Below are 107,237 nucleotides of genomic sequence, written 5' to 3' on the forward strand. Positions count from 1 at the left end.
CCTCCTGGCGAATGCTCCAAGCTTCTCTCAGCTCTCCTGACAGGGCAGAGAAGGATTGGCAGGTCCCACATGTGTGACTCTGAGTCACCCGACGTTACTGATCTCCATTGTTGCAAATGACTCGGAGCTGCCTACAGACAAATCGCTCAGGATCGTAGAACAAAGAACAGGAGCCCGCAAGGCTTCGGAGTGCTTCTCGCATTGCTATCGTTACCAGCAACAGCTAATGATAATTAAGTCAATCTCAGAGCTTCACCTCCTACAGCCTGAGGAGTTGCATAATGAGAATGATAGGAGCTGGAAGCAGAATGAGAGAAGCGTGCCGGAATGAGTTCAGTAAGGGTGGGGGGAATCTGTAGCCCTCCAGATGTGGATTGGACTCCAAATCCCAACAGCCCCAGCTGACATGGTGATATACTTTAATACCACCTGGAGAGAAATGAATTCCCCACGCTGGGGCCTCAAATCATTGCGATGAACTTGTTTTATTTGGGGGCTATTTATTAGCTTATTTGTTTTTCTTTTTTAAAAATATTTTATTTTGACAAAGTAATAATCATACATAAATAAGAATAAAAATGTGCACCCCACCATCGTGGCCATTCCATTGTAACTATCCAACCTCCCAAAATTTCAACACCTCTTGCAATGGTTTTGACCCCTTTCCGTTTTAACAGTACAAATTCTACAAACGCCCTCCATATCTCCTCAAAATCATTTCTCCTGCATATTCTCCATCATATCTTAATGGCACATGTTAATTTATCATTAATAGCTATTTCCCACACCTCTTTATACCATTCTTCCATTTTATGTTCTGCTTTCCCCTTCCACTTCCTAGCTATCATAATTCGTGCAGCTGTCAATAAATTTGTGAGTGAGTCCTTCCTAGCCTGCGAACCTTCCGCCCCATTGTAAATTGATAATAATGCTACCGCTGGACTTTGGGTCAGCTTTAACTCAGTGATTTCTGTTATCTCTTTAAACACCCTTTGCCAGAAAACAAAAATGTACATGCTTACACCCCCACCACATGTGAACGTAATTCCTGGTTTCCTGCCATCCTTATTAGCTTATTTAAAGGTCTGCCCTGCTTTTTCTGCAACAAAACCCAGAGTGGCTAGCTGCGAAAATAATTTAGAACAGTCAGAATAACCACACAGAAGCCACTTAAAAGCAAAATAATAAGAACAACTGGCTGGGTCAGGCCGGAGGCTTCAGCATCCTACTGCCTCTGACAGTGGAGGGAGAATGTAGGCATTTTGGCTAGTAGCCATTTTGGCTAGTAGCCTCCATGGAAACGCCTATTGATGCAATGTCACCTGAGGACAATCATCCAGCCGCCATAACATCGTGCTCTATGGGCTTATCCTCACTTACCTTTCTTTTCAAAGCATGGTCCATGGTTTAAAGCTCTGTGTCTGGGCACCCGTTCTTTCACCCTGAGCTTCCCGCCAAAAACCCCGTTCTTTACAGCTCAATCGGAGCAAACATCAGTCTGTGGGAAACCCAAATTGACATTTGCTCCAATTCAGATTTGAAGAGCGGGTGGCTGGGGCAACCCAGCCAGATGGGCAGGGGGTAAATCATCATCATCATCATCATCATCATCATCATCATCATCATTTTCGTGGGGAAAGCTCAGAGGAAAAAGAAAAGAAAAAAGCTCTAACACAGAGTGTTAAAATGGCCACTGCCTGAAAAGAGCAGGGCAAAAACTAAGTATGGATGAGCCCTATGTATTAATCAACAGACTGATAGGTCTCAACAGCAAATTCAGTTTATATTTTCCAATCACCAGGGGCTGGAAACCTCAATCCCAGGGGCCAAACGTGGCCCTTGAGACCTCTTTATCTGGGCTTCAGGGTTCGCCTCAGGGTGCACCCCTCTCCCCTGGCCGCAATCCCCACCAGCACAGCTGTGTGCCATTTTCAGACGGTTTCGCCTAGTTATGATGCAACCTTGAACACAATAATGACTTTTGCTTGATGGAAAGGATGGGTGGGTGGGTGTGTAAAGAGAGAGAGAAACTTGGTTTCTGTGTAGCTGGAGTGTGCCCTGTTGTACAAATCACACCAATTGCCCCACACACTTTTGCATTTGCCCCCCCCCTCCACTGGCCTGCAGCCCCTGGAAGTTTGCCCACAGGAGAATGTGTCCTCTGGGCTGAAAATGGTCTCTCACACCTGCCAGAGGTTGTCTATCGTTCAAAGAGCAATGGAGGCGGCCGGGTCTTTCTTTGAAAGAGTGTTATTAACGTTGTGCTGCTTACTCTCCTGTACAGGGTGCAATTGAACTCTTGGAGTGGGTAATTATGTGCTGTGGCCTTCAGAGTGGTTGCTCCTCTGCCCTGGGGTGTGTGAGGCTGTAGCCAAGTATTATAGGGAAATGATGGGCTGCAGCCTGTTGTTAAACTCCCACTCTCAATCTTATACAGTACAAAGCATTCTCCATGCGCTGTTACTGCTTCAGCGTGTTCAGAGAGAAGGACGCATTTCTGCTGTGTTGTTGTTGTTAATTTCATTTCTATATCGCTTTTTTAAGGAAAAAATCTCAGAGTGGTTTACAACGCATTAAAGCAGGCATCCACAACCTGCGGCCTTCCAGATGTTTTGGCCTACAACTCCCATGATCCCTAGCTAACAGGACCAGTGGTCAGGGATGATGGGAATTGTAGTCTCCAAAACATCTGGAGGGCCGAAGGTTGGGGGTGCCTGCCTTAAAACATCCAAAAATAAATAAATAAATAAATTCCAGAATAAAACATTACTGAAGAAAGTATAAAGGATACATCCAGAGCAACATCATTCACAGGAAGCTGAAATATTACCTCAGAGTTTTCAAAATGAAACATTATAAAAGAGCTCAACTACAAAAGAATGCACGTTTAACGCAGCAAAGTGAACCAAGAAAATAAACTGAAACCTTTCCAAAGAAAACATTGCTAAAGGAAGCCAAATATAAAATGCACATTGAAACAGCATAACTGACAAGAGAATAAAATGTTACCATAAGCATGGAACATATATGCTGCTGTTGCCGCCATTCCTGCCAATGGTGGTTCGGGGCAGGAAGAGGCTGTGGAAGCTCAGGCTCGATGACCTGGGTCTGCGCTAGATAACAGCAAAAATGGTCTCTGGCCTCCTTGGCAGCCTCAGCTTTTGTAGCTGGAGTCAGTCAGGGCCCTGACTCCGAGGCTGGGGGGGGGGGTTTAGGGGGGAGACCTGCAAGGAAGGGAGCATGTCGTCTGGGACTCACAACCCAGTTATACCCCCATCCTGGTTTAGTAGTGGAATAGGAGAACTGAAAAAAATGCCAATATATTTCACATCTGGCAACCAATGCATCCCCTTTGGTTTCAGATAGTACATAGGTAAAGGTAAAGGGACACATTAAGGTAAAGGTAAAGGTAACATTAGGTCCAGTCATGGCTGACCCTGGGGTTGTGGCGTTCATCTCGCTTTACTGTCCGAGGGAGCCGGCGTACACCTTCCGGGTCATGTGGCCAGCATGACTAAGCCGCTTCTGGCGAACCAGAGCAGCACACGGAAATGCAGTTTACTTTCCTGCCGGAGCGGTACCTATTTATCTACTTGCACTTGACGTGCTTTCAAACTGCTAGGTTGGCAGGAGCAGGGACTGAGGAATGGGAGCTCATCCCGTTGCGGGGTTTCGAACCGCTGACCTTCTGATCGGCAAGTCCTAGGCTCTGTGGTTTAACCCACAGCGCCACCTGCGTCCCTCAGTACATAGGTAGACAAGTCTAAAAAGCCTGGGATACCAATTTTCATGACCCTCTGGCAGCTGTGGTAGCTCATTTACCAGAAGTAATGTATTTAGCAACTGGAAGTGCCTACTCGATTCTGACCAAACTAAGCCTCCTAGGGCGAAATATACATGGCGGACTCCCCTTCCTCGTAGGTTTTTGTTCGGAGGTTGGATGGCCATCTGTCAGGGATGCTTCAGTTGAGATTCCTGCACTGCAGGGGAGTTAGACTAGATGACTCATGGGGTACCTTCCAACTGTATGATTCTGGGATTCTATACTCAGCCTAATTCCTTTAGGGGACATAACTCTACCTTCCTACTTGCAAGAACACGACTCTCTCTTAGCCCAGTTCTCATAGGTGAGTTACAGCAGTGAGTTAAAACTCTCATCCATCCCTCCTATATCCTGAAGGGAGAAACCTTAGGATTGTTTCCACTGTTACGAGATAAAAATACAAGCTGCAGCTCTCGTTGTCAGCTCTGTGGATGCCATGCCTGTGTGGTATCGCTTTCAGATAATGCCACAATGCCTGGATTGTGGTGTGTGACATTCGGGTGCAAAACGCGGCAGGCATCCTGCTTGGGGGTGTTATTGTTTTGTTGTTTTCATGTTAACTATTTGCTTGTTCTTTTACCTTGCGCTTTAGTCTGTGAACCTCCCTGAGATCTTGTGATGAAGGGCAGTATGCAAATTTAATAAATGCACAAAATAGAAAATAAATATTCAACGCAGGGTGGGAGTAGTGAGAGGGAAAGTTATCGCCAGTGTCTCCAGCCTTTATGGAAACAGACAGCAAACTCTCTAGGGCAGGGTGGGGAACCTGTCAACCTCTGGATGGTGGTGGTGGTGATGATGATGATGATGATGATACTCTGCCCATCCAGCTTGGTTGCCCCAGCCACTCTGGGTGGTTTCTAACAGAAAAAAACCACACACAATAAAACGTCAAACATTAATAATAACAGTCTGAACCAATGCAAAGAAAAGTCACAATAACTTTAAAATAAACAACTTACATCAAATAAAGCAATATTCAATCATGCATGAGAATCTAATAGTAAACAGTAAAATTAAATATCAAGAAATAGTAATTAAACAGGTTACACTTATAAAGAATTACTAAACTACAATAAAAAAGTAACATCAAGCCACAATGCGTAAAATGCCACAGAAGATACAAAAAACATGTATAAGGATCAAATTGAGAAACAAGGACACACAACACACACACACACATATCTGAAATCCTCACAGAAAGTGGGCTCATAGCACTCAACCCAGAGAAGTTTGAATGCTTATTTACATTCCATGACATGAATGGATTCTGCCCAAGGCTGTCACATGACAGCAGTACTGTTGGCTTAGGATCTAGTGATTCCAGGGCCAGGCCAGGCCCTCCTTTCCCCTGGAATGTCCCATTTTGGGATACCTCTATCCACTTGTTATGTGGGCAGAAAGGAGAGTGCACTAGGGGAAGATTGCTCTGTTACAATACTATACACACTTTACCTGTAGTCTGTATTATGTTAGTTCTGGTCCAGTGGTCCTCAAACGTCTTTCTCTGGACCACACTCAGAATGAAAATTTGCTCATGCCAATTTTTTAAAAAATACATTGGAAAACAAAAAGGAACAACTCCTAACAGTGCTTGATTTATAACATAGAACACAACTACTTTATAATATGATTGTGGGACAGTCAGAATGTCTAAAACAATGCAGCTACATAAGAACGTGAATCATCCCCCAAATATCCCATAATTCCAAACGAGCCTCTGATACATGTACCTTAAGTGGCTATACAAACTCAATGAGAGGCGTGAGCTTGCTTTTGCCAGGTAATCTCATTTATATTAGACCTATTTTGAGACAAACAAACTCTCAACTCCTCATTAACACAAAGAAACTTGCCACTGGTGTTGAATCAAACAAATTCTGCGCTGCACTCTGTTCGAATAGGATTGTCCTCAGTACCACTTGATGCTCTTGCTAGCATTTTGAAAAGATATCTATCCATATTCTGCAATAAAAAAATATTCTGATACCGTACTATACTACACTGAAATGTTTAAATGTTTCTTTGATTGTCCTTGAACATTCCTGCCATGCTTGCCATCCTCACCTGCCAGCATAAGTTCCAACTTTTTCCAATGCAAAATTGAGATGCGCATCTTCCCACGGCACACTCCTTGGTTAGTCACGTGGCACAATCCTCACTCTCATCCCGAAAAAAAGCACTTGGGCAGGTGGAGATCTCATGCGGCCCTGAGAAAAGCACTTTTTCGGGGCTAGAGCATAGCCCAAGAGCACATAAGATTGCAGCACCCAAAATGGCCGCCAATTTCTCGTGAGAAAAAACAGGATGTTCCATTTTTTTTCTGGGGCTCTTGGAAGGTATGCACCACTGCGGCATGGCACACACTTTGAGAACCACCACTCTCGTCCTTTGTTTATGAAAACCATTGTCAGTCAGTCTGATGGATTTGCTGAAAGCCGTTGGTCATTACAAAACCATGAACCATCAAGTTTAGAGATATAGTGCTGGTCCTGAGCATATTGGACTTCATTATGCTCAATTATTTTTAAAAACCTGATCCATCGGCTGGTAGAGCAAACACAGAAACCGTATGTGTAACAAATTTATCCCTATCCCAGCCTGTAACAGATTTTCTCCCTCCTGTATGAAAAGGAAACTGTCCGAAGCCTCTCTTGCAAAAACCTGTCTCCCGGGGGAATTATATAGGAAACAACACATTGTGGACAATACCTTTCGCTTCTCTCTGGGCCCCCCAAGTGACAATTTACAGGAATTCTGCTGCAGCTCTCCTCTAAATATACTCTGGGCATTTTGGAATCTCAGAGCGGCAAATGCTTTCCTCATTGCACCAACAGATAATTCAAAGCCCACCGGTTGCGCTCTGCCATTGCCCTGTCTGAATGGAGGGTGCGACCTCAGCTGCACCCATCATTCTCAATGTGGTGGCACACTGCAGCAGAAGGGGAACAGTGTGGGTACTAGCTGCCTTTCACAAAAGCTTGTCCTCTATTCTCGATTTCCTCCTGAAGAACATCCATTAATAACCTTCTAATAACCCTGCAAGACGTGGGTGGTGCTGTGGGTTAAACCACAGAGCCTAGGGCTTGCAGATCAGAAGGTCGGTGGTTTGAATCCCCACAAGGGGGTGAGCTCCTGTTGCTCGGTCCCTGCTCCTGCCAACCTAGCAGTTCGAAAGCACGTCAAAGTGCAAGTAGGTAAATAGGTACCACTCCAGCGGGAAGGTAAACGGCGTTTCCGTGCGCTGCTCTGGTTCACCAGAAGTGGCTTAGTCATGCTGGCCACATGACCCAGAGGCTGTACCACCGGCTCCCTCGGCCAATAAAGCAAGATGAGCGCCGCAACCCCAGAGTTGGTCACGACTGGACCTAATGGTCAGGGGTCCCTTTACCTTTAATAACCCTGCAACTTCACTTCTCGCAGTGAGGGGAAATACTGGGATTGTCACAAACTTGCACACTGGCCAGGCCAGTCATCTTCCATACAAGTAATGTGGGGGTCACCATCTTGTCCTTTTCATCTCAGGCAGCAAAATATTTTGGGGCTGGCCAAGCGTTTCCTCCCTCCCCGATGTTCATCGCTGTTGAAATAATGTTAACTGGGGACCTGCTGTTGGTGAAGTCTCTCCGTTGAGCTTCCCAGTGGCTTCTGAAGTTGGGAATTTCTTGCCGACATGTGCCTGCAGGGCAGCAGATGGGAAGGGGGCAAAACAGAGGGGAGGGGAGGGAGAAAGTGAGTGCAAGGAAGGGATGGGAAAGGGCCCAATGATGAACTATTAGGGATTAAAATAGCTCTCGCCTTGGCTGCCATTGAATATGAAGCTCCTGGAATGATACAGCAGATGTTTTAAACAGATTGAAATGGCACAGTCTGCATGGAGGGTGGAACACAGTGTTATCAAAGTCTTTCCTCCTCTCTAATCAGACTGTTCCTTTTGCCCGGCTCACGGAGCAATGAGGAGGGCACTTGCAAACGTCCCAAGTTGAGGAGAGCAAAGCTGGCGGGGTCAGGATGTTGGAGAACGGTGAAGAAAACAGGGAAGGAATTGGAAATTGCTGCAATCTGGGTGCTTCTCTGTGGTCAGGAATGGAGATCAGTCACCCAGCACAATCCATATACATTCCCATTGGTGTGTGCGTGTGTGTTTCAAGCCTGGAAATAATATGCAGTTGATGACTTTTTAATCGTTACTATGGGATTTCCTTTACATTGAGAGGAAGGCAAAGTGTGTAAATAGTTGCATAACTTGCACAGCGGCCAGAGAAACAAATAGCATAGTATTTGGCAGAAACCAAACTGCAAGGGAATGCAAGCAGCACTGATATTGATGAATTGGATGATATTGGAAAGGAAATCACTGCCTTCTTACTGTCAGGCTCCCATTCCAGAAACAATGGCAACACTTATTTCAGAGTAAGGAAGAGATCTTTACTCAGGCCAAAAGCAGTACAGCTTCCGTAGCAAGCACATATTCCCAAGTCTAGGACACATGGGAAGGCTACATCTGGCACCCCAGACCTGAGCTTCCCCATCCCAGATGTAAAGTAAACGTAAAGGGACCCCTGACCATTAGGTCCAGTCGTGGCTGACTCTGGGGTTGCGGCGCTTATCTCGCTTTATTGGCTGAGGGAGCCGGTGTACAGCTTCCGGGTCATGTGGCCAGCATGACTAAGCCGCTTCTGGCAAACCAGAGCAGCGCACGGAAATGCCGATTACCTTCCCGCCGGAGCGGTACCTATTTATCTACTTGCACTTTGACGTGCTTTCGAACTGCTAGGTTGGCAGGAGCAGGGACCGAGCAACGGGAGCTCACCCTGTCGCGGGGATTCAAACCCTCGACCTTCTGATCAGCAAGTTAACCCACAGTAGATTGTCACTATTACATATATAAACTTTTTTTTAATTTTTTTTAAAAAATGTGTAGAAAGATCAGCCATTGTGGAAATTGGAGGCATGTACATGAAACTGAAAACAGAATCTGAAAAGCCTGTTGGTAAGGCTTCAGATGTGATAATGCACAGGGATTATCTTGTTCATGCTGCTCTCTTTTTGTGTGGGTCATTCGTAACAGGTGAAGTGGGCCAGAGCATGCTGCTGATCCCCAGCAATGATTGCCCTGCCCTCTCTCATAAGAAAACGGGAAGAAAGTGTTTATCGGAGGATGAGAATTATCTTCAAGGGGTAGATGACTGGGAACAGCTCGTGCTGTGAAGCCCTTTCAGATGCTTGAGAGTGAGGCATCCATGAAAAACGTTAAGAATATGTATATATTACTCATGATGGGTGCACGACCCAGCCAAAGTGAAGCAATTTTAAGCCCTGCTGATTGCAGCAGGAGATGAGAATTCAGCACCTGCTTAACTTCATAATAAACTGAACTGAAAAGTGCTTTTTTTTGCAGCATCATTTGGACTTGTTTCAAAATGTGGCAAGTGGGTCTTGCAGGAAGATTTTGCAGAGCAGAATTCTCACATTCAGGGTCCCATTCTTTCTTTCTTTCTTTCAGGATAGCCCATTCCTCTTCCCTGTGTTATAATCTGCCTCATATAACCAACATGTTTAAGTCTAATTAATGCATGAAGGGGTTAACACCATGCCAGGCATAGCTAGGTCACTCCCCCTTACCTTGAGAGGAAGGTAGTCAGGCCTTTGTTCCCCTCTCAGTCTACCGGAGAAGCTCTGCGTGTGAAGAGGTTCTGAACTGGTTGCTGCAGCTCAGACCTTATCGTTTCTTACAAGCCATTCTTGCATTCCTATACCAATTATTTAGGAACTTTCACCACTGTAACTAAATCAAGTTTTACTGCTTGTGATTTCTGACTGATGTATGGAAAAACACATGAACCTGACCTTTGGAGAGTTTGTAAGTAAACCATTTTAAACTTACCAAATGTGTGGTCTTTCCTATGCTAGGGGAAGAGGGCCATATTTTATAGGACTAACAGCTAGAATGACCAAGTTTAAAAACTGAAAACTGGGAAATCTCATTCTGGAGTTCCCATGTCTGCTGTGGCCCTAAGCTAATAACTGAAATAAAGATCAGAAGAACTAGTTATACCCTGCCCCGCAAGACCAGTGGAAATTGTGGATTGTATCCAACTAAATCCTACTCATAGTAGACCCACTAAAATTAATGTACTTGAGTTATGATCCACTCATTTCAATGAGAAGGACTAGCATTGGATACAACCCTGTGTTTTCAAGACACCAAAGTGTCACAGATGTGGTCAGATGTAGCAAGGCCTAGTTTAGAAAAGATTTCTCTTTTTTTCTCTAGCAACCTCTTGACTGATGGAGACGTTTCCTTGGCAGTGGCGCTGAGCTTGGGCTTTCTCAAAGGTAGCTTCCCAGCAAAACATCTGGATGCGATGCTCCGTCCAGGAGGCCTGATATGAAACAGGGTTTCGGATTGCATCCCCAGAGAGGCTGTCCGCTGGGGAAAGGCTAGCCTGGATGGGGCGTGTCTGAGATGCTGGATGGGAAAGGGCAATCCAGGAGCGAGAAGCAGATTTGGCAGAGACAAGGCTAGCTCTGTCCTGGCTTCCCAAGGCTGACCACCCTCGCTGCCGTACAAATTCCGCTGCAATCCTAGCAGTTTCTAATCAACGCATGCAGTAGTTCTTATGTATGAACAGCCAGCCCACAACATTTTCTTCCCTGAGGCACAGCAGCAAATGTATCTTCCTCCTTCCAGTTCAAGGAGAGTAGAACTCAAGGACAGTCAAGCTATTCTGGAACCTGAGCCAGAAAAACCATTCAGGTACCTCTCTCCCAGCTTTGCAGTAGTAATAGTAGTAATAGATGTTTCATTACTGAGCCACACCCCTTCCTGACAACCCACATGCCTGCTGAGATAATTCAGGAGGTTTTCTGGTGTGTTAACAAACCCTCTAAGTGCCCCTATTTTCCAGGGACAGTCCCAGATTTACAGAAGCCATCCTAGTCTCTAATTTGATCCTGGAATTTGATCCTAAGACGCCCCTATTTTCATCGGAGAAATGTTGGAGGGTATGGAGTTATTTGACCTCTGAGCCAAGGATATAAGTAACTATACATTCTGCAGAAGACATCTGAAGGGAAGTTGTTTAATGTTTAATGTTTTATGAGGTTTTTTTATATGTTGGAAACCGCTGGGGCAACCCAGTCAGATGGACGGGGTATAAATAACAAAATTATTATTACAGTCGTGCCTTGGAAGTTGAACGGAATCCGTTCCAAAGCTCGTTCAACTTTCAAAACGTTCGGAAACCAAGGAGCGGCTTCCGATTGGCTGCGGAAGCCCTGTCAGGCGTTTGGGTTCCAAAGAACGTTTGCGAACCAGAACACTCACTTCCAAGTTCGCGGCATTCGGGAGCCAAAACGTTCAACTCGCAAGGCATTCGGGATCCAAGGTAAAACTGTACAGTGGTACCTCGGGTTACATACGCTTCAGGTTACAGACGCTTCAGGTTACAAACTCCGCTAGCCCAAAAATAGTACCTCGGGTTAAGAACTTTGCTTCAGAATGAGAACAGAAATCGTGCTCCGGCGGCACGGTGGCAGCGGGAGGCCCCATTAGCTAAAGTGGTGCTTCAGGTTAAGAACAGTTTCAGGTTAAGAACGGACCTCCGGAACGAATTAAGTTCTTAACCCGAGGTACCACTGTATTATGGAACAGGACACCCTTATTTTCATTGGAGAAATGTTGGAGGGTATGCCACTGTAGCTCGTGACATCTGAGTCGTATGGCTAGGAGGGGCATATTTTAAAGAAAGTTGAATGGCAGGATTAAGTGCCGTGTTTTGGAATACACTGAAAGCAAATATGGGTCCCTTCAGGAAAACTTCATTTACTAATGGAACCTGCTGAGAAAGGAGCACTCCGTAAGGCTTCCGCCTCCATCATTAGCCTTTGCTTGGCTTGCTGCTTTTTGTACACTTCCCTCAGGCTACTAATATGCGCCACAAGGGATAGTTCATTGTCAGACAAGGAGCAGCTACCAGCGCTGGAGTGAGGGGAGGGCTGTGGGTTTTTAGAAACAAAGACGCCCCCCCCCCCTTCACCAAACAGAATTTGCTAAAAATAGCAGCTCCTCGAGAACAGGCCTGCCTGAAAATAGCTGTTTTCTCAGGGAGCAGAGATTGCTTCTTCTGAAAGGAGTTGCTATTAATGTAGAATTCTCCCTGAGGCCATCTTCTGAAGAAAAAAAAAGAGGTGGGGGGTAAACTTACTGTGTACACTAAATTCCACGAAAAGCCATGTTCAAATATGGACACCTCTCAGTTGTCAAGCTGTCCAGTAACCTCTCTAGAGATGACTTGTTCATGGTAGCCATTTAAAAAAATCCTAGTTTCATCAGGAAGCATTTCCTGCATCTTAAGCAACAGAGGACCAGAATTCTCACGCATACCCTGTGACATCTGACAGCCCACAACAAATTGGTGATGGTTAAAGTAGCTTTCAAGCTTTTCTGCCTTCAGAGAAACCCTGTTCCACTGAGTGTCAACTTGTCTACTAAGAAACCTCCGTCTGCAGGTCTTTACTGGGGGATATAATGTTCTAAGGCAGTGGTTCCCAAAATCCGACCTGCCATGGGCTACTAGAAAATTGCTGAGGTTCTTGGCAAACCACATTTTTTTCCTGCCTCTTGCAGCAACTGCAATGCACCGTGCTAGACGCTGTATGCTTTTTAATTGTCTTTTCACAGACATGCCACAGGAGACCTTAATGAAGAAATCCCTATTCTAGGGAGCACACAATCTCCCGCGGGGTCCAGCCCTTTGGATCTCACTATTGGCTTGCTTGAACGGAAGCTTTGGCTTAGAGTGCCCCTAGTGTTTTCTGGAAGTTTCATACTGCAAGGGGAAATTTAAAAATAGCAGGAAAATAGCAGAGCCGGTAAACTGTAAAACAGTTAAAAACAACTATTCAAAACATTTCAAAAATAAAATAAAATTAGTGATAAACTAAACACAGATGAAAACACACATCAGCACTCTACATATTTGGATAGCCTTCTCTAAACAAAAATGTTTTTAGCAGGCACTGAAAACAGTGCAGTAAAGGTACCTGCCTGGTGTCAATAGGCAGGCAGTTCCAAAGTGTGACCACAATAAATGATTGATTCCTTACAAATGTGGAACAAGCATTATATGGCACCTGTAACCATGCTAGTTCTTGTTTATGTTGCTGTTCCTACTACTCCTATTATTGTCTTACTAACACCCCACCCTTTCTTACACAGATTACAGGGTAGTACACAACATGAAAACTGCAATACACCCATTATCATTTTTTTTAAAAGCCAGTTAGTTATAAGAGCTAAACTATCAGCAAGACCCAGAGTCTTTAACTGATTGGTTTATTGTTTCTTATTGCAGGAAATATCACAATACTTGTCTTCCTCCGCCATGTAGCACGGTCTCCTTTGGATGTAAACTTATTTAGTGGCCTATCCCTTTGCAGCAACCTCTAGCTCAATTTTAAGAAATAAGTAAAAAGATCCATATGTCGCAAGCCTTTCCAGAGCCTCTTAGCAGCCAGAGAAATTGAACAGCTTTTTCTGAACAGGCTGTTTTTTTTCTAAGCAAGGCTGACACCTGCTGGGCTGCTCTGAAATGGCTGTTTGTCAAATAGTGCAGATTCGCTCACTTTTAGGTCCCTGTATGACCCTTAATTTCTCTACACGTGAATTATCAAGCATGGATCTGCGCTCAGAATGGCCAGATCTTGGCCCTGAGGAAGAGGTACGTGTGCCAAGAGAACAAGAGCATGCATTCAGGACGGTTGCATCAGAACGTAAGGGGAGCCTTCTGGGTTAGGGCCAATGGTCCATTTAGTCCAGCATCCGTTTCTCACAAGGGCCAACTAGATGCCTCAATGAGAAGCCACAATGGGATCTGAGCATATGAGCACTCTCCTCACCTGCGGTTTCCAGCAACTGGTGTTTAAGGGCATTGCTGCCACCAACTATGGAGCAGACCATAATCACCATGGCTAGTAGTCATCAATAGCCCTGGAGGAAAGGAAACTCAGGAAAGGTTCGGTCAATAGAACCCTCCCCACGATGCCTCATAGACCTCCACCGAGGCCAAGGTACGAGAGGCGCTCATTAAACATTTCCCATGACGTACTTCCTGTAGACTGAGACAAACGAAATGGGGCACAGTTATTAGTCCTTCTCTACATAGCTACCAGGGGACGTGGGTGGCGCTGTAGGTTAAACCACAGGGCCTAGGACTTGCCAATCAGAAGGTCGACGGTTCGGGTCCCTGCGACGGGGTGAGCTCCCGTTGCTCGGTCCTTGCTCCTGCCAACCTAGCATTTCGAAAGCACGTCAAAGCGCAAGTAGATAAATAGGTACCGCTCCAGCGGGAAGGTAAACGGCGTTTCCATGCTCTGCTCTGGTTCGCCAGAAGCGGCTTAGTCATGCTGGCCACATGACTCGGAAGCTGCATGCTGGCTCGCTCGGCCAATAAAGCAAGATGAGCACCGCAACCCCAGAGCCGGCCACGACTGGACCTAATGGTCAGGGGTCCCTTTACCTTTACCTAGCTACCAGCAAGAGTCACACACTTCTCCCATCGCTTTATGCAGCTGTGGCGACCTCATCTATAGAAATCAGCAGGTTGCATCAGAAGCCATGACTTGACCCCAGAAATGAGCATTTCATCGTCTGGAAAAAGCTTGCCCTTGAAAAATAACTTCATGGTTGGAAAGAGGTGAAAGTCCGATGGTGCGAGGTCAGGAGAATAAAGGGGTGAGGAAGGACTTCATAGCCACATCTGAGCACATAGTGCTTCCATCTGAGCAACATGTGAGTTGTGAACCGGGGCATTATCCTGCAGGAGGCAGACACCTTTGTTCAGCACACCACACCTCTCGATTTTGATGGCCTTCCACAGCAGTGAAGTGTAGTATGTCCCGGAAACTGTGGTACCCATTGCCAGGAAATCCATCATCACTACTCTGTGCTGGTCCCAGAAGACCGTGAGCAGGACCTTGCCCACTGATGGTTGGACACGTGCCTACTTTGAAGGTGGTAAGGCAGAATGCGTCCATTGTTTGGATGGACCCATGTTTCTTCCTGAGCAATTAGTCTGGCGAAGAAGTCATCAAGGTTTTTGTGACACATGGCCAAAAGAGCCCGTGAGCATGTGACTCGTTCCTGCTTCTGGAAAGGCGTCAGCAGCCGGGGAACCCGCTGTGTGGACACTGTTGCAACAGGGTCCTCTCTGTATCCACAGGCAGGCAAAAGAGAGAAAACCCCGAACTGAGATAAGCCCCGAACTCAAATCCCGTTTCACTAGGGCAGTTCATAAAAAACTTTTTTTAAAAAAATGCCTGCTCCAAAGGTCTTATCTTACTACACTAGGGATTATATAGCTATACAGTGGTACCTCGGGTTAAGTACTTAATTCGTTCTGGAGGTCCGTTCTTAACCTGAAACTGTTCTTAACCTGAAGAACCACTTTAGCTAATGATGCCTCCTGCTGCTGCCGTGCCGCTGGAGCACGATTTCTGTTCTCAACCTGTAGCAAAGTTCTTAACCCGAGGTACTATTTCTGGGTTAGCGGAGTCTGTAACCTGAAGCGTCTGTAACCTGAAGCTTATGTAACCCGAGGTACTACTGTATCTGAAATTTCATGCATATCAGTTAATATCTTGACCCTCCTCCTCGAAAATAGCTGTTAACATGACCATTTTCCTATGTCGTGAAGGCTGAAATTTCAATTCAGTGGAGCAGGGTCAAGATATTAACTGATACGCATGAAATTTCAGATACGTATAGCTATATAATCCCTAGTGTAGTAAGATAAGACCTTTGGAGCAGGCATTTTCAAAAAAAAGTTTTTAATGAACTGCCCTACCTTTCACGCTCCCCACTCCCCCGTGCCAAACATAGATTAGGTACATGTGAGACAGGTGAGTCATACCTGATTCAGTGATGACATGAGGCAACAAGATCTTTTGCTCATCTTTGGCTTTTACATCCCCCTAGGTGTCATGAGAGGATGAGACTGGAAACTGATAGCTGGAGACAATGCCTGACGGGGTGATTTACAAAATACAATCACAAACTCACAGACTAATTTTTACAGGAATCATAAAGACATTAGCAAGAGCGAAAGGATTTAACAAACAAAAGATGGAAACGGTTTATTGAATATTTACAAACAAACTGTAAATGGATAAGAACATTGGCAGGATTGTTGTAATAACCTGCAGTTTCATAAGAGTACACATTTAAAGTAGATGAATAAATGATTAAGTTAATTGGGAATATGCAGATATAAAAAAAACAAATTTAAGGAACCGCAGAAAGAGGGGGAAGGAAATCGAGTTTCAAAATGTTAAAATGATTATAAAATTATTGAAAGGTATACAATTGGAAATCATAAATAAAAATTATATATAAAAAATATATTAAAATAATAACAAACAAAAGATGGTTGCATAGATTTCAAGTGTAAACTGCAAACTGTTTTGCGAGTTTTAAGACGATCAGTTGTTACAAAGCACTTAATTTAAAAATGTTGCAAAACAAATTGTTACATGTCTTTATAGTCCCAAGGAGTCTGACTCATGGAGATACGTTTTATATCAAGATGCATTTTATTTCAAGGCCTCACAGTGGAGAGGAAAGAAACATGGCTGTTCCCTTTATTAGTTCAATATAGGTAAAGGTAAAGAGACGCCTGACCATTAGGTCTAGTCGTGGCCGACTCTGGGGTTGCGGCACTCATCTCGCTTTATTGGCCGAGGGAGCCGGCGTACAGCTTCCGGGTCATGTGGCCAGCATGACTAAGCCACTTCTGGCGAACCAGAGCAGCACACGGAAACGCCGTTTACCTTCCCGCCGGAGCGGTACCTATTTAACTACTTGCACTTTGATGTGCTTTCGAACTGCTAGGTTGGCAGAAGCAGGGACCGAGCAACGGGAGCTCACCCGTCGCTGGGATTCGAACCGCCAACCTTCTGATCAGCAGGTCCTAGGCTCTGTGGTTTAACGCACAGCACCACCCGCATACCTATTAGTTCAATATACCTTTATGTAATTGAGGGAGCATTTATTTTCTTATCACCTCCTTGAATTTGTCTAGACCTCTTTGAAAGCCATTCAAGTTGGTGGCCACCTCCTCATTGCCTCCTGTGGCAGTGAGTTCCATAGTTTAACTGCGTGCTGTATGAAGAAGTGCTTTATGAGTCTCGAATCCAACATTCAGGATGCCCACAAGTTCTAGTGCTATGAGAGGAGAAAAACATGCTGTAGCCTCTTTCTCTATGCCATGCATATTTTTGCATATTCTATTATCCTCTGACTCGCCTTTTCTCTAAACCGAAAAGTCCCGAATGTTGTAACCTTTCCTCGTAAGATCGATTTTTAAATGTTAACATCCTGCCTTTCAATCTGTTCGTCAGGGTTGAACAAACAAACCTCAACATCCAAGACTAATAAAAGCAATAAAAATAAAAGCAGAAGCCAGCGTTTATACAGAACAAATCAATCAGCAATAAAATAACAGAATTGTCTAATCATTAGAAGATTATGTTTCAAAATCATTTCTCTTTAAAAGGTATGCCTTTGTATTCTTTTTCTCTATTTTTGGAGGTGAGGTGCCTTTTTATTGCTTTTATATTTTGGATTAGTGATTGTTTTAGAATGCATCGTGATACGTTTGCAGTTTTATGCTACACAACTTGAGTGATTTATATTAAAAGGAGAACTATAGAACAGCAATATTATTTTAATATATTCCCCCATCCTTTGCTGTAATTTGCAGCACTATGGGTGGCTTTTGAAAGGTTAAAACACAACAAAAGTCAGCAGAAATTAAGCAACCAGTATCGAAAAATAGTTGTTAAAACCTTTTTCAAAAAAAAGTATTTGTGTGTGGTCAGTTTCAAAAGCAAATCTCATTAATTCATTGTGGCTTGGACAAACATTTCGTCTAAGTCCTTTATTAAGAGAGTATTTTCTATGCGAGAGCTTATTGCTTCTGGGCTTGTTGTTGTTGTTTTGCTTTTGTGTGTATTTTCTTTGACTGGGGTATTTTTCAGCTGAAAAGCCGTTCTGGCTCTCCTTCAGGAAAGAAAAAAAGCGGAATATGAAGCCCTATGCCTGTTTACTCAGGAAGCAAATCCCACTGCCTTCTGTGGATCTCGCCCCTTAGGTACGCGCGGGCCCAGGATGGTCGCCAAAGACACCTGTGAGGAGTACATCCTGCTCTTATCCAATCCCTTGGCTTCTCTTTCCCACCCAAACTAGCTCCGCCCAGCCCAGCCCCCCAACTCGCCAGGCCCGCCCATTACACCGCCCAAGGAGAGGGCGACCTTCTTTTCCCACGAGCCCCCGCGCGCGCAACCTTCTCCCGGCAGCCCTTGCGAGCGGAGGAGCAGGGAGGCGCTGCGGCAGGTTCAAGATGGCGGACCGACCCGGTAAGCGCTTTTGGAGGGAGGGAGACGCCAAGGTGACCCGGCTCCTGTCAGGGCTTGGGAGGTGCTGGGATTAACTTGCTCCCATTTCCCGGAGAAGAAGCGCTTTGTGGAAGGAGAAGGGAGCGCCTTCTGAGAAAAGAGACGCCCTTCTCAATGTAGCCCTGGGTACAAGCGCCAGGCCGCTGCTCTTCTTCATTGCTGGGGTTCGCTCTTGAGGCCACCGTTTCTCACCCCAGCCTTTCTCTTTGTTGCCGCCCAACAGCTCTCCTTTGCATTTGTGTGTCAGTGTCAGGGAGAAGTTCGGCAGACAAAGCTTCGAACTCCCCTGCCCCCCACCCCATAAGAATAACCCAGTGCAGGCACGTTCAACTCCCAAGAGACTGCGATCTACTCCCAGTATTAAAAAAAATCTGGCAGCTTTTTAATACTGGGAGTATAAAACCCATTGTCATTGGAGGAAAGAGGAGCGTGCGTGCGTGGGGTGGGTGGAAAGAGTTGTTGAGCTTTTTAGGGGGAGGGTTGCCCAGAGATGTTGAGCTTTTTTTTTAAGGAGGGTTACAAGAAATCGCTGACAGTCGCAAGCAGCGATGAAGCCACCTATCGGCCGCCCACCTTCTTCCCCCACCCCACCGGCGGGGAGAAAATAAATGTCAACGTGGCGCCCACGGAAATAGGTCCTGTAGATCACGGTCGACCGGTTGGACATATCTGATCTAACGGATCATGGCCCACCTAGGCCAGCATCCTGTTCTCACAGTGGCCAACCAGATGCCTCTGACCTGAGCACAGGAACAACGCTCCCTTCCTGCAGTTTCCAGTAACTGGTATTGGGAAGTATTTATAGCCTCCAACCGAAGAGGCTGTGCCATAGCTGTGATGGCTAAAAGCCACCAATAGCTTTCTTCTCCATGAATTTGCCTATTCATCTTTGGAAAATGTCAGAAGTCGGTGGTCGCCTCCGAGGGGAGGTGTGGGGGAGAACCTTATGTTACCACTTGTTCCTCCTCCTTGGAATAGGGATGGGTAAGTCATAGCAGATGCCCACCCTCACATTCTTTTTCTCTTAGTTCCAGTAAAAGATATGAGGCTGCTGGATGTAAAAGTGGGGCAGTTGCCAAACTGGTTAGCAACTCGAGATTATACCCCAGCTGGGTTTGTTACGAGTATCCGAGGAGGTGAGTGTCTGGGAAACATCTGATGTGGAGCATATATTTGTGGCAGGAATTGTATGCATGTGATTGTCTTGCTGAATATTTAAACTGTTCAACGCCGACATTTTGTGTGCAGATAACCACACATTTGTGTGCAGTTAACCAGGGTCTCAGAAGTCTCCTATTAGGTTTATGCCAATAGTGTTATGCCTGAGAAGCACTGGCAGGATTCAGTGTACAACAGATCACACTTTCCATTGAAATACTCTTAATTTGCCAACGAAATAAAGGCTTCATGGGGTTTGACAATCTAGTTGTGATCCACCTTCAGATTTTTAATCCCACTTGATGCATTCACAGTGTGATCCAAATACATACTTGGGAGTATATTTCTATTGAATTTGGTAGCATAAAAGTAAAAAGGCATAGGATTGAGCCACAAGTCTCCTCGGTCTTGCAGCCAGATCCTTTGCATTTCTACTCGTGACTAACTTCCACTGAGCTCATTGGCACACTCAAATAAATGCACACAGAACTACAACCCTGAACAGGCAGTTTCTGGCCTTCGTTCCTACTTATTTAAAGGACTTGTACACCACCCTTCAGTTTAAAACAAACAAAAAACAAGCATATACTAAAAACTGCAAAATCAACAGGAGTAGCATAAAAACATACAGAGGCAGTGGCTGCTTATGAATAAAAAACCAGAGGGCTGTTACCCCATGTAGAGCTGGCAGTAGTTCTGCAACATCTCAAGCAGGTTTTTATTTCCGAGCCCAGCTACTTGGACAGGAAGGCATTGAACGCAAGGCCTCTTGCAAAACCTTCGTTCTTCTACAGAGCTGCAGCTTTAACCTGAGTTCCCAGTCCCTTTCCCTTTGTTCTTAAGCATATGTCTTAATGTAGCCATTTTAAAGTGTTTAGATAAACTAAATGGTACAGCCTTGTTGTAAAATCCTGATTTTTGATAAATTTCCTACTTGGGCTATAAGCCGAAGTACACTAGCTAGAAAGGTAGGTCTCATTGAGGCCACTGAGTTCAATGGAACTAAACAACAGGCTGCAAAAGTAGTGATATTGGGCTGAAGACTTCCTTATTCTGTTAGCTTTTTAGTGTAGCTGTCACTTATCACTACTAGGTGTTCCTCTGCTATCTGTATGGCTAAGACTACGCTCCTTTTTCACTAGGCTATGACAGATTTGTCAAAAAGTACATTGATGTGAAGAAACCAGGCATTGGTGGCGTCGCCATGATGCTAACTGCCTATGTGGTTCTCAGCTACATGTGGAGCTTCGACCATATAAGTGAGTAAAACTTTCATTGTGTGTACCTAAAAAGCAGCAGTAAATACAGTACAGTCGCATCTTTCGCACATTTATCTTGCACGATTTCAACTTTACATGATAAATGCATGCAAAGCAGAGATCTTTTAACCCCCCTCCCTTGCTTACTGGGCAAGCCCTGCTCAGCAGGCAGGCTCTGGGGTGCTCTTGCAAGATACTGTGGGGCCGTCCCAGGTTCCCACAAGAACTCGCATGACCACCCTTAGGCTTCCAGAGCCAACATGATGTGATGGCCTTGCTTGGGGGACAAGGCCCACTCAGTGCTCTGGCTCTGGAAATGTAAGGACACTAATGGGTGGTTCAAGTATAGCAGTTTTTGCATATGTGTACCTTCCCTGCGTAAGATGTGATTGTACTGTAAGTCCTCTGAGAGGAGAATTCTTAATGCTTTTAGGGAAAGGCATGTGTGCTGTTGACTTTCTGCTCGTGCTTCATGCCCCGACCTATGGTGGATTGCATCAGTTGCACTCTCTCTCTCTTCCTTTTGAAACTACTAAAGTTTCTTGGGATACCTAAATTGAACTTACATGGCCAAAGTATAGCTCCGAGTACTTGTCCTGGAGAAATGGGGAGGTTGTGTTCATGGGAAATTTGTAAATTTCCCAGATGCATATAGCTGCTTACTGTTGGGAACCTGAATGTTTAATTGGATGCCATGTTGCTGTCAGGCGTTAGGTAAAACCCATTTTCCCCAGGTATTTGGTTAATGATCGTCTACAGTATGTCATTGTTTAGCTTTGTCATGGTAATTAGAAGCTGCTTTGAACACACATGGAAATATGGGATAAACCTTTTAAATGAAGGATGCACTTCCATATACTGTTTGTTTTGGCTATTCAGAGCATGATCGCTGGAGGAAGTATCACTGAAGCTTGATGGACCAGAAGAATACAAGCTGCCATACTGCGACTCGTAGTGTTTGCTTCAACTGAATGCAGATTGGCTCTTACCTTCTAGACTCAACAGTGTATTCTGTGACCAATAAAAAAATATCTACTTTCCTTGTGACTGATGAAACTAATTTGATCACTGCAAGGTAACAAACAAACTGATCCCACAGCGGGCATGGGGGGGGGGGGTTTACATTAAGTTGGTGCTTGAAGGGATTGGTAACCACAGCCCATGAGTGAATAATTGCCTGAAGTTGTAAGGAGAAGGAGTAAAGAGCATTAGACATAGTCAGTGCTATTAACAAAATCTAGAGACTATATGACATCCTTGGAACTTACTCAAGTCTGCAGAGTAATTTAGTTCAGGTGACTGAAGCTGGGTGCATTTTAGAGAGCCTCAAAGAAATAGTATAGCTTCTTTCCTTTGGTTTCTCTAATAAGGGACATTTAATGCTCTTGTTTTGCAGCAGGAAGATTCCTTAGTAACTCCTTAGTAAAATTGAAACCACTGTTCCTGCTATATAACTGCTCAATCTACAAGATAACCTTATGCACTTGGTAGTTTTTAAAAATCAATTAAATATCCTGATTTATGTTGTGATGCAGGACCTGTTAGTTCTTCCCAAGCATGTGCTCCTTTTCTGTCCCCCAAAGTCACACTTCATAAATTAACATCAAAGTATCTCCCTTTAAAATAGGAAATAAATGCTTAAAGATAGTTTGGGCAACTCTTGATAATGGGTCAGAATTGTATGACAAATTTCAGAAAGTGCAGATTCTACCATCAAAATTCAAGTATAGTTCTGTGGTAGGATTGTGGAAAGGTGCTTATGAAAAGGTACATATAATCTTCATGTAACATGAGTTTATACACACACGTGTCCCTCTACTTGAAACTATGAATGCATAATAAACTTAAATACCTTTGCTTTTCAACTCTGACTAATCAGTTAAAAGGACATGAGCTGTGTAGCTTTGTGACTTCATCTTGGCTAGAGAGGCAAGGACATTCTACTGGACTTCAGCATAATGCCAACTCCTTCCCCCTCCCCGTGACATACCAATAACCCTTAGACCAAACACTTTACAAGGAAGGCATGGGTGTAGATTTTAAGCATGTGCAGAACACAGCATAGCTGTGCAACTCATGACATCTCATGAGCTAATTCCCACCTTCCACCCATAGCCAAGGACTGCTGAAAAAATGAAAGACTTCCAAGCGAAGGATATTGGAACAAGGAGTGCCTATTCCAAATATTCTATTTTGGAAGAAGGCTTGTGTATTAAGCTTTTCTCCAGCCTGCTTCCCAGCTGGGCAGTCTGAATAAAGGCAGGCACCACTTATGTTCTAAGACATAAAACAAATGAAATACAAAAAAAGGTTGTGGGTAAGTAGTCCTCAGTAGGCTGTCCTTTTCATTTAGTCACTGGGGGGAAAAGTTCAATGTGGTTTCAGGCAAAACTCGGCCCTCATATTTAAAAAGGTGCTGCTGGCTCATTGTCCGCTAAGGAATGCCAAATGTCCTTTGGTGCATCTGTTGGCATAATGTCCTTTTTCACCACACTGGAGAGAAGACAAAAAAAATGAAGCTATTAAAATGCAGGAAGTTAAAAGCTTCAAATAAAAACATTAGCATGAATGCAAATGATAAGCGTGAAACCTATCTTCCTAAAGTACTCCCAAGGTTGGAAGTCAATAGTTTATATATGACTGAAAATTTGAATTGGTGCCTTTCCCTGTGGTGCTGCTTTTGGAAGTGGTTGGTATACCTTTTGAAAGCAGTGACAACAGAGTAAGATGCCAAATGTTAAACAGCACTAAATTTAATCTATGGCTTTAAGTAATGTTCATTTGCAACCTCAGCTTGAATTTGGTACTGTTCAAAGCCACATCAGGTGACAAGTGGGCATGCCTTGGTCCAATCAGCCTGGCAAGGCAAATTAGACCATCAGCCAGAGATTTGTCATTGCTAATATAGATAGAGGGGAATTCTTTACCCATCCTGTCAGACACACTGGGAGACAGATAATGTTGTACCTGGGTAAGTTTTTTACTTGAGAACTACGGAATTCAACTTTGTTGCCTTCCATTGCAACAACTTCCAGAGGTGTAGCGATATTCACAAAGTTGTTTTCACAAAGGTGTAAGCAGGTTCCCAAGACAGAGATGGAGTTTCCTTATTCAATACCTATCCCTTGCTTTGCTGCTTCATACTCTTACATATTCCTTTTTAGATTATCCCTGCAATTAAAGGACTGTCTTCTTAAACATTACAATAGAGTGCTTGGAGGTTTTAGGTGCTTATATGTAATAATGCAAAGTAGTGCAAGTCCCTAAATCCCACTATTTTTCAAAGTTGGTTGAAACAACACTCTCCACTTGGATGTATGAAAATAAAATGCAACTATGTTTATTTCACTTTCAAAACTCAGGATTTGAGGTGCAGAGTTTTAAGATTCTCCAGACAATCCTTTCCCCTACAACCTGTAGGCTTCAGCTTACCTTATAACAGGTGACCTGTTCCAATGGCCGAGGACCCCTGTTCCCCATGCTGTTGTTTTGAGACTGCATAACTCCAATGACCTGTGGGGTCCTCTGTTGGTTGGGAGAAGAGTTCTGACTCGTTAACTGGATGAGGGATGATGACCTCTGTAGTGGTGGATTGTTATTTTGCTGAGAGGGGGGAAAGCAACCCACACATTGATCAATTCAGAAAAAAGTACCATTGCCCTGAACCATGATTGAAATGCAACTACCCCCAAGTATGTTTCTTTTTCCCAAGGCTTCTACAAATGCAGTATGCAACATTCAACCTTCAGATAGCAAGAAATTCCCACAGTACCTGACTAGAGAATGGAACACCAATGGTGCATAAAAAGATATACCCTTCAAATAAAAAATGAAGTTCCTCACAATGATTTCACAATGGTGCTTTGCGATTTCTATTCTCTGAAGGATATAAACTGTATGTTTGGTGTTCAACTATTTCAACAACCTTAACTCTCTGGGCATTCAGAAGATGCTGCAGAAGTCTGTAGATGTAACTGGGGTACTGCATACCTTTTGTTGTGGCTGTGTTGGTGGAGGCAGTGGTGGTTGCTCTGTGGTTCCCATGGGAAGTTCAAATCGAGGGCTAATTTTAAAAGAAAGTGTACATAAGGAAACATACAAAGATCAAATTGACCCTCAAACCACTGACATCTCCCCCTTACAGCTTCAGAATTCATACCTGTCCTGAGCAACAGAAAATAATTCCTCTCCATGTTACATTTTGCTGCTTGGATACAGAAACTACAGCAATGAGAAAGTATTTTCTACATACAGTGCTAGTACAGGAAGGAGAAACAGATTCTCCCCAACCAAACCATTCAGAGGCCAGTAACCAACAACCAGAGCAGCTTGAGGAAAGAGCCCACCCTCAAGGCTAAAGAAGCATGAGGTACTTTCTCTTCCAGCCAAATTGAGAGATGCTTACAGGGCTAACACCTTGAGACAACTTTTGGGAACAAGCTGCTAGGGAAAGTCAAAACTCTGGGATACTGTCAACCTGACAATATCTTCCCATTTTCAAGTATGATAGCAAAACACCCTGAGCAAAACCTGAACTCTATGCAAGCCTGCCTTATTGGGAAGCCAAAAGCCTCAGTAGGTTAAGAAATATATTTGTGAAATGCAATAATCATTTTCCCAGACCATTTCACTTCCATGTGTTTTCTGACAGTGAAGGAGGGCCTCACCCTACACCGGATCTCCTCCCAGCTGCTCCAGAAGACAGGGCCAAGCTTTGAGACCTTCAAGTGTACAAGAGGCCCTTCCCATATGGATCGTATCTTAGCTCCAGAAAGCAGGGCATTGACGGGGCTCTGCAGAACTTTCTTTCCTCAACCTTTCCTAACTTTCTGGCTTCTAAATCTCCCATGTCTTTCTTACTACTATGGAGCTCATTCAGAAATGGGTTTAAAATGTTTTCTTCAACCCAAAAAAGAAGAGTCCAGCACTTTCTCATCACACATTTGAGGAATATTCTGACCATAGAATCAGCCTAAAAGATTTCCAGGATACATTTGAATGGCAGAGGGCATGGTGGATGAGCCCGTGACACTTGTGAATGAGCCTGGGGCAACTTTCAAAGAAATTAATATATACCAGTGTATGATATAGAAGTTATGATGTATAAGGTTAAAGGGGAAACATAAAACAGCAGAAATAATCCTGAAGCATACTCACTGCATGAATTTGCAAGTGGGGCCCTCTGGACAGAAGCCTACCAGATAATTCACACATATAACACGTCGAGTATGTCTGTGCCTACAGAGGGGGCCTGCAATAAAAGATTTTATGGTTATATCTGTTATATGCAAACACAGGAAACATTCAGGATACACAAGGCTCGCTGTATACACACAAAGCCGAGCCAACCAAGGCTACCTGTGATTTCTGACCATTCAAGCTGCAAGGATTGTGCATTTTCAGAGATTTTCTCACTACCACAAATAGAAATTTCCTAGAAATGAAGACAAATTCTTAAGCAGCCAACTCTCATGCCAGACATCAGGGATGGGACTCTCCCAAGGTGCAAGGTGTTGCAGCTTCACATTATGGTTGCAAAGCAAATCTATGTTGGAAGTCAACACAGATGCAGGCTAGCAAGCTACACAGCCATCGGCAGAAATATGAGGTATACATACCGTGTTTACAAAAACCTCTGTCATACCAAGGGCAATCTTTGATCTTAGATTCTGGGTCAATGTGCAAGAATGGGCATTCCTTGTTGCTGCATTCCCCTGCAGTAGACAAACACTGACTTTACTGGACCAACCAAGAGAGAAAGAGCATTGTGCATCAGCATCAAGATCAAACAGTTTTCCCAGAACAATGATACAGCATCAGGAAAAACTTGAATGCATATCTTTTGCTATTCACAAGAATCTTGGCTTTCTAGAATCTTGGCTTTCTTCTGGTAGTGTAAACCTTCTCTAGCCAGATAAATAAAGATTCTAAAAAGTTAAGCATAAAGAGTCATATTCAGAATGAAGACAATTTAAGGTTTTTACTTATGTTATACTAAATCACCTCCTGCCAACCTAACAGTTTGAAAGCATGTCAAAGTGCAAGTAGATAAATAGGTACCGCTCTGGCGGGAAGGTAAACAGCGTTTCCGTGCACTGCTCTGGTTTGCCAGAAGCGGCTTAGTCATGCTGGCCACGTGACCCGGAAGCTGTACAGCGGCTCCCTCGGCCAATAAAGCAAGATGAGTGCCGCAACCCCAGAGTTGGCCACGACTAGACCTAATGGTCAGGGGTCCCTTTACCTTTACTAAATCACCGCAAAGTTGGTGTCACTTAGATATTTTTTCACTTCAAGTGCAACCCAAAACAAATAAGGCATATAAAAATTATGAAATTCACAGTACGTTATGGACAGCACAGCACATCATGAAACAATGATAACTAAAAGTGCAAATTTTCGAACAGAACTACTCCATGTATGACCATATGCCCACACTCAAGGGTTATACACATATTTGATTATTTTGTCCTAGAAACACTTGGGAAGAGAAATTCTAAATTGCACCAGACAGCATAATAAAATACAGAATTTGATGTTCACTGCAAGTAAGTTTAGCTCAAAAACCAGCTCCTATTGGAGAGAACTGCAAGGTAACGTATCTCGTTCCCTTGTGTTACTGCCAATCCTAATACATGGCCCCAAAATGTGTAAAGCAGTATGATTTCACATGACCCAAACTACAACTCAAGGCTGATGTGTCTATGGAGACCTAGGACAGTACAGTATAGCAACCAAAATATGGAATTACAAATATAGTAAGAATTTACTTCTAAACCACTGGTTCTTGCCCAGGTGAGGGAACCAACCTTTAAATTAAAAACAATAGAAAAGCTATTGCTCAATAGGACAGGCCCACTAACCATTGGTTAGCAATGAACTGCCAGTTAGAAAGATTGCTCTGATTGAACAGTAGAGCAAAGCTTTTATAGAGTTCTACACACATAGCCATACATCATAAAACATCAAAGGATGTAAAATGTCAGGCTCCACTGTGTTAGCAACTTCCCCTCATTCAGCTTTTGCACTTATCACACAGTTGCCTTGACAACCAGGCCTTCAGAAAGGAACTATGACATTCCATTCCCACATGGCCTAGGAAAGCTTCAAGGAGATGCTAGTTTAACACCCCAGTGCTAACTTAAAACTGTCCTAGCAAAACATTCTGACTAGCTGGAAAAAAATACTCCAGGGTCAGATAAGCATGGAATGCAGTGATTCAGTGGTTTACACAATGTGGGAGATACACATGAGAGTTACACAATGCAGGAACACCAGAATCGAATTATTCATTGGTACATTCTATATAGAGAATAAGTGCTATTGGATAAATACATAAAACAGCTACAGCAAAATCTGTATCAAGAATCTAATATCAAAATTTATACATCACAAAGTTGCAAATTTCTGTCATCAGTGGGTGGTGTTAGGCAAGCATCTCCTCGTGGAATTGTAATACAGTATTGACCTTACTTTATGGAGCTATTGTAAGGATTGCTGAGACAATATATGTGAAGTACCCTCAACATTTTAAAGTGCTTCATAAATGTCTATTTGTATTGAGTGACTTCCTCTGTACAAGGCAAGCCTTCACAGTACCAGTAAAGCTCACGCAGATACCATATTTCCTCTTACCATATTTTGAGTAAAAATAACACTCTGGCATCTTAGTCATGTCATATTCATGCAAGAATTCACACTGGTCACCCTTCTTGCACAGCCCTCGTAGCCAGTGTTTGCAAACCACTGTCTTTTCGCCACTGATGTGCCGGAAGGGACACATTCCTCCTATTGTGCAGAAAACAAGAGATAAAAGAAATGCTCTTTAACACACACCCCATCTGAATTATGGGTAGAAAGCATCAAGGCAGGTCTTACATTTTTCCTTTAGGTCAAAGAAACATGTTTGGCTCACAGAGCATATTGTTCATAGATAATATATGCAGAACTAACATGGTAGAAACAACTTCTCCCCTCATAGTCTTCTAGGCAGATAGGATGACTAAGAGATGTCAAAATGAGAGGAGGGTCCATGAATAGAAAATCATGTCTTCTCAAAAAATCATAGAAGCTTGGAAACCACGAGATCCTAATGTATTACTTTTATTCTGATACCTGTTTGTAAGTCAATGGGGTCAAAAAAGTAGTTTTGTTGTACCAGGGACTGATAGTCTGCTTGGAGGCCCTTTAGTTCTACAAAGTTTTGTACATCTTGAGCAGGGAGAAGAGTCGGTGGAAGAAGATTGGAAGAAATTTAAAGACTATTTACAGAAATACTGCAAAATTAATGAATGTTAGAATGATGTGGGATTGAAGTTAAGTGGTTTTCAGCAGTAATGTTATAAAGATGTGTAAAAATGGATTGTTAACAGGAGATAATCTAAAGTTATAATATATTAAGATTAAAGATTAGGATAAAAACAAAGAGGGAAAGGATTTGCTGAACCAACTAATTGAACTGGATACAAAAAAGGAGGTGTGAGGAGGTCTGGGGAACAAGCGAATGAAAGATAAGACACGGAAATATTGAATTGTTTTTAACTGTTTTTACTTTGTATTTTTTCTTTTTCTTTTTGTAACATTTTGAAAACTTTAATAAAAATCTTGGGGAAAAAATAATACAAAGTTTTGTACATCTTATGTCCACATACCTAACAAGACTTCCTTGTTTTTCTGTCAAGTGGTACATACACTGATGCAGTATATAAACAATAAAGACTAACTACTGATTCACAATAAAGGACTGTGGTTTATTAATTGGCTTTGCTTCATCTTTTTCTAGTACAGCAATTTGCAGGTGTGGCTTACCTTTTCCACAGGCCGCTTTTAAAAAAAAGTCACAGACAGCTGCACCCGATTCTGTGGAAAAAGAGATTCACAATGAAGCTCCCTATATCCCACACCTCTGTAGTTTCAACAGTTGCATTAAAATGAAGACCGCTATACAAATTAATCACTCAAGTCTTCAGATGGAAATTTACCCAGTATCATCTAATGAATTTATGGCTGAGCACACATTTCATATTCTTTTTTTAAAGTCCATATTCAGACTGTCACAGCACTGACAGGAACTGCTGGGGCAACATACAGAGCGTTCCTGAGCCTCTCATAGCTATGTAACAAGTAGAAGTCCAGAAAATGTTTTCCTAGCATTTCTTCCCTTATCCTGAGAATGTTTTGGATAACTTGAAAGCCCACATGCACCATGAAGAGAAGTTTGTACTAAGCTGGCTACCTATTTTGTTCACCCAAAGCTTGCTTGTTTTGAATTCTCTAAAGTGTTATATAAATGCTAGCCGTTATTATTATGCTTCCTACTGCGGCTTTGGGGGCAAGGAAATAAGTTATTATTTTTGAAGGCATTTTTTGGTGCAGTTTTATGGAAAGTTTACAGCTGTTGACTATTTGACTTCTCAAATATCGTTTCAATCCTACAAAGCTGCATCTTTGCTTTTACTCGCTAGTCTACCACCATCATCAATTTATCAGTCAGCAGGCCAAAATTAAAACCATACAATGCATCCTTTTATTAAGTACAGAGTAAAACACAAAGTATGACATAAGTGTGATTGATGGAGGGCACTATCAACAGCAACTAGTCATTTATTGATTGATTAAAAGATTTATATACAGCTATAGCATTAAAATAGCAAAGTGGTTTATATAATTTATATACATAATAACACACAAAAATTAGAATCGGAGACTCATCCACTAATTATGGAAATATGTAGTCTTAATTGCCTACGTAAGCCTGGTGGAACATTCTCAGCTGGTGTTTAAAAGTTGAAACAGAAAGCACCTGCCGAAGCTCTACTGGCAGAGTATTGCACAAGACCAATGACACTAAAGACCATAATTTGTGTCAATGTCAAATGAGCCTCAGCAACTCAAAGGTAGGGCAGGCAGCTAACAACACTCCTGCAGATGATCTGAAGGAATGAGCTGGGATATAAGTGCTCAGGCAGTCCTGAAGGCACTCTGGATCTCAGTTCTTCAGGGCTTTGTAAATGTATACAATGAACTTGACTCAGTAGTAGATGAGCAGCCCGCACAGATTTTTTAATAATGATGTTGAATGTTGTTGGCCAGGTGGTCCTGTCAGCTGTCTGGCCATTCTATTCTGCATCAGCTGGAGCATCTGGACAGACCCACCAAAAATACACTGCAGTAATCCAGTCTTGAGAGTACCGCCACATAGTTATGATGGCTACATCTGGAATCTGGACTCTGGAATCAAGAGTCAGCATATCTCAGAGTCCTTTTCTACGGAACAATAGGAAGAGAAAGCTGTTGCTTTCATGTGCTACTGGAGGGTTTTCCAGTGGAATCTGGGTGGCTGCAGGGCTCTTCCTACATTAGGATTTTAAGTAGGTTCAATTTTCCCCCTTTTAAATGAATTTGATTCATATTTTAATCCATCCGTCTCCTCTTCAGTGACTCACAAGGCAAACCTACACTGCCTTACTCAAAAATAAGCGCTGCCAAATTCAACAGGGCCTACTCTTTCAAGGAGAAGTTTCTTCTGGGGAGGGGAGTTATTCCAGAATGTGTTTTTGGGATCGTAAACCACACGACTGATATAATTTATTTGGATAACACTTAAATCCCAGAGACTTTGAAAGAAGCTTAAAAAACAAAACAAAAACCCTCAAAACCTAGATGCAGCAGTAAAAATTATACATCCTCATGGAACAAAGATTGCTCTGTCTCCCTTCCGTGACGTGTCCTGCAAGTTAGCACCTCCCTCGAAGGCCCCTATTCAGTATATTGGGAATAATAATAATAATAATAATAATAATAATAATAATAATAATAGCAGCAATGTGTGCCTCTGCCTCCCTCTCCCTCCGTCTTCATTTCCACCGGGAAGAGCAGAAGGGGGGGTGGGGTCTGGGTCTGCCTCTTCCTGCGCGGCCCTCCCTGACCTCCCTCCCTCCGCCGCCCCCTCGCGTACTGTCCATGCCCGGGAAGGGCAGCGGCTGCGCCCCGAGCTGCTGCTCCACCGCGATCTCCAGGTCGAACTTGATGTGATCCACGCTGGCGATAAGTTCCTGCATGGCGGCGGCGGCTGTGCGTTCGAGGAAGGCAAGCAGGGCAAGGAAGGGAAGTATCTCCGCTCCCCTCGAGGCGCTTCGGCTCTGAGGGAAAACTGAGGTAAAACCAAAGGGCGGGGCGAGCGAGGAGCCTAACGCTTGTGTGCGCGCGCGAGTAAGAGGGACACCAGCTCCCTCCAATCCCAACGCGACGGGCCTTCGCGAGGGATGCTGGGAGCTGCGGGGCTTGCGCACGCGCACCCACACGGCCCGCCTCCGCTCTCCGGCTCGGCCAATAAGACTAGGCCCCGCCCCTTCAGTTGGGTGGGCGAGGTTAAAGTCCCTCACGCGGCCGTAGTGCGTGTCTCTGTCTCACTCTCGCTTTCCTCTTTCCGGCCCCGCCTCCCCTCGCTTAAAGAGTCGGAAGCATTGTTATGGGGAGGGAAGAAGAAGGCGGAGGAAGAGCGAACCAATCGGCTCTCGCGCCGAGGTGGACCTATCGCCTCAGCCCGAACGAGAAGCTCCGCCTATCACTTTCAGAGGGCGAGGCGTGCGGGGAAGTCGGGATTCGCGAGCGGGAGTTCTGGCCTCGCGCGTGGAGGGAACGTTGGCGGGTGAGTGGCGGCCCATGTGCGCGTGCGCGCAATATAGAGGGAGGAGGAGGTGGTCGTGGCGCCTCATGGAGGCTCCTTCTGCCTCGGCCGTGTAAGAGGGTCCCAGAGTCGGCCTCAGCCAGCGCAGCACAGTGGCCAGGGGTGACGGGAATTGGAGTCCAGCAAAACTCATGGAGGGCCTCAGCTTTCCCATCCGAACCTGATCCTCACACTGCTCTTGAGAAGAGTAGTAGTAGTAGTAATAATAATAATAATAATAATAATAATAATAGTTTTATGATTTTTATTTTATTTCTTTACCGCTTTATTATTTTAAGAAAAATCTCAAAGCGGTTTACAGCATATTAAATCAATAAAGCAATCTGAAGAAAGTCAAATATAGAGTATACAGTCAAATAAACATAACCTAAAATATTATCTTAAAGATCATATTTATAGTCCGAACATTTGACTGGGTTGCCCCCATATAAAACATAATAAAACATCAAATACTGTATTTAAAACCTCCCCGATACAGGGCTGCCTTCAGAGGTCTTCTAAAGGCTGTGTAGTTCTTTATTTCCTTGACATCTGATGGAAGACACCACTGCCTAGAAGTATCGAATGGGGGGCTTCTTCCCTCAGCCCTGAGAAGCTTCGTTCATTTGTTTTGTAAATTTTACGTAGCGCCTGATTGTAAAAAAAAAAAAAACGACAACACCCTCGGAGCGGTTTACAAAAAGAAAACAGTAAAATGGAGGGGGGGAATGCAACCCTACTTTCAAAGTTTAAATGCTAGAACTAGAATTCCTGACACCCGCAAAATTGTTGAGCTTTTTCCATCGTGTTGCCATGCACCCGAGTTTTCCCTGACGTTTTGCCCCCGGCGCTATTTTTTACACCCAAAGACAAGGACATGTCAGGAATTTTCCTGACATATGGCAAGCTTATTTCTAAGCACCTGGGTAGGCTTCTCTAAACAGGAATATTCTTTTCAGCAGGCGACGAAAACAGCACGATGAAGACGCCTGCTTGATCTCCATAGGCAAGGAGTTCCAAAGTGCAGGTGCTGCCACACTAAAATATCAAGTTGTTACAGATATGGAATGGGTATTATGGTGGAACCTGCAGTATTGCCAATTCCACCTGTCAAAACAGTCAAGTGGAAGCATTTAAAATAAGAATCTTTGTTTGAAATGTTTCCACACAACCTTTCACCAAAACAGATTTCAGAGCAGCATATAATAGTATAGGTAAAGTGTTGAATGCAGTTGAGTTTTACTCAAAACAGACCCATTTAAATTAATGGGCCTCAGTTTATTATTATTATTTTTACAATCAATATAATGCAAAGTACGGATTGAAAAATCAACCTAAAAGCAGGAGCAAGCTAACATGCAAAGTACAATAAACTCAAAATTATAAATTACTTAAAGCGTCTAACTAAGGCTGCAGTCCTGTAACTATGGCTAACTTACCCGTTGAACTCAAGAGGCCCATCGGGAACCTGTGGTCCTCCAGACGTTACTGGACTGCAAACCCCCAACATTCCTAGCAGTAGGCCTTGCTGGCTGATGGGAGTTTGGAGTCCAACAACATCTAGGGAGCCCCAGGCTCTCCATCCCTGATGTGATACAACAATTTGATCAGTGCTGTGTTTACTTTTTATGATCTTGTTTTACTTTTGATGTATCATTGTTTTAATGTTTAACAGAAGCCACTGCAGGTTTGTTTATTTTTTATTTTTGAAAAAATTAAGGATATAGATATATAAAGGTTTTGGATTTGGATTCTAGGAGATGGCCGTCTAATCGGAGAACAAGGTGACGAAAGCGGGTACCACAATGGCTTTGCAGCTGATATACCATTGCTTCCCTGCAGGACTTTTCACTGTGAGAGGTTCTTTCTATCCTTGGCTGTGTTCTACTTCCAGATTGAGGTCCATTTCAAAGAAACATTTGGCAGGGCCTAGAAATGCACATCATCTCAGATTTCTGGCCCTGAGACCTTTTAGTTCATCCCCAGTGGTCTACAAGTTACACAGGAGAGATCCGAAAGAGACACACTCTGCCACCACCCCTGAAGCAGCCAGCAATGAAGAAGAGAAATTTGATGACGACGAAGGCTTTGGGTTGTTGTCTCAAAAATATTCTTCTAGACAATTTTTTCACAAAGCTTCTGAAGAATTTCACGATTTGCAACTCAAAAGCCAAGTGGAGGAAGAGGAAGAATTGGAACCAAAACCCAGACAAGGTCCCAGGAACACTCCGTATTGGTATTTCTTGAAGTGCAAGGCATTGATAAAAGAAGGCAAGGTCATTATCTCAGCTGTCTTCATTGCAAGAGTATTGAATAGACTTGCATAGCTAGTGAAAGGCCATTGCCCAGTGCTCGAATAGAGCACCTGCCAGGGACTCTGGGATGCCACTGCTAGTCAGTGTAGTAGACAATATTGGGCTGGATCAGGGTTAAGGAGCCTTCAGTCCGCAGTCCTAATATTGGCCAAGCCCATACCCAACACCATATCATTGACATCACCAAAACCCTGTGCACAGTGCTTTGCAAGCCTCAACGACCAGCTGATCCTCAGGGCTTGTGAAGCAAGGTGTCAAACCATACTGACAAAAATGGGTCATCCAATGCCACTGTGATGCCCACCTGTCACACATGGCCCGTAGAGGTGGGGTCAGTAGACAAGGCTTCTGCCTGCACCTCCCAATTCGTGAGCTAGATGAGCAGTGTGATCTTGTGCAGCCGTCTTCAACCTATTCCGACCTGGAACCTGCCCATGTTTAATCCAAAGATACACATTAAAATGCCAATGGGGACTTTTCCCGTGGAAGGGTTGCCCATAAGGGAATTTGGTCTTTGGGCCGAGAAAGGTTCCTCAGGCCCTGCAGTAGCAACAGTTCCTGCTGTGTCCTCACAGTTGTCCTCTCTTAACTGTAGCTGGCAGAGGCTTTGAACCTGTTTGAGGTACAAATGCTGAAGGAGGAACGTGTTCGGCCAGAAGAAAGCAACTACACTGTCCTGATCGGTGGTTGTGGCAGAGCTGGCTATGTGAAGAAGGCATTCAAGCTCTATAACGATGTAAGTACTCAGGTTTCGTTCACATAAGGGAGAGAGCTGCTGTCAAAAAAACCAAGCCAGGGGTAGTTTTTGTAAAACCACCCAGTGTGGCTGGTGCTGATGGGCGTAGGCATCCAATGTCATCTGGAGTTCTCCAGGTTCCCCATCTCTGAACTAGGGAACTCTTGTTGCCAGAGAAGAAATGGAAGACAAATGTTTTGAGGCATCTTTCATTCATGTGGAGAAAGGTGCATCCATCTCACCTGCTGCTTTTGAGCTGTGTCGTGTCATCCCTCCACCACACCCCCTGTGGCCTTGTGGATGTTGTTGGACTCCAACTCCCATCAGTCCCAGCCAGCATGACAAGTATGATAAGGAATGATGGGAGCTGGAGTCCAGCAACAGATGGAGAGCCACAGGTTCCCCAGCCCTGTTCTAGTGAGCTAACTCAAAAGCAGATCTCGCCTTCCATTTGTTCATTCAACAGGCATCCCATTAGCCAGCATCCTGGTATGTGTTTTTGTGCAAAGTTTCTAAACTGACAAGAAAACGCAAATTAATGGCCTACGATGCATCAAATTAAAAAAAAATCAGCAAGTTTGCCTGGGATGTCCCTCTGATTCTTTGCAGTAGGAATCACATAGCCATGTGGAATTTTCATTTTATTTTAATTCTATGGCACGATGAACAGCATATGACAGAGGAAACACAAGGACTGTGAAGGTATTCACAGTGACTCTTGCAATTAGTTAATATGACGGGTGGGCCGACATACCTTGCAGAGTTTATTACTTTATTTTCTTAATTTAAATCCCCATAATCGAATCCCCATTACATCCTCCCATCTTAATAGCGACTCTGGCATCGATTGCTTGGAAGTATGGCTCTCAGCGCTTCCTGCTGGAAGTCTGTGACACCTGCAATATTTTCTTTAAAAGTTTTCCATTCAATATACAAGTCCTCTCTTGTCTAATTGGGATTTGCATAATTGACTCCTGTGCATTACGATACTTTCGCAGAGTATCTGTTCTATTCCTGATACCGCATAATTCTTTGAGTATTTTTATGAAGCGTATCTATTGCTGTTTTCTTGGGAGGCAGATGAAGAAGCGAGCCTTGACTCCGACTGATGCCACGTACACAGCCCTGTTTAACGCCTGTGCAGAGTCACCCTGGAAGGACTCGGGCCTGCAACATGCGCTTAAGCTACGGCAGCAACTACTGAACAAAAACATTGAGCTCAACATAGTCACGTACCATTCTCTGTTGAAAGTGTGTTCCCGCTGTGCAGATCTCCGGGTGTGCTTTGACATATTGAAGGTAAAGAAGCTTCTGGTATAAAATTTGGGTTGCTTTAATCTGTGTGTGTGGTTTTCTATGCAAGTTCCTTTTGGAACTGTGCAGCAGAAAGTGGCATATATTATACGCAAGGAAATAAACTGCATGAGCTTGTAGTAAATGCCCATCCAACACTTTCAAACAAACAACATGGAGTGGGGAGACTGCAAAATGTAAACAGTGCACAGGATTGTGAAATGTTGCAGGGTGTGGGAATGAAAATGTTGGCTTCAGACAAAGTTGTTACTTCTGTTTCCAGGTTTTCAGAATGCTTTCCAAATACTTAAAATGATTTGCATAGAATCATAGAATTGTAGAGCTGGAAGGGACCCAAGGGCCATCTAGTTCAATCTCTTGCAATGCGGGAATCACAGCTGAATAATCCCTGGCAGGTGGCCATCTAACCTTCTTAAAAACCTCCAATGAAAGGAGTGCAGTCCATTCTACCATCAAACAGCTGAAATATGCTTAGTCAGAATCTCATTTTTTGGTCATTTGAATCCATTGGTCCGGGTCCTACCCTCTGGAGCAGCAGAAAAAGCTCCACCATCCATGCAACAGCCCTTGAGATATTTGAACATAGCTATTATATCTCCTCTCAGTCTCTGCATTACCATACTAAACATACCCAAGTCCCTCAACCGTTCCTCATGGGGCTTGCTTTCCAGGTCCTTGACGATATTGGTTACTCTCTTCTGCACATGTTCCAGCGTCAATATCCTTCTTAAACTGTGGTGCCCAGAACTGGACACAGTCCTCCAGGAGGGGTCTGACCCAAGCAGAATAGCATGATACTATTATTTCCTGCGTATTAGCTTTTTTTTGCTGGTGCATCACACTGTTGACTCCCGTTAAACTTGTGGTCTGCTAAAACTCCTAGATCCTTTTTCACATGTACAACTGGCAAGCCAGGTGTCTCCCATCTTATATTTGTGCATCTGGTTATTTGTGCCTGAGTGCAGAATCTTACATGTATCTCTCTTGAAATCCATTTTGTTAGTTTTGGGCCAGTTCTCCAATCTATTAGAATCAGGATTCAAGGTGACTTTATCGTCTGAGGTATTAGCTACCCCTCCTGGTTTGGTGTCATCTGCAAACCATCATTTTAACCAAGATACGCTATCTGAACATTAGTTTTTGTAGACAAATTTCTGATTTCCCATAAAATTTCACCCCCAGTCCTCACAAATTGGTAAATCTGCAGAGATTCTGTTGCTTTTAGTGGGTTCCTTTTTTGTAAACAGGTCCATCTCCTGCTGATTTTTGGTCTGGTTTGGAACAGAGAGGCATGTAAATCCAACTAAAAACTCCTGTTTGCCAACAAGTTAGAATGTGGAATAATGAAAGTATTGTTTCTAATCTTAAAGATAATTAGACAGTGCATGACATTTAGTTTCTTGCAGTACAAGGTTGAAATTAGCTTTCCCAGCTGACCTCCGCAATAGTATTTGTGAACACAGTATTAATGGACATTTGTACCTTGGTTAATTTAATTTGAAAGTGTCACTTTTGGCCTTCTTAGACTTTCCTGAATCTTTTTATTATTATTATCTGAGACAGAGAGAGAGATGTTTTCCATTTGAGCTACAAAAGAGCAAATGTTTCATTAAAGATTTCTATTGTGGAATAAGTGTGAAATAACTGTATTCATCTCCTTTTTTTTCTTTTTAATTAAGGAAATTGTCCACAAAGGCCATACGGTCACCACAGAGACTTTCAACTTCCTGCTTATGGGGTGCATAAAAGACAAAGAGAATGGGTTTCGCTATGCCTTGCAGGTCTGTATGTTCCTTTCCTCTTTACAGCCGAACAAACCAACAAAGAGCTTAAAGCTTGCATTCACTCTGACCGGTTTTCTTAAGCGATTGATTCTTCTGGTTGTGATCCTTAAATTTCCATGTATCTTATAGAACTAGGGAGCTATATACATCTTAGATTAATTTTATTGCTAAATTTGTATCCCACCCTTCCTCCCAAAGGAACCCACGGCAGTAGACAGCAAAATGTTAAAACCATATAATTTAAAATCAAATAAAAACCATATTTAAAACAATTAAACACCATCTCATTTTTTTTTAAAGCATCATGCTAATGATTGTGAAGTTGTGCTGTCAGTTCTGAGTTGCTTTTTAAAAAGACAAGAGAGAATGTGTTCCTCTTTCGTTAATCACCATTATGTCATTTGCAGTTACTTAGCATGAATGTTAAAACATTTGCCTTCAGAACACAACATGTACCTTGGAGGTGGGCAGGAGATAGGATCCAGCCTGCAGACCTGATTCTGAGCTACCCCCGCAGGCTACTTTGTTTATTGCTCACAGTTTGTTTGGAGCTAAACAAACCACGGGCCCCATTTCAGACGTAACCCAATGCCAGGAATCATGGTCTATTTCTCCTGCATGCTGTGAGGGAGGAGCAACATGGATGAGATTGGTGCTTTCACAGTATACAGTGGTACCTCGCAAGACGAATGCCTCGCAAGACAAAAAACTCGCAAGACGAAAGGGTTTTTGGTTTTTTGAGTTGCTTCGCAAGACGATTTTCCCTATGGGCTTGCTTCGCAAGACGGAAACGTCTTGCAAGTTTGTTTCCTTTTTCTTAACACCGTTAATACAGTTGCGACTTGACTTCGAGGAGCAACTCATAGCACGCGGTGTGGTAGCCTTTTTTGAGGTTTTTGAAGACTTTGGTGATTTTTGAAGCTTTTCCAAAACTTTTCCGAAACCGTGCTTCGCAAGACAAAAAAACTCGCGGAACGAATTAATTTCGTCTTGCGAGGCACCACTGTACACTGTTTTACGGTGATGTGCAAACTGAGCTACTAAGTGGCTTTGGAGACAACTGCTGTCTTCCAGGCTCCAATCCCAAGAAGCAAATTCCTCTGAATACTGAGGCTTACTGCCGAGTGAACACATTTAGGATCAACTTGTCTGTTTCCCATTAGTGTAAGAACTGTAATTATATGGATCACCTGGGGTACATTTCTCTTTTCTCTGCCCTGACTTTCCTTTCCAAAAACAGGTTTGGCAGCAGATGCTTAAACTGAACTTAAAACCCGACAGTTACAGCTACAACTTGATGCTCGGTGCTGCCAGAGACTGCGGCCTTGGTGACCCCCGTGTAGCTTCCAATTTGTTGCTAGGAACTTTTGAGGAAAGCCCAGCTATCCTGAGACTGGAAGCTGGTAAGCAACACCGGAAGGCGAAGGGTCGGCGAGGAAAGGAAGTAGATGCTGGAGCTGCAATGCAGTTTGATGTAGAGATGTTGGAAAAATGTGTGTTCCTGGAGGACAGAAAACCTGAGCAGCAAGTCTATAGCCAAAAAAGCAAAAGCAAAAATGACAATAGTGCAAAGGCAGAGACTGGCGATATCTCTACTTTGCCAGATTCTGCTGCACCCAGGGACTTGGGGATCGCTGATAAAAAACAGGTGGCTCCAGATGTGGCAGAAGCAAACAGTCTGTGTTTTTCCAAAGCCTCCTTCAACTTCCCCAACTTGTTGGACTCGCAGCCGCCCAACGAAAATGTGATCTCCTTAGGGACGGTGGCAACCCCCTCCAATAGACTGGCACTCATTGGGAACATGGAGGGTTTCTTAAAGAGAATGAAGGAAGGTGGTGCCACGTCCAGTATCAAAACTTTCACACTGCTAGCTGAGCTGGTGCAGCCCAACAGCCAGTCAGAGTCTTCCTTGTTGACGGTGATGGAGGAGCACAACGTGAAACCAGATATAACTTTTTTTAATACCTTGGTGAGGAAGAAGAGCAAAGGAGGAGATCTGGAAGGAGCAAAGGTAAGATCACGGGCATATGAGTGTGTGTGGGTCAGGGATGGACAGTCTTCAGGCTTGCAGGAACTACTGTTTTTTACCAAAACCTGATACATTTTCTGCCCACCCACTGGTGTAGGCCATAACCTTTTGGAGAACAGTGATGACTAAGAAGTACAGCTACTTTGCATGCAAAAAGTCCCAGGATCAATCCCTAGCATTTCCAGGTAGGACTGGGACAGAACCTTGTCTGAAATCCGGTCGGTGTAGTAGCCAGTATTGAGCTTAATTGGCCAGTGGTCTGACTGAATGTAAGGCAGCTTCCAATGTTCAATTAGCTTCATTCGTACACATTGCACCACCTCTCAGCATGAACCTGAACAGGTAATCTGGACAGCTGTTCTCACATGCCTTTGTATATTACAGAGCCTGCTGCCCCTAGTGCTGAAGGAGGGACTTTCTCCCAATCTACAGACGTTTTGCAACTTGGCAATAGCCTGCCGCAAAAAAGAGGATGGGCTGCAGTTACTCTCAGACATGAAGGTACAGAAAACTCAAGCTTTTAAAGCTGTTCTGCATGCGGCAGACCTGGTGGTTTTGATGGCTACATGTTCGTGAGTAGTTCTGTTAACATAAGGGGATCTTGTCTTTCAGCCGTCCCATTAGCTCCTGTAAGTGGCCATTGCAATCAGTTGTATAGTGTGCAAATCCCCATCTCCCCGGCTTTGGGAGCAGTAATCTTGTTATACTGTGAGACTCCTAGATGTGTAAGGACTTCAGAATTACCTTTGTCTGACAGTCTGGGGCTGTGTTTTTCAGCGTTCTGGAATAAACCCCAATGTACAGATCTATGGTGCGCTTGTAACTGCAGCTGTGAAGAGACTGGACTACGCCTACCTCACAGAGATCCTTGCAGATATGAGTAGAAACCGTGTTCCTCCAAATGAAGTTGTCCTACGCCAGCTGGAGTTTGCAGCCCAGTATCCTCCTAACTTTGATAGGGTGAGGTAACCTTTTGTTTTCTGCAGAAGCTGATTTATACTCGAGAGAATTAAGACCACATATTATATGCACAGTTCTTTGAACACCCTTGCAGTTCTGTGTCCTCTGCACATTTAACCAGATTGCACCCAGTTAAGTGTGCATCAGCCTTCTCCCAAAATATTCCTTTCCAGATATTTGCAATCAAACTCTCATCAGCCCCAGCCAGCATACCGCATTTTTCGCACCATAGGACGCACCGGACAATAGGACGCACCTTGTTTTAGAGGGGGGAGGGAAAAAAATTCTCTGCCCAGCGCCCCTTCCGCGAAGCGGCAGGAGGCGCTGCGCAGAGAGGGGGAGAATTTCCCCCCTCTTGTTTTCCCCCTCTAAAACAAGGTGCCGTTTAAGGTGCGTTCAGACGCCTTCAGGCGGCTACCTTGGAAGCCTGGAGAGCGAGAGGGGTTGGTGCGCACCGACCCCTCTCACTCTCCAGGCTTCAGGTTCCTTTCGACCTGCTCTTTGGGGCTGGCGGGGGGAAGCCCACCACCAGCCCCAAAGAGCAGGTCGGGGAGCAGCGCAAAGGCGCGCGGCTATAGAGGCTCCTGCCATAGCTGCGTGTCACCTCTCCAGCCGGTAGAGGGTCGCGGGGCTATGCTGTCTTCGCTCCATAGGACGCACACACATTCCCCCTTCATTTTTGAAGGGGAAAAAGTGCGTCCTATGGTGCGAAAAATACGGTAATTTAGTAGTCAGGGATAATGGTTGGGCACCAGGTTGAGGAAGAAAAATGTATAGGATTGCTAAGTGACCGCAAGTATACTGTATCTAAAGAAAGGCCATTATACCAGCATCTACTTAATTGGATAAAGGTCTTCTCCATACAAGTTCTGAAGTGTGTCTTGCACCAATGGTATTAATTTCAGTTGACATTTGAAAATGTACTATTTACCCAGACCATGGGACAAGGTGAGAGGTTAGATGAGCCAGTGTGGTGTAGTGGTTAAGAGTGGTAGTCTCGTAATCTGGGGAACCGGGTTCGCGTCTCCGCTCCTCCACATGCAGCTGCTGGGTGACCTTGGGCCAGTCACACTTCTTTGAAGTCTCTCAGCCCCACTCACCTCACAGAGTGTTTGTTGTGGGGGAGGAAGGGAAAGGAGAATGTTAGCCGCTTTGAGACTTCTTAAAGGGAGTGAAAGGCGGGATATCAAATCCAAACGCTTCTTCTTCTTCTTATTCATTGCATGTTTTAATTCAACACTGATACTGTGTGTTTTCTGCAGAAATGTTTATACACCATTGGGTTGTATTCAGTGATATTCCTACGCATTGAAATCTATGGACATGACTTGTTCACTAATTTTAATGGGTATGGGCAACATTAGCTACAGCCCTCTAATTTGTTTAATGCTATGAATTACTGCCCTAGGGCTATTTGATGAAACGTGAGAAATCCAGTAGTTTCCAGTTTATCTCACCTGTGCTCTTTAAGAGACCACCAAACACAACTGGTAGCAGCCAGACCTGGTAACACTTCTAGATCCCATTGATTCCAGCAGAAGAGAGTTTAAGCACTTGCTTCCCTCTACAGAAACTTTTTAATACCAGCACACTCCTCCACAACTTCCAAATAAAAGCAGCAAAAGATTATGTAAGCTCCTGGCAAGTCTAAGAAGCAGTTTCTCACTTCTTAGAGTAGAACTAATCTTCTCTTGCTATTACAGAGTGTTAATTCTCTCCTCCTTTTCCTCTTGCAGTACAAAACAAAGGACTATTACCTGGAGAAAATTAATGGCTTTCGATCCTACTACTTCCGCTGGCTGAAGTGGATGGAGGCAGAAGAAACACCACACCCTTGGGCAAAATACAGAACTCCTAAGCAGCCAGAAAACAAACATAATACAGAAGATGCTCAAAACTACAGCAGCCAGAGGAGGTGGTAGAAAAATAAAACCAATGCTAATACTCCACAGTGGTGTTGGAAAGTTCCTTTTGCCTTCATTTTGTGCCAGCATTCTTGTCCACATTGGCTTTAGAATTTTTTTTTACAAAAAATGGGAGTGAATATTGCTACTCAGACGCAAGCCCTGCTATGTTCAGTGGGATTTACTGCCAAGGAGGTTTTTATAGCAGTTGTGGGGAACCTTTAGCTCTTCAGATATCAAACTTCAACTGCCATCATCCCTGGCTAATAGTGGAATATTTGGAATGCCAAAGGTTTTCCCTTCCCGATTTATAGGGTTGCGACAAAAATGAAGACCTCACACATTGCAGTATGAACTGTTGTAATAAAGGGTCCCTCTTGATAAAGTTATTTTTTTGTATTTTCTGCTCTTAAAGAGACTTGGTGCTTTTTCCCTTTAGTTCCAGAAGGGTGCCCACCCCCCATTTTCATGCAAGTATGGAATTTTATATTGGATGCAAAATTTTGTTTCCTTAAGTTACCTTGGTTTTCATTATTAAAACACAAGTTTATAGGGTGTGAGATTTTAAATATAAGCCTGAAGGCATAGGCAATTCCTATAAAAGTCTTGGTGCACAGGTAAACGGAAAGCTTGAGTTTTATTGGGTATTTGAGAATGAGGGGCATTGTACCTCCTCTAACAAGCAGCAGTTTAGCAAACTTACACAGGTCCTTTGTCCCACTTTATTGCTAATTGGCAGGCCTCCTGGGGAAGTATAACATATTTAAAGCCACCCTTACTTCCTCTCCCACCCAATATAAGTAAGGTGATGTAAGTAGTTATTTATATATATATATTGCCCTTGTCTCCATGCATAAGAAATAAGCCCTCCATTGTTTCATTTCTTTAATGGATTGATGCATAATCTGAATTAACTCATGTCTACCAATCCAATATTACTAAGCATAATTATTAAACAACTTTATCCCCATGTTTCCAAATTATCCCTGGAAAAAGGGGGGTCCAGTTTCATTTATGCTCTTTATTATGAAAGCAAATTCATAAAGGTAACAGTAGCAGCACAGAATTAAACAAACCACCTTGAGGCAAGAGGCAAGACTTTATTTTAAAATAAAGTAGTTATACAAGACATTAATACTACTGCATTTACAATTCAGGTTGTTGGAGATCCACTCACCGCTGGGTCTTACGACAAACAAAATATGGTTCTTATTAACAGTCATTGACGATGAACCAGCCATTTAAGAACTCCTCAAAAGGGAAGGGTAACTTTTAAAAAGGGGAAAGGGGATTTCATCCAGAGCAGCCTCTGCACCCACAGTGAGTACACTCAATTATTCTTCCCTGTAGAATGAAATCAGCATATTAGTCACAGCAGACCCCTGAGCGCACAGTAGAGCAAGAAAAAAAGGAAATTTTGCTGGTTAGGAAAACTTACAGGCTTGCAACAAATGAGAATAGATACACTGTTTCCTACTGCCTTTCATACTACTGTTGCAGGGTGGAGCATTTATTACAAGAACCAAATTTTTAAAAAGATAGGAGTCTCTCAAAACTGCAAGTACAGTCTTATAACTTGCTTGTTTTTAAAAGACCCTTAAGATGTCAGAGTGCTAGAAAAGCCAGGAAATGAGACTGCAAATCTTTTTACAGCCTTTCTTTGATTTACAGAAGTTTTAGAGTAAGAGACACACACTGACACGATGGGTAGTCAGTTTTGAAGCAACATTTTTGGTGGAACCGCAAGAGATGGTGGTGGTTAATTATTATTATTAGTTGAATTTATATACCGCCCTATACTCAGAGGTCTCAGAGCGGTTCACAGAAAAGATCAATGTAAAAAATTAATAATACAGTGGTGCCTTGCAAGACGAAATTAATTCGTTCCGCAATTTTTTTCGTCTTGCGAAGCACAGTGTCGGAAAAGTTTTGGAAAAGCTTCAAAAATCACCAAAGTCTTCAAAAACCTCAAAAAAAGGCTACCACACCGCGCGCTATGAGTTGCTCCTTGAAGTCAAGTCGCAACTGTATTAACGGTGTTAAGAAAAAGGAAACAAACTTGCAAGACGTTTCCGTCTTGCGAAGCAAGCCCATAGGGAAAATCGTCTTGCGAAGCAGCTCAAAAAACAAAAAACCCTTTCGTCTTGCGAGTTTTCCGTCTTGCGAGGCATTCGTCTTGCGAGGTACCACTGTAATTCAATCAATCTGTATACCCATAGATCTCCGAGCGGCTCACAACTTAACAGGATGAGGTTGTTCATCCAGTCCTACTAAGTTGAATGGCAAACTGTCCCCAAGGAGAAAGTTCAGAGACAGACAAGGTCTCTAGCAAGAGGAGTAACAAACACTTGCCTTTCACGTGGTTTGGATTTCCAGGGGTCACACTGCTACTTATTTGCATGAACCAGGTTTGGGGGGGGGGGGATGCACAAAAAGGCAAAAGAAATGGGACACAGAAAGAATTGTTGTAATGACCCAGGGGGCTTATTTAAAACAACATTCTTACCACTTCCAGCTTGCTTTTGGGCACTCTGCAGATGCAGTTGGTTCCAAAGTTGGTATCTCGGGTCTGGATGCAGCGCAAACAGCAGAGGTTTTCGTAACCTTGTTTCTTCCACTTTGCAATTAAGTTTTTGTCTGCATAGCCTTCTTTAATGCAATACTCATACAGCTCTGTGCAGGAGAGAGGATGGGATAATTAGAATGCTCAGTAGTGGCAAACAAAAATGACTACCCCTTTGGCAGAATTTGCTCACACCTACATTCTAAAAGGGGCACGGGTGGCGCTGTGGGTTAAATCACAGAGCCTAGGACTTGCCGATCAGAAGGTCGGTGGTTCAAATCCCCGCGACGGGGTGAGCTCCCATTGCTCTGTCCCTGCTCCTGCCAACCTAGCACTTCGAAAGCATGTCAAAGTGCAAGTAGATAAATAGGTACCGCTCTGGCGGGAAGGTAAACGGCGTTTCTGTGTGCTGCTCTGGTTCGCCAGAAGTGGCTTAGTCATGCTGGCCACATGACCCGGAAGCTGTCTGCGGACAAACGCCGGCTCCCTCGACCTATAGAGCAAGATGAGCGCGCAACCCCAGAGTCGGTCACGAGTGGACCTAATGGTCAGGGGTCCCTTTACCTTTACCTTACATTCTAAAAAGGTTAGTATTTCTTTTTCCATTTGACAGACCGGCTCAAGCAGATTTCCCAGCCATACTGAACAAAACATACATTTCCCCCTAAAAGATCAAAGACAGCTGTGTTACCTCTACTGATGGCTTTTCTCTTATAGAAGAGATCAAAAATGTAACGTGTTTTCTGGTGGTGAATTCTGAAGATAGGCCAGAGAGATTCTACTTTCCTCTTCCCTTCATGCGGTTCAGTCTCAGCTGAAGAAAAGTGGGGAAAAGGGCAGAAAACATGTTAATTTTGCCAGCTAATTCAAATGTTCATTACGTCTCCATTATTTCATGTTGCTAAAAACACGGAAGAAATCCTATAATATTCTGATAAATAGGATGTGAGAATTCATTGGAGAATATATGCTATAGTTTTCTATTCTCATGTAGTTTTGCAAGCTGAACCAACAAATGTTTTCAGTCATCACATTTAACCTGCAGTATCTAAAGGTGATTTGTACTTGGACGCGGGTGGCGCTGTGGGTTAAACCTCAGCGCCTAGGACTTGCCAATCGCATGGCCGGCGGTTCGAATCCCCGTGGCAGGGTGCGCTCCCGTTGCTCGGTCCCAGCACCTGCCAACCTAGCAGTTCGAAAGCACCCCCCGGGTGCAAGTAGATAAATAGGGACCGCTTACTACCGGGAAGGTAAACGGCTTTTCCGTGTGCGGCTCTGGCTCACCAGAGCAGCTTTGTCACGCTGGCCACGTTACCCGGAAGTGTCTGCGGACAGCGCTGGCTCCCGGCCTATAGAGTGAGATGAGCGCACAACCCCAGAGTCGGTCAAGACTGGCCCGTACGGGCAGGGGTACCTTTACCTTTACCACTACCCATGCAGTAATTTTCTAAGTTCTTAGCCAGAACTGTTCCCATTCCCGATACCATTTTAATTGCTGCAAGATTAACAAAGATGAATCATCTCTGTGAACGTGAGTGGTACTTTTTAAGTCCACAGTCCAATCTAGAACAGAATTCAAGGAATGTAAAGTCTCTGTTTCTGTCTTTTGGTTTTTATTTTCAGTCGTAAAAATCGGGGGGGGGGGAGAATTTGTTCCTTTCAACTGGTCTTTTTTTTTTTTTTTTTTAAAGGGAACTCCCAAAGGTAGGTACAATTCCCAGGGTTTTACAAGCATTTCTGGTAAGCACAATTTCTTTGCCAAATTATATGTACAACTGAGAAGAAGATTAGTTAGGTGCTAACTAATAATTAGCATAAAAACTTCCAGCCTTGGCAGGTTTATATTTGACACCTCGAAAATGCTGGCCTGTGAGGCTTTGTAAATTCCACTTCTGACCTTCAATACTCTGGTCTTTCCCATCAAAAGCCTTATACCCTTTTTCTTCTGTTTACTTAATTATTGGCTGAAGGACACTGAAAAGGCTTCTGATATCCACCATTAAGCCAATATCAGCTGTTAAGTATACCATAATTTAAAGTAAAAAATTAAGGCGTAGTATGCCATTCCACCTTATAGTATTTTATTGTTATAGTGGTGTTTTAGCGGCTGTTTTTTTCCCATGTGCACAAGCTGTTATTTATGTGTTGTTTTTACCTGTATGGGCCTATGGCCGTAATAAATAAATAAAATAAATAAAATAAAAGTAAAAAAAACCACACCAAACGAACTACCTGTCCTCTTTTCAAAGCCATACAAAGAGAGGGGAATATGAAAAAAAAGGAAAGCAGTAAATATCTCTTGCTTAAACTGCACAGTTCTTACTGCACAGTCAAAACACCAATTATAACTGCAGAGTGCCAAATAAATGCACCTTATCTCAACACTATCTTTCTGAGATCTCTATTTTAACTGGAGATGTCCTGGACTGAACTTGGGATCTGTGTACAAACCACCATGGGCTTCCTATACTGAATGTGCCAAAAAGGCCAGCTCATATACTGTTCTATTACACAATTCATGCTCGCAGCCAAATTAGTACTCTGCTACTCACCTTCTCTCATTTTTTGATCTAGTTCATCTAAGGTTGGTTCAATCAATTCCCAGCCGTCTGGAGGTGGTTTTCTACTCCTCTTCACCTTGGGCATCTTGTCAGCACAGAGGGAGGGAAATCTGGAAAAAATAAGGGAGTAATAAAATGTGTACCACTATAAATTAGAGTACTCTGGATAATATGTTCCTTTTACATATTTTTGAACCAGGTGTCTGAATACCCTAAGTTCTCCCCCATAGCATTAACAACCAAAAGACACACCCCCTCATTTCCCTTGGGTTATCTGAACATATACTCTGTTTCTTTATTAATTTGTTATTATTGATTGTTATTAAATTTATATATGTATTGCCCTTCATCTGAAGATCACAGGGCACTTTATAAGAAAACAAAATGCATAACAATAACAATGCCCCCAGAAACATTTAAAAGGCCATAGATTGGCCTTTTAGCACCAGGGCAGGTCAACCTGGAAGGAGGCACCGCTTAATGTACCGGTGCCCGAATCTATTGTTTCATGCAGCCATGGGGAACCTGTGGCAATCTGGATGCTGCTGCTGGACGCCAACTCCCAGGGCCGGATTTACGTATAAGCTAAACAAGCTTAGGGCCCCACTCTCTAGGGGGGCCCCCAAAAATTTAAAGGGGTGGAAAACTGGATGTACATTTCCAAAATATAAGATATAAAACAAATAAAATGGCTTTAGATACCTATTAGGTCCATAAATTACCATATAGCTTATATTCAACACAAAAAACAGCGACGATTTGTTGTTGACAAAGCCAGCTGGACATATAAAGGGCCCATTACCTTCAGGAGCTTAGGGCCTCATCAAACCTAAATCCGGCCCTGCCAACCCCCCTCATCCCTGCTGGCCACGGTGGCCGGGGCTAGTTAGAGTTGGGAATTCAGAAACACCCAGAGAGCAAGAGGTTCCCCAAGCCTGCTTTAATGGCTGCAGAGCAGGCAGAAATCCAACAGGTGAAACCTTTGCCCGGCAGGATGCCCTCCTCATAAATTCCTGCCTGCCACACGCCACTGGAGGCCCTTAGCCAAAAAAAGTGCGCCGGCCAGAAAGAGAACTCGTCAAATGAAGGGCCTGCGACCCCCACCCTCCCCTAGAAAGCCCCCAAAGGAAAAGCTCCTACGCTTCTGGAGACTCTTGTTTCTTCCGCTCTCTTCCGCCTCTTCGAAGCTCTCCGTCGCCTCGCGATGACGTCCCCGCGACGAGAAAGGCCCTTCCCTCGCGTCTGCGTCACGATAAGGGGCTTCCCTCTGCGGTTGTCTACGCTGACGCCTGTCTAGAAGTCACCCCGCGGATGGCGGCCGGAGCCTCGGGGCGAGGCAGGCGGACCGCACGAAGCCTCTCGGCGGACGCGGAGTGCGCTTTGTAATTTCGAGCTTTCCGTCAGGCGGCGCCGAGGACAGCCGCCGCTTCCCGGCTCCGGCAATCCCGCCGGCCAGGCCCTGAAGACAGCGCGTGTCCGCCCGCTCGTCTCGCGCACGAAACGTGTATCAGAGGGGGGGGGGCACCATAGACTTGAGGAGCGCAGGGCCGGCTCCACTTCCGCTTCCGGGTCGCTGCAAAAGCTCGGGGCGAAGTGAGGAGGGGGAGGAAAGAGTCGCTTGTAGCCGGAGCCGCCGCCATCGTCCTCGCTATGCCCAAAGGAGGTGAGCCCGGCCGGGAGGGGAGGCCCAGGGGCCGGCCGCGGCCTTGTGGCCTGGCCCTGAGGGGTGAAGGAGGAGGCGGGAGCGGGGAGCCCCCTGCCATTTTGGGCTCCCCTCTGGGCCGGCTGGAGGGGGGGGGGACTTGGGGTTTCTTGTTCTCCCTCCCTGGGGACCCTCTGAGGGGTTTGGGCGTCTTGTTGTTAGTCGCCCTGAGCCCGGCTTCGGCTGGGGAGGGCGGGATATGAATAAAAAATTGTTATTATTATTATTATTAGGACCTGGAGGTGCTGGGAGGGGAGGCACAGGTGGAGGAGGGGGCGCCTCTTGGGGGGGTCGTGAGGGTGATGGCGGGGGTCGTCTTTTCTCCCTCCCTCCAAGCTGCTCCTTTGCCTGCTTGTTCGTGCGCCTTGGAAACCCTTCTGGTTCTGCTTTTGGACAAGGCGCTGGTCCGGGTATTTTTTTTTAACTAAAAACAAAAAATACGTGTTTTGTTATTGAACGGTCTGCGCTGCTGTTTTCTAATCGTCAGCCTAACGACTCACGGTGCTTTTTTTGATGATCCACGTGAGCTGCCTCCCGAAGGGGCTTGCGGTGAAAGGCAGCTTAGAAATGCCGGGAAGAAATCGACGGGGAGAGGAAAGTTGGGGTGGGGTGGATGCATTCAGTGGGCTCTGTCCTGATGATACTCTTTCCCCGCAACTTTTCACCATATCACGACATCTGGAAACCTTCCCTAACAGTAGCTAAAAGGTACCAGGCTGCCTTAGATTCCCCGCTGCGGTTTGAGCATCAGGCAGTTGCATCAGGCAAAGCGGGGGCATGCGTACAAAAAGAAAGGGGGGGAAAGACTCTGATATGCCTTCCACGTGGGAAGGAGGCTGAGGGCTGATTCAGGCACTTGGTTTGCACAAGTAGAAGGGAAAGGGGGCGTGGAACTGCCCCTGAACTTTTCCCATTAAATCACATATTCTCCTAAATCTCAAACGTTGAGAATCAAGGCAGTTCTTTTCTATACGACCTTCTAGAAGGCACCTGCCTGACCAGTGCTGTTAGCAGTAGGGTGCCAGATTAAACGGTAATTTGATCTTGAAGGGCAAGGACTGTGGCTTGGCAGTAGAGCACCTGCTTTGAAAACAGAAGGTCTCTGGTTCATTTCTCAGGTTAGGGCTGGGAATATTGGTGTAGGCAACACTGAGCTCAGGCTGAGTCTGGCTCAGTACATGGCTGCTTTCTTTGTTCATGTCTTATAGAAAGGACCAAACTTCACTGAACCAGCTTTCACTGAGCCTTACCGCAGAATGTTCCAGCTTCAATCTCTGGCATTTCCCAAAGTTGTTGTTCTTCTTGCTCCCTGCCATCTCCCAAAGTGGTTGTTGTTTTGTTGTTGTTGTATTTATTAAATCTGTTAGTCAATTTATCTTGCCCAAGGTAACCCAAAGCAACTTGCAGCCAAACAAACAAACAAAACCACACATAGATACATTAAAACTGTGTGTGTTTGTGTTACATTAAAAAACATCCCACACACTTCTAAAAGGCCACAGATAGTTAAAGGCCAAAGGCTTAATTATTTTAAAAAAGTTTCTGCCTGACATCTAAAGATATATAAAGATGGTGCCAGATGAGCTTTCCTGGGGAGAGCATTCTACAAATGGGAAGCCACCTCAGAAAAAGCCCGTTATTGTGTTGCTGCCCTCCAGGCCTCTCTCATGGAAGGGCCTTCTATCTAAGAGCCCCCTGTCTGCAACCCTAGAGACCTGCTCCCAGTCATTGTAGATAATAGTGAGGTCAGTGGTCTGACTTGGTACAGTGGTACCTTGGGTTACAGACGCTTCAGGTTACAGACGCTTCAGGTTACAGACGCTTCAGGTTACAGACTCCGCAAACCCAGAAATAGTACCTCAGGTTAAGAACTTTGCTTCAGGATGAGAACAGAAATCGCGTGGCGGCAGCAGGAGGCCTCATTAGCTAAAGTGGTACCTCAGATTAAGAACAGAACGAATTAACCCGAGGTACCACTGTATAAGGTAGCTTCCTGTGTTTGATCCAGTAGTGCTGCTCTTCCGAGTTTTTCTGATCATTTACCTGCAACCTTGTGTAATATACTCCATAAACACTTTCCAAAAGCCTCTGTGTGAAATTGCAGGCCAAAAGCTAACAGCAAGACTTTTAAAAAAGGAAACCCTCTGGAAAGTCCTCACCTATAGAGAGGAGTGGAGGTCAAGCTAGGAGCCCCTGAGAGGTTGAGGGGGTTGAGTCTAATCAGTATATAAATATAGTCCTTTTGAGAAGAGCTCAAAGCAGGCTGCACATAATAGATTTGTCCTTACAACAGAGCTGGGGGACCTCCATTATTTAGACTACAACTCCCACCATCCCTTTCCATTGACCAAGTTGGCTGGATTGATGGGAGTTCTCCAGTGACATCTGGAGAACCACAGGTCCCCCAACCCAACCTTTTGAGTAAGCCTGTGTTGTTTTCCCCAGGAGAAGAACAGATTGAACAAGGGAATCCAGTGGGCACTTGGCTAGATTAGGGGCTTGTTTTGTACTGGAGGCTACCAGTTCATGCATTTCCTTCTTAACCACTACCAGCAGCAGCAGCAGCAGCTGAGGAAGGAAACAGAAGCAGTCATCTTGCTTTGATGAGTGCTGATGCTAATTTGTGTGTGTGTGTGTCAGTTTCGGTGAATTCATGCAGAGCTTATTGTACGTCATTTCTGAATGAAGGTTATCATGGCTATTGTGCATTTAGCTAAATTGGTTGGTTAAAAAAGACAGCGTCCCTAATTCTTCAGAAGGGAGGGTGTATATATATGAAGTTGAAAATTCTGCCCGTCTGAAGCGGTGGCACAGAGCCAGGAGGAGGAGACTGCAATAGACAGAGAAAAGAAACTGATAGCTTGGCTTTCACCAGACCTTTTTTAGTGAAGATGGAGGCATGACTGAGCTTGTTGCTGCCTCTCTCTCCCCCCCCCCCCCCAGTGGAGAGGCTGCCTTGCCGCTGCATATTCAGCGCATGACTGGTTGCTTGCATGGACAGGAGAGGAAGAACGAGCAAGTCCTGAAGCTGCACCACACCCAGTTTGAACTATTTCCAAGTGATTCTGCCAGGAAGTCTTTCCTGAATGCTAGCTTTTCCATAATCAGGGTTTCCTAGTGGTGGCTCTTGGATACTCTTCCTCGCTGGATCTACAAAAGGGGCACGATGAGGTTTGCCACTGAAGCATGATGACATCCTGAAAGAAATGGAAGCTGCAGTACCCGGTGCTCTCTCAGTGCAGCAGATCTGGCCAATAGTACAAGAGCAAAGCATAGTTCAAAAAACGACAAGGCGGGAGATGGCTAGGCTACAAACACTGAGCATTTGTGGCTGGGGTGCTGGATATCCGTATTTGAAACAACAGAAGTGTTTCAGGAATTGCTCTGTTGGGTCGGAACAAAGGTCCAAATTATCCAATCTTCTGTTTTTCATAGGGTACTTTCCAGACTCCCCGTGGAAGTTTACCACTAGGGCATGAAAGCAACACCCCCCCTTCTTGTTTGTTCCTGGTTCCCTGGTATTCTGTGTTAAATTGCTTCTGAACATGGAGGATCTATTCAGCTAAGAACTGTTGGTTGACCCAAGTTCTTTGCATTTGATCATTTTCAAAGCCACATAGCATCTTGCGGTAGCAACTTCCATGTGCGTTGGAGGATGCAGCTCCCAAATGTGGGTTGGTTTGTTTGGTTTTTTTAAAAGCAACTTAAGTGTCAGGGTTGTGTGACAGACAAACTAGCTTGCGTTAACCAGTTAGCAGTAAGAGGTTTTGTGTGGCCAGTTGGAATTAAATTAATGAAGATTCACCCAACGCGACAGATGTCTTTCTCTGGGTCAGGAATAGTCAACATGGTTCCAGATGCTGTAGGACTGCATCTCTCTCCATTCCTGGCCATGCTGGCTGGACAGCTCCACCTCCAAACAAAAAAGATAGTGGCAGAGAGGAGGTGTTTATTTCCCCTAACCTTACATTTTTAGATTGACCTCCTTGTATTGCTCCCGCCCCTCTCAGCTCTCTTTGCAATTGTTTTAGTTTTGGCTTTGTGTCTTTCTGCCCTGAGACCTTCAAGTGAAGGGGGGCATTGCCTGTAAATGCGGTAAGTGAATGATAGAGCAACACAACTGACACAGCAGCTTTGAGCTATGAGGGAATGAAAACAGTGACTGCTCATCCTTGTTCAGTATGTGGCACATAAGCAGCCTGTTTCCCCCCCTTTTTTTGTTTTAAATCCAGTTCCCACTGTTTGTCCGTTGTAGGCAGATTTGCTCACATGAGCACAATCTTGAATTCTACCTTGCATTAGAATTCTCAGTTTCATATGGGTCTACAAATAATAATATACAAATAATATCAAATACCGTATTTTTTGCTCTATAGGACTCACTTTTTCCCCTCCTAAAAAGTAAGGGGAAATGTGTGTGCGTCTTTTGGAGCGAATGCAGGCTGTGCAGCTATCCCAGAAGCCAGAACAGCGATCCCTCTTGCTGTTCTGGCTTCTGAGATTCAGAATATTTTTTTTCTTGTTTCCCTCCTCCAAAAACTATGTGCGTCTTATAGAGCGAAAAATACGGTAATATACAAATAATATAGAGCAGGCACAGGGAACTTGTGACCATCCAGATGTTGTTGGGATCCAGCTGCTGCCATGCTGGCTGGGCTGACGGGAATAGTAGTCTAACAACATCGGAAGAGGCCCCTATTCTCCTTCCAGAGCTACAGTTCCCAGCATTCCCTGGGAAGAGGGATTGACAGTTAAACCATCCCAGAAGCTGTATTTTGTCTGAAGGGAATAGAGGTCTTCTAACATCTCTCAGCAGCTTTAACAAACTACAGTTCCCAGGATTCTTTGGGGGAAGCTGTGACTGTTCCAAGTGGTATGACACAGCTTTAAAGGTGGCGTTGCACATGCAGCCTGACTGTATGGAACAGCTGTGGGATTTGTAGTTGGCCTGCAGCCCAGGGCATGAGTCAGGCAGTGAGGGGAAGACAGGGATGCTGTGACTCCCAATCCTACAGGAAGGCTGTGGGCAAGCCAAGTGGGAGGCTGTCAAGGTTTAGAATCCTATGCTGAGCAATGGTTTGAGCGGTGATATGTCCAGGATGAGATGGAAAGGACCCCTTTGACTCCCTGCTGGGAAGAATGACGAGGTTTGGAGGGATGGCAGAAGGTTTTAAAGAACCAGGAATGCTGGGACTTGCCAATTGAAAAGTTCTCCAGCCATTCTTTGGTTTGAGCTTTCTCTCCCCTCAAGCCAGCCTTCCTTGTACAGTCATGCCTCTTGTTACGTTTGCTTCATGATACGTTTTTTCAGGTTGCGTCCCGCGGTGACCCGGAAGTACCGGAAAGGGTTACTTCCAGGTTTCGCCACTCGCACATGCGCAGACACGCAAAATGACATTATGCACAGAAGCGGCAAATTGCAACCCGCGCAGACGCAGGTTATGTTCCTTTCGGGTTGCGAACGGGGCTCTGGAATGGATCCCGTTCGCGACCAGAGGTACCACTGTATTGCAGGACTTCTGCCAAGTTACCAGTCACTATGAATATATATGTACATGCCTCTGTCCTTTCATCAGCCCCAGCCAACATGGCCAATAGCCAGGGATGATGGGAGCTGCAGTCCAACATCTGGAGGGCACCAGATTGAGGAAGGCTGCCACCTGTGGTTGTATGTGGTTTTTATCCCCTGGATGCTAAATGAAGGAACCACTGGTTCCCTCATCCTTCATGCTCCACAGGAAGTCATGTTTTTATATATGTTGGAAGCCACCCAGTCAGATGGGCAGGGTACGATGATGATGATGATGATCATCATCATCATCATCACCCACCACCCTAGTTCAGATAACCATCTGCTGCAGTGGGCTTGGGCAAACATTGCTGGACTCCAACTCCCATCATCCACATCCATTAGTCATGCTGGCTGGTGCTGATGAAGAATTGGAGTCTACCTGTTTGGTTGCAACTGGGCAGAAGGGGCAGGACACTGGACTGCCTAGGCATTTTGGTCTGGTCTTGCTTGGTTGACTGCAACAAGCCGAGAGCGAGGAGACGAGGACAACAGTGGCTGTCTGAAGTTGTTTTATTATTTATTATTTTATTGTTTGCTGTATGTTAAATTTGCATACTGCCCTATACCAGGAGGTCTCAAATCCCTAAACTGGCTCTTTCCTTGCAGGTAGGAAAGGAGGCCACAAAGGCCGGGCACGGCAGTACACAAGCCCCGAGGAGATTGACGCTCAGCTCCAAGCAGAGAAACAGAAGGCCAAGGTAAGTGTGTGTGTCTGCTGCCATTTTCACAGAGCCGGGGTAACGATAGCAAGCACGAGTTGAACTGTGAGATGGGAAGACACCTGGTTCACCTTTTCCTTTGACACAGGCACATGAGTTCTTCTCTCAGCCTCCCATCTGCAAAAAAGGGGATTTAGAAAAAGGAATTCTACATTTTACATATTCAGAGTGTCACGGTCCGGTTCACGGGCGATCAAAGTCCCGGCTGGAGACATCGGGACTGGGGGCAAGATGGCGAGGTGGGAGCAGGAACAGGAGTCAGGAAGTCAAGGGTCTGAGGATCAAGGAAGCAAGGAGCCAAACGCAGAAAGGCAGGGAATGTGTTGCTGTGGCAAAGATCCTAAGGGAAATGCTGACCTTTTCCCCCTTCCTGGATCTTGCCACCAGGTGCTGTGAGTTACCAATCGGCCTCACCTGTGCAGCCGCACCTTGCCTCTTCAGAACAAACTTAGGAAGGCCCCAGTCCTGCAGAGTCCTACTGGTCACAGGGCCTGGCTCCCACACGCACTCCTGACAGAGAGAAGACCTTAACGTTGGGCAAAGGCTTGCAACGTATTTATTAGCATTGACCTTTACCTTTACTCCAAGGAGATGCTGAGGATAGGTACTTTGTTCATCATTATAATAACCCCTTGCAGCAGTACAGCACACTAGAATTGAGTGTCTGTCTCTAGGTCACCCTGTGAGCTTTGTGGCTGAGTGGGAATTTGAACCGATGTTTCCTCAGACCAGATTTCTCACTACTACAACACACTAGCTCTCAAATGCTTAATTATTGCTTACAGAATCCAATGAATCTGGGCCACTTCCGTCATTTGCCTGGCCTCCTTTGCACATGTCCATACCTCTGGGACAGAACATGATGTAAAAAAATATAATAGACGTATTAGATCTATAGTCCACTATCCTTTGTAAGGGCAGCATAAATGGATCCCCCCGTTTCATCCTCGCAACAGCCCTGACAGGTAGGTTAGGTTTAGAGGAGGTGGTTGGTCCAGATCATCCAGTGAGCTTCATGGGTGAAGAGCAGTTCAAGGAGCAGTCCTACTCGCACTGTAACTTCTACTCTGTGGTCGCCCAGCACTGATAATGCTTTTCGCTTCCACAGGAGGAGGAGGAAGCAGAGGAAGGCGGCGATGGGGCAACAGGAGAACCCAAAAAGAAGGAGAAATCGCTAGATTCAGACGAGAGTGAAGAGGAGGAGGAGGACGATGAAGACTACCAGGTACTAACGAGGTGTTTCATGGAAGGATGCTCAGTTCGTGTTAATCCTTGAAATTCAGGTCATTTCTCATCCAGCTAATTGCTGCCAAGTTCTTCACCCTGGAGGGCTGGTTTTCTTCCAGACGAGCTCTTACAGGGCTGAATGTGGCCCTCTAGATATTTCTGTGTGGCCCTGAGGACTCCCCCAAAGCCATGCCCCCTCCCCTTTGCCAACCCTGGGACATGCCCTCAAACTGCAACAAGAGAAAGGGAGAGGTGTATAGAAAACTCATGACTTGTGTTTTGCTGAAATAGGACCTACTGTACAAAGCTGAGAAACCGCATCCATTTCCCCACCTGCTTTTTTTCTGGCCCTCACCAACCGCTGGCATGCGGCCCCCTGGAAGATTCCCGTAAGAGAGAATTTGGGCTGAAAGAGTTCCCCCACCCCTGTATCTCTTGGGATGCACTGATAACATAGCAGGAAGCAGGGGCAGCAGAGAGGGAAGGGATAGGTCCCATTCCCTGAGTAGTTTTTTTCCAGAGAGAACCCAGCAACCAACTGGGGAAGAGCCCACCACCCTAGTTCAGATAACCATCTGCTGCAGTGGGCTTGGGCAAACTTTGAGAAGGCTGTTGTAGGGGAAACATGGGTTGGCGCTTGCATCCCAACTCCCCAAGGGCCTCTGAATCCCCTAAGTCAGAGGGTTTCAACCCTTTTGAGTCCACGGCTCCCTTGACCAACTGCATTCTTTCTGCGGCTCCCCTGTGGGGCTCAGGAGCCAGTTATGTCGCCCCTTGCCTGCAGCCTCTCACCCTTTTTCGAACACCCTCCCATGTGGAGTGTTCCCTCAGCCTCCTCTCCTATCTCCTCTACTTGGGAGTCCTCCAGGCAGCCGATGCTGTTGCCCCTGGTCTCAGCTGCCCCCCAAAGAGAGGTACCTCCTCACACTGCCCCACAGAGGCCTGGGACTTGTCTGTCCATTCCCGACAGCAAGGGCTGGCAGACTAGCTGGCTGGCCTGCTTGCTTGCTTGCTTGCTTGCTTGCTTGCTTGCTTGCTTGCTTGCTTACTCTGAGGCCACATCAGCTCCTGGCAACCAGCACCCCCTGACCAGCACCAGAGGCACCATTCTCCTACGGAGCTTGTGGCTAGGGCTTTTGCAACAAGAGCTGCACAAGCCTTCAGGAGGCAGAGACGTGAGAGAGCTTTGGAGGAGGGAGGGAAGGAAAGACAGACAGACAGACAGACAGACAGACAGACAGACAGACAGACAGAGGCCAGTGTTGCCCACGGCACCCATGACCATCATTCAAGGCGCCCCAGGGTATCATAGCACACTAGTTGAAAACCACTGCCCTAAGTCCATGATCAGTCAGAGAAGAATGGATGGAGGCAGGAACTAGTAAAAACAAAGCAAGGGAGATCTTCATTTTCATGTTGCAACAGCCCCCCCTCCCCAGCTTTGCAAGGAGGTGAGGACCCCGAACAAAAGTGTGTAACAGCTTTTAGAGATTTTAGAAATTGTCCAACCCCTTAGGCAAAGCATCTCCACCCCCATCGTTCTGCCCAGACACAGGTCCAGTGCCGAGGGCCTTCTTGGTAGTGGCACCGGTCCTGTGGAACGCCCACCCACCAGATGTGAAAGAGCTTTGTATTTTAATATTCTGTTGGGAGCCGCCCAGAGTGGCTGGGGAAACCCAACCACATGGGCGGGGAATAAATATATTATTATTATTATTATTATTATTATTATTATTATTATTATTATTATTATTATATTTATTTATTTATTTATCAGCCGCCATAAGCTTTTACATGTTGCTTGTTCCACCTACCTGAAGTTGCCGCTGTTCACGTTCCACTCTCCTCTTCTTTCATTCCAGCCAAAGCACAAAGGCGTGGAAGGCATGATAGACATAGAGAATCCCAACCGCGTTGCACAGACAGCCAAAAAAGTAACTCAGATAGATATGGAGAGCCCCAGGGAATTGTCGCGGAGAGAACGGTAAGGTGTTTTCCTCCCCTCTGGTGTGTGGGATTCTCCGAGAAGTGTTGCTCGAGGTGTGTAGAGTCTGGGAGCCTGTGGTTCCCTGCTCCCTATTTTGGGAACCCGCAGACTGTCAAGGAGCAATAATGGGCCTGTCCCTGAGCAAAGGGAGGATAAATTGTGTTTTAGCAGAGGCTGCCAGAGAGGAACTGAGTCGGGAAGACAGTGGCCTGCAAAAGACAAGACACTGGAGAGACTGGGGAGCAAGATTAAGGCACTAGGTGCTGTCCCAATTATTTGACTTGCTCTTCAGGGGGCAAAACCCAGGGGCGCTGGCTTCCCAGGGCAAGCACCTCCCCGTGCAGAAAGAAGTCTGCAGACTGATCTGCTCTTCAAGGTCTAAGGCAGTGAGATGGTCTTTTACTAGAACTGCTGCTCGGGGGGGGGGGGGGTGATCCACCAACCCTGTGGACACATCTGGAAACCTGAGAAACCATCATGGGCAGCAATTACAGTGGTACCTCGGGTTAAGAACTTAATTCGTTCCAGAGGTCCGTTCTTAACCTGAAACTGTTTGTAACCTGAAGCACCACTTTAGCTAATGGGGCCTCCTGCTGCCGCCGCCCCGCAATTTCTGTTCTCATCCTGAAGCAAAGTTCTTAACCCGAGGTACTATTTCTGGGTTAGCAGAGTCTGTAACCTGAAGCGTCTGTAACCCAAGGTATCACTGTACCCACCTACCCAAGTGCCCTGCAACCCCAGATGCAAACTCTACAGCATACTTGGCCCTCCTCCCCCAGCAATTAGGCTTTTAAAAAATCTGGGTTTTTGTAGCTTAAACATCTTCCTGGAAACTGCAGCTGGAGAGAAACGGCCAGCCCACTTGCAAAAAGGGAGGCAATAGAAGAGTTTTTTCAGGCATAATTGTGTGGCACGGGGAGACATTTATTGGTGGTGGGGATTACTGGTGTCCCCCATCAAATCCCCCCCCCCATGTGCACCACAATTAGGCTTGAAAGATTCTTTACGTTGAAGCTTCTTTCAAACCTCATTTCCGTGCAAGCAGGGTGGCAGCCGGGGAAGGTGGGATTAACCTTTCTCCAGCTGTGGATAGTCCCACCCCGCCATGCCCACCTCCAACTCATTTTGGTTTGGAAAAGCAGCAAGGCCAATTGCAGAGGGGCTGGGGGTACCAAAGGTGTCTGTGGCAACCTGCACACAAGAGACCGAAGCTGTGATTTCTGCATGCAGAGGAGGAGCTGTACCCTCTATCTAGTGTTGAAATCCACAGAGTAGTCTCTGCTCTGAATGCTATTCAGGTGGGGAAGTGGGGCAGGTAGAGGGACATAAAAGTGTAAGCCATCTGCTGCCATCTGCCTTATTGCAGGGCAGATTTGAGGGTAAACCATATGCGGAACAAGTCTGCCCCTGCGGCTTGATGGAGGTAGAAACTGTCTCTCGTGCCTTGTTACACTGCCGTTTCTACGGGGATATATGCTCGGTATTTATTACCCCTGCTATGCAAAAATCTCCAAATGAATCCAAAACTTCAATGTCTAAAATCCCTGGTAGAGGACAAGGATCCTGAGATTACGTTAAGGGTAGCCAAATTCTGTGCGATTGCCATAAAACTTAGGGAACAAGCTTTGCTATCATCATGATTAAGGTTTTAAATGATAATTTTAGGTTATATGTTAGTGACTAAGTTTTAATTTATATATTTTTTAACTGATGCTGTATCTGTATTGTCCCTGTTACAGCTAATTGCAAATTCAAATGTATCCCTATCGTGTTTTATGACTTCCTTGATATTGTATGTGGGCTGGAACTGGTCTGGGACCGAAATAATAAAATTCAATTCAAAAGTATAAGAGCCCTGCTGGGTGAGCTTCAAAGGTCCACTTAGTGCAGCATCCTGTATCTCCCAGGGGCCAAGCCAGATGCCTCCGGGAAGACCAGCAGCAGGACATAAAGGCAGGTGCCTCTCTCTTGCGGTGGCTTCCTAGCAAATGGTACCCGGTGGCCTCTGATAATGGCAGCAGCATAATGCAAACGGATGGGACGTTGTCACATCCTCAAGTTTAACTGTTTTAGGGATATTCCGGGTGCAGGCAAAAGCCTCCTCTGGCAGGTTTACAGGTCTCCTTTTGGCCCTCCATCGCCTCCTTTAAGCTGTCCATGTGGGAAGGAGTGCCTTCTGAACTCTGATTAAAACCTCCTTCGCTGGATTGTTTCCCCCCCCCCCCCTTTTGCTCAAAACAGAGAAGAGATTGAGAAACAGAAGGCGAAAGAGAGGTACATGAAGATGCACCTTGCCGGGAAGACAGAGCAGGCCAAGGCAGACCTCGCCCGACTAGCCATCATCCGGAAACAGAGGGAAGAGGCGGCCAAAAAGAAAGAGGAAGAAAGGAAAGGTAAGGAAGACTTTGAGCCGAAGATGCCCCAAACCTCATGGGTTCAAATTGGCTGCCTCAAGGCTGTTTCCCCAACCACACCCACCTGCTAGAGAGGCAGCTGCCAGTACACCACGTGGACCTTAAAATGTGCCCCCAATTGTGCACTGGCAAGGGAGAGAAAGCTCAGCTCTCCCTCCCCTCAGCCCAAGCCTCTGGCCTCTGAATCACTGCGCACAGAGCTTTGCATGCCCTGTGTTGTGCTCTGAAGTCCCGCCTTCTCCTGGTGCCATTTTGCCATCAGGTGACTGACAGGTGAGTGCCTCTGCCCATCTAGGATCAGGCCCACAGACCCCAAAAAGTAACCCACCACCTCTTTAACATAGAGCCCCTTCCTGGCAGGAACTTAGGGAGCTGCCTTTTGCGGGATCCAACCACTGGGCATCTAGCTCCCTATTTACGTTGACCGGTGATGGCTCCCTCGCTTCAGGCTTTTCCTAGCCTGCTGCCCAGGTAGAAGGCGGCTGTGAAGTTTACAGAGAAGTGACATTCTTTTCATGTCCCGAAGGAGCCGTTTAAACGTCAAGCATCGTGAACTATTAGTATTTTACACAAAATCATTGCAAAATTATTGCACAGGAACTACTTTTGCAGAGGGGGCTGTTGTTATGTTGGGAGTAAAATGTTAAGACTTGAAGTTGTGTCTGAGCCACTCTCGTGTGAAGCAACTCTGGGCCCAACTAACCCTCTTCATCTCACCTCCTTCAAGAGGGGGCCATAAAGTCCTTGCATACACCCAAACCTCAACTTTCAGGTTAGCCCCTGCCCTGGAGCCTTGTACAACTGCTACCCGCCAGAGTGGACAATATTAGAGCCTGATGGGCCGTCTCGGCGTGAGGCATTTTTCATATGCTCGTGTATTGAGCAGAAATAAGCTGTGTATTTGGGGGGGACCAGCTTTGCTGAACAGGATCCCCTGTAATCTAGTTGGCTGCTTGACGAAAAGCAGTGTTTCTCAGCTTGCAGATCAGGGTGTGGGATCAAAAGCCAAGAAAGCTGGTCTCAGTGGATCTCCTTACTTCATTACTACTGACCCTTGGACATGACCTGATCGCTAGTTGCAGGGGAAAGTAGTATTTTAATCACCAGTGCTGGCCTGGTATTTTTTTTGCCCCAGCTTTCTCAGTCTGGGGCAGCAGAGGAAGGGGGGCGGGAATCTGTAAAGACTGCTGAGGTTGTCTGCCTTACCTCTAGTTCATGAGGTGGTGAGGGTTTCTTCCTATTTTTTCCTGCTCCTCCAGAAATGTGGGCCTGTTCTTTGCAGCTGTGGGAGCATCCGTAACCCTATTGCAACCTCCCCCCCCCCCGTCCCGTTTTCTACTTTTTAAAAAGGCCTTGCATCACTCAGCAGCCTCCTGACACTCCCCTGGAATGTCCATCTGGGTAACTGCTGGGTTTTATATCTTCACTAATGGATCTGCTTTCCTCCCCCACCCCCACCCCAATCGCTTCAATGACCCAATTTCTGTGCTTCCACACACCCCCATCTTATTTATTTTTTATTGAAGATCATTGGTGCTGCTTCCATATTTTGTTAATTCCACCCCCAGCATTGAGATGGGCGCAACTTTCTCCACAATATCTCACTTGTACACAGTACTACGGACAAGCGCAAAGCCTCTGTGGTTGTAAAGAAGCTGTGGGTCACTGGGAGGAGCGCAGCTGCCATTCCACATTTGTTTTCCAAAAACACACATAGAGAGAGACCAAAAAAGAAAAGAAATACACACTGGGGGGGGAAAGATGGGACTAATTCTGGAATGAGCGTTCTCTGGAGACCCCTGCCTTTAGGTGCCCCCTTCCCTTGGCCTTCCCTCCCACCCAATAGCCAAGCCTTGGCCAGCAGCGGGATCCTGCTTGAGAGAAGTCCCAAAGAGAGGAAACTGATGGCTTCCGTAAGGTGAAGGAAGCAGCCAAGAAGTGGGGCTTCAAGGAATGCCACCTTAAAGAGTCTAGGCTTGGGGGGAGGCGAGAGAGAAGGTTTTTTGGTGGGCGACAAGGAGAAGGAGTTGTAGCCGGTTTGGCAGGTTTCAACAGCACCTGATTCTAGGCCAAAGGAGCAGGGAGGGTTTATGCAGAACTGTAGAAAGGGGACCCAAAGGGGTCACATGGTCCAAGCCCCTGCGAGGCAATGCCTGGTTAGCTTTTATAAACCTGCTTCTCTCTCTCCGTCTTTTTCACCCACCAGCTAAAGACGAAGCATCCTCAGCAGGCAAAAGACTGCAGTCCCTGTCCCTTAACAAGTAAGCGCCAGCCACAAGAGAGGAGGGAAACTTCCCAGGAACTGTGCCTGGCTGGCGCCTGCTGGGCACTCTTTGAGGCTTCACACACAGAGGGGGCGACGCCGCAGCGTGAAGAGCACGGCCGTAACCGGCGTCCTCTTCCCTCCTAAGAGACACTTGGCAGCAGCGTGTTCGTCTTCATCTGGGCACAGAATTCCATGGTGGGGAGGGGTGGGTGGGAATCAGTGGGGTGGGTGGGCAAGCTATTATAATCCTTTGAACGCGGGAGTCGCCGGGGCAGCGATTCTCCCGCACAGCCGCTTCAGGAGGGGGTGCTATAAACCGAACGATTTTGCTGTCTTTCAAATTCAAGATTACCTATCCAGGGGGGAGCAGGAAAAAGCTGGAGCGATAATGGAGGGGGCGGGGGAAGATACGGCTTCAGCGAGGCCAAAAGAGAGAGGGGAGTGGGATTGGTAGTCTTGGCATGCAGCCGCAAATCCAAAATGCTGGAAATGCGGGTGCGTGTTTGCGATAGGCACTCGTCCGAAAAACGGCCTGCGGGGTTGGAATGTGGAGCAGCAAAGAAATAAAAACACATTTGGATCTGGACCGTGTGGCTGTTTTGGTCTTTTTATTTCCACTTTCTACCCTTCTCTCTCCCCATTTTTATTTGTATTTTTTAAAAAAGAAGCCATCCTTAATTTCTTCCCTTCTCCTCTGATAGTGACATTTTAACTGCGAAAACAAAACACATCCCTGCAAAACCAGAGAACTCTTTTCTTGATTGTGCAACATGTTGGAACAGGTGCAAATTGGAAGCAAAACTTGTATATTTGGCTGAATAAAGTTTAAATTATCGTAAAACGCCTTCCGTGCCTTGTCTTCTGTAGAAGCAGCTGTGGCTGGCCTGCCCTGCTGGCGCTGAGGAATGAGTTCCAAAACCTTCAGTGAGGCGGGACATGGGCCTGCAGAAACCACTGTGGCTCATGCAAGCTGGGACTGGTGGGAACGAAGGAGCCAACTCTGTCCCCCACTCTTTGCCTAGTCTATTCGAATTGGGCCAGCACTGCTTCAAACTGTGGCAGTGGTCTAGGTCTGAGAAACCCTCTCCATAAAAACATATCTGCAGACAGAAAACTACCCCAGGAAAGAGATGGGGTTGTTCTACTTGGGAGTGAACCCAGTGAAATTATTGGACCTGTTAGAGTCCAATTTCAGTGGGTCCACTCTTGAGTAGGACTAGTATTGGATATCAAGTCAGTGGCGCCATACTAGCCCTCCTGAAAACACGAAGACCAACAACAAGAAGTTCTTAACTATATTCATAGCAGGAAGCCATCTAGGGAGGCAGCTGCACCTTTGGGTGACAAGGGAGTCAAAGGCGTGGCAAGGGAAGAGGAGACTGCTGCAGCGAAGCTGAATGAATTATTGGCACCTGTCTTTACAACAGAAAAGATGAGGCAAATCCCAGTGGCCTGGGGAACAAGGGCAGATAGTGGCAGTGAGAGATAATATTCTAGGCCCAACGGGGGGGGGGGGGTGGTGGTTGGAGATAAGTGATCAGTCACCAGGTTTGGATGGCAGCCACTTGAGAGTTCTTAAAAAATTCAAATGCAAAACTGCTGAGCTAACAAAAATAGGCAGTTTGTCCTTCATCTCAGCCTCCATACATGAGGACTGGAAAGCAGTAAATGTAACACACAATTTTAAAAAGGGGATCCAGGGACAATCCTGGAAATTACAGGCTGGTTAGTTTAATGTCTGTCCCCAGAAAACGGGTGGAAATCATTGCTAAAGATAAAATAACCATTCGATAGGATTTATTTTTAATCAGTTGGAAATGGTTAGGGTTGTGCTGATGGTCTCTCCTGGTGGTAGGAGAGGGGGAGATGGAAGTTTTGCTATGCTAACTGTGACCAGCATCTCTTTATTGAACACTTAACAGTTATCAACCTGTTTTCCACTGGCGACACACAAAATCTGCCCAACTTGTAGCTGGTGGGATTGTTATCTTAGGTATGCGGGATTGCAGGAATGAAGCAGGTTGCATCGGGAAAGGAAGCAAAAGCTGGTAGTCGGGGGTCTTCTGCCCTGCCCACCCCAGACTCCAGTGAGACGGAAGCGCTGCTGAGATGAATAATTCTTCAGTCCTTTTTTACTTGATCCGCAGGCCCTTCATAGCAGACTCCAAGCTCTGAAATGAAAACGCAGGTTTGTCAGAAGAAAAATGGCATTCTGGCTGAGGAAAACCTAAAAAGTCATTAAAGGATTGTCAAAACACCCAGAAATGGGCCAAACAGAGCCACTGAAACACCTGCTCCAGGACTATTTTCCTTGTGAATGGAAAATATTCACAAGGTATTGCTCAGGACCGCAATACCTCAAGGACCGCCTCTCTCCATATGAACCGAACCTCTGAGGCCCTTCTTTGTGTGCCCCCTCCATGAGAGATTTGGCAACAAGAAAATGGGCCTTTTCTGCAGTGGCTCCCCGTCTGTGGAATGCTCTCCCCAGGGAAGCTTGCCTGGCGCCTTCATTATAAACCTTTAGGCGTCAGGTGAAAACAACCCTCTTCAGCTGGGCCTTTGGCTTGCTGATATTTGAAGCCCTTTTTAATGTGTTGTGGGAGGGGGCGATTATTGGTTTTGTTTTGTTCTTTGCATTTTTTAGCTTGTATGTTTATGTCGTGAACCGCCCTGAGAACTATGGATAAAGGGCAATATAACAACAACAACATCCAGAATTCAAAAACTGCAACTGCTGATTTTGGCCCAAATATTCATTTCTCTTAGTTTTAAACTTGGAACGTTGGAAGCTGCCTTATCCCAAGGTGGGCCATGTTTTCGACTCTTGTGCTGAAGGATAGCAGCTGTCCAGAGTTTTGGCCAGGGCTCCCGGGGATTGGACGCCCAATACAGTGGGCAAAGGGTCATCAGACAGGAGAGGAATAGTTCCAAGAGCAGGAAGACTGTGTTAAAAGTGGTACGATACTGCTTTATAGTGCAGGTAAGGCCTCAGAGTACACCCACTGAAATTAATGGAGCAGCAACAGTTATGTAGGTTTCAATGAGTCTGCTTGCAACAGGACTAACATTGGGAGCAACCCCAGCGGCAAAGAGTCTTGTTAGCACAAGGATGGAAGAGTGAGGAAGTCCCAACGAAAGAACAACGGCAAGAAAAACTGATGAGTTATGCGGAGATGGCAAAGTTAACACACAAACTGTGTGAGAAGGACAACCGTGACTTTAAGGAAGAATGGGAACTATTTACAAACTACTTAAAAAAGACAACAAAAGGATTTTGAACTCCTTGGCAGGTTTTGAATAAACACCCACAAATTTATTAGTAGAACATTATGACAGATAAGGTAAAAGATATGTACAACTTTATAACATATGTATGAATAAATCAGAGAGGGGAGCTGAGGGAAGGCTTTGGAGGGTGGAAGAGGGAGGGGTGGGAAATGTAATTAGTTATATTTGATTTATAATTTGATTTGCTAAATTTGCTTAATAAAAATATTTATTTAAAAAAACAGAACATTGGGCGCAAACCCAGAGACCCCTACAGTTGCAGAAAATCCCAGACGCTTGGCAGTACAAATGCCAGCAGTAACAACTGAAACCATTTGGTGCCTTTTCGTGACCCCCCCCCCCAAACCAGCTGCTTCCCTCTGACTAATGCAAGGCCAGGCCAAAGCCTGAAACCTGACAGCCTCAGCAGCTTGCAGGGGAGACAAATCCTACAGGGTGTATTCAAGCCCTGGGGACGTGCCGAAAATAATAGCTTGATCCCAGGCGTGATATATCACGTTGCAATGGGAGCACACATTGTGCATGTCTCATGGCTTCAGATTGCAGGAAGTGTATTTCTTAAAGACTTTGCCAAATTTAAAAAGAAGCAATCCCAAATGAAGTTAAAGAGTTGGGCACGGGTCCATTTGATTAAACCTCTTAAGGACTGTTTCCAGAGAGCAGGGGTGGGAAACCTCAGGTGCAGGAGCTGAAAGCAGCCCTTTGTCGACCCTGAGACTTTCTCCCCAAGCCCCAAGGGTCTTCTAGTCCAACCCCCTGCAATGCAGGAATTTCAACCCAAGCATCTTTGACAGGTGGCTATCCAACCTCTGCTTAAAAACTCCAGAGGAAGTAGAGTCCACCACCACTTGAGGGAGCCCGTTCCACTGTCAAGCAGCTCTTACTCTGAGAAAGTTATTCCTGACCATGGGTAAGCAACCTAAGGCCCGGGGGCCGGATCCGGCCCAATCGCCTTCTAAATCCGGCCTGCAGATGGTCTGGGAATCAGTGTGTTTTTACATGAGTAGAATGTGTCCTTTTATTTAAAATGAATCTCTGGGTTATTTGTGGGGCATAGGAATTCGTTCATTTTATTTTATTTTTCAAAATATAGTCCGGCCCCCCACAAGGTCTGAGGGACACTGGACCGGCCCCCTGCTGACAAAGTTTCCTGACCCCTGTTTAGTTGGAAACTCCTTGACGACATCGGTTTGAGTCCTACCCTCCAGAGCAGGAGGAAACAAGCTGCATGTGGCCCTGAGAAAGTTGCCCAGAAGGGAATGTGGCCCCTCAGGCTTAAGAAACAATTTCCCATCCTTGCTGTAAGGAGGTGGTGCTTTTTGCAGGGAGAGTGGCCATCCAAAGTCTTCCTCTGGCGCAACTCCTTAGTGAGCATCTTCACATACTAAATGCAAATGGTGCGACCGCTGGTCTATTAGGGCAAAAACTGCATCTTCCCCACCCAGCCTGTTTTTGCTTACCTTGATGTCCCATAGGCTCATTCCTCCGTCCATTCCTGTGGTGCAGAACTTGGAGCAGCTGCCTTTCCCACCAGCAATCACAGATATTTGGCTGAAAGGGAAGACAAGACAACTGTGGGCGTTAACTGCCAAACTAGGACTGCTCAAAGCAGAAGGGAAATTGTACTGGACTACAGAGGACGATTGCCAAACTAGAGAAGAAAAAGAGTTATGGATTTGATATCCCGCTTTATCACTACCCTAAGGAGTCTCAAAGCGGCTCACAATCTCCTTTCCCTTCCTCCCCCACAACAAACACTCTGTGAGATGAGTGAGGCTGAGAGATGTAAAGCGAGATGAGCACCGCAACCCCAGAGTCGTCTGCAACTGGACTTAACTGTCAGGGGTCCTTTACCTTTTTTTACAGAGGACGAAGGGTTGTCAGACCGAAGGCAGGGGATAGTTCCAAGGGCGGGGCCTTTTCCACCATAGCACACCCCCATTAGGAAATTCTACCCCCAAAGAGGTGGACACAAAAACTTGCTTTGAATCAAGTCACATCTTTTGTCTCTCCAGGGACTCAAGACAAGGATTTCCCCCTGCCCTACTTGAGAGATGCCAAGGATTGGGGCCTTCCTTTTGAAAGCAAAGCAGATTTTTTTACCACTGAACCACAGCCCAGCTCAGCTAAGATAGTGACCTGGATGAGGTAGGGTCTGTTCCCGAGTTACGGACCTGGCTTACATCAGGAAATTCAGAAATTTGGCTAACAATACAGTCATACCTTGGTTCTTGAACACCTAGTGACTCGAATATTTTGGCCCCCAAATACCGCAAACCCGGAAGTGAGTGTTCTGGTTTGCGAACATTTTTTGGAAGCCGAATGTCCGACGCCGCTGACGCGGCTTCCAATTGGGTGCAGGAGGCTCCTGCAGCCAATTAGAAGCCGTGCCTTGGTTGTCGAACGTTTTCGGAAGTCGAACGGACTTCCGGAACGGATTCCATTCGAGAACCAAGGTACAGCTGTATAATGGGAAGGTGCATTTTTTATTGCCTACAATGTTTTCAGCAGGCAGTTGAAAGTTGAAACAGAAAGCACCTGCCGATTGTATTGGCAGAGAGTTCCACAGGACTGGGCCAATGACCCTGAAGGATCTTAGTTTCTTGTTGTCAGATGAGCTTCGCCAACTTGGGGAACCAACTAATGATGCTCCTGAAGGCATTTTCAGTGATGGAGCTGGGATGTCAGGGTTCAGGTAGTCCCTGGGTACTCTGGACCTCAGTTCTTCAGGGCTTTGTAAATTAATACCTTGAACCTGGCTTGGTAGTAAATGGGTAGCCAGGTGTCACTTGCTGCTGGGCCAGATGTCCCCTCCAGCAGTCTGGCTGATGCATTTGCACCAGCTGGAGCTTCTGCACCAGGTCCAAGGTCAGCCCCACATAGAGCTGCATTACAGTAATCCAGCCTCAAGGTTCCCAGAGCATGGACTAAGGTGGTCAGGCTATCCCTGTCCAGGAACGGCAGTAGCTGGCAAACCAGACAAAGCTGTTTAAAGGCACTGCTAGCCAGAGAGGAATGCCCTCTGGTGTCAAAGATGTATCTTGGAGCACCTCCAGTACACACACTGGCTCCTTCTGGACTCCATCTAGAGCAGGTAAATTGCCTGCCTCCCAAATGTGCAATCTACCCAACCTCTGTCCTCCCAGGATTCAAGCAGTTTATGTCTAGTGGCGGACCTACATTTTGGGGGCCCTGAAGCTTGAAGAATTATGGGGCTCCCTTTGCAACCAGTAACAAGGTCTGGGTAGCCACTATTACCTTCTTGAATGGGGTTGTTCCATGACAGATCGCCACACCTTTACAACACCTGCGCTACCGACTCACAAACCTTGGGGTTGTTGAAATGTAGACAACAAAACCATTAATCAATTGGAGATATGCGACTCAGATTTGGTTTAGTTGCCCTAGAATTTTGCAGACATGTGGCTCCAGGACGAGAGGCCCTGAAGTTTGAGCTTCATTGGTTTCATAGCAGATCTGCCCCTGGCCTGGTGGATTCAGAGAGGATCTCAACAAGAACTGGGGAAGGCTGAAACTTCCATTGAATGTACGGTGCAGCCTTATACCGAGCCAGTCCATGTATCCCAGTGTCATTTGACTGGTCACGGCTTTCCAAAGTCTCAGCACAGGGGAGCTGGGGCAGTCTTTTCCCTGCAGCTGCTGGCGGGTCTCTTAGATCAGGCTGGATCTGGTCTTGCACGCCTGCAGCTGCGGTTCTGCAACGTTACCTTGTTTAATTTGTGGAGGGGCAGAGGCCACGGAAGAACTTACCTGATGCTGTTCTTGTGGAGGGTGTCCAGAGTGGCGTTGCTGGTGGTATCAGAGCTGGCTTTCTTATCCAGGTTCTGGAAGCGCTCGCGAGCCGTGAGGCCACGCTGGGCGCCCTGCTTGGGGGTGTCCAGCTTCCCCCCAAAACTCAGCGTTCCCTGCTGCTCGTCATAGGTGAACAGCATCGGACAGCAGTCGTGGCCCTGGGGGGAGGCAAGCAGAGGTCAGGGCCTTGGAGGCATTTCATCAGCAATGTCCACTCCCAAGGGTCCAAAGCACTCTCAATATTCCTCCCACAACAGCCCTGTAATGTAGGCCACTAATAAAAATATATGATAATTATGAGATTACAGCAGTACCTCGGGTTACATACGCTTCAGGTTACAGACTCCGCTAACCCAGAAATAGTACCTCGGGTTAAGAACTTTGCTTCAGGATGAGAACAGAAATCATGCGGTGGCAGCGCAGTGGCAGCGGGAGGCCCCATTAGCTAAAGTGGTACCTCAGGTTAAGAACAGTTTCAGGTTAAGAACGGACCTCCAGAACGAATTAAGTACTTAACCCGAGGTACCACTGTACGTGCCACTTTGCAAGGAACAGAACAGAGCGAGTCCCTGGCCCCAAGGGGCTTACCATCAGAATAACTGCAAGGGGGAGTAGCATAGCTGTCAACTTTTCCCTTTTCTTGCGAGGAATCCTATTTGGAATAAGGGAATTTCCCTTAAAAAAGGGGGAAAGTTGACAGCTATGGGGAGTAGCAGAAGACAGGGAAGGAAATTGAGCCTGAGGATAAACAGTGGTGAAATCTGCAGAATGAGTATGAAGGGTTCCAAATGCACCAGGCATGGCTGACAATATTTTGAAGTTAAGTGAAGGAACAAACATTATTACCATCTAAAGAGGCCAGGGGGGCAGCGTTAAGAGAATTCAAGTCCAGAGTCTAAAATTACCCAACTGCACCACTAGAGGTCATGATACTGTCACTACAAAGATTAGTGGATGCGCTTGTGTGCTGGCTGTAAGCAGTGCTTTTTTTTCTGGGGGTACGCAGGTACTCTAAACATTTTGTGAATCTAAGTTTGGCCTCATTGAGGGGCTGTATTTCAATATGAGTTGGAAAATGAAAGTACCCCTAAACATTTTATTAGAAAAAAAGCACTGGTTGGAAGAATGCAATTGCCCACTTGCGGACTGTAATGTCCAGGCAGGACTATACCACATACCATTGCTCCACGTAGGAATGGGGCCCGAATCTTCACTGGACAAATAAACACTTGGAAAGAGTTATAGTGCATGACTTACCGCGGCCACCAGGCTGTTCTCAGTGATGAATGTCACAGCCAGGAGAGGCAGAGTTTCCGTGGAGAGGCAGGCCACACTGAAGGGAAGAACGGGGCAAGGTTGGTTAGCACAGATTAGCTGCTTTGCAGCCCCTTAGTGGCTGGGCCTACAACAAAATTCAGCCCGTGTTCTGGGTTCCCACTCCCTATCGTTGGGAGATGAGGCTGTGTGTTTGGAGGAGGGATAGAAGAGGAAATTGACCTTGGAGCCAGCCCCCGGCATGCCTAGAAGTTCTGGCGTAAGAGGCAATTGTTCTGTCAACACCTCTCCAACCTGAACAGGCCAAGCTGCACTCCTCTTACTCGGAGGACAACAGCCCAGAAATCCCAGCAGAGCAATGCTTTCCCTCAGTCCACTGGAGTCAATGACAGCTGAAGCAGACTAAGGACCCTCTAACTGAAGAGACTTCTCTCCCTAGAGGAAGAGGGAACCACACTGATGGACAGTCTGTGGCTGAAGCAATGTTTGAGCTTTTCTCAACCATAGTTTGAGCTCTCTGAGGCGCTGTCCAGGGTCCTGCCTCCACCCTGAACCTCCGCCTTGCTTTGAAGCATCACGTTTCCATTGGGGGCAGGTCCACACCACTGATTTAAGACCCATTCAATGTGCATGACTTCACCCAAAAACACCTGGGAGTTTTCCCCCTCCCACAGCTACCATTGCCATTTTGCCCACTATACACTGGACCCAGGAGGTGATTTCTCACTCAACAGCCCATACAGGAAAGGTGTATCTCCCCAGCAGAAAAGGTAAACATTTCAGTGACTCAATGAAGTCACCATTTTTTTCTCTTTTGGCAGCCAAAAAGATCAGAAAGAAGAAACTGGACAATATAGCATTGAGCTATAAGGGAGACGCAGAAATCTAAATAGAGACTTTGCATGTGTTTGTTTTTGATTCAGATTTGTCATGGCCAATGGCTAGTACAATGAAGTTATTTGGATGTGGAGCTGACCTTGAAAGCCCTAAATGGCCTCAGTCCAGTATACCTGAAGGAGCGTCTCCACCCCCATCGTTCAGCCCAGACACTGACGTCCAGCTCCGAGGGCCTTCTGGCGGTTCCCTCACTGCGAGAAGAAAAGCTACAGGGAACCAGGAAGAGCCTTCTCGGTAGTGGCACCCGCCCTGTGGTACGCCCTCCCATCAGATGTCAAGGAAGGAAACAACTATCTGACTTTTAGAAGACATCTGAAGGGAGCCCTGTTTAGGGAAGCTTTTTATGTTTCATGTTTCATTGTGTTCTTAATATTCTGTTGGGAGTCGCCCAGAGTGGCTGGGGAATCCCCAGCCAGATGGGCGGGGTACAAATAATATATTATTATTATCATTATTATTATGGTTCCCAGCACGCTTAGTAAGCTACAGGGCCCAGAATTCTTTGTGGGAAGTTGTGTGGGTTTACACAGGGACTGGACGAGCATGGAGCAGATCTGCTCAGAGTCTCAGGATCAACTCATCCCAAGGAAGCGAAGTCCCTGCAGCCAGCTGGGCCAGGCCGGTTCATGGGAAACTCTGAACCCCCACCCAACAGCCCAACTTACGCCATCTTCTTGTTGGCATCCGCAAGGCAGATGGTGCTGTCGTGGCTCACCCATGCCACGCGGCTGCCACTCCCAGAGAAGCAGATGCTGTGGACCCAGCCACAGCTGCTGCCCGACTCGAACATGAGCTCTCCAAACGGCATCTTGGATCCCCAGGGGGTTGGCGAGGGCCGCTCCTCAACCTCTTTGATGTAAGCAGAGAAGATCCTACACGGCAGGAGGGAGGGAGGGAGGGAGGGAGGGAGGGGGAAAGCATGTTACTGGAGGGTCTATTAAAGCTAGATAAGGAGCAGATCTGGTCAAGGCCTGGAAGGGAGACTGTCCAACAGGCCTCCCCCCCCCCCGCCCCCGCCCCAAACACATCCTGAAGTCACACGTTGGATGCAATCCAGGATATTTGCCTCACCTGCATTTGAAATCGCAGGATCCAGCCGCCAAGAGAACGTTGTTAGGGTGCCAGTCAAGGCTAAGGATTGTCGATCGAATGGGCTTCTTGATATGTTTACAAACCCACCTAGGAGAGGCAGCAAATATGAGGGACAAGACAGTAAGCATAGCAAGCAAGTAAGCAAGCCTTTCTTATTGAAAAACAAAAATAAGTGAAGCAGCAGCTGAGGCTTTGAGCAGTTCACACTCAATGCAGGAAGGGGTCCAACGCAGGCAAAGCTCGATTGGGTCAGGGCCACCAAATTCCATATATAAATCCATTTATAATGGATTGAGATTCCTGCCTTGCAGGGGAGCTTGGGCTAGATTACCCTCCCTCCTAACTCTACAATTCTATGATTCTATTCTTCTTCAGATGGGTGGGGTATAAATAATAATTTATTTGTTGTTGTTGTTGTTGTTGTTGTTGTTGTTGTTGTTGTTGTTGTTGTTGTTGTTGTTGTTGTTGTTGTTCCTCCTCTGCTCCTTGCCGAGACTCACCAGTCATTCTCTTGCTCAAAGTAGCAGATGGAGATGAGCCTCGAGCCGCTGCCGACCGCAAACTTGTTCTCTTTGGGAGACCACTTCACGCAGCGAGCAGCGCGGTTGATCCGCAGAATGACCAGCGTCGGCTTCCACACGTTGCCCTTCAGGGTCCACACGTAAGCGTTGCGGTCTGTCCCACAGGTCACGATGCGGTTGCTGTCGGGGGCCCAGTCAATGCCTGCAAAGGACACCATAGATCAGAGGACCAGAAGGCAGGCCTTGATTGCAAGGGCTGCCAAATTTAACGGCGGATTCATCAACAAATAAACAGTGTTTTGTTTTTTAAAAGAAGGCAACGGAATAGTTAGGTAATGTTAGGCATAATGGCCTTACAGGGGCTATGGCTCTTTAGAAAGGTTGTGTGTGTGCCGTTTGGCACACCAGAAGAGGAATCGAAAGGTCCTCACCTGTCACCTGCCCATTGTGCTCCTTCAGCTCATGGACTTTGCTCCACTTTGTCCCGTCTTTCTTGTAGATGTGAACTTCGTGGTTGTTGGGACAGATGGCAAGTTCTGTGGAACAGAAGGCGGGGAAGAGTTTGTGCACATGTTGCGTATTTCGAGTTCTGCCAAGCTTTCGGAGGCTGAGGGCACATTTGGGAGTTTTGGGGGTCTGCCCAGGACACCAGTCACAAATGATCAGAAAGGACTTTTGCCCTGAGCTCCTAGGTCCCTTCCAGCTCTTCCAAAGTTATTTAGCTCCTGAAGCTGCTACGAAACATGTGGTTTTGATTTGCAAATGGGTCATGATTTCAAGGGATGCATCTGTTCATGTGAACTAGCCCTAGGAAAAGGCAGAGAGTAACATCTTCACATGGGTGCTCTACAGCCTCTTCCCAAGTACCCAAGAGCCTCTTTTCTCTTCCCACCTCCCCTTCTCTGGAAAGGAGAGGCTGCATAACACACCACACGTTTAAAGCACATGGCTTTCCCACAAAGAATTGTGGGAACTGTCATTTGTTAAAGGTGCTGGGAATCATGTCTCAGGAAAGGTTAAGCTTTGGTTCCCGGGAATCTCCAGGGGGAAGCCATGTGGTTTAAATATGCTTCAAGTGTTGTTATGTTTATATTCCTGGGGACAATCATGCAAATCGCAGCCGTTCTTTCAAAACCCTACAGCTGGGGAGCAGGAAGTCCTGCTGGCCGCAATCCGCCAGGGCGTTCTGCTGACCCACAAACAATGGCTGTATTCTCTCTCTCCCCCACTCTCCCACATCTATTCATGCCACGGGCAATCGCTCGCATTCTCTTCTCTTGCAGTTGCTCCCAACCGAGGACTAGATTTGCTGCAAGAACCAGCAATCCAGGTAGCCCCCAGTTAGCAGGTCAATTCTGTGTCCAGGGCAGCTGTCTTCCTGCTCCATCTGATATGCAGGCTGAGACCCTACCTGCCCGCGGACTGTTTCACCAGAGTGGTGCATGCTCTGGTTATCTCCTGCTTGGACTACTGCAATGCACTCTACGTAGGGCTACCTTTGAAGGTGACCCGGAAACTACAACTAATCCAGAATGCTGCAGCTAAACTGGTGACTGGGAGCGGCAGTCGAGAACACATAACACTGGTCCTGAAAGATCTACATTGGCTCCCAGTACGTTTCCGAGCACAATTCGAAGTGTTGGTGCTGACCTTTAAAACGGCCTTGGCCCAATATACCTGAAGGAGCGTCTCCACCCCCATCGTTCAACCCGGACACTGAGGTCCAGCTCTGAGGGCCTTCTGGGGGTTCCCTCACTGCGAGAAACGAAGTTACAGGGAACCAGGCAGAGGGCCCTTCTCGGTAGTGGTGCCCGCCCTGTGGAACGCCCTCCCACCAGATGTCAAGGAAATAAACAACTATCTGACTTTTAGAAGACATCTGAAGGCAGCCCTGTTTAGGGAAGTTTTTAATGACTGATGTTTTAAGGTATTTTTAATCCTTTGTTGAAAGCTGCCCAGAGTGGCTGGGAAAACCCAGTCAGATGGGCAGGATATAAATAATAAATTGTTGTTGCTGTTATAATTATTAACACTCACTCCCCCTGCAGCGGGAGGGTGTAGCCCCGGCAGGGGGACTCGCAACAACCATCAGCCTCAACCAGAATGGTCAGCAGTTAAAAGATGTTTCTGGAAACCACTGGGGACATTTGGCGGGCTTTTCCAGCTGGATGAATGAATCTCTGCTATGGGTACCAGTTTCGTGTTGTTTTCAAAATATTTTTCCTGGTTTCAGTGCTTCTGTTTTTTTGCTATTTTTACAATGCATTGCCTTGAGACGCTTGTATGGAAAGTGATTACTAAAATTAAACAGTCGTAATGCAAAAGGAAAGGGCTTACGGGTTCTGTCCTTGTTCCAGGCATGACAGCTGATTGGCTCCAGCAGGAAACTCTGATAAGCCATGGCTTCTCAACCTGTACAGAAAAAACAGTTAATTTTTCCTAAGTAACATATTTCAAAAAAGTTAAGGTTGGCTGCAAGTCTTGTGGCCCCTTACCTGGGACCAAACCCCTTTGAGCTCAAAAGGGCTTAATTCTGCATAAGTCCTTTTGAGCTCAAAGCTTATAACAGGTATAAGATTGCACTGTAAATGTATTTCTTATCCCACCCTTCCTCCAAGAACCTAAGGCAACATAAATGGTCTTCTCTCTACCATCCCTATTCTTTACCCCCTAACAACCCTTTGAGGTAGGTCTGCCTGTTTACTAGGAGGAATCTGGACCAAACTGCTGGTGAGTTTTCTTGATGATTAAAAAAAATAAAATAACATCTTGCTGTATATAGGTCAAGACCTGAATTTAAGAATGGAAAAATGAGAAATGGAAATTTCCTTTCATTCCTAGTGACGAGAGGACTTTAGTCCACTTTAATTGCACAGACCTAAATTTCCCACTACTGTATGTTCCTGAGTCCTTCCTGCTTAAATCCTGGCAGACTCTTCGTCTTACACCCAGCGGCCTTTGGCTCAGAACGACTATTGAAAGGGAACAAGGCAGTTCTGATAACCTTTCAAAACAGGAAGCTGGCTTGAAAGAAAGAACAGATTTGAAGGGGCTCCCTCGACGTCAGCTCTTAACTTTCACTCAGCCAGTTCCCACTGCTTGACCAAGTCAGACTGGCCACCAGGGCAATCAAGGACAGCAATTCATTTCCTTTGGTGATTGTATTAAATAAGCCATATTGGCAGGAGCAGCTACGGTCTAGCATCAGCCTTCCCTAACCTGCTGCTCTCCAGATGTTTTGGACCACAGTTTTCATCAGATGCAGTCCACCACGGGCAATAGCAAGGGAGAAGAAGAGGAAGAAGAGGAGTTTGGATTTGATATCCTGCTTTATCATTACCCTAGGGAGTCTCAAAGCGGCTAACAATCTCCTTTTCCCTTCCTCCCCCACAACAAACACTCTGTGAGGTGAGTGAGGCTGAGAGACTTCAGAGAAGTGTGACTAGCCCAAGGTGCATGTGGAGGAGTGGGGAATCGAACCCAGTTCACCAGATTACGAGTCCACCGCTCTTAACCACTACACCACACTGGCTCTCAAGGGAGGTGGAAGGTTGTAGAATCATAGAATTGTAGAGCTGGAAGGGACCCCAGGGTCATCCAGCCAAACCCCCTGCAATACAGGGATTTCAGCAAAAGCATCCATGACAGATGGCCATCAACTCCTGCTTAAAAACCTCCAAGGAAGGAGAGTCCACCACCTCCCGAGGGAGACTGTTCCACTGCCGAACAGCTCTTACTACCAGAAAGTTCTTCCTGATGTTTAGCCAGATTCTCCTTTCTTGTAACTTGAAGCCATGGGTTCGAGTCCTACCCTCAAGCCTTGTGAAAGGCTGCCTCTCGCCGACTGCACCCACAGCGCACTTGTATGCTTGTTTACTCAGGAGTAAACCCTTGCCATCTTCAGTGGGACTTACGGTCCAGTAAAGTACATGTAGGATTACAGCCTGTGTCGTCCTGCTCAGAACGACTTCCGCCCACGAGAATCCTTAGCGTGTGCTTATAATTAGAGAAGGAAGGCGGAAAGAGGAAACAGCTGCATCTTGACGAAGAGCAATTTGACAAATGCCATATAAGGCTAGAAACAGACCCGGCAGGAAGAATCAAAAGTGGAATCATAAGAGACAATTCTGTGGGTGGTGTAACACCAGGTCTGGGCTCTTCGGCTGGGTTCTGTTCAGTCTTGCTTTGCTCTAGCAAGAGGTTGTCTGACTGTGGCCAGAGGAATGGCGTAAGCTCCAACCACGGAAAGGTTGTGGAAGGGAAAGGAGTCGTAAACCTCCTTCATCAGCCCTCATGGGAAGGGATGGGGGAGAATTTGCCTGCAGTTCATATTTATAGACAACCTTCGCTAATTCACACTTTCCAAAACAACAGATGAACTGAAACACCGCCCTTCCTTCGAAAGTCACACCTCTCTGAATTTTGCAATGCACATCCAAGTAACGTCTACAAAAACACATACAGTTAATGCACATAATGGTGAACATACAAAAATGCATTGTATTAGGGGAAACTGCTTTGCAAAAATGCAGGTTTTGGGGGGAAGGAAATGGACTAAAATGCTGGTGAATTTTCATGAGCACTTTTTTTAAAAAGAAGAAGAAGAAGAAGAAGAACCACAGACTGATATGAAAATGTGGAGAACTGAAGAATGGGAAAGCAAGAAACTGAAACTGGCATATTTGCCAATCTCTGCTTGTGGATGTTTCAGGAAGTGCAGGCCACTGGTGAGTGTGGCAAAAGTCGATGCGGCCAGACACCCCTACCCAGGGCAAGCAAGAGGGATTTTTCTGCAGTTCAAATGACACATTCCAATCAGGTGAAATCACCAGAGACTGCTGCTGGCAGAGCCAAGTGTGGTTGGTGTCTTTCAGGTGTGCCTTCCTGCCTGTCCTTGCCACATGAGCCCACTAGAGGGCAGCTGGCCAAAGGCCTCCTCACACCTGAACTCAGGTGTATGTTTTGTTGTTCCGCCTCCACCTGGGCTCAGGCTTGCACATTTGTAAATTAAGCAAATATTGCAAAGACACTTTAATAAATCACCAGTGGAGTGAGAGTTTTGCATGAGTTTTTAAAGCTGATAGAGAATTCAAAGTTTCCTCTTCTTTTCTTTATTTTTGTTTCTATGTTTAAAAAGTGCTTAGTATTTGATGCTGACTTCTGTATATTGTTTGATTATTTCTCAGAATTACATAAAAATAGCTTTTTTAAAAATAAAAAAAAAGTCTCAATTGCTCTCCTTCATCTATAGGAGACTCTGCCCTGTAAAACTGTGCCCAGAAGTTCTCCTCTGCACAAAACAGTGACAAGAGCAGCAACCACTTCTGAAAAAAAGGAATAATCTTTACACAGCTTTATACAAGGCATGGTTTGTCTGTCTCCAGTGGGAATTATGACCAACATCTTCCAGGCAGTGAAGTAATCATAGCTGCCAGACAACAAAACATATAGGATACAAAATATGATGAAATCTCTACCCTACCCAATCCTGGAGGCTTGTTTGTGTGTAGGTGGAGAGCAGATTTATAGGGAAGGATTCCAACTCCCATCAGCCTCAGCTAGCACATCCAATAAACAGGAAAAGGCTGTGACTCAGCGGTAAAGCAGGTCTCTAGCAGAATGATCCACCCTCAGAGGAGTCTCTCCATTGTATCTCTGCATGAGTTGCTGGAGATTCCGATGGGCTTGGCTGAGTGTTAGTAGCTGTAGGGGGCAGGGAGCTGCAAGCTGGCTGAGTTTCCCCAGTGTCAGCCAAATCCCTGCTGGCTTGGATATGCAAAAGGCATGAGTTGCTGGTCTCCTTCCAGCCAGCCTCCACTGGGGGCAAGTAATTCTCTTACCTTCCTTGGAGGTTTCTAAGCAGATATTTGGAAGGCCATCTGTCATGGATGCTTTAGTTGAGATTCCTGCATTGCAGGGGGTTGAACTAAGGTCCCTTCCAACTCTAGAATTCTATGATCATCTGATTAATTAGACTGACAACATACGTAATTGACTGCCCTCTAGGAGACTCCCACTGCTTCTCTCAATGAGTCACAGTTTTGGTGGACCCATCTCTCTCCAGTTGAGAGAGAAATACCCAGACTCAGAAATATATCTATTCTCTGAAGGCAGGAACTTTCTCCCCTTTTGGTTTAATAGAGGACTGCCAACTTTAATGCCGAAAAAACCAGCATACCTCACCTATCAGAAATTTGTGCAACCTTAGTTCTTCTCTGGAAGCAGAACCCAATTGGGCCAGAGTGCCCCCTAGAGGGAAAAATGTCTCCTGTAGCCTTTTTTTTCCTTTTTTTTTTTGCCCCGAAGCATGAAAATTAATCACTTTTTACCTTTTTTATTCCAGCACACATGCTATTTTTAGCCACATCTGTGCTTGTGATAGAGTCGAGTCAGCGTCTAGCTTTCTCCTACAGAGCTTGTTGACTACAAAAGCATTCAAATGCATTGGCACTAAGAACAGAACTTGCACATGGGCACCCAATGCCATGCATTTCCCCATAACTAATTTTTAAAAGAAAGTGTGAAAAGGCTACGCTGGCCACATATTCCAAGTGAAGATGAGCTGGTTGCACATCAGGATAGGAGCACATAGTTGGGCCTAGGGTAGCCAAGTGCTGCCTTGTATAATGTTGGACTCCCAACTCCCATCTCTCCTTGCCAGCATGGTCGATAGCCAAGGCTGATGAGAGTTGTAGTTCAACATCTGGAGCAGAGCTTTCCGAACTGTGTGTCGCGACACGTTAAGTGTGTTCGGCTGCAGTTTGTAGATATGTCACACAAACGCTCCACCTAGGGCTGGAAAGGGCTCTGTTTAGCCTCCAGTTTGCTAGTAAAACTGAATGACTGTGTCGCGAAATGATGCATGTCTAAAAAGTGTCTCACCAACATGAAAAGTATGGAAAGTTCTGGTCTAGAAGACACCACACCCTGACCCCTATGACAGCCCAATCTCCTGCACCCCTCAAGATCGGCACCCCAAAGAGTCAGTTGAGTTGCCTTCCCTTAAAAAAAAAACTTTCGTAGAGCTTGTGACATTGTATGAAATGCTCTAATGTGCAAATCCCAGATCCTTAATCTCCGTTAGGCTGTGTACACACTAGATACTTTTAAAGCACATTTGAAATGCATTCCTTCCTGCAAAGAATTCTGGGCACTGTAGTTTATCCTGCAGAGTTACCATTCCCAGCAACTCCTTAGCAAACTACAGAGCCCAGAATTCTCTGAAGGAAAGAATGTCTTTTGAATACGCTTTTAAAGTTATAGCATGCACCCGGCAAGCAACAGCAAATATTAAAACAAAAGAATCTCATGGCATCTTAAAGGCTTGCCATAGCCAGTAGATCTACCAAAATTAATGGACATGCCTCATTCATTTCAACTGGTCTACTCTCAGTAGGGTTTAGCTGGGTACAACCCTAACTTTCTTTTCTTTTCTTTTTTTGCCGTGGTGGGGGGTACTTCTGTAGACTAAAATCAACTGCAATACATGAATTACATTACATTTGATGGTTTTGATGACATGGGCCTCTGCTGCCGCTAATGTTTTTTCTTTAAAGTGCCACATAGCTTTCTGCTGAGCTACTCCTTCCTTTTTATCTTTTAAACCCACAGTGCTGAACACACACATATTTTTTTAAGTACCTTGCACATTGAGGAAGTGGCCCAGCCACAGCTGAAACACATCAGTAATTGCTTAGAAATGTAATAATGCCTCTCAGAGAGAAACTGAGCCTAATTTCTAATCCTAATTCAAAGCAACCTTAAACAGGATTGTTTTAAAACATGGGAAGCTGCCTTATCCTAAGTCAGACCATTGGTTCCTCCCATCATAATAATAATAATTTATTATTTATACCCTGCCTATCTGGCTGGGTTTCCCCAGTATCTGGGTTTCCCCAGGTTGCCTAGTATTGTCTGCACTGACTGGCAGCATCTCTCCAGGATTAAATACAGGAAATATTTCTCAGCCCCACCTGGAGATGATGAAGAAGGAGAAGAAACCTCCTGCGTGCACAGCAGATGCTCTTCTCCAGATTTTTGTAGGGAATAGACGCAAAACATCAAAAGGCATCCAACACACACACAAAAACCCAGGTCTTGCTCCTGGGCATTCACAAGAGAGACTTTTCTTTTTCAGAGGGGAGACTATAAATATATAAGTGAGGAGCCGGCTAATTTCTCCCTGCAAACGAGAGCAGCATTTTGCCTCATATCTCAGCTTCTGAAAACATGCTAGAAACTAACTTTTTAAGAAAAACGAAAACTGGAAATGGGGAGGTTGGTAGGGGGAGCGCAACTGCTTCCTCTTTGCTTGCGCGAAAAGCAGCTTTGATTTCAGGAAGAAGCCAAGGGAGGGAAAAACACCACCAACACCGAGTTTAATAAAAAGTTCTCCCGCTAGGGCGCAGCTCTCTCTCCGAGGGGCGCACCTTTGAGGGGAGCCCTTTTCTTACACATTCCTTCTCAGAACATTTCGCCCTCGCTTTGTATTTTGACTTTTCTGTCGTTTCTGCAAGGCTTTTGAAAACCGAAGCCAGCCCAACCTAACGAGAAAAACTGAGGCGGGGAGAGGGCGGAAGGAGTTTGCCTCGCCCGGGGCGCAAAAATATCCTGGTGGCGCCGGGAGAAGGGAGTCGGGGAAGCGGGGCCGGGGCGGCCTGGAGCCCCGCCAGAAGCAGCAGTAGCAGCAGCAGCAGCTCCCTCCGTCGAAGGAGAAGAAGGAGCCGCCGCCGCCGCCACGTCGTGCGGGCATCTTGAGGGAGCCACTTACCTCGACGGCACCCGGAGGCGAACAGGGCGCAAAGCAGCCTGGCCTCTCCTGGCTCCGGGGAAAGGAGGCCCCGGCCGGCCGGCAGCCTGGTTCGCGGACTCTGAGGCGTCGACGCGAACCGGCAGCCGCGCTTTTTCCTCTCCTCCTTCTCTGCTCTCTCCGACTTCCCCTTTTCTCCTCAGCTCGAGAGGGAAGGGGGGGGGGAGGAGAAAATGTGGCCGCCACTTCCTTGCGTGGGTGTGGGGGCCCTGCAGAGAGCGAAGAAAGAGGAGGGGGAGAGAGGGAAATGTGCTTTTCCCCTTCCAGAGACGAGAGGAGAAAAAGCCCGCAGGCTCGAAGCTCACGCTTTGCGAAAAACAAATCCCAAGTTTTGCCTGAGAGAGGAGGAGAGCATGGCTTGGGCTCTTTAAGCCAGTGTTTCTCAAACTTGGGACTACAATTCCCATCATCCCTAACTAGTAGGACCAGCGGTCAGGGATGGTGGGAGTTGTAGTCCAACGACACCTGGGGACCCAAGTTTGAGAAACACTCACGCAGCGGGTCTCAACCTGTGGGTCCCCAGATGTTGTTGGACTACAACTCCCATCATCCATGAGGTCTGGCCTTGCCAGCTAGGGGTGATGGGAGTTGTAGTTCAACAACATCTGGGGACCCACAGGTTGAGAAAGGCTGGCTTAAGCTCTTTGAAGAGTCCACACGCCTACAGCTGAAAGCACACGGTTTCCGCCAGAGAATTACCAGGAATTGTAGTTTAATGGGTGCTGGGAATTGTTGCTCAGCGCAGGAGGCAAACTACAGTTCCCAGGATTTGTTGGGCCAGGGGGTGGGGTGGAGAGAGGTTTGTATTTTTTTATTGATCTCTTACAACAGATGTGCCGCTTGACCATAGAAAACCTCAAAGCAGATTACAAATAAATAAATAAATAAATAAATAAATACGAAGCCGTAAAATGATCACTGCAATCAATAACTGCATAACGCAGAAAGTTAAAACCACAATAGAATAGAGCAAAATGAATTGAAACGCATACAGACTTTCTAAACGTCTGGGTAGTCTTGTCTAAATAAGAATGTCTTCTGCAGGCACTGAAAGTATGTGCTTCAAATGTACTATGTTCATTCTGTGTACTTTAAATGTGCACATTTACTCTGCCCTCCCACCCACTGGTTTGGGATGTGGTGTACACATGGCTCAGATATCTAGCCTGCTTATTCTTAGGGGAATACTGTGCCTGGTTTCTCCGCAAAACCAGGTTCAATCCAAACTGAGAAGAAGGATAACCTTGCTGCAGTTAATTTTTAATTATTTTTTACTTTGTTGCATTGTACACAGCCTAAGGCTGCATACACACCATAGAGTTAAAGCACACACACCCTCCCCCCAAAAGAATACTGAGAACTATAGTTTACCTCTCACGGCGCTGCAGATCCCAGCACCTGGAAACTAGAGTCCCCTTTCAATGTATGGCAATGTACACAACCTAAACATCATAAAGGAATTGGCTGGCTGCGTACACATTGCTATGGCAGCCAGGAGGATATTGGTTAGTTGGTGGGAGAGGAAAGAGATGGAGAATCTATGGAACATGGTCTACTTCAGTCATGGGCCCAAGATTTCCTGTGAAACTGGGTTGCATATCTCCAAATTGAGTTGGCCTCAGATGTGAATTGCAGTCGCTCTGGAATCTGCTCCCTACAGCAACTACGGTACTTCATATTTTTGATAAGGCCAGTCCTGCCCCGATTCCCCATACAAGTTTTATCTCAGGTGATATTCTGCGCAGCAGCAACCCAACAGCGCCAACGTCTAGGCTGACCGCTTACACATCCCCCCGAAACGGAGACACAATTTTGTACAAAATGGGCATGTACTAATTTATAGATGTGTGGATGCAAATTTAGAAATAATTGGTATACTCTGAATGGGGAAAATAATTGCAGCCCATTGCAGACCAGATAAGCCCTTCAAACAGAGAGGTGGGGAATGTTAGATCTGGGGGGCCATCTATCTAGCCTTTGGGAGACACCCCAGGACACCCTGTTCATTGACCTTGCCTCACACCCTCCTTGAGTATATATGCCCAGCTGGAATGTATCTTTTAATTATGACAATAAACTAGCCATCTGTGCACCCACCTTTGCCTCAGGCCCCACCCACCACTGGCACGTTGCCCAGAAGGAGTGCGGGTTTCAGGCTGAGAAAGATTCCCACTTCTGGAAGACACCATCAAAAAGAGAGCTGTATGCACACATTCTATTCTTTAGATAGAATCATAGGATTGTAGATTTGGAGAAGACCACAGGGCTCATCTAGTCCAAATGTACTACAGTGGTACCTTGGGTTCCATACGCTTCAGGTTACAGACTCTGCTAACCCAGAAATAGTACCTCGGGTTAAGAACTTTGCTTCAGGATGAGAACAGAAATCGTGCAGCGGCGGTGCAGCAGGCCCCATTGGCTAAAGTGGTGCTTCAGGTTAAGCACACTTTCAGGTTAAGAACAGACCTCCAGAACGAATTAAGTTCTTAACCCGAGGTACCACTGTACTGGCAAGCCAGATCCCACCCCCCATCTTATATTTGTGCAGCTGGTTCTTCCTGCCTAAGTGCAGTACATTTGTCCCTATGGAAATTCATTTTGTTAGTTTGGGCCCCATTCTCCAATCTGTTTAAGGTCACCTTGAAGCCCAGTTCTGTCCTCTGCAGCCTGGGTGACCCCCTCCCAGCTTGGGTTCATCTGCAAATTTGGTGAGGATCCCCTCCAATTCCTTCACCCAAACCACTGAAAAAGACAACTGAACCACAGAATGTTTTGTGATCAAAACGACAAACGGGGCAACCCCCTGGCCCTCCAAGACAATGCTCCCCTCCTCCATCACCACAAACATTTTCTCCGCACAAATTCCATTTCTCTCTGCAATTTTACCCAAGACTTCAGCCCCTATAACCACCGTTTACCAGGCAGGAAGTCCAATTCATGCAACACAGTGAGGTCTTCCTTCCAACTGAAAGAAATCACAAAGGAAGGCCAAGCTACTTAAAGCATTAATTTGAAAGAAAACTCTCAGCTACCGACAGAATTTACATTACTGATTCATGCGAACTCACCTCCCCGTAAACTAGCAAAATAAATGCCAAAGGTCTTCTCTGCAGGGCACTTTCTCTCTCTCCACCCTGCCAGCTGCTGCTGTTCACTTCCTCCTCTGAGTTGGCCAATAGGCAGGACCTGCCCACCTCCTCCCCCCACCCCAAACCACCACTCCCTAGTCCACAGTTAAAACCATTGAACAAGCGGAAACTGCTGCAGTTGCTAAACTTTGGTGCAGTTCTAGGGCTATGTGACAAGCACACAATATAATCCCGATTCGGAGCCTCACAAAAAACTGCAGGGATCTTAGGCAATTAGTGGCGTTGTAGTAATCCCCTTTGCCAGAGTTGGAAAAAAGCTTAAGGGCGCCCTAAACGATCAAGGGCATGGAGCAATTTTGCTATGATTACAGGATTTAGGACATTTTCATCATGAGAAAAGTAAGAAGACAGAGTAGAAGTTTATAAAATTGTGCATAGAATTGTAGGTTTGGAGAAGACCACAAGGGTCCTCTAAGTCCAGGCTTCCTCAACCTCGGCCCTCCCGATGTTTTTGAGACTACAATTCCCATCATCCCTGACCACTGGTCCTGCTAGCTAGGGATCATGGGAGTTGTAGGCCAAAAGCATCTGGAGGGCTAAGGTTGAGGAAGCCTGCTCTAGTCCAACCCCCTGCAATGCAGGAATCTCAGCTTTAGCATCCATGATAGATGGCTATCCAACCTCTGCTTAAAAACCTCCAAGGAAGGACAGCCCATCACCTCCTGAGGGAGTCCATTCCATTGTTGAACAGCTCTTACAGTCAAAAGTTATTCCTGATTGTGGCGTTTGCCTCCTAGGATGGGTCAAGGAAAGGGTTAAAATGGGTGTGATGTGATTGGCCAGTGAGAATGCAAGGGGGGAGTAAAAGATAGAGTGGGAGGTTTTGAAAAGTCAGTTGAGGTTTGGGAGTTGGGAGTTGGGGCTTGTCAGTTGGGAGTTGGAGAAGGAAGAGGGTGGAATAGGCAGTGGGTTGGTCGAGTGGTATTGTGAGAGAGTGAGAGGAATTGTTAGGTTGAGGCAGATAGATAGTTGGATTAATCAGTTTGGAGTTGTTAATAATAATAATAATAATTTATTATTTGTACCCCGCCCATCTGGCTGGGTTTCCCCAGCCACTCTGGGCGGCTTCCATAGAAACCAAAGATAGTAAAATATCACAGATTAAAAACTTCCCTGAACAGGGCTGCCTTAAGATGTCTTCTGAATGTCAGGTAGTTATTTATCGCCTTGACATCTGGTGGGAGGGCGTTCCACAGGGCGGGCGCCACTACTGAGAAGGCCCTCTGCCTGGTTCCCTGTAGCTTTGCTTCTCGCAATGAGGGAACCGCCAGAAGGCCCTCGGAGCTGGACCTCAGCGTCCGGGCAGAACGATGGGGGTGGAGACGCTCCTTCAGGTATACTGGGCCGAGGCCGTTTAGGGCTTTAAAGGTCAACACCAGCACTTTGAATTGTGCTCGGAAACGTACTGGGAGCCAATGTAGGTCTTTCAAGACCGGTGTTATGTGGTCTCGGCGGCCGCCCCCAGTCACCAGTCTAGCTGCCGCATTCTGGATTAGTTGTAGTTTCCGAGTCACCTTCAAAGGTAGCCCCACGTAGAGCGCATTGCAGTAGTCCAATTAGGACTAAGTGTTAGGAACTAAGTGTAAGAAACTGAGAAGAGAAAAATAAACCGAAACCATACGCTTATTCCTGCATTTAAAAATAAACTTGATTATTTATGTTAACAACTGTCTGGACTCCGTGTGTCCCCGTGAGAAGCGGGGTGGTGGCAGCAAAGAAAGCAACCGCAGTGGTGGCACAGGGTCAATAGACCGTGAAACGTCCGGGGGCCCTGTGTGATCTCCACACTGATGTTTAGTTGAAATCTCCTTTTTTGTAACTTGAAGCCATTGGTTCGAGTCCCACCCTCCAGAACAGGAGAAAACAAGCTTGCTCCATCTCCCATGTGACCAGTCCTCGAGATATCTGAAGATGGCTATCGTACCTCCTCTCTGCTTCCCTTTTCCAGGCCAACTCCCTCATCCGTTCCTCCTAAGACTTGGTTTCCAGACTCGATTAGCTGGGTTGCCCTCCTCTACACACATTCCAGCTTGTCAATATCCTTCTTAAATTGTGGCAACCAGAACTGGACACCGTACTCAAGGTGTGGTCTGCTCCAGGCAGAAGCGTAGTAGCATTACTTCTGGACACCTGACTTCTGTTGATGCAGCATGGAATAGCTTTGGGATGTTTTCTACCAGTTTAGGGGTTTTTTGTGCCCCTTTTTATATATTTTTTAATTTTAATTTTTGCAAACCTTGGGGTTCCCCCAAGCACGTTGATACCTTCCCCTCTTCTTCCTCAGTAGCTGTGTAGCCATGTAGCCATTATAACTCAGCACCTGAGTTCACTATTATATGACTGGCAGTTCACCATGTGGAGATTGCAGCTTTACTTTAAGCTGAATTGGGAAACTTCATGGCTTCTCCAACCTGTTTCCATTCCTCCAGTCTTTTCATGAGCCCTGGTGTGTGAAGAGAGTCAAAAGAGCTGCTTCATCTCTCATTTTTGTCAGGGCTAGGACCAGATCCTGCCGTCCTTGGGTGCCTGACAAAGCCCACCAGTGAGAGTGGCCCTGCCTCCCCCTTTTTTCCTGCTCCTGTCTTTTGAGCTGCAGGACCTAGCTTCCATTTCAGAATTTCCCCCAATGCCCCAGAACAGTGCTACACTAGGTTTTGTGGGAAATTAAAAGAGCAACCAACATCTACTTGGAGCACTACTGCTCCAAGGCCCGTAAGTAGAGGCGGCCCACCAGAAGGCAGTTTGCACACAGCCCCTTCCACTGTAGAGGTGATTAGCTGTGCCATTAAGAATATAGGAAGCTGCCTTCTACAATGTCAGATCAATCTAGCTCAGTAAGGTCAACGCTGACTAGTAGCAGCTCTCCAGAATTTCAAGAGTTTTCTCCCAACCCTTACCTGGAGATCCCAAGGACTGAGCTGGGGCCTTTTGCAATGCAGAGAAGATGCTCTATCACTGAGCAAAGTGAAGGTATCACAGAGCAAATGTAAACCGAAAGTGATGTAACTAACATATGGAGATAAGTAGGTAGAGGTTTCATGGCGCAGCACTATCTAGGCCATATTATTACACCATAAACTAATCGCTCTTTCCCAACATTGGGTCCAGCTCCTTACATCCCTGGCCATCAGCCATGTTAGCTTGGGGTGATGGGAGCTGAATTGGGACAGCAGACTGGGGGAGTATTTTTTAAACCCCCTTTCTCTATGCTATCTTCCTACACTCCAAGCACCCCTTGCTATTTTGAAAGATGGGGAAAACAAGAGATCGTTACGCATTTCATGTCACATAGTTCATGCCAATCTGAATCTCTTCCACTGGATTATATGTACACAGGAATTTCACAGAGAACATTTGGAGTTTGTTTAAAATTTTATTTTCTAGCAGACATGTTTACACAAAATTCCCCTTTTAAGTTAGTGATTCATACTTCCTGCAATAAACTATTTTAAGGAGCAGCTTTGGCAAAGAATGGAATGAAACAACCAATAATAATAATAAAAACAAAGCCAAATATATACCACAATCACAGCTGATTTTCAAACCAACACATTTCACCAAAATTGGGGGATGAAAAGGAAAAGGAAAAAAATCCACCAAGTCGTCATTTTCTCAGTGCTTCAAAAAGTGACCTATCTTCACCATCCCTTTTCAAGTCTGTGCAGGTGCCAGAACGAGTTGTCTTGCTAGAGAACAGAGAGCCAGATTTACATGATCCGCAGCCCCTGGATCGAGGACTCTAATGTCTAGAAAGAGAGAGAGAGAGAGAGAAACCATTAGCCATGGCTGCTGGGGGGAAGCTGCAGTTCCATGGGAGTGCAGAACAGAATCCAGGGCACAAAATTCAGCTGTGACACTCTGCTGTTATTAAAAAACAAGGAGGTCAGAATTTCCTAGTCCCTATGAGCAAGAAAATGTGCTCAAAGGCGTGCAGGCAATACCTGCTGAAATTTCAGAACACATAAAAGGGGGGCAGGAGGGAGAGAATATGAGTAAGACTTTTCTGTGGTTACCAATAGCAAGGGGGCTTCACTGCCTACCTAGCTAGCTCTTTGCCCCTCTACAGTTTTGGGGCAAAATGCAAAAAACCCAGAATGTGAGAATTCAGCCTTTTGCAGTGCACAAGTTATTGGGAAGTTTTTTTGTGCAGCCCCGACTACAGCTGCAGTCCTAATCCCACTTTCTTGGGTGTAAGCCCCTGCATTCAAAAGGACTTACTTCTGAGTAGACATGGTTAGGATAGCACCTTACCACTGCTATTATGATTATTTTTTATTATGCTGTCTATTTAAGACATGTTTTTAATGTTGTACACTGCCCTGGGATCTTTTCATAAAGGGCAGTACATAAACCAAATAAATAAAATAAATTTTAAAATAAAAATTCATATGAATTGATGCAAACAGTCACGTCTAATCATCTAAATGAGTCTGCTCGGAGCAGTTGGAGACAACCCAAAAGTGGCAAATGTCTGCCATTCAACATAGGAGTCAGTATGCAGTTTAACATGGCCATGGCTTGAGGACTACAGCTGTGCAAAGCCATGGCAGGAAATATTAGCCTCCAGTCCCCCAACTTCAAGTCTTCCTGTCTAGATCCTGGAATCTCAGGAGACACTGATGAGACAGAGACACCTACTGGGCAGTTAAAGGAAATGACAGGAAGGTTGCACATGCTGAGCAAAATTCATTTAAGCTCCCCCGCCCCCCCCCCCGCCCCAATTCAGCACTCTATTGCAAGAACAGGAAACAAGAGAAGAAAACCATGCACTGTTTTGTACACTTTCCCCCTGTGCATGCAGCGCAGCTTTCAGTGACCCTGTGATCCTCCAGCAGCCTGCTGTGTAGGGAGACCAGAGGACCTACATGGGAAGCTGTCTTAATACTGTTTGTCCATCTACTCTGACCAGCAAACACTCTGCAGAGTATTGGGCAAAGTTGTTCCACATCACTTGCTGTAAGAGATGCCAGGGACTGAACCTGGGACCTTCTGCAGGCAAACCATACTGTGGCATGCACAGTTCTTCCAGTTAGAACAGGACATTGGCCTTATCCAGCAGGTTCTTCTATTAAGAACAACTTAAGGAAGTTCATAGTAGGAGTTACATATCCTTTTTTTGCATCCTCCCCCTGCAGCCAGTTGTGCCCCTGAAAAACCTCTCTTGGGGTTGGGGGCCTTCTTGAACAATGTGAAACAGGGTGCAGGAGAATCATCCAAAACTGGGTGGATGGGAAACTTTTCTTCTATTCATTTCCTTAAATTGATTTCTTAGGATCCAAGGCTTCGCCCCCAGTCCTAGCCACAGCTGGATTATTGCAAAAAGCCAAGCAGAGAGGGGATGGAGGACAAACAAAGCACTACCGAAATTCCTAAAAGGGACAGAAATGACCCCGTTTAACAAAATTAGTCTTGAGTAGCACCATCTGCCAAATAAGCCCTTTGGGGACAATGCCCCCAAAGTTTGACAACAGTATCCCCAGGTCCCTATTACTAAAACGATTAACCCTAGTGCTGGCCTACAAGATATTAACAGCAGGGTGCTAATTTGGTGTGGGCAGTGTTGTCAAAACAGACCTTGAAGTCCCAGATGGTCATTGCTCCATCAATACCAGTGGTGCAGAACTTGCGGCAATCTCGTTTGTCCACCTCATAAATAGACACTTGGCTGCAAGGAGAAAAGGGACAGCTTTAATCCCTGAAGGAGGAAACAGGCTTATTCCAATACACTTAGCACTGGACATTTTGTGCTGTATGAAGAAACAGAATGCGAGTCATTTTTTCCCTTCCTGGTCACAGTGATTGAGTATAACCTTACTGAGCCAGAATGGAGTAGGCAGAATGCATGCAACCTGATAAAAGGATTTCCTCCAGCAGTAACTGCAAAATTACCTGCAGCCACATTCATGTTAGAGCTATTGATTCAAATATTTATACCCATTTTCTATATGAAAAAACGGCAGCTAACCAAGTTATATTTATAAATGACCAAAACACTAAAACACATTAATAAATAAAAGCAACAATACAAAGGAGAAACAGAAGCCAATTATATTTTAAAAGCAGCATCTAGGGGGGGGGGGGACTTGATGGAATAAAAATGGTCTTTGCTACCCATGGCTTGTGGAACTCTGATCTTATTGTGGGTTTCACACTTTGCTACTTGCAATGGAACACTTGTGGTGAAATAAAGTACCGTAAGGTAGCATCTTCTGTTGATCACTAAATGTAAAGAGGCAATATACCTCAGAGAATCAGGTGAGGTAGAGGAGCTACTGGGAAAGGGATGACTTTCAAGGACTATGGAGGATAAAGCTATCAGTGGCTACTAGGCTATGTTCTACCTACAGTGATGGAGGCAGCATGCCTCTTAATACCAGGAGCTGGTTAGCACAAGTGGGGAGAGTGCTGCTGCATGTAGGTTCCGCTTGTAGGCTTCCCCTAAGGCATCTGGTTGGCCACTGTGAAAACAGGAATGCTGGACTACCATGGGCGTTTCAGCTGATCTAGCAGTGTTCATCACCTTCTGACATGTGCATCTTGACCTGGATCTTAACATTCTCATGGGGACTCCTTCCCACATCAGGAATGGCCAAGTTATCTGAAGTGGGGAAGAGCACAGTCCAAGGCTCCTCATGTTACCTGGCAGTGCAGGAAGGAGGGGAGCTGCAATGCTTCTTCCTCTGATGCTGGAATAATACAAGTAACAGACTGTACAAGGCCAGGTAAGCTGCAGCATGAGCCCTGTGCCACCTACGTGATGCTGTTCTGATGCAGCGTCTCCAGAGTAGTGTTGCGATCCTCCGTAGTGGCTCTCTTGTCCATGTTGCGGAAACGTTCCATGGCCGAAATATTGCGTTGTATGCTCTGCTTGGGAATGTCCAGCTTGGAGACAAAGGTGAGGGTACCACGGTCGTCACAGTTGAAGAGCATCGGGCAGCAATCATGGCCCTGTAACAAATCAGCAGAATGTGTCTAGCTGGTGCTCCAAACCTACTACCAATTACTTGCTTGGGCTTGGCCACCTTCTTTTAAAAAGCTTAAGTCTTCAAGCTAAGGGCAGCTTCAAAGGTTACAACTTTCCTACACAGAAATGACTTCCATGAAGAACACCCCCACCTCAAACAACAACAACAAAACAACAACAACAACAACAACAACAACAACAACAACAAACCTTCCTGCAGTTCACCAGTGCGGTGTAGAGGTCAGACTAGGACTAGGGGAGACCCAGTTTCAAATCCTCATTTAGCCATGAAGCTCACTTAGTGACTCTGTGCGAGTCATTGTCTCTTAGCACAACGTACACCACAGGGCTGCTGGGAGGATGAAATGGGTGGGAAACAGCAACATACACCACCTCGAGCTCTTTAAAGGAAAGGCAGACTATAAATAAATCTACCATGTGTTTTGGAAAGTTGTTTGCCCATTATGTATTTGGACAACGCTTAAGATGCCATAACCAAATTTTGCATGATAGTTCTGGTGACCAAGGAGAATGTTTTTGTCTTTGTTTGAATACAAACTGAATACCATTTTCAATTAACATGGTGGGCTGAATGTTTCAAAACTACACTGATTTTAGTCAGTGATTCTATTAGAATGAGAAATGCCACGCACAAGGCTGCTAGTGGAATGATAAATAAACCAACACACATGTATGCATTTCACTGAGGGTGCTGTGAAGCTGTAATTGTTCAAGTTTGCTTAACAAATGGGCTCAACATGTGAATGTGAGAAAAATGGCAATGCTTGTTCATTGCACACAAACATATCTACAACACACATAGTGCCTGAGATAATCTGAAGCTGCTTTAGATTAGGCAATTATCTGTGCAATAATCAGTATGCAATCAAGATATCAAGGCTTTTGAACAGGGCGACTAGTAAGAAGCATCAACAACAACATAACATTAAGTCTTTGCAACTAAACATTAAGTCTTTGTGCCTAAAAAAATGATGCAAGTCAAAGACAGAAGGCACTTACAGCAGCAACCACACTGTTCTCCGAGACGAACGACACACTCAGCAGTGGGAGGAATTCTGTTTTCAATTGCGAGATCCTAAACCCAAGAAGATCACTTGTTAATGATGCATCACACAGAAATCTCATAAACAAGTACCCCTCTTACCAGCTGGTTAGGACAGAAGCTGGAATTATTACCCAGTTTCATGACTGCCTTGGCTCACCTGGCTAGGTAATTTTGATACCGTTTGTTAAAGTATGAACCAGACAGTTAGTTCTGATATTACGCTGTACATTCACCTCTACTTGTCACGCATTAAAACCAGGATACCACTGCCTATGGCCGGGATGGGGAATCTGTAGCCCACAGTTGTTGCTGGACTCCAACTCCCATCAGCCCCAGCCAGCATGGCCAAACATCATGGATGATGGAGCTACAGCATAGCAAATGTGGAGGGCCAAAAGTTCCCCATCCCTGGCCTATAAGTTAAATATGCTGAGCAAATATACATCAGCACATTACTGCATGGAAGTAGGAAGATTATGATCACCATGTCAAGGAAACTCACCCTAAGATTCTGCTACATTACTTACATCATGTTTTTGGAGGCATCTGCAACCGACACAGTGCTATCATGGCTGACCCAGGCCAGGCGGTTGCCACTGGCGGAAAAACTGACACTGTGGACCCAACCACCACTTCCTGCGCCACCAAATTCAGCCATCAGCTGCCCAAAGGGCATTTTGGATCCCCAGGGTGTGCTGGCCGGTTTCTCATCCACTTCCTTAATGTAAGCTGAAAATACTCTGCAAACAAAGAGGCAGAAGAGGGAATTAGGAGGGGGGTGGGACTCAAGCCTACCTTTGTGCAGAAATGAAATTTCTAATTTCATAGGCAACTCAAGTATCAAAGTCAGCAAACTAGCTTCACGTAAAGCTCTCCCAATGTAGTCAACAGCAGTTTCTGAGAACATTTAACATATTACAGTGTTCGGTTTAATATATAAATGAGGTATGTCTACCAAGATAATTAGAGGCCAAGTAGAGAGGCAGAGTGCAAGCAGCTGGCCACAGGAAGGCTGACATGTGACACTAAAACAGGCAGACTTCCTAACCCAGGGGCTCTAGTGCCAAAGAGAAAACTGCAGAAGAGGTGCCAGCTTGTGCATGGGGTGTGGTGCTATGGTTGCAGTTCTACCTCCACAGATCCCATTGTTCCATTTTGGTATGGAAGTGATCAACATGTAAACTGATACAATCCCAATCTGGATTATGGACATCAACCACACAAACTCAACATGGCTGACACTCACCAACCCTTTCACATCTGGAAGTGAATTCAGAAAATTAAAAAAAGGCATGTGCGACAGTTCCCACTTTGAGCATGAACTCCTATTGTTTACATCTGCAGCACAGAATTGCTCTGGACATCGCAAGAGCGGTACTTGTCAAAGCCGGCTGCCATGTCGGCGAACTCTTTGCCATATACTGGAATACTTATTATCCAAACCCTTCCCCCAAATTTGGTCACCTTTTCGCTGCTGCCTCTTGCTGCAGTCTTCCCATCTGCTGCTGGCAGAGCCATTGGACATGCAGGGTGTTAAAGAGCTGCTGCTAATCAGTTTGAACAGTCACCCAAATCCACTTCCAAAAGTGCTTTGCATTCTCTCACCTGCATTTGAAGTCACAGGATCCAGCTGCAAGCAAAACATTGTTGGGGTGCCAATCTAGGCTAAGGACAGTGGAGCGAATGGGCTTCTTAATGTGCTTGCTCACCCACCTGGAGGGGAGGAGAAAAATCAGTAAGAAACTTGTAATCGTTGCTTCAGCACCAAAACAGCTATGCAAAAATTTACCGTATTTTCCCATGTATAACATGCCCCCATGTATAACACAGCCCCTATTTTTGGGGACTCCAAATAAAGAAATCCCCCATATGCACTATCCGTGTATAAGATGACCCCCAATTTTAAACTTGAAAAAAATAGGGGGAAATATAGTCTTATACACAGAAAGATACGGTACTTTTTTCACAAATAATGGGCCTTTTAAAGGAGAGCAACTGAACTATTGAAGTAATTAAGCTTATTCAAGACAGATGTTTTACAGATAACTTGTTAGCTACCAGCTGCAAAAGTAACATTAGTAAGGTATTTGAAACTCTTGTCATACTGAAAGCAGCAGAACTCATTTACATTCTCAAGTAAAAGCAACAAATTTTTTTCCATTCTCAAGCATGTAATGAAAGGCTTTGAGCACACAGAGCTACCCTGCAATTTTCTGGCTTGTTGCCATAATGAGATAGAGATTCAAAATGGTTTCACACCCTTTAAAATAATGTAGAGGAGAAAAAGATTTAGACACTGAAGCCTCAGAATTTAAGATCTCACTGACAACCAACCAACTATATTTTAAGCTTGTCACTGATGAGCAAGCTGAGGAATGAGAAGAGAAGCAATCTGCATTAGGCAACTCACCAGTCATTTTCAGACTCAAAGTAGCACACAGATATGAGTCGAGCTCCACTTCCAACAGCAAATTTGTTCTCCAAAGGAGACCACTTCACAAAGGTGGCCGCTCGGTTGATCCTCAGAATCACCAGTGTTGGCTTCCACACTCCGTCTTTCTGACTCCAGACGTAAGCGTTACGGTCAGCACCACAAGTGACAATGCGGTCGCTCTTGGGGGCCCAGTCAATGCCTGCAAGTTTGAATACAGTTTTGTTTCTTTGATGCCACATCTTATTAATCACGCACTGCAATCCTACCACCTCCTAGTCATTAAATTTTTATTCTGCATTTCCTCCATGACAGAACTCCAGGTGGCATCCAGACATTTCCGAGTCCTGCTTAGTTTTAGCAAAGTTGCTGAATCAGGTCCCTTTAGGGTGTCCTCAAACCAGGAGCTAGTAATCCACTACTTTAACTTTAAGTCACCATTTTAAGATCAGTACAGCCTCTGTCTTCAAATCCATCCATGGTTAGGTTGGTGTTGTTGTTTTATATACTGTATTTACATTTATATGATCGCATGCCTGGGTTTATGTGATCCAAGGCTAAATTGGAGGCTGAGTCACATAAAAACAAAATGAACAAAGCACCATGTTTCTTGCTTTGCCAATATCAAATATTTAACCAGAAGAACACCTTTCATATACTGTAGATTTCAAGTCCTTCCTACCTTGGAAGAGTCATGGACAGAAACAATTATGGGAGCATAAAACCCCCACTCAAACTGAACAGAATTAAAGCAAATGTGTGGTTAACATACAGCTAAAGTCCTTATTCTTCCACTAGCTTAATTTCAACTTCAAATAGGTCAGCTTCACAATGTTGCTAAAAGTCACAGTGGCTATGACTTTAGTGAGTCTATAAGGAAAAGGTGTTTTGTAGCCATCGAGTTGCCACTCAGTAACTTCTCTAAGCACATACTGTATTGCTGTTGAATTGCTGGAACTGTTAAGAGAGCACCCATGGTCCATTTTTATCATGATGGGGCATTTAAGCGAGAAGTGGGAAAGCTTCAAATTTATGGCAATGACAACTTGCTCCAGAAGAAAGGATATGAATAGAACCCTCAAATTCCTGGACAGTATAAACAATCCTGAAATGAACTGGCAACTAACATGCCTGAAATAACCATCTTATAAACTCCTCTGTTCCTTCTAATCATGTAAGCAAATCCCAATGAAAGGTTTTACTGGGAAATATCTTCAGACTGGAGACTTTCTCGGAGTTGAAGGCAGTTTGAAAAAAGGATTCCTGGTTGCAATGTGTACAGTAGACTCATCTCTACAAAACCGCTTTATGTATTCAACACACTGGCCCACTTCGCATGTAACATGAAGTCAAACGAAAGCTTATTGTGCTCCCAGAGAGGAGATTGCGAGCAATTTGCTTGTGCACCGATCTAAATCATATTAGTGGCCCAGACAAGCTGGAAGCCAAGGACAAACCTTGGTTACAGCTTGTGGCTTGTCTGGAAAGAGCTAAACCATGAGCCTGAATAGAGACAACATGAAAAGATACACCCTCTCCTCTTTGGCAGCCTGCATGTTTACTCGTTCATGCTAAGCCATGGTTTGGATTAACAAGGACGCTAACAAGGACACTGCAAAGGGTGTTTAAGAAGGGGCAAAAGGAGACTGTATGGGAAGAGTGGTGCCTCTCTCAAACCACTGTCTATAAAGAAATAGCTGGGCCTTTATCAAAGCAGAATTTAGACAACTCCTGCCTCTGGGTTCCAAGAACCATTTCTTTGATTCAAAAATGCAAGTTATTGTAGAATCCAGTTTTCCCCCTGCAAATTCAGAGCTCTAGGAGGAGCTTGGTCTCAGCAAAGTACTGTGGTTGCATTACCTGAACAGTTGCAACTTTATTCATGGGCTTTCAAAAATGTTTTACAATGCTTGGTTTTCAACTACATATGACCAATGCAAACAGGGCGTCAGATGACAATGTAAATATGCATACTCTTGATATGATGGTAACTAATTCTCAAATTAGTTTCCAATGCTACAGTTTTAAAGAACCAACAATAAATATTGCTAGTGTAAGATAGTAAGTCATATGAAAATGTTTCTGAGCAGGAATGAAGATGAATTATTTGCAACCCTTTGGGGAAAGGGCCAAAGCTCAGGGGAGGAGTACATGTTTTTCTTGCTGAAGTTCCCAAGCTTAATCCACAGGTACAGCAGAAAAACCCTTGCTTGAGACCATTGAGCTGTTGCCAATCACCACAGATCGACGTGGACTGACGGTCTGAACCAGTAAAAGGCCGCTTTCTGTGTTCCTGTTTCCCTGTCTGCACAGTTCACCCAATATACCATTTCTTACTGGATCCTACCTCCCTTTAGGACTCAAACTGCATCCATATCTAGGGGCATGCCTGCTATTGTTGCTGGAGCCTTCTAACAACAGATTACTGTATATCAAATGAGAGAATTCTATTTATATCTTCCTTAAGATACTAATAGTGAATTCATTCTCCAAGTGGGGATCTTTACTATGTAGACAAACTGGCAGCATCTATGCACAAGACAGAGGAATCAACACGTTCACGGGAACACCAAGGTTTGCAGACATACAAACACACACACACACACACACACACACACACACACACACACAGAGTGGACTGAGTACGCTTGGTGGGAAAGAAGTTATGTTTGCAAATGTGGTGTGCATCCCCCCCCTCAAGTCACTGTGCTTTAGAACCCGAGTAAGCAAAAAGATTTCCTCATTTTTTATTAGAAAGAGAATCCCAAAATAAAAGTCAGGTATAGCTAGCGCAATGGTGCTCTGGGTGATGGAACAAATCCATCTGCCTCAGCAAGATGCTATTTCAGATCTAAAGATAGCCATTTAAATGTGAGTCCTGTACAGCTCTCCCACATCTTCCTGCAGTATAAACTAAGCCAATACTCTCCCTGTGCACACAACATAAAAGCTCCAAAATGGTTCCTTGTGATAAATTATTACAGTACAGAGCTCCTTCACCAACGCTATATTTCCATCAGCCTCTTTATACCTACTGTGCCAAATCCTTCCCTTCAAGAAGCTCAGGGTTGCTTATGTGGGCATATATCATTTTTGTGTCACAATAATCCTTGGAGGGAGGTTAGGCTATGTTACAATATGCAGAATCGTGGCACAACAAAGATGTACAAAAACTGCATGAAATGCATTAACAATGCATGCCAATGAAAGCCAGGTTGTTTTAAAACACAAATTTAAACTGAGATATCACAGAATATTAAGATTAAGGTTTCATATACAGTAAACAGACATCTTTTAATTGCTTGTTTTGTATTACCTTTTCACTTATGAGTTTTCCTTGAATGCTAAGGAGAGTCAAGGAGGCAGCAGTGTTGGATTCTCTTGCTGCTAAAATGGCTTCCTAGAGAACAAGAGTTACTATAACCTAATGCTACAGTAGTGCTCATCATTTACTGTCTGATACCACTGCTTCCAGGCAGGCTTGCTGTTATAGGAATCTGCTGGCCAGCAAGAGTGTTTGATGCACCTGAAAGAGCATCAGAGGTAGCATGGAAGCCCAGCCTCCAATTCAAATATCCCTCAAGGAGAAGCGAGTGTCTAGATAAGCAGGCAGGGATAGAGTCTAATGTGAAAAATGACAGTAGCTGTGGAAGTGCACATCTGCATTCTAGGTATGCAAGGTATTCTTCCATAGCATCTTAAGTATTTACAAAATATACATGCTGCTTTTCAACTTCCATTCACAAAGTGGTGCACACAAGAAATTTAAAATAGTTCATACGAACAACTAAAACAAGCTATTACTTTGGAATGGGGCACAAATCCATGAAAACAACTCCCAGTCCCCAGGCAAAACCCTTTTTGACAGCAATTGATAGGTGTTTCTAAGAGAATCACCTGGATGGACACAGCTAAAATCACAGCATGGCAACTGTATTGTTTTATTCAAAATGAGAAGAAGCAATTAAACAGGTTGACTTCCTCACTAGATGCGCTTGACTCTTGCAATATTCAAAGGCCCAATAGTCAAAGCTGCAGCTGAAAATTCTCTTACCTGTGATGTGTCCATTGTGCTCTTTGAGCTCATGAGCTTTCACCCACTGGTTCCCACTCTTCTTATAGATGTGAACTTCATGATTATTAGGGCTAATGGCAATCTCTGCCAAGAAGATGAATTGATTAGTATAAGAAATAGTTCTATTTTTAAGTAAGAAAGATTCAAAATAATAATCATAGCATATTCAGGAAACTTGTGAGGAGTCTTTCCAACAAAAACTGCACTGAAAATAAGGAAAATCTAAAGCAATGGCACAGAAGCAGAACCCATAAAATAGTAGAAGCAGAAATGTAATCCAGTCACAGGCAAACACAGGCCACCAAATGCCTGTGAGAAAAGGAAGAGTACTTTAAGGGCTCAACTACATGGAGGGGGAAATGACTCAGGGGCTGGACGTTGTAGGTGGTGAAAAGATTAAACAACCTTATTCACTGCTTTTATGGGGAAATGCTCCCCCCCCCCTCCAAAAAAGCCTGCCATTGTGATGAAATTACAGGGCACTCGTTTTGTTTTGCCCCAATATTAGTGGGCCAAATGAAGAGAATCCAGAATCTTAGTACAGAACCTCAGATATTGGCAACATTAGTTTTTTTCAGTAAAGAGTAGTCCAGCTATGTGTATTCTGCAGCCAAGCTGGCTTTTCTGCACCAGTTTATTGTCAGATATGAAGTCACATGAATTAAGATAATACTCACGAGTTCGGTCCCTGTTCCAGGCGTGACAGGTTATTGGCTCTAGTAAGAACTGATGTAGAGACATTCTGAACAAGGAATGATCTTAAAGCGTCAAGAGGGATGAAGCTGAAAGGAATAAGCAGAAATGTTTTAAATTTGATGTTGCCCACTTTTGTATTCATCCAATACTAAATGCTGCTAAGACAGGAATGTGACCCTTCAGATGTTGCTGGACTCCAACTGCCATCTGAAGAAGTGTGCATGCACAAAAAAGCTCAAACCAATAACAAACTTAGTTGGTATCTAAGGTGCTACTGGAAGGAATTTTGTTTGTTTGTTTTGACTACGGCAGACCAACACGGATACCTACCTGTAACTACATCATTTATGATGGGAGACATAGGTCAGCAACATCTGGCTAGTTCTGACTATTACACCCTCACTTGTACTGAGTTTCTAAGTGAACTTAATTCCATCCAAGCTTAAGAAGACAGTATAAGAAACTCACAAGACCACACACATTTACAGGACCTGCCAACTTTTAAATGGGAAACTTCTATTGGCATTATTCATTTAGCAACCTCAGTATGCAGAAGCTTAAGTTAGGAGACAAAAGACCTGCCTCAAGATGACAATTTACAATGTCATGAGTAGGGCAGAAAACTACCGTAAGTGTAGCTTCATAGCCAGCATATTCCACTGAGTGACTGCATCTTAAAAGGTAAGAAAACTGAATCATCTTAATGTGTATGTCAAATCGATGACTCCTATAGCTTGGAATGTGCACTGAAACCACAGCATAATGGGTGCAACAGTTAAGTCATCTAAAATTATCAAAATTTGCAGCTCCCCACCCCCAGCAACCTACACTTCTGCACAACTACATCACTATTCTCCCAAGGGTTACCCACACTTTGAGGAACCACTTTTACATCATATGCATTGAAGGAAAACACTAATGCTATCATCCACATCCACGCCCACTGGCTGCTAGACAAAAGTGCTGAGCAAAGTAAAAATCCAGGCAAAGACAAAAACAGATGAAAGCAAAGAGAAACTCAATAATAAATCAACTTTAAAAAAGAAAAAAGAAAGACCCTAACAGTTCATCACCTGCAATGGAATCACAGAAGCACCAAAATACCAAGCCAAAATATACTGCTTTTAAAGCTACTGTAATTATTTCCAGTTAAAGATATAGTTTTTCCAAATCACATTAGTGTTGGTTGGAAATTGCTGGGTGATTTGGACATTCAGCTGATCCCTCCTTTTTCTTACCTTTGGGGGAAAAGTCACCAGGGCAAACTAACTGCAGTGAAGCAACAAAGGGGAACATAAAGTTCAGTTCACCTGCATTCCCCTTTTTGATGCTAATACCAGATAAATACACCCTGTTTAGTTTGTTAGTCATGGTGCAGCTATAGCAGCAAAACCGGACGCCTTCATCTGCCCCACCTGCAATTAAACATGTACCTCCCATATCGGTCTCTACAGCCACAGCAGGTGCTGTAACTCTCCAATGGTTTGACTTCACCCCTGAAAGTGCCCTCCTCCATTGTCTCTGCAGACAGATGCCACCAACAAAACCTAACTGAGGCCAATCTCTAGGCAACTCACAATCAATCAAGCTAGGGGCATAAAAAATATTGAAAGCAAAAAAATATTGAAAACCACCACAATGAAAATTTAAACAGCTGGCTGGATATACAAAGCATAAAACACCAGCTTTCTGGGGTGGAGGAAGAAACTTATTTGCAACCCAGAATGGCAGTAACATAAAGTCTTGACCCAAGTGGATGGAAACTCCAGCAAATGTCTGGGTGAAGAGGAAGGTGTTAATCTGGCGTCAAAAAGATGTCAGTGTCACCACCTGGGGCAGAATGCAAAAGGCAAAAGAATGCAAAAGATGGTGATAACCAAAAAAGTACTCTTCCTTGTTGCCACACAGATGTGTTGCTTTCCACATCTCACAAATCTCACCTCCACCAACATTATGAGATTTTTAAAATCCAAGCTCATCTCACCACAATACCAGCTATCCAAATCAGGATTTTTATATTACTTCCCAATGAAGATGGGCTTCAGCTGGGAAGAAATGCCACTGGGGGAGGTGGGAGCTTAGGGGTTTTTATTTGGAGTGGAGTGGAAGCTTTTCTGAACATGGCAAACATGCATAACATTGACAACAGTTGAAGTGTAAGGTACAAATCAGCTCACTAAAAATTCCATCACAGTAAGAATCTATTATAGATCGCTTTATTTCATAAATTTATACACTGCTTGATTCTCAAAGTAATTTACAAAAAGAATAGAATAAAAAAATTACTGATAAAAACAGCTATGTAAAACATTCAAAAAAATTAAAGTCAGTGATAAACTAAAAAGAGACTAAAAAACACATTAACATTCTACGTATCTTTTAGCAAGTGCAGAAAAGGGTACAGTGAAGGTGACTTGCCTGTTCTCAATAGGCAGGGAGTTACAAAGTGTGGGCGCTTCTACACTTAAAGTATCAAATTCTTACAAATGCAGAACAGGTATTATGTGACACCTGTAACAGTGTCAGTTCCATCGACACTTTGATTTAAAGCTTGGCAAATATTAAGCTGACTCCATTAGCGCTTTTTACTTCTACAAAAATTTGGAAGCCAAAACCCATTCCTCAAGACTACCTAGATTTCTTCTCAAACAGGAAATAAAGGGAGAAGTCCTATGTCTTCTTACTAAGACTATTCAGCTCTTCCAAACACAACAATGAACACAATCCCTGTATTAGAAGGACATTGTGATGATGGTGGAACAAAGGCTGCCCTCCACCTTTGGCACCCTCATTGACAGGGCTGCCATAAAGGGGAGATGCAACGTGCCTGTGCTCAGAGATGCCCTGCAGTTCCCCAGGTGACGCCTCCCTCCATGTACCTGTTGCAGAAATGGCCATTTACTAGGAAAAAGAACAATGACAAATCAATACATAGCGAACCTCTCTCTCAGTTGCCCATAAGGGCAGACTGGCAGAATGAGAGCCCAGCCTTATTACCTAGTAGGCAGAGGCCAAACAACACCAGGGATGAGAGCAGGAAATGCTACCTGAATCATCCTGGCACTAGAGGGGCAAAGTGTTATTTCCATTTGTCATACTAGACCTGGATGTGACTTTTTCTGTGAGACAATTTCGAGTGTGGCTACGAAGCAAACCCTGTCATATTCAGTGCTGCTTATTCCCAGACATATTTGCACAGGATCGCAAGCTTTATCCTATCACAGCACTGTTTTGATGTGAACGGGGCTCTGGCCTGCTTTGTGCATTTCGAGATAAATATGCCGATAAATGTGCCTTCTGTCTGCTGTCAGCCGCTTCAGGGTAAATGAAATGAATTAAGGGTTTGCTGTGAAGGAGGGGGGGAAACGAGGGGGGGCAGAGAACGAATATACACCTTGCAGTGAGGTCAAAAGGAAAAAGCAGCAGGAAATGCATAAGAATTCAATGCAATAAAATAAACATGATAAATACATACAGGTTCATTTACTAATTAATTCATTTATTATTATTATTGCAGCATTGTTTTAATGGACGCATAATAGCCTGGCAACCCCCCTACCCCCAATTACTGTTCCCATAATGGAGTGGGGAGAAGGGCCTAGGGGGTTATCTCCCCCCCCCCCCCAATTTCCCCACAGCCCAGAGGAGGCGCTTCACTCGCCCCCCCCCCCTTAATTAGGATGGAGGGAAGAAGGAAACCAAAGGAAATTAACCCCTTCTTCCCCTTTCACTCACCGTCCGGGCCTGAGGAAAGCGGCGGGGTGCGGGGGCCGGGGGCGGCTCGCGGACTCTGGCCAGTCAACGCGACTCCGCTCCGAGCGGCGCTCTCTGAGGGAATGCGAGGAAGGCGCGGCCGCCAAGCAAGGGCCCGGCTCCGTCACAGGCCCGGCCCCCGCGCGCCTGCGCAACGCGCTCCCGGAGCGCCTCTCTCGCAAGGCGCATGCGTCACCAACGGTCGACGGAGCGGCCACGCTCGCTCACGGCGCCTGCGCCGAGTGTTGGGTTCGGACAAGGTTGGAAGCCCGGGCTGCATTCGCTTACTGCGCCTGCGCTGAGGCGCTGCCGTGGGAAAGAGGCAACCAAGCAAGTCAAGCAAGCAAGCCGGCTCCCTTGAAGAGGCGGGTCTTTCACTGCGACTGCGCAGATAAGAGTAGGTGGTTCGGAAAGCGCTTCCTCGTAGTGCGCTTGCGCAGGCAGGTGCCATATTACACCTGCTCCGCACGTGGAAGAGCTCGGTTGTCTAGCGTGGCAGCATCGACGCTGTGGAACTCTCTGCCTCTTGATATCAGAGCCTTCACCGTATTTTTTTCGGTGCCTGCTGAAAACATTCTTGTTTAGATAAGCCTATCTAGTAGTTCAGACAGTTTGTAGGTGTTTTAATTTGTTTTATTTATACTGTAAACCTCCCAGAGTGGCTGGGAAAACCCAGATGGGCGGGGTAGAAATATTATTATTATTATTATTTACACTTTGTACATTTTGAAATATGGTTGTAAACTTTTTAGTAATAATTCTATACTTCTTCTGAGTCCCGTCCCCCCCCCCGCAAAACAAATTGTGACATAAATAAACGAAAAAAGCAGAGGAGAGAGTTTTTGCTAAAGTGCAGAAAAGGGATGGGGGCGTTGACAAAGAGACTGGTTGGCTCAGTCCCAGTTGGGTGCAAAATGGGTGGAGTGGCTGCCTGAAGGAGAGGAATGTATCTCATTTCTCATACGTGTCATGTATAATCTAGTTGAGATT

General features: G+C 45.4%; 7 protein-coding genes and 1 long non-coding RNA gene across 15 annotated transcripts; 4 read left to right on the plus strand and 4 right to left on the minus strand.

Annotated features, from left to right (window-relative positions):
- Window positions 1-18,093: 18,093 nt before the first annotated feature.
- Window positions 18,094-21,744, plus strand: ATP5MF (ATP synthase membrane subunit f). The gene is made up of 4 exons (XM_028705447.2): window positions 18,094-18,241; window positions 19,309-19,416; window positions 20,581-20,697; window positions 21,577-21,744. The coding sequence occupies exons 1-4, from the start codon at window positions 18,226-18,228 to the stop codon at window positions 21,603-21,605; spliced, it is 270 nt and encodes an 89-aa protein (XP_028561280.1). The 5' UTR covers window positions 18,094-18,225; the 3' UTR covers window positions 21,606-21,744.
- A 1,322-nt stretch (window positions 21,745-23,066) lies between these two features.
- On the minus strand, window positions 23,067-31,790 carry CPSF4 (cleavage and polyadenylation specific factor 4). Its single transcript, XM_028705446.2, has 8 exons — window positions 31,652-31,790; window positions 29,503-29,553; window positions 28,330-28,482; window positions 26,316-26,411; window positions 25,855-25,948; window positions 24,688-24,760; window positions 24,130-24,300; window positions 23,067-23,190 (listed from the first exon to the last, which is right to left on the minus strand). Exons 1-8 carry the CDS (start codon window positions 31,752-31,754, stop codon window positions 23,122-23,124), a joined length of 810 nt encoding a protein of 269 aa, XP_028561279.1. The 5' UTR covers window positions 31,755-31,790; the 3' UTR covers window positions 23,067-23,121.
- On the plus strand, window positions 31,709-43,447 carry PTCD1 (pentatricopeptide repeat domain 1). 4 transcript variants are annotated; one of them, XM_028705442.2, is made up of 9 exons: window positions 31,709-31,851; window positions 34,120-34,638; window positions 35,273-35,413; window positions 36,494-36,712; window positions 38,407-38,508; window positions 39,752-40,522; window positions 40,925-41,041; window positions 41,318-41,500; window positions 43,237-43,447. In XM_028705442.2, exons 2-9 carry the CDS (start codon window positions 34,168-34,170, stop codon window positions 43,420-43,422), a joined length of 2,190 nt encoding a protein of 729 aa, XP_028561275.2. In that variant the 5' UTR covers window positions 31,709-31,851; window positions 34,120-34,167; the 3' UTR covers window positions 43,423-43,447. The 4 variants fall into 4 exon arrangements, with proteins under 4 accessions (XP_028561275.2, XP_028561278.2, XP_028561274.2 ...); XM_028705441.2 differs by lacking the exon at window positions 31,709-31,851 and adding an exon at window positions 32,212-32,344; XM_028705443.2 differs by lacking the exon at window positions 31,709-31,851 and adding an exon at window positions 33,322-33,389.
- Window positions 43,448-44,484: 1,037 nt separating this feature from the next.
- On the minus strand, window positions 44,485-49,935 carry BUD31 (BUD31 spliceosome associated protein). The gene is made up of 5 exons (XM_028705459.2): window positions 49,669-49,935; window positions 48,520-48,638; window positions 46,659-46,781; window positions 45,911-46,077; window positions 44,485-44,748 (listed from the first exon to the last, which is right to left on the minus strand). The coding sequence occupies exons 2-5, from the start codon at window positions 48,611-48,613 to the stop codon at window positions 44,698-44,700; spliced, it is 435 nt and encodes a 144-aa protein (XP_028561292.1). The 5' UTR covers window positions 48,614-48,638; window positions 49,669-49,935; the 3' UTR covers window positions 44,485-44,697.
- A 100-nt stretch (window positions 49,936-50,035) lies between these two features.
- PDAP1 (PDGFA associated protein 1) lies at window positions 50,036-65,001 on the plus strand. The gene is made up of 6 exons (XM_028705457.2): window positions 50,036-50,191; window positions 56,409-56,500; window positions 57,630-57,746; window positions 59,611-59,732; window positions 61,977-62,128; window positions 64,356-65,001. The coding sequence occupies exons 1-6, from the start codon at window positions 50,179-50,181 to the stop codon at window positions 64,412-64,414; spliced, it is 555 nt and encodes a 184-aa protein (XP_028561290.1). The 5' UTR covers window positions 50,036-50,178; the 3' UTR covers window positions 64,415-65,001.
- Window positions 50,199-53,792, plus strand: LOC144325442 (uncharacterized). Its single transcript, XR_013390598.1, has 2 exons — window positions 50,199-52,009; window positions 52,042-53,792. It is a non-coding gene; the product is annotated as an uncharacterized LOC144325442 (long non-coding RNA).
- A 1,298-nt stretch (window positions 65,002-66,299) lies between the features above and the next one.
- ARPC1B (actin related protein 2/3 complex subunit 1B) lies at window positions 66,300-87,315 on the minus strand. Of its 4 annotated transcripts, XM_077918614.1 has the most exons (12): window positions 87,182-87,196; window positions 84,075-84,322; window positions 77,642-77,716; window positions 75,736-75,840; window positions 75,284-75,506; window positions 74,763-74,870; window positions 74,357-74,563; window positions 72,777-72,852; window positions 71,478-71,677; window positions 69,167-69,257; window positions 66,501-66,586; window positions 66,300-66,468 (listed from the first exon to the last, which is right to left on the minus strand). In XM_077918614.1, exons 3-11 carry the CDS (start codon window positions 77,703-77,705, stop codon window positions 66,548-66,550), a joined length of 1,113 nt encoding a protein of 370 aa, XP_077774740.1. In that variant the 5' UTR covers window positions 77,706-77,716; window positions 84,075-84,322; window positions 87,182-87,196; the 3' UTR covers window positions 66,300-66,468; window positions 66,501-66,547. The 4 variants fall into 4 exon arrangements, with proteins under 4 accessions (XP_077774740.1, XP_028561288.2, XP_028561289.2 ...); XM_028705455.2 differs by lacking the exon at window positions 84,075-84,322 and having other exon boundaries at window positions 66,300-66,586; window positions 87,182-87,315; XM_028705456.2 differs by lacking the exons at window positions 84,075-84,322; window positions 87,182-87,196 and adding an exon at window positions 87,032-87,065 and having other exon boundaries at window positions 66,300-66,586.
- Window positions 87,316-90,615: 3,300 nt separating this feature from the next.
- On the minus strand, window positions 90,616-106,389 carry ARPC1A (actin related protein 2/3 complex subunit 1A). 2 transcript variants are annotated; one of them, XM_028706070.2, is made up of 10 exons: window positions 106,230-106,389; window positions 102,476-102,580; window positions 101,778-101,882; window positions 97,703-97,925; window positions 96,898-97,005; window positions 95,820-96,032; window positions 95,247-95,322; window positions 94,017-94,210; window positions 92,837-92,927; window positions 90,616-91,008 (listed from the first exon to the last, which is right to left on the minus strand). In XM_028706070.2, exons 2-10 carry the CDS (start codon window positions 102,537-102,539, stop codon window positions 90,970-90,972), a joined length of 1,113 nt encoding a protein of 370 aa, XP_028561903.1. In that variant the 5' UTR covers window positions 102,540-102,580; window positions 106,230-106,389; the 3' UTR covers window positions 90,616-90,969. The 2 variants fall into 2 exon arrangements, with proteins under 2 accessions (XP_028561903.1, XP_028561905.1); XM_028706072.2 differs by lacking the exon at window positions 92,837-92,927.
- Between the last annotated feature and the right edge of the window lie 848 nt (window positions 106,390-107,237).

Source organism: Podarcis muralis, chromosome 14 (assembly GCF_964188315.1).
Source record: "Podarcis muralis chromosome 14, rPodMur119.hap1.1, whole genome shotgun sequence".
In the NCBI taxonomy this organism is placed as follows: Eukaryota; Metazoa; Chordata; class Lepidosauria; order Squamata; family Lacertidae; genus Podarcis; species Podarcis muralis.

Coding starts and splice junctions, on each gene's coding strand:
- ATP5MF (XM_028705447.2), top strand. Junction 19,417..20,580: donor TGTTACGAGTATCCGAGGAG/GTGAGTGTCTGG, acceptor CTTTTTCACTAG/GCTATGACAGATTTGTCAAA. Junction 20,698..21,576: donor GTGGAGCTTCGACCATATAA/GTGAGTAAAACT, acceptor TTGGCTATTCAG/AGCATGATCGCTGGAGGAAG.
- CPSF4 (XM_028705446.2), bottom strand. CDS start 31,754: ATGCAGGAACTTATCGCCAGCGTGGATCACATCAAGTTCGACCTGGAG. Junction 29,554..31,651: donor GCCCTTCCCGGGCATGGACA/GTACGCGAGGGG, acceptor CTTTTTCCACAG/AATCGGGTGCAGCTGTCTGT. Junction 26,412..28,329: donor TTATTTTTACTCAAAATATG/GTAAGAGGAAAT, acceptor TGTCTACTGCAG/GGGAATGCAGCAACAAGGAA.
- PTCD1 (XM_028705442.2), top strand. CDS start 34,168: ATGGCTTTGCAGCTGATATACCATTGCTTCCCTGCAGGACTTTTCACT. Junction 34,639..35,272: donor CATTGATAAAAGAAGGCAAG/GTCATTATCTCA, acceptor TCTTAACTGTAG/CTGGCAGAGGCTTTGAACCT. Junction 41,042..41,317: donor AGTTACTCTCAGACATGAAG/GTACAGAAAACT, acceptor TGTGTTTTTCAG/CGTTCTGGAATAAACCCCAA.
- BUD31 (XM_028705459.2), bottom strand. CDS start 48,613: ATGCCCAAGGTGAAGAGGAGTAGAAAACCACCTCCAGACGGCTGGGAA. Junction 46,078..46,658: donor GAGAAAAGCCATCAGTAGAG/GTAACACAGCTG, acceptor TCTCCTGCACAG/AGCTGTATGAGTATTGCATT. Junction 44,749..45,910: donor CCAAAAGCAAGCTGGAAGTG/GTAAGAATGTTG, acceptor TTCATTCTACAG/GGAAGAATAATTGAGTGTAC.
- PDAP1 (XM_028705457.2), top strand. Junction 56,501..57,629: donor CAGAGAAACAGAAGGCCAAG/GTAAGTGTGTGT, acceptor TCGCTTCCACAG/GAGGAGGAGGAAGCAGAGGA. Junction 59,733..61,976: donor GAATTGTCGCGGAGAGAACG/GTAAGGTGTTTT, acceptor TGCTCAAAACAG/AGAAGAGATTGAGAAACAGA.
- ARPC1B (XM_028705455.2), bottom strand. CDS start 77,705: ATGGCTTATCAGAGTTTCCTGCTGGAGCCAATCAGCTGTCATGCCTGG. Junction 75,841..77,641: donor CTGGAACAAGGACAGAACCC/GTAAGCCCTTTC, acceptor TCTGTTCCACAG/AACTTGCCATCTGTCCCAAC. Junction 74,871..75,283: donor TTTGAGCAAGAGAATGACTG/GTGAGTCTCGGC, acceptor TGCCTCTCCTAG/GTGGGTTTGTAAACATATCA.
- ARPC1A (XM_028706070.2), bottom strand. CDS start 102,539: ATGTCTCTACATCAGTTCTTACTAGAGCCAATAACCTGTCACGCCTGG. Junction 101,883..102,475: donor CTGGAACAGGGACCGAACTC/GTGAGTATTATC, acceptor TCTTCTTGGCAG/AGATTGCCATTAGCCCTAAT. Junction 97,006..97,702: donor TTTGAGTCTGAAAATGACTG/GTGAGTTGCCTA, acceptor CCTCCCCTCCAG/GTGGGTGAGCAAGCACATTA.